Here is a 144,179-nt window from a genome sequence, read left to right on the forward strand (position 1 = left end):
CTCTCTCTTCTTACTTTTTTTCTATTCAGCTCTCTCTACGTATTTATCCATTGTCTTCTACCCTCTTTACAGACAACATCTTAATATTTTTTTGATCACTTTTCCTCTCAGTCTACTCTTACTGGTCATGAAGAAGAAGTCCTAGCATTCAATGCCCAGGGAACTGTCCTTTTCTTTTGCTCAGGAACACATATCCCTGTTGTATTCCTCCTTTCTCTTCAATTCTCCTTTAACTCATCAGACTCTCCTGTTTTATGGCAGAATTCTCTCAGTTCTGATTACAAAGGAGGTCTCTCTGCCTGATCCACAATATGTCTCCAAGTGTTAGCAACATCTTTGGATTTCCTGGTTGCCAATCAGGAAATCCAATTTGTACAGAAGTGTTTCCTCAGCAGAGCCTCTCTTCTTGCTATGTACCCAGAAACAACTTCAGACCACTGGGAAGTTGATCCATTGCTGGAAGCTTCCTGGTAAAGAGCTTCCTGTGCTCTTTATGTCTCTACACCATGCAGACAAATTATTCCTTGAAGACACATATGGAGACTGTTCAGCACAGTGACGAAAACAGTTATTTCAGCAAGCATGGTCCTGGCTGTGTTTATGGAGATACCTGAGAAAAGAATGCTGAGCTGCCTTAGCTGCCATCACTAGCTGTTCTGTCAGAAATCCGTCTGGGTGAGAGCTGTGTAGGAACTTCTCCAGAGAATTACTATAAGACTATAAAGCCTTCTCCTCAGATGCATAAGTGGTATGGTACAAAGCAGAGTGAAAACCTCAGCTGGTTCTACTTTGCTCAACTTTAATTATATCCCCACACAGAGGCTGGCAGCTGGGTGGTGAAGTGCTGCTTTGTGATTTTTTAGTTTAGGTTTTTTTCTTTTTAATGATCAGACCTTTCATTCAAAGTTAATGAAAGCCCCCAGGCTTCAGTGAACTTTTGGATTACAATCATGAAGTGTGGAATGGATTCCTTCTGACCTAGGAAAGATTACTATTCAGTGAGTATTCTGGCTATTTTCTGATAATAGCTGTTCCTGCTTTAGAATTATAATTTGTAAGGACACATAGCTTGATTTCCCAGATATGTGTCCTCCCCAGACATGAGAAGGAGCTTCCTGAAAAAAAATAAATGTACAAAAGAGTTCTAGCTGCAAGACAATTATATACATTTGCTGTAGAAAATACTTATTTTAAAGAAGGAGGGGTTTTATTGCTGTCCAAAGGAAAGGCTGTGCCTTAACTCCTGCAGACTCATATCTCTCCCTGATATTGGTGTAATACTGGAGAGTACTTCCCTTGCAAAGTGATCTAGTGAATCATAAAGCAAAAAACCTCTGATTCCTTCTGTACATAAAGCCACACTCAAAACATGAATCTCACATCTCTTTGGATGGGTCCATACTGCTGGACCACAAATATGTAACACAAATTACAGCTTGTGTAGATCCTTGAGCAAGTGCTTACAAAACAAAAGAAAACCGGTGCTTGTGTTTCAGTGGTAGCACTCTCATACTTGATCACAGTCTGTAATTTGTAGGACAGACTTCCTAGTATAAAACAGAGATTGTGTAACTTCCAGGAGATCAGCTTAAGCTGTCTTTATTAATTATGATTAAAATTCACAGACAAGCTAAACCAAATAAGAACCTTTGGAGAAGCTCCTGGGGGGAAAACAAATGAGAATTAGGAATGCACTCTAACCTGTGTTTTGTATGAATGTTTTCATTCATGTAGTAGTTCTTATAGTAAATAATTTAATACAAATTATTTTTTATGTCAGCAACTATTATTATTATTATTATTATTATTATTATTATTATTATTATTATTATTATTATGTCAGCAACATAATATTATTTTATGTCAGCAACATCTTTGCTGAAACTGAGGAACTAAAATTTTGTAGGAGACATATAGTCTATTTTTTCAAATTTTCAGTATCTACTACACTTACTGAGGAACAATACGAACTATTACTCCTCACTTCACCTCAGACATGAGACTTCAACTTTCAGTGATGGTTGTGACGCTCAATGTTTAATTCTGAAGTGCTTTATTCTACACAGGGTGCCGGAGCTGGCTGAATGCACTCTGCCTGCTCACTGCAGAGGAAACCTTTCTGTCTATTGTGAGGCTGAATTCTGCTATGCAGCAAGATGATTAAAGATGATATCTTAAACCTCTCCCCTCTGTTCCCTCTCCTCCCCCAACTAGCTCCAGTCAGTTTTTCTTTAGCTCTCTGATATTTCAGACTCACAAGTGTGGAATCTCGTGAAACAAATAGAATCTGTAAAAAAGAAAGATGTGTGGGGGAGGTGGCTTCTGCCCTTTTATGGCTGCTACTATCTCTAATGCAACAATGCAGTCACACCAGTTTTATTTGCTTTGTGATCAGTACTGTAACAGCTTGAGTTGCTAGAAATGGCTGGGTTTCAGTGGATTGTTTTTTCTCTCATCTGAAGCACAGCTTCACTGTGCAATTACCATGGAGTGAACAGACCAGTCTCTTTTGAATTATTTATAAAACATAAAGAAACAGGGGCATTTTTACATTGGAAAGAAATGGTTCATCCCCATCAGGAGTTTATAATCCTCACTGATGTCTTTCTTTATCATTATGTTTTAAGAGTAAGGTGGAGCAATGGTGTGATGCAGCTGGAGTTTCACTCTGCACAGAGCAGAGCAATGGAGCCAGTGAAGGTTCTGGAGCACAAGTCTGATGAGGAGCAGGTGAGGAAACTGTGGTTGTTTAGCCTGGAAAAAAGAAGGCTCAGGGATGACTATATGACTTTTTACAGCCACCTGTAAGGAGGGTGTAGCCAAGTGGGGATTGGCCTCTTCTTCCAAGCAGCAAGTGGCAGGACATGAGGAAATAGCCTCAAGCTGCACCAGGCAAGGTTCAGGCTGAACATTAGGAGGAATTTCTTCATAAATGAGATTGTTAAGCATTGGAATGGGCTGCTCAGGGAGTTGGTGGAGTCACTGTCCCTGGAGATGTACAAGAAATGACTGGACGTGGCACTTAGTGCCATGGTCTAGTTGACAAGGTGCTGATCAGTCAAAAGTTAGGTGTGATGATCGCAGAGGCTTTTTCCAGCTTAAAAGATTCTGTGATTTTTATGCAGTAGAATAGTTATTTGCCTAGTACAGATTTGCTACAATGTCTATCAAGTTACAGTATTCAACAATTTATCCTAACATACAACAAATTTCTACTGTTTGTTAGTTTGTGTGCCTGGTTCTAAGGTAAGGTTTGGCTGTGGCAGTCCTGACTGTGTTCCCTTACATTCATGCATGGATTTAGAAATCTGAGTGGGTGGTTCACTGGCTGTCCCCAAGCTCTTGAGAACAGACACTTGGTGACTGAAGCTGTGATCATGAAAAGGGCAGAGTAAGAGAAAGTTTCAAAAATTTTTACCAGGTAATATAATTTTGTTGTTGTTGTTACTGGTTTTGTTGTTGTTATTTTTATTTTCCCACTTTGCAAGCCAACATTTCTGTCCATTTCTTTTAAGCTTGTAAATTTGGATTTTCTATGATGTAGTTTGATGTTTCTGTTGTGTCATATGTTTGGTGCACATACACACACTGGACAACTACCAGTTTAAAAGGATTAGAGCCATTGTAAGGAACAAATACATGCATGGAAGCTCAAATATAGACACTGGTATCCCAAAGTCACATAGATGAAGTAACACAGCTGGAAATAACATTCAAGAGCTATTAACTTTAGTCTCTTTTTATTTGCGCCTTGTAAATAAATCATGCATAGTCCCAAAGGAAACACAAATTTTCCTTCTCTTGTATTTTTGATTCTTAAGTCTCTGTGCATTGCCAAAGTAGCATGACCAGAACTATATGTAAATGACTGTCAGAATTCACAGTTGTAAATTCTATGTAACACAGTTGCAAGACCTTGACTGTGGTTTCCCAAGGCACTGTAGAGAACAGACTGGGAGGGTGCAGCCTGTGGAAAAAATCATGAAGAAAAAGTCAAGAGCTGGAGATGTGGCATAAACCACAGCAGATACACTGAGATGTGACAAAGCACAACTGCTTGGCAAGTGCTTCAAATTCCTTCATTAGATTTATCTAGATGGGACTGACTAAATTTGAATCAAGACACCTCAAGACAGTCTGGATTTTCCTTCCCATGACAAATGGCAATCTCTCAGAGAGCAGACACAGAAAAATGTTACAGATCATTCTTGGAAATCTCTATTTTCTCTAAAGTTTGGGAGATTTTTTTTTCCTGACAAGGTGGATTTGTTATGAGAAGATTGTGAAAATTTCCTTCTTTCTGTGATAGCAGTGTAATATCAGCAGAATGAATAGCACACAGATCATTCTCAGCAGTAAGGCTGAAGGCTTGGAGTACTGCTGAGCAGTCATTGTGGAGAAAGGAGGGGAAAAGTGAGAACCTGTTTATGCTCTCCCTTTTTCCCAGAGTATAATGGAACAGGCAAAGTTCTGTTGGCAGCAACAGCTTGGGAAATGGTTCTCAAGTCCGTAATTGCTTGTTCATGCAGCTGATACCAGGGTCTTAAAAATCAAATTCACACAATTCAGGAAGAGAAACAATCAAGGCAATTAGTTCCTGCTTACTGTTCCTCAGGCAGCAAAAGAAACAGTCTGTACTGAGCTATGCTCCAGTGGGTTGTCACAATCTTAGTTGAAGTATAGTATTCCAAACACATTATTTTTAGACCCTTCAAGTCTATAAAGGCCTATGGATGTTGTCTCAGAGCCAAGTCTGACTGCACTTCTAAAAGTGGCATCCACAAAGAGCTATTCAGGGTAGTGCAGTGGGTGACATGCAGATCTGATACAACTCTAGTCTATTTTGGGCCAGCTGTGCTTTTCCGTGCTGCAGAGCTGCTAGCTCATGAAAGGTGCTTGTTTATTGCTGGACCTAAGGCAGTCCATGGCTGTGCAGAGGACTGTGAATTTAGTTCAGGAATTATCCTTGGCATGCCATAAACAGGCAAAAGGTTACAGATTCTGTACACATAGTTATGTTTCAAAAGTTGCACAGACTCCTTTTCCAAGATACAGCAGCAGGATTGCATCACTGTGCCAAGGGTGATAAATTTATCACTGTTGTTCCAAATAGCCTTTTGCTGTCTGTTTCCTATACAAATTCAACAGCGGGATTAGCACTGCTAGCATTACACTTTCCACTACTTCTACTGTCTGTATAATTAGTCCCTATGAAATAATTTAATCTTCTAGAAACATGATGGAACATAATACTGAACAGTACCTCTTCTCAAGGAAAACTGCAGCCACTGGTGAAGAAGACAGGTGCAGATACCTGTTAAGTTCTGTCATCACAAGGAAGGTAATAGAAGCAGAAGCAAGGGATTATCTATAATAAAGTTACATCTTCCCAGCTGTCAGAAAACAACAAAGCAATCCAGACAGAACATTATTTAATGTAGAGGCTTTGATGAGATCTTTTCATGGTGGATGCATACTTGCCGAACAGCTCTACTGACTGCCTCTGGAGTATCAAGGGAGGAGGCACAAAAAGACATCCAAAAAAGCATAAGGGCCAAAAAAGAACTTGAAGACAGTATTTTTGCAACAATTTATCCATATATATAGAACCCCAAACTGTTGTTTTCACATGTTTTAAAAAGCAAAGGATCCAAAACCATATCCCATGGTTCTGACACAAAGTATTTTAGAGGCCTGAGACATCTGGAAAATGAAGTAGCATTAACATCCTTTGTGTAGAGATGACAGTGATATTGCGAGCTCTCCAAAAGCTATCATCCTCTTTCTGATCAATATCTCAATTTTTGAATCAGAGAGTTCTACAAACAAAATGGCAATAATTTTGTGGTGGTGATGGCATAGACTGGAGTGGGGTTGTCTTGTTTGTTTTGGGTTTTGTTTGTTGGTTTGGTTTTTTTGCTTTGGTTCCCTTGTTTGTTTGTTTGTTCACATCTGGTGGTGATAACCCCTGCAGATGTAAGCTTTGGCACTTCACTCAGAAACAAAGGGCAAAGGAAGCTCCCAAAAAGCCTCATGCAGTCTCCCTTATATATACACTCAGCTTTAGAAAGACTTGTTTCCTAAATGTTATGTTGTCTTCATGTCTAGGGAGATTAGGACCACAGATGTATCACGCAGTCCCTGTAGCTGTGTAAATCAGGGTCAGCAGAAATGTACTGAACTACTGATTTTGATTAGGAGGTCAGTATTTATTTTTCTATGAGAAAGGGTAAATTCTTATATTTGTTTAGAACAGCCTAGAGCCCAGGGTCTCACTGCTGCTTTGGTGATGGTATTAGCAGAGAGTCATGTTTGAAGATCCTGAAAAGGTTTTTTTTCACTTCTAAAATCTTTATGCAGAAGCTGTTAGGCAGTTTAGTAAGCACTGGAGTCTTCTTGACTTTGGACTGAGGATAAAATTTGACAATTCAACAACCAGTTGTCTGAAGACTACTGTCAATCATTCCGCTGAATTTTGCAATCATTTTTGTCTCACTTGTCAGAAAGAACACTAAGGATGTGTTCTGTTAAGAGTAGCAAAGTAACCATGAAAGATATAACTAAATGGTGGGTTTTATGTAGAAAATTTTGAGTGGTTGCTCAAAATTTTATTTGTATTTTTATAGATCAGCTTGTTGAGCTCAGATATTTAAACATGTACATGAGTGTCTTCTCTTTCAAGAAATCCAGTATAATTGAGAACATCTGACAGACATCTACACTATGTGTTTACTACCATCTGGTGGCTATTGCCATACTCTGTATTTTTATTTGCTAATTATTTCTGTCTCTTCAGGTAACAGTAGTGTAAAATTTATTTTTAATGTGCCTGTTGTACAGTAATACTTGTAGGTTTGCAGAAGGAAAAGACTGTCACAGAGGCTGTGTCTAATCTGAAACTTCAGGATTTGCTGTGGTACCATATTTTTGGGTGCAAAAGGTGCAAATGCTGTTGATGTGATGTATTTCAAAGGTGATGTATTCTTATTCCTGCTGTTATGTTGGAAGTGTGGAAACATTTGTTCAATTTCAGTGGCTTCCTGTACATACCATCTTTGAACTGCTGACAAAAGGAGATTTGACACAGGTAGCCAGGGAGTTAATGTTGGGAGCAGTCTCAGCCCAAGAGCGAACAATTAGCTAGCAGCCCTAGTGGAAATACTTTGCTTTGTCTTGGTGCTAAGTCACTGGCAAGGCTGTCACTCTGAACTACCTCCCTGTTGTGACCCGTAAGGTGACAAATTTGTTTCACACATAGACTCTTGTGCCTCTCAGGCACCAGTCCCAGAAACACAGCATTACCTTCACATAAACAAATACCACTGTATGAAACCTATGCTTTGAGCCTCTGTAAATTAAGCAGAATATAACTTCTCCTTTTGTCATACTGTGCTGGATTTGTATGTAGACTGCCTTGCTGGATACTTCTCAATTTCCCACCTGCATTTCCAAAGTAGTTCTAGCAATTCCCTTTATACATAACCTTTATAATTGTTTTCCTTTTTGCCCTGTACCTGCATATGTAGCAGGTGTTGTGTACAATGTAATGCAGAATCATGTAAAGAGGTGCAAATCAGCCTGTGCTTTATAGACACCTGCAGTGGTGCATTCCCCCTCTCCCCCATTCCAGGCTGTACTGCAGTCTAAGAAATGTTCACTAGGCCTCAGCCGTGGAAACAGCATCTGGGCTCAGCTCTTCCTGAGCTTATGAGAAACATGGTCTGCTCCCAGGAACTGTTGTCTAAGGAGCTCCTTTTTTCCTTGTGAATAACCTTGGAAAGTATATTTCTTGCCTCAATGGCACAACATTCCTGTTCTCACACATTCAAAGAAAGAGCCGATCCAAACTGTGGCCAGGATGAAACATTATGACTAAAGCCTACTGTCTTGAGACCCTATAAACAGCAGTCCAAACGAAACCCTTTGAGCTCTCCTGGATCTCAGTGGGCTGTGACCAGCAGCCTGCCTCTGAGGGGGAAGCCTTTCTGAGACAGCTAACTCTCAAGTTTGCTACACTCGGAGGATCAGCAAGCAGCAACAAGTCTTGGTCTGATGTCCCCACTCCTCGAGGCCTGATCCTTCATCTGTCAGGAAATGCAAAAGCACCTGAAGTGAGTTTTTCACTGATCTCCAAGGGGAATTTTTCACAGGTACCTTGCTTGCACTGACTCTTTCTGTCTAGAAAGAATTGCATGCATGCGTGCATGTGCAACATCTGAGAGAAATGCTGCTTTCTTAGATGTTTAAGTACCCTGTAAGTTAGGCCCGTAAGTAAGCTTGTGACTTAAGACTTAACCTTACTTAAACGCTGATAAGTGTTGTTCTTTTGCTAAATTGCTAAGTATAACTTTGAAGTTATAAATTAGGTTAAATGCCACTAAGACCTATTCCTCTGTTAAATTATTAAAGTTACATTTTAAATTAAGTTTAAGGTATTTAAGTTAGGTATAATTTAAGTGTTGTTCCTTTGTTAAATTATTAAGTTTAAGGTATAAGTTAAGTTAAATTACTATTAAGTTTGAGTGCTGTTAAGGTTTTTGGTTGTGTTCCTTTTTATCCTTGCCATCACTGTCCATTGTCACACATATCTAAACACACCCACACACCCATCCCCACACACACCCACACACCCAACCCCTGGCCATATACACACCCTTAGAGAGTTCTCCATTCATGTCTCTTTTGATTTTGGATTTTGTATGGTTTTGTTGTTCCTTGCCGTGCCTTAACTATCCTGTAAATAGTTGAGTGAATCTTGCCAATGAGCTTTGTCGTGATGTCATTTAATATTAAATCTGACTTTTGATGATACCCTCACCAATGATTTTTTAAGTGATCTCAAACATTTGTTTGTAACAACACCAGAGCTCTGTACCAAGGAGCTAGAATACTGTGCACCACTGGAGCTAGAATACAGTCACATACAGTCTATCACCATTACCATATCCTCTTATGGGATGTGAACTCTGGTACTAAGAAGTGGAAAAAATGATCCTTATATGTTTTATCTTCCTTGGTAACATGGTAACTTTCAGTTACCATGTCAATTAACACTGCCCTTTGCTGCAGAATTGCAGTTTTGTATCACTAACAGTTTTTCTAGAAAATACCACTGTTTCCTGGGTAGACATTCAAGACTCAGAGAGAATTTTTTTCAACTTTTAAACCCTGTTTTATGTATTGGACTAGCCATGTGCTATCCCTAATAAGTTAAGCCTTTCAGTGCCCTCATTAGGTAAAAACAGCATTATTGTTCTGACTCGCTGAAGAACAGAGAAGACTGATTTGCTCTGTAATTGCACAGCAGAGATCAGGCTATATCCTTCACTTCATGAATTTCAGTCAAATAGTCCTAAGTTTTACGAATATCAGCCCATGCTCTAGGAAAACCAGGTTTAGCCTGTAACCCATGCATGGGACTGTACTCATACACACAAGGTTGTAGCAAATGCTTGCAAAACTGGCATCCTTCATTGCATATGCAACTGATATCATAGAAGGCTGTCCATCAATATAACAACTAGAGAAAATAATGTGCTCCATTCCTCTTACTGGCTTACACATATGGAAGCCAAAAGAGCTTGAAGAGAAGGGTCTTACTCTTTTATTTATAATTTTTGAAGAGAAAAGGTTGACTTAATTTTGACTCCATAGGCATCCAAGGTGAACCACCAAGAGTGAATACAGCCATTGCCTGCAGGTAATACTTTTCCCAAGAAAATGGCATCAACCAATACGGAAGATTAACATCAACCAATAAACCTCCTAAAGCAATATTTAGAGGCATTTCATGAATGAAAAGCCTATTTCCCAGAATAGGACAAGTTAGCTGCCAAAATACCAAAGACACAGAGAAAAAAAAGAAGAAAAAGAAGCCAATCAGTGAAGCTGACAGGTGATCTGGTAAAGATCCAGCTCTCCAAGTCAACATGTTCTTTTCTAAGGTGGCATTTTATTGCTCTTACATTAGATGTTGATTTTGTCTTAGCAAGACTAACCTGCCTAACTGTAATTCCTACAGCTGGTCTGGATTTTTCATGAACTCTTTGTTTGCATATCAGAACACATTGGGCATTTTCTCTGAAAGAGGCAGTGCAATTAAGCAAGAGAGCTGACACTGAGGCAACTTCTGTAGACCTGAAGAAGCCAGAAAAATGTTGCCATTTGCACAAGTTAAGCCCAGGGGCACCATTCAGAATCGCTCAGAGAAAGCACACAGAATCTGTGACAAGAAAAGAAAACCCCTTATCATTGTCTGGGCTTCAGTAACACATGACTGCAGTAAGATTCCATTTGACAGCTTTTTATTCAGTGTTTCAGCCTGCACTCATTTTACTTCAAGATTTTTTAGATATATATTTTCAAAGCCAAATGACATCACTAAAGTGTACATCCTGAAAAAATGTAGGCCATAATTTGACATTCAGTAGGTGGGTGGCCTATAAGGTTTTTTTGATGATAGGTCAGACCCTGAATGTGCCCAGAAGTCACCACACACTAAAAATAGGCATGCACACATGTTGTGCAGAAGAAGAAAAATCCCACATATTACTTTTTGTCTATTACTTTTTGTGCTATTGAGAAAGTTGTTCCAGATGTGATCTTTGAGATCCTGTAATATGCTCAGTGCCTCTGAAGAATGTAACATGGATTTCAGATGCCCACATTTGAAAACAGGAGCAGAGGACATCATCCATCTTTCAGCTCCTGTCTTCAGCATCCCAGCCCTCTTTGGTTTTGGCATTTAGCTCTGACTTAGTGAAATTTGAAAAAAAACAAAATAAAAAATCTCCACTGTCATTCTTTCGTGATAATTCAAAGGCAGGATCCTCAAACTCTACAATGCATGACATTGCATGGATAAAGAAGGTCAACAGTAGACAAAGATGTCTGACAATTTAAGTCAGTGTTATGTAGAAAAAAGAGAATGTGTTAAACATAGTGAACATTTCCACTATGGGAAGTTAGACTCCTGTTTCTTGGGATCTTTAGAAGTAATAATATAGTAAAACACTTGACTTTACTCTCACCAACACATGACTAATGTCTTTCTTGAATAGTTTGAATTTTGGTTCCTCTGCTATCTGAAAATGATTTTCTGAAATTAATTTTTACATGGTTGTCCAGAGGGTAATCTCACAACTGAAGAAGGCAGAAATAGAGGCATAGTGCAGATAATGTCTGGCTTCATCTCTGGTGCCATCAAGAAGGCTTTGGTTTTTTTAGCAATGGATTGAACATCAATGCCTGTTAGGGAGAGATGGGATCCACTTGTCTAAAAAGGGAAAGAAAATCTTTGGCAGCAGACTGGTCAGTTTGGTGAGATGAGCTTTACCCTGAATGGCTTGTGGGGTCCAAAGTGGCAATGCTTCTGCTTTTACTTCTTCCTGGAGAGTGGGCCATGCCAACCAGCGCTACCTTGGCCCCTCTCAAATGAGAATCATAGGGCTATTCTGATCCAGGGTGTATATTGTTATGGGGAATCTTGTTACACCTCTTCTAGGGAACCTAGGTGCTAGATTACCTCCCTGATGTGCCTGTACACAAATGCAGAGAGCGTGGGGAATAAGCAAGAACTAGAAATCTCTGGGCATGTGTGGCAGCAGCTCTCTGGACACAGTTTGGGTTGAACTGGATGATATCCAGAGCTCTCGCAATTCCGTGGTTCTGTGAACTGTTTTAACAATTATATTCTACCAGAAAGATGTCAGTAGTTTTGAGGGAAAAGAAGCAGTATTGGATTTTCTAGTTAGATATGCTTTTGAAAGAGTAAGAAGAATTTGATTTCTTTAGCTTACCATTTGGCTTAAAAAAAAAAAAAAGGCAGCATGTTATTAAATACAATATAGTTCAAGGTAATCTATTTTTTCCACAAACTTTTGAGAGTTGCCCCTTCTCTTTCAGATATAAACAACTCAGGAGATACACCTCCAGAAGACTTCTGCAAATTGCTTTACTTCTAGACTTTTCAGGGACAGTAATACATCGCTTCCAGTACTGGTCCCAAGAGACCATGCTAAGACCCTTAGTTTTTCTGCAGGGTAGCATATGTAGATGTGCCCTTGTGTTTTTGTTAGTTCTTTGTTAAAATGCATGGCTATTTATTTTTTAAGATAATTATACCTTTTTTATTAATATTTCAGATCCCACTTGGAAATCAATTAATTCCCTAACTAGTGGGATGTGATCCATTGTGTACTTGTAAGAAAACTTTCCAGTTCTGGTCTAGACAAAGCTATTGTATGAGTTGTTTTAAAAAATAAATATATAATGTACCTTGATCAACTTTTAAACAGTCTTCAAAGACGGGAAGAAAACCTCATATATGGCATTATGTATTGATATGTAGAAGGTCACTTTTGTTACGTTTGTGTCTTTCTTCAGGTAGAAATTTACATACATATATATATATATATATATATATAAAGAAATTATTTTGTTTTTTTCAGCACCTACAATTACTGCTTCACTAGATTTTCTATACTGCTTAGATTCTGTTTTTTAAACTTCCACTTGCAAAAGCTAAAATGCAGAAACAACATGCAGATTGGGTTGAAAAAGTTGCGGCTGCAAAAAAGAAGACTGTGTGGATGTCACGGCAGGCTTCCAGCATCTGGAAGAGGCCTACAGAAAAGCTGGAGAGGGTCTCTTCATTAGAAACTGCATTGATGTGACAAGGGGAATGGCTTCAAACTGAAAGAGGGGAAATTTAGAAAGGAAATCCTTACAAATCATCAAATTATGAAAGAAATTATTTACTGTGAGAGTGGTGAGTAACTGGAACGGGTTGCCCAAAGAAGTTGTGGATGCGTCACTCCTGTCAGTCTTCAAGGGTGGTTTGGAACACGGCTTTGTGCATCCTGGTGTAGTGGAAGATGTTCTAGGCCCATGGTCGAGAACTAGATAGTCTTTAAGGCTCCTTCCAAGCAAAACAATTCTATGATTCTACCTAGATGGTGGAAACTCCAGCTGACTTAATGGGAACCAGGTTTGAATAACTTTTCTTCTTTTAATATGAAGAAAATACTAGCATCATCCATGTGGCTATCAGAAATAGGTATTGAAACAGCCTTCCTGAGTTTTCTGCTGCTCCGCCTCTGATTTCGGACACTCAGCTTCGCCTACGTGCCGCTTTCCAGAACTGAAGCGCCTGTGGTCAAGACAGGAAATCTGTAACTCAGCAGAAGCGCTGGTGAAAGAATGAGCGGCTGGGGCGGAGGGTGCAGGGTGGCACAGGCCGGTGTAGACATTCAGCCCAGGGCACTTCTCGGTCGGAGACGCCAGCGGGACGGCGAGGGGCTGGGTGGCGAGGGGCGGGATCGGCCCTGCGCCCCGCCCTGCCCGCCTCCTGCCACGGCTCTTCTTTGCCGCGGGCGGCGGGGACAACGAGAGGCGGCGGACCGGCTCTCGGTCTTCTGCTTGGCGGGGCCGCAGCCGGCGGCGCAGTGAGGTGAGGCCGCCGGGCGGGGTGCGAGGCGCCGGGCGGTGGCTGTGCCGGCTTTGCCCCGCCGAGCTCGGCTCGGCTCGGCTCGGCCGGCGGCGCTGGTGGGGGACGAGCGGCGACCCCGGCGCGGGGCATGTGCGGCGGGCGGTGAGGGGCGGCCCCGCGCGGGCTCCGTCCCGCGGGCACTCGCCGTTCGCCCGGCAGTGCTCGCAAAGGTACCGGGCCGGCGTGGCAGGGCTTAACTGGCGTGCTTGCCGGACACTGAGAGCGTTTCCTTGTTTCTTCAGCCAGCCTTCCCCCTGAAGGGTCTTGAGCCGGAAACATCTTTGAATATTCGCAGCGGAGGTAGAAATAATAATATTAGAAATCAACGCAGGTGTGAGATGCCTCCTCCCGGCTACCTTCCCCGGGAAGGGTCGGACTAGGTGGCCTCCCCTGGTTTGTCGCAGCCGGGCTGGTGACCTGAGATTGTTGACCATCCCCTCTTCCTTCCGAGCTAGCCCTGCTTTCCCTCCCCGCGGGCAGGGCTGCGGAGGCCTTACCGCTGCTCGGGGGACTTTTCAGAAGTTCGTGCCTCCAGAGGCCTTCCCGCCTCTGCCTGGAAAAGTGTTACCCCTACATCTTCAGAAATTTTGGTTCAGATGTTGGGTGCATAGTGGGTGCTGTGTTTATCGCCTACACGCAGGAAGTTTGAGTTGTTTTACTTCATAGGACTCCCTTGTCAGCATGAAGATAGAAGGATTTGGTCAGGATTTTAGAAAATCTTGCTCTTGAACTGACTTTTTTTTGAATGGCCTTTCATCTTACATTTTAACAGCACTTTGCTTTTAAAGAACTATTTATATAGTTGAATTTTTTTTTCACTCTTAGTGGGAGGTCTCCATGTTTTGCAGTTAAACCATATGTCTAGTTTTGTAGTGGTGGGGAAATGGTAGCAATTTGCCGAGTTTTTAATCAAAAATCTAAACTTACTGTAACTCTGTTTCATAATCTCCATTTAAGATATGTGGGTGTCCTGTAAATTGTGATCTTAAAAAGCTGGTTCATGTTGTATGGGAAATATACCAGCAACAAAATATACACATAAAATAAGTGGTCTTGAGATAGTTCAGGTATATAAGTTTGCTTGTTTAATTTTGTTTTCATACACATTATTTTCAGTGGCAATACTGCTATCTAAAACTTCACCTGGGCAACATGTCCAGTATTCTAGAACATTTTATCAAGTAATTTTTAGTTAGCCAACTTCTGTCATTGGGATAGATACCTATTTTAAACCTCTAGCTTCTGTTTTGCCACATACCTGTTTGGGAATTCTCTTTAATCAGCTAAAGGGCATTGAGGGTGTTTGGTGGTTAGCTTCTTGTAAAGCAGTCATTTGAAAGAGGAGAGACTTCTTGAGCTGAAATATGATTAGTGAACAAGTGGTAACAATGACCCTATCCTTGGACAGATATTGCATTTTTAGGGTTTTCAAAGTTTTCTAATCTGTTACTTCTATTTTAAAGTGCTTTAGAAAAGGAAGACCTGACACCTGAATTGACTATCAAATAAATGGTTATTCCTGAGCAGGATGAAAGTGGAGTTGCTGAATGTGTTGTAGTGAAAATGCAGTTCCCTTCTTGTAAAGATTGTAGCTTGATAATTTTGGTAAATAGTGACTCTGTAACATTCATCCAAAGTACAGAAGTTTGAGTAGTGGCTGTCGCTGAATGTTTCAGAGTGTTTTTTCTTTTCTTTTTTCCCTGCAGTTTGTAAATCTCTGTGAAAGGCATATAGGAAGTTTGTGGTCAGCAGGCTTGAGTTCAGTGCACAAACTTTAAATCTCCAATGGAAAAATGTTTGTTAGATTTTTTTAACTTGCAAATTTGAAAGGAAGAACCCCTCAGACAGTGTTGCTGTGGAGGATGATAAGAAATCTGTATGCTCTGTTTTGTGACCATGTACAGTTCCTTGAGCCCTGTGTACAGTCTGTGCAACTTTGAAAGCATAAAGGTTGCTGCTGGCTGTAGCTGGTTCTCACCATGGGGCTGTGAATAGTGGTACTTGTAAGTAAGATCCTGCTGTGAGCAAGAACCAGCTGGATTTATCTTTCAAAGATAATCACTACTGTGTATTAACCATTTATGAAATGAAAATTGAAAGGTTTTGACTCACTTTTTTCTGCGCTCCATTTCCACCCACTCAAATAATGGTCACCTTTATTTTTGGAAGACCGGGTGCACAAATGTTTGCTCTCTGATTCACTGTTTTAAGAATTATTAATTTTTCCAATTTCATTTAATTATTTTAAAAATAAAACTCAAGTTCTAATACCTTTTAGTCTGATTTAGTTGTATCTGGGTATACCTAACTAACTTGTCAATGGAAGAAGTTTTGATTAACCTGTTTGGTTAATACACTGGTTTAATTCAAACAATCAGACATAGGAATTTCATGATAATAGCTGAAAAAAACCACAGTGATTTCTTCCAGAAGCTCACTGGGAGTTTGGAAAAAAATTTGCAATAGGTGGGGAAAGCACCACTGTCAGAGGGGCTCACTTGATATGGAGGAGGTTTCCCCGTTCTGGTCCAGTCTGTTTTGGATGGGATTGTGTCACCTCTATGTTGTGCATTAGCCCTTAGGTCCTTGTTGGGACTTTTTCTTTTTTTGTCTCTTGCTTCTGGTTTTTGCAGGGGTTTTAGTAAGGCTTTGTCCTTACTCAGAGTTGCAAGTACTCAGACCTCCAAGAAGCTGTGCCTTCAATTCTCAGTGTCTGCTTTGGCTGTGGTCTGTCTTTAGATGCTGCTCTGGCTTATACTGGCTTTGTACCATGCAGTGGCTGGATGGTGGAGGAGGTGGTTGGTAGACAGGTATGCTGGCCAGGGATAAGGGAACATTTTTCCTACACTGTCTGCTGTGTGTCTATTGAGTTTTTCACCTTTTCTGGTTGTTTCTGCTGGGCGGGTCTTAAGGAAGTACACAGAGCTGAACCCTGTGAGCAGAGAGACTTGGCTTTCCTTCTGGGAGTCTGAAATGCACCATTTTGTTTTGTCTTTAGAACTAGTGTATTGGTCTGGAGGCTTGGTTGGCAATGTTGTTGCTTATCTGTAGTAAAAGATTGCTGGATAACAGATATCCTACTTCAGCTGAGTACCATAAAAAGAATTACTTACTGTGGGAAGTAAAAGTATGCTGTGTGTTAATTTGCTTGAATATCTCAGTCTAAAACATCTCCATCTCAATGAAGCACCACTAGGTTGGAAAAACAGAAGGATGAAATCTTTTGTTCAGAAGTCAGGAATTTTACGAATATGCTTTTTTTTACATCTGCCATGGAGATTGTTGGATTTTATCTTCAGTAAAAATACTTTCTTACCCATAAAATCAGAAACTTATTTGAAATCCAACTCAAATAACTGTGCCAGACCAGATGTTTCCTGGAAAACAGCATGTGCAAACAGATTTTCGTGATTGAGCTGATTTGCTTATCTCTCTTCCAAATTATGTGAGTATGTATACCCATGGCAGAAAGTTAAACAGTTTTTATTTTTTAAACTAACGAGAAAGGGAATTTTGATATTGCAACTGAGGTAAAGTTTTGGGTCTGCAATATGCGAACAGAAAAACCTTCTGTATCTTTCATGCCTTTCCTCTTCCTTTTGCTTTTCCTTTTGTTCAGTATAAAAATATATTCCTAATTAATATAAATGATTTAAGGATAAACAACACTGCTCTTTTCTAGAAAGAGCAATGTACTGAAGTCAAACATGCTTTAGTGAAACCAGCACTTACTTGCCTGTTTGTTTTTAACAGGTGAAAACAGCAGAAAAGGTGCTGATGCTGACAGATTTGTCTACTATTTAGATGTATTGGCATTTTTATCATGGTTTTGTGCCTGTGCTTTAAGCTGCATGGAGAACTCATCATTCTTTCCTTGAACAATATGGTTGCTTTACCTCTGAAAATTTTTGAGCTAAACAGCTAGTCCCATATATTTATCTAGTAGATAACTACAGTGCAAGCTATTACTGCTGATAATGTGAACTGTTTTCTCTATTTCTGACAGCTATGAGGAAAATACCAGTTATTTTATTCAAGTCACACTTAGAATGAATCACTGCATCTTGGCAGTGCTCTTTGTAGTTTTTCCATGTGTCAAGTGTGCCTACTATTACAGCAAACGACAAGATACAGATGACTTCATAATGGGTTCTGACAGACCTTTTTTGAAATACAGTATTGTATTCTGGTATGCAAAAGTAAATAGATTCTCTTGTTCTTTGCTGAGATTGCAGTGCTAACTCCATCATGCCCTTTGTGCTCTCATTTCTGCTACTCTGGAGATTGGGGGTTCTTGGTTTTCAGAGGTCATGTGTAAGACATGGTGACTCTGTACTTCTCAGGTGCTTCTTTTAGGATGACACAGTAGGATAATAGTCTGTGCAAGATGTATGTGTTTCTGCAATTCATAGCTTTCTTCTGGAAATTTGTGCATGTCTCTGTGTGTGTTTTTATCTACTGAGTGTTAATTTTTTGCGTTACAAGAAAAAAAAACCAAACAACATGGTTCCTTTCATTGCCTTTGCTTCTTATTGTTGACCTTGCTTCATCTGTATGTGGCCCTGTGGGTGTCTGCTGGAGCTGTGATGCATGTGTCCCTTTGTGCCTTAGCTGAGTTTCCTTTAGGCAAGAAACTCAAGTCTCAGGTGCTAGACTTTGGATTGTTTTGTGGTGTGTGTGGGTGTTTATGAAGAGGCAACATTTTCAGGAAGCTGAAAATTTTACTCTTATATCCTCTGTATGTTCCACCCTCAAATACAAATTAGGAAACTTTTCAAATGAATACACGGATTTGAAACCTTTGTGAATCTGGCAGTATTATGCACTGTCTGCTGAGAAACAAGAAGTTATAATCTATCTTGACTGCAGAGGGAATTTTGCAGACAATGCATGTGGACACTGAGGTATAGGTGAGCTGTTGAAGGACTTAAGTGCTGGATGTACAGTAGAATTTGCATTTCTGGGACCTGCAAACTGTTGGCATCACATTCTTCCCCTGTGCTTGCAGTGTATGTTCACGTGTAAATCCTTTGAGAGTTGCTACCATTTATTAATTTTGAAAACATTGCCACTTATGTGTTGCAATAGTAGGGAAGAGGTTGCTTTGCTTAAAAATATGTACCTTGAGAGCTTGTACAATATATTACTAGTAAATGTATACATTTTGGATTTAACTAGTGTCTTGTGATGCATATATATTTGCTGACTGACTGGTCTTCTGTGCTTATTTTTTCTGTCTTTTGACTGCTGGAGTGCAGAAAGAAAAAAAGTTAATCTCAGTTTATAAGGGAGCAATCTTCTACAAACTCCTTGGAGTTTAAGGATTCATGAAGCTAGGTGCCATTAGGCTTATTAAGACCAGATTTCACCACACCATAAAATCAATGTAGCTTACTTCAAAGAGAATTGCAGCTACCCTTTGCCCCTGCCTATCTTTTAAGATGGTCTGTTTCACAGAAATAACACAAATCTCAATAACAACCAGTAGTATCCCTGGTACTGCTAATTCATTATTTATTTTCTGTAGGAGCAGAGAAAGCAGCTGAGCATCAAAATGGAGAACACTTAATGCAATGTAACATTGAAATCAGTGGAGTGTCTGCTCATATTTATATTAATTGCTATTTTTAGGTTCTCCTTTAAATAATTTGGTTCAGTCTTATTTACGTATTTATTTACAGGCTCAGGAATAAGAAGTTACAATAGTAGTGCCGGATGGAATAAGTTGAAATAGTCCAATTTTAGAAAGCACATTACTCTTCAAAGTGAATTACTCTTCAAACAGCAAGACTAAATTAATTTTCTGAGCAAATTAGGTAAAAAGCAATCTGTTCTCTAGCCCAGTGTTGTCTGCGTGGATTTTTGGGTAGATGTATGATAAAAAAATGGCTGCTTCTGTTTATTGCAGATTTGCATTATATTATTAGGAGTATTCAAGACATCCCCCTCAAGAGCATGTGAAGCTTTATGTACAAGCTAATAGTGTACATGCTAAGATGACCTTTCTTTGTCTTTCAGATGGAAATATCTAGACAGGTCAACACCAGTACATTCACCTTCCTTGCTGGGTGTAAGCCTATCAGCTGACAGCTGTTAGGCTGTATTATACATTACTGTATGTATAAAATAGCTGTAGTTGGGGATGCAGTATAATGTGCCCTTTTTAATTTGCAGGTTTCCATACTTGCTGTGATTAGTCGGATTTGTTCTCTTCTTGAAATGGTAGGACTAGGAAACAGCTGTCGCGGGATGAAGTCTCCACCACTCCTCGTGGCTGCGCTCGTGGCGTGCATAATTGTTTTGGGTTTCAATTACTGGGTTGCAAGTTCTCGCAGCATGGATCTGCAGGTAATGTTCCTTTTGCTCTGCATGTCACTTTGTACTTCTGCAAGTAGTAAACATAGTTCACGAGAAGGATGATTCTCCTTCATGTGGCAAGCCAGGAACTTTAGCTTGTTGTAGGAACTTCCACAAATTTTACAGCTGTTGCTTATCAGTAGTGGGGAAGTGGGATGAATGCCTATTTGTACATGAGAGGAATCCAAAACTTGAACACACCTGCATGTGTGATAGTTGTTACTTCTGCTCTCACAAAACATTCAGCTGTCTTGTACTGTTTCACATTAAAGATGTGATAAATGCCGTCCTCTTTTGTCCCTTCCCAAGCACCCTCAATTTCCTTGCCATCATGGCAGTATGCAAAGGAGAAAAAGCCTTGGCTTTTGCAAGCCCTGCTCAGCAATAACAAAAACATCTTTATATTATCAACCCTGTGTTCATCACAAATCCAAAACAGAGCCCCATACCAGTCACTGTGAAGAAAATTAACTCTATCCCAATCAGAACTAGCACACTGATATTCCTAGATTTGTCTTTGTACATGACTGATAGCATTGTATACATACTGTACAAGGAAATCTGGCTTGTTCAGAAATGAAATCTGAATTTGTGTTTCTTAGTGATCTTTCTGAAGAAGGACATACAAGTCACATGTAGTAATTACCTTGCCTGATGATAACTATATTTTTCTGATTATAACTGTATTTTTTGTGGCTGTTGAGCTTAGGTTTTAATCCTTTCTGGACCATTTGTTCCGATATAGGATATGTGAGTCAAGTTTCTAATTTGTGACAATTTCTGCAGGACAGTTATTTTTTTTCCCTCTTTTTTTTCTCTTTTTTTCCTTTTCTTTTGTTACTGTTTTTAACAAGCTGACCTAAAAACTAACAACATGTTGATTAAACATGGCTCATGAGAGCTCCTTCCCAGTTTATCCAGTGAATTTGCATGCTCTTTGTAACTGAGCCAAATTTTAGTACTGAGTGGACAGCTGAGTACTGTCAACAGAAGGAGTTGAACTCCTGTTTCTTTCACCTCAGAACAGGCAGTATTCAAACAGGGCACTTGTGTCTGGCCATGTGGTTGAGGGTGTGTCTTATGACTTCTGAGACCCTGGTCATCCCTTGCTTTCCCTTCAGTCAGTGGCCTCAGGATAGTGGCTACCAGTGGGTAGTAACTGTGTCAGTACTACTGAAGTGTTGCTGCAAAGCCATGAAGCAGCTGATAGTGAGAAAAATATGCCCCAGATTTATCTTGGTCTCCATAACCTAGAGGCACAAGGTCCTGAGATACTAGTACAGGTACACTGTGCCATCATACATATTTCTCCTAAAGTTAGCCTAAAAATTACTTCACTTTGGCATGGTCACACAGTCTGAATGGAATAAAAGCATAGCTGAGCATGGATGGAGCTTCTGAAGCTCTCTCTAGCTAGACCCATTTGTTTGTTGGCAAGACTTTGCAGTTGTTATGACTGAAATGGAAGGAGTGTTTTTCCTTGCTATTCCAGCTAAACTGCAAGTAATTTTCCTTTTTTTTTTCCCTCTGGCTCCTCTCCCTTTCCTTTATTTCTGTGGCAGAGAGGCAGGGTAGGTGGGTCCTGACATGCTACATACTGTGGTGTAAGGAGATTTGGAACATTTTTTTGGAGTCTTGGAACATGCACAGTTTTTATTATATCTAATTTTTAGTCCACCTGGAATCACCAGGTCTTTTTTCATTCTGTTGATATCCCCAGCCCCCTGCATTTTTTTGTATTCCTAGTTGCTGCTGAAGAACAATTTTAATCCAAAATGTTTAAAAACAACGTCCTGCAAAACTAAATTGGTACTTACAAAAAAGAAGGGCGGGGGGAGGAGGAAAGAATGTGAAAACATCAGGCTTGATTCCTTAGCGTATGTCTCTTACAGGATGTGATGGTGTTGAATTTTCTTCTGACTGTAGCTGTTCTTTGGGCAGTCAAGAAGAATGATGATTTTCTGTTTATGAATGAATGGATTTTTCTCATATATGTCTTTGTGTAATAGCCATATGTGAATTGTTCATGCAAAAGTTGGGCAGTGTTGTCCTCCCTCTACCCTTTTCTAGCTCTTCCAGGGAATCAGATTGGTTTGAGAGCTGAGTTTCCACACTGAGTTAGTTTGAGAAGTGTAAAGCTGTCAGAACTGTATGGGCTAAATTAAAAAAAATTGTTTGACCTTGACTTCAGAAAGATTGTAGTCTCTAATCTTTTTTATGTTTATGTTTTGGGGTTTTTTTATGCTCAAGTACTGAGCTTTTAATTTTTCTCATCTTTACCTGAAATTTTAGAGTCTTTACAAAATATGCACTCCTGTTAATTTATGTAAAACTACGGAAGTGTGTGTATATGTGTATGACTAGTATCCCTGGCTGACACAGGACTTTCATGATATCTGCATTGTTAGCGCTGTAAAATTTGCAATTCCTTGAATATATTGCACAAGATTCCGGCAAGGGGAAAGCATTTTTTATTGCTTTGGCTAATCTGCTCTTCCTCAGGGTCGAGTCATGGATCTGGAAGGCAAAGTCCGCAGGGCAGCAGCGGAGAGGGGTGCTGTGGAACAAAAAAAGAATGAATTCCAAGGGGAGCTAGAGAAGCAGCGACAGCAGATTGACAAAATCCAGTCCTTGCACAGCTTTCAGATGGAAAACGTGAACAGAGTACATCAGGAAGAGAAGGTAGGGCTTTTCCTAGCCACAGTTTTCTGTGAGACTGTAGTTTACCAAGACACACTCTGCAGTGGGAAGTGGTGCTCACGTGTTGCAGCTTACAGACAATGTTGGTGTGGCAAAACATTTTATATTGTATGATATTGAGAAAATGGACCTTGAATGGACATTTTAGCATTTGTTGTATAATTTTGAAATACTAAAAGCTGCAAGTAACAGCAGTTCTGAATTAAACTCTTATCCTCTCTATAAGTCGTTACCATACTTGGATTGTCCCTTCACTTTCTTTCCTGTATATTAATGTTTTAAAAACTAGGTAAAAGAGGAAGATGGACCAAATATATATATATATTCCCAAATATATTTGTAAGCATAAATGGTTGACATTTATTTCTAAATGCTTTACAAGTTTTGTGGCATCTTGGCTTTCTGCCTCAAAAACTTAATGGTATTGGGAAGATATGAGAAGGTGAGACTTTCACGGCAGTGCTCCTGACAGTTCAGCTTCACCAGGGGGATGGTATTCCTTTGTGAAGAATGTGAACAAATCTACTTAAATAGCAGTGTGTATGATTCCTGCTGTGTAGTATTTTGCAAACTGGTTTGCTGTGTATTTTCCTTGTGTTGCAGATACCACTTTGATTGAAGTTGCTAGTCAGTAATATCCATTTTCTCCCTATTCGCAGAAGCATTTAGTTGAGAGTATTCAATTGCTTCTCCCATAGAATCTCTTGACTGAAGTTTATAGATCAGCTTTCCAGGACTATTACCTTCAGAAGGCTGAACAATCACATCTTGTGATGGTAATAGGTACTCTTCAGGTTCACTATAAAGGAATGGTTTGCTCCTCAAAATGTGTTGCCTGAGAAAAATATAACCAGATTAATCTTTGAAGAACTTAGAGGAACAAAAATTGATTAAAAATGGAAGGTAGAATGGGTGCATCAATGTCATATATCATTAGTTTATTTTGAAATAATCTTTACCCCAAGTCTTCTAGGAAATAATAAACCAATTCTTTTTACCTCTTTTGAGACAAACCTATATCCTTGATAATTTCTCTTTTCTCTCTGTGTTCAGTCCTTGCATATACTTTTAAAAAGATGAGGTATAGTTTGTCTATTTATTTTTTCAATGCGTGCATTTTTAAAAAAGATATCTGAGAATATTCAGACGGTATTCAAGTAAGTAATCAAATCTTGTCACTTCTGCCTCCTGTTATTGGGTGTTGCTACTGAATGCTGTGGAATTTTCTTGCCTTCTGCTTCAGTCCTACAGGGAGTGAAAACACATGCATGAGTGGAAAAAATAAAATTCAAAGGTAAGAAAAGCGCAAATGTAATAGAGTATTATGCTTCCTTTCTATAGGCAGATATTGCCAGAGCTACTAAAAGATACTGAAAGAGCTGGCCAGAGAATTCTCAGCACAGGCTAGCAAGAGGGGCAGATGTTGAGAGGACCTCATCAAGGAGTTTTAAGAAAGTTTAGTGAATGAAATGTTGCTTCTGCCAAGCATGATGTGCCATCTTTTTGCTTCAGATTTCTGGCATCAGATGAGTGTTAGGTAGCAGCACGCAGTCCACTTTCCTTGTGGTGTTTTTGAGCCTAGTGGGCATACAGGAACTGTTCATAAAATGTGGCCTCCATGCCAGGAGAAGTAGTAACAGGTATTTTGCAGAACTAGAACTGCTGTTGGACATGGGGTGGAATGTGGTGTCTGGGGAAGAGTCAATGTGGCTTCTGGAAAAGAAAGTCTTTCTTCTGAGTTATCTTGGAGTTTTCTCCTGAAAGAGCTGGTGATTAAGGCGAGGGAGAGAAGTGAACACATTCACACCTGGAGTTGAAGTGGCTTGTAGAGATACTATGCAGCCGTGGGTCAGACAGTGGAATTGCAAGGGTGAATGACAAGACAAAAGTTACAAAGCCCCTTAGAAATATACTGGGTTGATTGTTGTACTGTGGGTGGGGGTTACCAGTGGAGTTTTGAAGTGCTGTGAAAGGCATAGAGAGGAGAGCAAAGGTCACCAAATCTGTGCAGTAGTTTCTCTACAGGAATCCAGAGTATGGTTTACAGGCTGGACAAGGGTCAGCAGAAGAGAACCATCACAGTTATCTTCAGGATTCCAAATGGTACAGAAAATGTTTGTGGCTGGAGAGGGAAGGCAGGGTTGTCCTGCATTCACTGATGTGCCTCAAATGCCATCATCAAGTTGTAGTTCAGACTGAGCAGAAGGTAGTGCTCTTCATGCAATAGGTGGTGAAGCTGCAAGTGTGTGGCATCTATAATACCCAGTTACAGTGGGTCTGTGTAGGTTAACGAGCAACTGGATGGCCTTGGACTAACACCTAGCCCACTACCAAGGTATTTGCTCTATCTCCATGTGTTCCTCAGACACATTTTTCCAAGCAGCTGCTGCTTGGAAAATACTGTGCTTTATGGCTGCCTTGGAATTCAATTGGCATTTCAGTGTTAGAGGTGGGATGCTGGGAAAGGTAGATTTTGGGGCCAGTGTAGTTGAAATTCCTGCCTCCTAAGTGCTTGTCTCTCTATCACCCTAACATACAGTTGTTCAGTCTATAAAGCTTGCTTAGAAACCCCAGGAAGTGATACCCTAGGGAAGTGGTATTTCCTGACTTCTGCATTCTGTGACTGGAGAAGAGCATGTGTCTCACTCAGGAGCCTGAAGTGGGAGGGTGAGCAGGTATGTGCTGGTGCACCATTTTGCATCAAATTCAAAATTTGCTTTTCTAGTGACACACAAACAAATATCCTGTGGATATGCTGTTTGTTTTGCTGGAAAGCTGTGCATTTGTCAAAAGAAGACATCAGCCAAGTTGCTATGGATTCATCCACTGTAATTCAGGAATGCCTCTGATAACGGTGGCAGGGAAGAGAGGGAAAGCTTAATTCTGCTTACTAATGACCTTTATTGGAAGAACCTGTCTAGGATCAGAGGTTGTTTTACAGAGGGATATGGAATATAAGAAAAGACAGCATCTGAGTGATTTTTTTGTGTGTATCTCTGTCCATGTATAAATGTGTTTTGTATGTTCATCTCTTGTGTATATAAGATATGAAGGTATATACAGGATATAAACATATATCCTTGTTTTTTGACTCCATAGATTGCAGTGGAATCTAGGATTCCTGGGAGGCAAGTAATGAATTCACCCTTTCTGATTGTGGGAAGCTTGCTCCTTGAACTGAACTTTTACTCTGTAAGGATTAGTGGCCAGTATTTACCTAGTCAGGAAGAATAAATGCAAATCTAAATCCTGAGACTCTCAACCCATTTTACAAGTATTTTACAAACTATAACTAACTAGAGATCTTTGAGTCATAAATAAGAGTTTGCTTAGTTCTTGCTGTTCTTAAAGAAAAATTAAAATGATTTCAGCAGTTCTATAGGAATGACTGGTCCCTCTCAAACCTCCCACTTTTTGAGGAAGAAAATATGGTTCTTTGGTCTGTAGAGGAAACTCACATATGAGGCTCACTTACACAATCTGGACTTCTAACCAAGAGCAAGTCACAAGTAACATTTGAGACACATATAACTGCACTTCATCTCTGCTCACTGTGTCTTATTACTGTGCTGATAAAACATAGAATAATTACAGTACTGATTTACTTTCATCCCAAACCAAAACACCAGTAAGGTGTTTTGCCCAGTTAAAGTCATTGTCACTAGCAGTGCAGTAATCACTTTGAGTTAAATCTGCCTTCTTTTGTAGTAGAACTGTCTCTGTGCTACTTGAAGGATGAGGGCATAGAAGGTGGGTAGTCTGAGCCTGTTATACTGTGTGGGCTCACCATTCATTGGGGCAGTGTAGTTCTGGAAAATTACTGTTGTAGTTATTTTCTTAGGTCTGAGTGTGTATGAAACACTACTGCCACTAGTCTATTTTTAAAAAACCTGCTTGAATTTTTAAGGATTAGTGTAGATTTAGGAAATGGCTGCTGCAAGTCCATGCAGAAGTAGAATCATGAGACCAAGTAGTCTTACTTGAACACTCATTAACAACAGTTCAGGAGTGCAAAAAGGCTGTTTCTAATCTGTATATTCTATGTGGTTGTTATTCAGAATTTGTAGCTTCTGGGATTTACAGAGCTACAGAAGTCTCTTTGAGGAGCATAACAGGGCAACAATGTGTTTAATATCTCTGAAATGCATGAGTATGATTTTGCAGTTGGTAGTTTTCTTTGGATTTACATAAATCTTCTCCAGCCCAAATCTTGTTTTACTGAGAAGGGCCAAGATATGTATGTTCTGTGTGAAGCATGTCACTGTCCTGTTGCTCAGTATCTTTTAACACTAGCCACAGCTGCTCTCTGGTCCCCTCCCTCTGGGAAAATTTCAATTCCTAGCAATCTTCTGGCACAAAGTACCTATTGGTATGCAGGGAGTCGACTCCACTCAGAAGGAATTACAGTAGTCTGTAGGAGAGAGTAGAAAGGTACCTTTTCCTTTTCACTGAAGGCTATATATATTTTGGTTTTTGATTTTTTTTTCCAACCTAAACAGTGCTGCATGTTCTAGTTTTGGAAAAGTTTTGAGGTAGGGAAGCACTGCCTCATGTCCCATATTTGCCTCAGCACAATATTACTAAATTATCAAGGGAAATCAGTATGCTTCCTCATAACTAGTACAGCAGAAGTCTAGAAGATCACCTCTGTTCAAAATATATCTTCACATGGTGGAAAGAAAAAAAAAAAAGGGTGGTCTGAGGCTAGCTAAACTATAGGGGGAATTTAGTGCATGTGTAGTTTGAAGTTATCTATTGGAATGTTGCTACCTCTTCACAGCTAAATGAATGGACAAAAAGTCAGAAGGTGCATTAGATATACCTGTGGAAGTTTTATATTAATATTCTTGTATCATATGATTTTGCTTTGCTTACATTGCCTACTATTTGGGTTTTTGTTAAATGTAAAATGAGGGAAAGTGAATAAAGTGAAGTGAACGTCCTGTAGTTTCAAGGGGCTTTTTTCCTCCAATCTACTTGCTGTTGCCCAGTACCTGTAATAGTAATTTTGTATTCATGTGTGTCAAATACCACCCTCTTGTGCTTAAACATTAAGAAACTAACTTCGCAATTTTGGTGATTTTGAAGGCAGAACTGCAACATGTCATGGTGTGCATGTCCTTGTGTCCTCTGTGACAAAACAGAACCTAGATTGCTTTTACCACAGGCTGTGATACAAGGTTGAGTCTCAGATTTTTGGCGGAGCTACTGTGTAGAAACAGAGGTGTTTTTTTGGGTTTGGGTTTTGCTGGGTATGTGGGTTGTTCATTTGTTTGGCATTCTTTTGTTGATTGGGTGGGGTTTTTTATGTTTATTGAGGAAAAGTGCAGTTTCTGAATGGAATTCCGTTTATTGGGACATAGGTTTCAATGAACAATATCTCCTCCATTTTGAGCTTGAAATTTGTTCTGAGGCTTACTTAATTGATGTGCCTCCACTGAAGTATAAGTGAGTGTGCAACACAATGATCAACCTTAAAGATAAATACTTCCTTAAAACCACATTTATTAACTTTTCCCCGATACACTGATACATAGTTTGGCTGTTAGTCTCTTGGCCTGGAACCAAAAAGACTTTTTATGCTAAGTTCTCATGTTTTAACACCAGCTGGCAAGTAAATATCATGCAGACACTTCCTCACTCTCCACATTTCCCTCTAGATTTTTGAAGAAAACTGTGTTGAGATAAGAACAGTTTGATAACTGAGAGGAATAAAACCCAACAGAAACAAGATATACACAATCCAGTTGCTCAGCACTTGCTGTATGGTGCTGCTCAACTTATCCCCAGCAGCTATCAGTGCCTCCTGGCCAACTCCCCCACTTTATGTCCCTATTTCTGTGGTAAGCAATGTCCCTTTGGCCAGTTTGGGATGCCTGACAGAGCTTCCTTCTGGTTTCTTTTGCACCTGCTGGCTGGCAGGGCATGGGAAACAGGGAAATCCTTGCTTTAGTGCAAGCACTACTGAACAGTAACTAAAACATGAGTGTGTTGCCAGCATTATTCTCATGCTAATGCCAGGGTAGTGTGGGGAGTTGTGGGAGCATGCAAGACAGAACCACTCATTCTCTTTGCTGGAGAGACTTAAATCAGTTTGAGTTAATCATGAAATAAGTTTTCCCTGGTTAATTATAAATGTCTGTTTCTGCATGTATAAATTTTACCTTCCCATCCTGCTTTATTCACAGTTGGTTTTGTTCTTACCAGTTGAGTTACTGATTCTGTGGCTTATCTTTGTCTCCTTTGTGCTATATTTGTGTATGCAAAGCCCCTTTTTTCTTAAGTTTTAGTGTTTATGCTTATCAAACTATTTCCTTTCTTTTTTCTGTTGCAATTATGCTTTTTTATACATGCTCATTATGCTTTTACATCCACCACATACAGTCAGTGTTAGAAGGGACATATGTCAGTTCAGTGTGCTTGGGTTAGCTTGGTTCTTGATATTAGCAAATGCTGGATGAGTTACTGTAGTAATACCTCCAGGGAATATGTGTATGGAGAATACTGTTCGGCATTATTCAGATCAAATGCATTTACATAGTCCAAAGTATGTGCTCAAAAAAAATACTTCAAATAATTTTTCTCAAAGCTTCGTCATGCATATTTCTGCATTATGCTTTATTTTTTTAAACAGTAACTTTAGCTTTGTGTCTCTTAACTAGAATAATACTTATGTAGACATGTTCTGTGGTGAATAATAAACAAATCTTCAGCTGCTATTATTTAAAAGTTTGCTGTACAGCTGGAGCAATTTGTTTCCCACACTGCTGGTGGAAGTGTGACTTTTGAGTTTTGATGTCTGAAGCGCTGCTGTCCACAGCATTGTCTCCAATCAAAAAATTTGGTTTTTTCCTCTTTGGTATTCATAAAGACTTCTGTGCAAACATGTTTACAAATAGAATAAGCTGGTGCTATATTATAGATTGCTGTATTACAGAATATCAGATTTTGGTATGGTGATAGGGGGATTTTTCAAAAGCTGGATTTTTTGCTCCTGGGGATTATAGCTATTGTTTTGTGGCCTAAATGAAGTTTAAAATGTGATTTCCTTTCTAGAACTGAGTATTGGCATGTATCTGCTGAGTACTTCCCAGCAGTTTTCATTCTTGACCAGCATAGAACCCCAAAAGTAAATAATGTTTGCTTAATTTACAGCCACAAGGTGAAAATTAGTTAACACTTGAATGATAGGAGGAAGAATGGGAGGCCTGATCTTATTGACTTAGTGTGATTGGAAGGTGGCAGTTGCAGTACTGTGCTGTAAATTATTAAACAGTGTTTCCTGCTCAAGTTAAACAGCTAACTGGGATTTAACAGATTTTTGCCTGGACTGTTGCCCACACATTCAAAGAGATAGCTGTGGCATTGCCAAAAGGAAGTTTTATATGCAATCCATAAAGACCAAGGCAGACTTATTTTCTTCCCTGTTGTGATTCAAAGGGACTTTTTTTTAATGTGGAAAGTAATTTTTCTTACTTCAGCTAATCACAGTTGTTATTATTGTCCTAATGTTCAAAGCATGTAACACTTGTATATTTTACTGTCACATAAGTGATCCTGGCATTTAGGAGTTTGATTTTAAGGACCCCCCCCATTCCCTCCCATTCGCCTCTCCCCTTTCCCCCAGAACCAAAACCAACAAAGCCCCACAAAAAAACTCTAAGAATATAAAATTATAAATTGGTCTATCATACTGATTTTTCTAGTCCACTGATAGTTTCTGGTAGTGGCCAATGCTGTATTATCCTGAAGGTGATAATCCTGGAACAGCCTGACTACATTGTCCACACAATAGCAAAACTTGGAATTTCCAGTGAAACATTAATTTCCTTTTCCCAATAAACCAGTGGGACAAAAAGAACTTCTTATTTACCTATCCTGTGAGAAAGGAGAGGGAGAGATAAACGATCCTACATACAAGTCCTTACTGTTTTTTGAGTTTCTTTTTGCTTCAGCATGACCCTTTTTTCTTGAGGTTTCATGGTGGTGTTCACAAAACAGCTGTACATATGGAATGGTGTAGAAATACTTAGCGACAGCTGAATGACCACCTCTGTGAAGTGTGACTCTTTAAAGGATCATTCAAAGACAAAGCTACTGCCCTGCTGGGTCTTGTTCCACTCAGATTTATTGAACGCTGCACTCATGCAATCAGCTGGCTCTTATTACTGTAGCCTTGGGAAGGAAGGCACCAACAATGCTGTCAGTGTTTCAGGGTGACTTGGGCAGACAGAGTGGATGCTGCAACTTCTTTTTGGGTGTGGACATACACACACATCAATACTAGAGCAGAAACTTTGGGAAACGGAGGAGTTGATTTTCTGGGACCATTGAAGAACCCCGAGGTTTCCCAGGACAAGGATAATAGGGGAACTGACAATGAAGCCTGAGAAATGCCTTCCTAAGAGTGGACTGGATTGTTTCTGAAGAGTTAGTGGATCTCTTTTTTGTATTCTTAAGAACTCTTGTGCATCAGACCTGCTAAATGATGCATATGAATCTGAGTTATCGTGGCATCTGCCTCACAGGAATAATTTCAGTTAGCTGTGATTTGATTCAGTTTTCATGTGTTTTGGGGAATGTGTGTATATGAAATGGTAGATGAAGATTGATGAAAGAATAGACGAAACTTGTTCCTATGTTGACTACCTCTTCAGAATGAGAGGGAGAACAAAGTGAAGGAGTGGAGGAAGGCCACTCCAACATGAAAGCAATCGAGAAGATAGGTTGAAAAGGGATACAATGCAAGGGTTTCACATTGCTTTCATGGAGTTGCTTTATGCTGAATGATTAATGCTTTCATAGCTCATCTTGAATGCCTGAATGCATGTGTATTGATTCCTGAGTGAGAGGGTAATTGATTGTGAGCTGTGATGTTGTATTCTTCCTTCAAGAGATAAAGTCTGACTGTGACTCCAGTCATGAGATGAAATTAGAATAAAGTGACAAGCAATTTTAGTATCTATAAATTCCTTTAAATTCTTCCTCTTTTCATTTGTGTGGTGATACCTTCCCTCACTCCCTTATACTGGAAAATCTGGGTTAAAGTGAATGTTGTTTGCAGTAGGAGATCTCTAAAGCAGCTAAAAGGTTTTGTTCAACTGTGACACTGTCAGAACCATGGCACATGAAAAGTAGATCTTGTAACAAGTGCTTTGATAGGTGTTGTTTATAATGGTAATACAGGTCCTTTGCAATTAAAGCACTGGGGTTTTTTCTGCTTCTTTCAGGCAGTGCTGATGAGTAACATCACAGTAAATGATCGACTGATTCAGAGTCTACGAGGTATGTTGTGGTACCACTGTGACTCTCATACTGATTTTTAGGCTCCCTGTTTTTAAGACTTGCATTTTTCTGTGGTCTTTTGAGAATGCTGCCTTTGTTCAAGTCATGGAGGTGGTACAAGAGCTGCCATGACTTAGATATTTCATCTACATAGTTGCAGTTAAGTGTCAGTCTAATCTGCCACAATAGTAGGAGGATTTGTCCATGTAGTGCTTGATGTAGTACTCCTGACTCTTATGATAGAATATCAATAGAACTAAGTTACTTCAGTTTTTTCTTCATTTTACCTGCAACATATTCTTGCATTCTTCCCTGAGGTGTGGGGTCATGCATTTTAGCACCAGAGGAATTCACAAATCCTATATTAAATAAAAAAAAGTCAGTCTAATTAATTTCTAATCATGGTAGTGCTTCAAAATTGTTGTTAGCAATGTATTCTGGAGGTACTTGGGAATAAATCCTATGAAGAAGTACGTATGTTGTGGTATTGTCTTCTGATGACATCTCACAGAGGTTTCTATCAGGAAGAAAACACTAAATCATAGATGCCTTTGTTTCTAAGGAACATGGGTATACATTACATAGTATTCAGGGAAGCATTGCAAGCTTGATAAATGTGAATGCTGTTTTATATTGTGCTGAGATTATGATTTCACAAATGTAAAGGTTTTCCAGACTGCAACTTAGCAGGGTTTGCAAACCAGTTCTCTGTATTCCTTAAGAGGAAAAGTAGGTAAAAATATGTATTATACTGTTTTGGCAATATTTTATGCTGAAAAGTTATTCTTACCAGATCCCATGCACCCTCGTTGAATAAATTCAACAATTATCTATGCATTTATGTATGAAAAGCAGTTTGCATGACAGATGAATAAATTTAGCATTGTTATTACAAATTTGTTTCTTGATGTTTCTGGTTTAGAATCTATATGTATATGTGTATTTTAATGTGTATTTTAATCCTGCTTTGACCAGAACACTTGAAAGAGTTACAGACGGAATATGGAAAGCTACAGCTGGATGTTTACTGGTTTCAGAAGAACCAGACTAACCTTCAGAGGAAGTTCTCATATGACCTGTAAGTATGTTCTTTAGGAAAGATGACTTCCCAAATTGCAGGTGTCTTGATTATAACCCAGAGTACTCTTGTGTTAGCTATAGCTCTCTTAGTAAATACATGTTTTTAAAGAGACCAGTAACATCTGACTCATCTAAAATTGCTCACAGTTGATCTTGGAGAATAGCATTAAATTCCCACAGTTTTTCATCTCTGTGCCCAGAAACTTCTTTATATTCCTTCTATTGCATGAGGATAAAGGTACCAATATTATCACTTAAGAATTGTGTAGGAAAATTGAAACAGGAAGAAGTTAAACTGTGAAGAAGTTTGAATTAAGATAGGGGAATACCTGATGAGAAGCTGTACCTTATTGAGCTGACAGTGGTCTTGGGAATTTCTGGTACCATCAAACTCACGTGTTCTGCTTTACATGACATACCTAGTCATGGCTTTTTCTTAATATTTCCCACTGAATTTTAAAGCATGGATAACTGAAAGCTACTTATCAGTATCCTTACACTAAGCACACATTTCTGATATTTCTAGGAATTTCTCCTCAGTTCTTTCTGCTCAGTAATATTCTTGTTTCTTCTACCTGCCTTCACAAACTGTAGTATCCCCTTGTTCATAGATATAAAAAAGCAATAGAATTTACTGTTTTCATAATGATGTTCCACCAAGAATGTAATTGTTGTGATAGGTATTTTTTCAGCAGCCATTGTTTAGCCAGGTTTGTAGAAATTACAACTGAAAGTACATGACACTCAAATAACTTGAATTCTGCAGGCTACACTTGAAGTAAGTATTCTTATTTTTATTTTTCCCTTGACCTTAGAATTGAAGATTAATGTTAGTGCTTCTCTGATACTTACTGATTACCAGTTGGTTGTCACCTTTTTTTGGATTATTACTCATGCAATAAAGATGGATTACATTAGTGGAGAATTTAAGACTTCTAACAGAAAAGTAGAAGGAAGTCGGAAACTTTAGTTTGTGCCTGCCTTTCAATAAGCTGTGTGTTAAGGGGCCTCTCCCCCCTGTGTTTGTTGTGTACCCTGGTTGTTAAGCACTGTCTCTTGGCTGTTTAGCTAAATGACAGACCTGAGACCCATGGACCTCTGTTAATCATTCTGTGTTAGTCACTGAAGATCAGCAGGAACTGATTCTGAGATCAGCAGGAACTAATAGATCTGTATATAGCACAAATATCTCTATCTGCTGGACAGTCATGCTCCACATGAGAGGTACACCTGTTAAGCACTAGATTGATATACACGTACAGGGAAGTGATGCACGGCAAATGTAGTTAGTCTGGCTTAGGAAAACTTGGAGGTTTATTATCCGTATCTGGTGAAGCGTTTACAAGCATGGCTGTGTTGAGGAAATCACTGACAGAGCACCCCTTGCTTGTGGTAGTGTACCATAAAGAATCCCTCTTTGTTTAACAGAGGAAGTTTGTATTCAGACAGCATAGCTCCAAGGTGTGGTCTGGCTCAAGGTGAAGAGCTAAGCATGATACAGTGGTAAAGATGGGTTTGCTTTTATGAGGGTAAGTATAGAGACAAGTGTGATAAATCAGCCATGTGGTAGTTGAACAGAGACTCAGCTAGCTGGTCTGCTTCTGGTTGGTCTTGAGGCAGGTGCACCATTCCCTGCAGAGTCTCCATGGGAGTCTGTAAAGGCAGTTATCTCAGCCAAGGAGCAATGCTGTCTTCACTAGCTTTGCTGCAAAATACTTGTATGTTCATTTTCTGTTTCTAGACTTTTTCCCTAAGAGTACAAGTGAGGAAAACAAACTTTGGACTCAAATTTTCATAAAATAATTTATAGCTTCAGTACTGTGCAGTATTCACACAGTTCTAGGAGGAGCATGTATTTTTAAAACATTGCTTGTTGTATACCTTTGGGGAGGAAGTTGGAATGTTAATATTTCTCTGCTAAACTAATTTACATAACTAACTTTATATTGTGTTTAGGTAATTGCAGAAATGGATATGTGGTGGTGCTTGGCTACATATGTTCTTCTTTGCTACATGCTCACTTAATACTGTCACTTTAAATGCTTACAAACAGCCTTTTCCCAATGTGATTGTGGGCTTAGAAAAATAAGAATTATTGGAAAGACTCCAAATGTTATTTTTAATCTGTCTTCCTTCCTCCCCTCCCTATTAGGAATAAACTGCTGTGTTGCCTCTCTGTTCATCTGCCTTGCCAGGGAGGGGCATTAGACCTGATTATGTGCTTCTGTGTTTTACCTGGATTTGCATGGATGAAGGTTTTGCACCTTAGGTAGCAAGTACACTGTGCCCAGTGCAAAAATAGAAAGACCATATTATTTGTATAAAAATAATGAAAATGTTATAAAAAAATGACAGAAGTCAAATGTCTTTTTCAAACGGCACATTGTAGATCACTCTTCTTAAACCTTCAGTTACTATTCTGTAGAAGACAGTAGTAAAAGCAGTTTTGCTTTTATGGAATATGGAATGCATAAGAACAAAAATCTGTGAACTTGGAAAAAAAAATCATTGTTTCTTTTTGTACTGGAGTCTTGAAGTTTCATCTTAGCATTTTTTGAAACAAGCTTAGTGTTTTCCATGAAAAGTCAGCAGGAGCTATATTGCCTTACTGGTGTTGTGTGTGAAAGGAGCACGCATTCCTCAGCAGTCAGCTTCACAATGGTGTGCACTGTGCCCAGTGCTGTCTGGTCATGGTTAGAGCTTCTACAGCAAAGGCTCACTGACTGGCACACTGACCCTTCTCTCCTGCAGCAGCCAGAGTGAAACAGAAGCCTCTGGACTCATCTTTTGAAATTGTTATTGAATACATTCCAATATTCAAATGCATTTTTGTTCCTAAAGAGCTTTGTTTGTTACATAACTGCGTGGATAAACTAAGGCTATCTCTGTGCTCTAGAAGCTGTTGTAAGCATGAGTAGAGTACTCGAGTCTCATTTAAAAGAAGGGAATTCTCTTACAGATAATAAGCTTAAAATGGTGAGGGTTTGTCACAGATGTTAACTGAGCTTTATTTTCATGTGCATTGTGGGATCAAAGTGCAAGCTTTCTCAAATACTCTGTCTCTGACATCAGGTTGTCTGTGTATTGCATCTTTTTCAAACTTGCAAATTGTTACACAATTAATATGTTCTTTTATTTCTTAGAAATAGTGAATGTGAGTATAACTCAAGCCTACTCTGTTTTACTCTCTTTGATGTTCACCAGTTTAAAGCATGGCTTATTTGGTGACTCTTCCATGTATTGGCACTGTCAAATCAGACTTTAGAATAATGTCTGGTCTACAAGAAATCCTAATAAAGGTAGTAAGTCAGTTAGCATATCTGTCTGCTACTGTTCTTCCTTTCTAGGTGTGAACTACCGAAGGAATTTTTTGCCTTTGAAAGGCAGGGTTGGAGAAAGGTGAAAATGCAATAACAATTAGTCACCTGCTGTGGTAAAGTGCACATAGCCTGGAAACTCCTTTGGATTACATAGTAGTTTATTTTCAGCTTGAGAAACTGCAGCACACCTGTCTGAAACAGCTGCTGTTGTGCAGAGGGTATTGACACTTAGAATAACACTGGTCAGAGCCAGAATACGGAGAAATTCACCCTCCTTTTTAGTCTTAGTGATGGGAATGAGAAACTTGCAGTATGTTGACCATGCTGTTGTATAAAGGTTGCTGGAAAAGATTTTGAATGCAGAAAGATGTGTTTGCAAGGTCTGTAGCTGATTGTGTATATAAAAACTGGAAGTTACATTTGAGTGGAAAAACAGAGGAGAGAGAGAGAAAGGAGAAAAGGTTTTAAAATCCCATAAAACTTCTTTGTTGCTAGATTAGCATGGAAGAGAAAAAGTGGTCTCCAGCCAAGAGCCTGCTCTTCCTTGGGCAGGCTCTCCAGGGCAGCGGATACTGAGGTTGATGTATTTTCCCCTAGTGTGACACATTTGCTATTGGGATCCACTCAAACTGCTGTTCCTGTTCACAGTGGGGAGAGAGCATACTTGGGGTCATATGATGACTAGTTTCTAAGGCTTCTGTGTGTGTATTACGGGATAATGCTTGTCTTGGTTTGTTATTCACTAGGTCTTGTTCTTCCTTTGATGTAAACTGAAACTATAAAATGGCTAATGAAAAGAGTGGGAGAGAAAGGATGATCTTGCCCTGACTGCAGCCTCTTGCCCTGACTGCAGCCACTTGCTTTGAGAAGCAGATTGACAAAACTCCTGGGCTTTGCACAGAATCCCCAGCACATCCACAGAAGGGGAGAACAGTGCCCTGGCAGCTTTAGGAAAAACACTGCTGCAAACAGCAGACCTTAGCTAGGAGTTAGGGAGCTGTGAGGGAAAGGCAGGCTGCATGGATGCTGATAGAAGACTGCTGTCACAAAGGTTGAGATCCTGATGGTGCTTTGTAAGTATTAAAAGTTTGTAAAAGATACGCAGTGCTTGCATCTTTAGAATATATTCCTTCTGGAACTTACAGTAGCTACTAGTGAACTCCACGTCTGTAACATATATTTTGTTACAACTTGCAGCACTGCACTTTGCTGAAATAATGAGGAGGTGTGTTCAGTTTGCTAACACTAGATTACATGTTTTCTATTTCAGCTGGTACTTTTCTGTTTTGTCTTTCTGGCTAAAATCAAAATATGAATTTCTGTAATCATAGTAGAAATGCTTCAAAGATCAAAATTGATTTTAACTTACCTGGACTTGACCGGTTAGCAAACACACAATGGAAAAATCAAGTAGCTTGTTGAGCTGGTCAGACAGAATAGTTTACATTAATTTCTTCCAATAGAACTTGCCTGCACTATGAATTTGTCCTTAGGACTTAGATCAGTGCTTCATTTTTTCCTCGTGACTTCTCAAATGTAAAACCAGGTGGTAGAATTAAGGCAATAATAAAACATAAAGAAAAGCATAAATATATGAAGGAAAAAAAATAAATTAGATATTTACAAAATTACCCCATAGAAGAGTCTAGATGAAACTTAATTGTGTTGTTTGTGTTTTTTCAGCTCACAGTGCATCAACCAGATGAAAGAATTAAAAGAACAATGTGAAGAAAGGATAGATGAGCTTAGAAAAAAGAATAGTGATGTACCACAAATCAAAGAAAACAAAGACGTCGCAGAACATAGCCGGGTATGGTTTGGATAATTTCTTCAAAATACTTTTTTTAAAATTCTTAACTGTTTCTTCAGCTTTCTGCTATGTCCTATTAGCATTTCTCCATCTCATTAAATTTTTCACTACTTCAGCATTTGTTGAATGTTTCTGATCTGTGGGAAATGGGGTGATTTCAAATTCAGAACATGGAGATGTCCTGCAGAAGATTCCAAATCGCTGTGTCTCTGAGATGAGCAGAATTTGAGAGGTGATGCCAGAAATGGTGTGGGTTCCATTAAGGAGTATTTACACAACTGAACTTTAGTTAATAATACCTTTTGACTTTGTTGAAGTACTTAGTTGCTTTGTGTTAAGGATGAGGATAAGCTGTGAATCACTTCAGAGAAGCAGCAAACCCTGAATATTGTAGTCCAAAGATCATCAGCTATGAATTTTCACAGAAGTCCTTTATGTCAGCATTTTACTGTAGGAATAAAGGGATAATCAAATATCGTAGCTGTTTGATGTCAGATATTCTGAGCCAAAGAATCACAAATTCATTGCTGAACCTATTGAAGGCTCACTACAGTAGGGCAGGCTTGGCAAATAGGTTGGCTGTGTGTTAGCTGGCTTTTTCTCCTGAGGTGCAGAGTGGCAGAAAATCCTGAGAAAAGGTAATTTCAGTTCATTCTGTTGTCATGGCATGTGATTTATTGATGCTTCTTCATTGATGTGGGATTTGGTCAGGGATAGGGTTGATTAAGCTATCAACCTGTAATGGATGGCCCTGGAAAGAGGCAGTCAGGCTCTTGTGTGGGAAAGCCTCCAGTTTATTTCTGTACCAAAATAGCCCTTTCTTCAGGATTACTGAAGAAACAGAGGTTTTAGAAGTTAGACTTTTGACACGTGACTGCTGTGGGGCCTTTCCCTCTATCTGAGTGGCCTACTCTCATTACAAAGGCAGTGGAGGTTTAGTGGAATATACCCTTTTTTCTTTGGCTAGGAAAAGGCTAAATTTGATGGCTTCAGATGTGAAAAGGTAAGGCAGTGAGGAATGACTCTTGGTTTTACAAAGAGGTGAAAAAGCGTGTGAGAAAACAGCTAAAACATCTGCCCAGAGATTCCTGTAGGTAATGGTTTCAGTCTGTGTCCAGTCCTTTATGTAAAATGAGGGAGACAGAACTACTATAGCATTGTACTGAAGTGACCTTTTATTCTGGGAACTCGCACTATGTGAAAGCTGCAACATGAAAGAAGCATTAGAAACCGGAAGTGCTGTCCAGTTATGCCTTAAAATAAAAGTTACAACTCTTGTCAATAGTTTTTATAAACAGTATCAACTAAGTAGATAAAAAGTAAATAATAAATACATCATTGTAAGTAAATAGAACTTGCATCATTTGGAGATGATATGTTAGTTTGTCAAATATACCTTGTTTAAGAAATTTGACGTAGGGAAGACCCTAATAGAGGTGGTCAACTTAATTTTTAGTGTGGCTTTGCAATAGATTTTAATTACAATAACTTGCACTAGATTCCTTTGCTTTGTTTGTTTCTGTATATGTGTTTGTTTGTTGCATTTTTGGGGTTTTTTTACCATTTCCAGTTTGGAGGATAAATTATCCGAGAAGGAACTTGAGGAATTTTACTGAAGCCCCTCTGCAGGACAATTTCAGTCTCCTGCACAAAAGTGAATAGTTGGAGGCAATTTTTACTCAAAGCAGATATCTGTGAGGCAGGGCAGGTTATCCCTTATCCTTTTTATATATAAAATGGAATGGTCTCAAATGAGCTAATGGATAATACAGCTAGTGGCTAAATAATTTCTGTCTGTTTGTGTTCCCTAGTATCTGTGGCAGTGTTTCTTTGGCCAAGCTGTAACTTTATCAGTTTTTTGCTTGCCCAAGAATTTCAACCTTTTGCTTTTATAAAAGCATACTTATAGTTTGTGCAAGATGACCCTGACAAATCTATGTATGTTTTTGTCCAGTGTTTTAAGCTGGAGTAATTCCTATTTTTAAGATGTATGTGCTTATAATAGAAAGTCAGTCTTAAAACAGAAAAAAAATGGAGTGTTGGTTAATAACTAAACAGCTTTACTTAGAGCTCTGTAATTTGTGTACATGTGTACAGAATGATGTATACTTATTGGCTGAAGAAAATACAACACATTCAATTACTATCTTTTTATCCAACTACTTAAAAAATCAGCATATACCCTTTGAATCTATTTGACATTAAGAATTACTTAGCTAGAAATATAAGGTAAGTAAAGGGATTTTGCATGTGTAATTAAGAGGTAACTTCTTGCTTTTAAGTCCAGGCTCAGTATTTTTGCAGAATAATTCATGCCCAACAAAAAGCGATAAATGGTCTTTTGCTCATTTTCTGATGACTTCCACTACAGAGAGTGATCTTAAGGAGATGAATTATTTATAGAACAGAACCATGTTTAAATACAGCATTTTTGTTTTACTGATTCAAGGAAGATGGAGTTCTTCTGAATATCTTTATTGCAAAAACCAAATATTCTGCAGTACCATTTGCTTATCAAGCATCAGTAAGAGTTAATGCTAGATTAGTTGCTGATACTGGGCTTCATGGTGTTGACACAAAAAGATCTTGTTCTGCCTGGCTTTGATGGAAATCAAATGCTTTTCAAAACAGCCAAGTAGTCATGCTGCAACTCTGGCTTCTTGGTGACTTAGCTACTTCTTTCTGTGGTCATTTTTCCAAGTGACTGAATGAACATTTGACAACATAGTGTTTTATTGCCCTTGTTTTACTGCCCTCCTTAGATAAATGGGAAGCTACACTCTTGACAGTACCAATGACAATTGGTAACAGAAAACAATTCTGTCAACTGTGAGACTTCCTATAACATAAGACTGCCCATTCATTTGTATGGTACCTGACACAAAGGTTTGTATCTCTGAATGTGCATACGCTTGTTCTTTCTCTGCATATTTGGCTTTTTTAAAATGAAATAAAACCAAAAGTGCAACAAAAAAAAACCCCACAGAACAATTGGATTTGTAACACTCTGGGTTTTTTTCACCAAACTGGTATAAGGTATAGAGTAAAATGGGCTCCATGTATATTTCATGTTCAACGTTCAATGTTTGTGTGAATTGAATTGACATAGTCCTCTGCCAATTATAGGATCATAACATGATTAAGGTCAGAACAGACCTGTAAGATACTCTTCTAAGTCCTACCATTAACCAAGCAATGCTGTGTTCACCACTCAGCTATGTCTCCAAGTGCCAAATTTTTGTGGCACAGCTTTGGAAAACTTCCAGGAATGGCAATTCCTCTGCTTTGACAACCTATTCCAAAGCCTGACCACACTTTTAGCGAAGAAAATTTTCCTAATATCCAATCTAAACCTCTTCTGGTGCAACTGGGGCCAGTTCCCATTGTCCCGTCTCTTGTTACCTGGAAGAAGCTGATCCCCACCTTGATATAACTACCTCTTTTGGGGTGGTTCTGGAGAGCAGTGATGGTAATGCAGTGAGTTGATGATGACTAGGAGAGCATTCTGGTTTCCAATGACCATGGAAGCAGACATTTATTTGGAGTTAAGAAGTGTAGCTTCTTTGTCCCATTGAACTCCCTGATGCAGGGCTGCCAGGCAGGTAACCCCATATCTGAGCTTATATTTTTGTTTTCTTTTTCTGTCTTTTTCCTCTCAAGTCTTTCTCTTTGCTTGTTCTCATAAAGTCATCCACAAACAGCTCAGCTCTGCTCCTTCCCCACTGGCCCTGGCTTTACACCCTCATTTAGTGTTTCTGAGATGACAGTGGGGAAAGAATAACACCATATATCAGGGCAAGCAGGGTCTTGACTGCTTTAGCAAAGACCATGAAGAGAAGAGCCTGAGTGCTACAAGGGGTACCACATGAACCGTAGGGCTACGTTAGGGGAAGTGTGGCCACCCCATCTTTTCAAACGTCTTCTACCTCCATTCAACTCCAGAAACATGCTGTAGCTGCTGTAGCTGGAGAATCACCATTCTCTACAGGCAGCTTCAGATTCCTGTCCTAGAGTATGGGTGTTCTTAATTTCACCTGTGTGAAAGCCCCTGGGTACATCCCTCAGTTCACTGACCATCTTTCATTTTCACCTGAATTAATGGTGAATCATAAGTTAAGTCCTGTGTCTCTCAAGAGGTATAGTACAAACCTACACCCCTAAATGCTTAATTAATGTAGTCTAGGAGTAATTTATGGAGAGGTGGTGACATGGCATTCCTGAGCTCCCTGTTCCCCATATGCTATAGATGAGGGACAGGGACAGCACCAAATGCAGGACTGCCAGCCACTAGATCCAGAGATGGGGAGGAGATGGAAGGGGGCCTCAGGTAAGCAAACATGCCAACTCTGTCATACAGGGCCATGTGAGGGAGCCAGTGCCAGTGTAAGTAAAAATCATACATAAAATTTTAATTTCCCAGTGGGAAGATCTTCAAGATGGTGTACATCTTAGGCTTGATATCTAAGTGGGTCAGATGTTTACAGCAGTCTAGGACCACAATTTAGTACATTCTTAGGCAAGCTCCATCATGTTAAACAGGTATTATTTTCTAGTTGGTTAATTTACACTTTTCTTAATCCTGCATTTAATATAGTTACAGACCAGTTCTATACAAGCCTTACTCAGCTGAAGTCTAATGATGACCAAATTCAGTTTTCTTGCCCTGTAGACTATTAATAGTAAATGGCATCTGTTTATTTGCTCTGCTGACCCTGACACAGTAGCAGAACAACAGTGGATAAATGTGTGGTGTTACTGTTCTGTAACACTCTGAGAATAATCAAGGGCAGTAATGTCACCATTAGCTGCAGTTAAATTAGGTATGTTAAAATTCTCCTGATGTGCTATGCTGTTACATAGAAACACTACTGCATATTCAGAGTTGTAAGTACATCTATTACCAATAAAAATTTCAGTCCAAATATTTCCAAGTGTGTTGGGATTTTTTTCCCATGCAAAATTCTTACCTAAATTCTACTTCCCTTTAAAATCCAGGTGCAGTTATATAGACCAGTGCTTATCTGCTGCATTCACTTTACAGGTTGGTACTCAACTGCCAGCCTTGAAGCAAGCAGGGTTCAAGCAGGCTGACTTGGAACAGCAGAAAACCGGTGAAGATATTCCTAAAGCAGTACCTACAGTAAGAAAGACAGACCTGATGCAGGTTAAAGGTGAGATGGGAATCCTTGTCTCACTAAGAACTGTTATTGAGAACAGTTCTTTTTCAGCTGACCATTTAGGAATGTTTTTGTACACCAGATAAGGGTGAAAAAAGTGACACCAACAGTCTGAACATCAATCAGGTTTACAGCTAAAGGAAAACTTGCTTGGATTTGTTGGTTCGGTTTTGTTGTTGTATGGCATGTTGCACATAAATAGAAATATTTACAATTCTGGAGTCATCTTCCTCATTTAATATGGAGAAAATACCCAACTTTTGGAAGGAAAAATTTTAAAACATACTTAAAATTTGCTTTCTTAATAAGTTTGACATATTCAACCTGGTACCCCTCTCCTCCCTGTAGAATAGTTGAAAGGCTTACAACAAACACACATCCATACTTCCCATGCGTTGTCATTGAGCAAAATGCAAGTGAGAGAAATGATACACATGGGTTTAGGTTAGTTAGTCTAATGGTTCCTTTTGGCACTAAACTTCAGAAACTATTACTTTGAATGGATGTATCCCTGTGTGTCTGTTTTGCATTGTAGTGTGTGTGATAGAAATTAAATTCTTAAATTTAATTACTTTTACATGCTATCTTAAATTACAATCTTGTGAGCATGCAACTCTCATTTTAGAGAGCTAGCAGCTGAAGACAGTGTCTACATATAGCTTAGTTGAGAAATCTAATTGGTTTTTTAAATTAAAAATGCAGATACATGAGAAAAGATATATGTTAATGTCAACTAAAAATTATAGCACTCCTGCACTTAAACAAGAACAGGCTTGGATACTTGCAAATCTGCCTGTGATGCATTGTCCTGAGCTACTTTTGAACACCAAATCAATTTTATTGTTGGTAATAATAACAACAGAAATAATAATAACAGAAACCTAATGCTTATATACCACAATTTCTATTTAAACCGCTCTGTTTCACTTGCCCAATTTATTAACCACACATACCAAAATTTTAAGGATATAGAAGCATGAATCTGTTGAAAGTAAATAAAATTCCCTTATTTAGCTGTTCCCAGTTAGGAACTAGGAACAATAAGTTGTCTTTCTCTTATCCCTGGTACTGGTGTGATTAGAAGATACTCTTTCAGAGGAAAACCAATAATTTAGTGTGAAATACAAAGCATTCTTTATTAAAGGTTTTTAACGTGTGCCACTCTGGAAGGCATTATTTTTTAAACTCAGAATCATTTTTGTTGTTTTCAGAAAGAACAGACAGCCTAACTGACATGGGAAAACAGGAGCCTAAGGCAGAAGAGGAGCAGCTTTCTAGTCAGTTGGAAAAACCTCAAGAGTTGCTGAAGGCTGCTGCAGGTCACAAGGAGATGCTGCCTGTGTCAGAGAAGGAGCCAAATCCACCTGAGGATGAGAAACATGTAGCTGGGCAAGATATGTCAGAGCCAGCCGCAGAGCAGGCTGCCAGTGAGGAATTTGAGAGGGAACAGTTCCTAAGTTACGATGATAAGCAGGATGACTTGCTCCCTGGAAAGGCTGGTTTGTAGCATATCATGTATTGTTAAAAACAGTAACAAAATGAAAAATAAATTGAAAGTGTGGAGTAGGACGTAATTTCTACAACAGTGGTGGAAGCTGGCCAGACTTAGTACAAGTTTTCATAAAGGTCAGTGTGGTGTGAAAGGTGTCAGTCCCAAGCAGTCACCTACAATCCATGAGTTAAAGATGGAGGCTTCTGATTGTGCAAAACGAAGCTGCCAGGCTGAGTTCCTCTGCATCACCATAACAGCCCTACTGTCTTTACAGTGGCTCTACAAAGTGTTTAGGGAAATTCACTCCAAAACTTTTTGGTATTGGGGCTTTAAAAGAATATGATGCATCTGAAAAGAATAAGATGTTAATCATCCAAAGCACTGATGAGTAGAGCACTTACACACGGATGTTTTGCAGTTAGTCAATTTACAATGTCATTGTGTGAATACTAGCTATTCCTATTTCAAAATAAGCTACCATGAGTAAAACTGGTAACTCAGACTTCAGGTATCTGACATTGACTGTTGTGAGTCTTCAAAAACATGGATTGTAAAGGTGCCAGTTTCTGGCATCTGTCAAGTGACCCTGAGCTACACATCTCAACAGCACCAAGCAGCAGAGTATTGATGCTGTGGCTAAACCTGACCAATGTCTAGACATTCCTCTTTCTTGAGGGATTTGGTCTCAGTAGCCCAGTGTAATCAAAAGGCAGCCTTATGGCAGTCAGAGCAGTAATTGATGCCCACAAAAAATGCTGTTTATGCTTTTCTAGTAAACACATCCTTAGATTTTAAGTTTCAGTGTTAATATTGTTGCTAACTAGCTTGGCAGAGATAAATAATCTCATCTGCATTGCTAAAGCAGTATTTTTCCAACTGATCCATAAAGATGCTGGCCAGAGCAGGCTATGCACCCCAAAGAGATGTAATGATAAGTGACCTAAACTGTTTTCATTTTCATGGAAGTAAATAGCAGAAAGATTAGATTTTTATAAAATCATCCAACAATTAGTGCAAGGAAAAATCTCTGCCATGCAGCCCATGAGAACTCAGTTTCAATGGTCTGCATTTCTGTGAGCTAAAGAAAGGCTAGGAGGATGTTCTTCAGGCTTTATTGTTCAACCTTACTGCACAGGTTCCTTGTAGCCAAAGGAGCTTAAGGTACAAAGACTTCTTCAGTAGTCTATGGGCATCCTCTTTCAAGAAGAGCTGCTTCTGAAATTTTTAGACCTTTAGGTCCATAACTATAAAAATCTAATGGATGTGGTGGTCTGAACATGAATTACATAAAGCTTAACATTTTCAGGCCTCTTTCTTAGCCACTTACTAACTCAAAAGTTTGTCTTAAGAATGTATAGAAGAGAGGCTGTGATCTAGTTTAAGTGAGGTTTGCTTATACCTCTCTGCTGTTACCTTTTTTCTGGTTGATTATTTGAAAAAGAAGGATGGTAGTTTGGCAATCAGAAATGTTTCCATTTATATCTGAGTCTTCTATCTAAAGAAATCTGATACTCAGTAAATGTTGCTTGAGAGGAGTTAATGACTGGGTGAAGAAAATCTTCTGGGAGAAAAAAGTACTTTTGTGACAATTTGCCACATCATATAACATTTTACGCTCTAGTTACAGCATTCCGCTTGCTGGACAAGCTAAAACAAGAAGGGGTTTTCAGCAATTACTTCAGGTTTTGCCCTTCCTTAGGCTGTCATTTAATACACTCTGAAATTGTGTAATTTTTCTTTATATAAAACTATATAAAATATTCTTTCTTTATGTTCATCAGAGGGCTAGCTGATTTTGCTATGCTTTGCAAATCCCAAAAGACTGTCTTTTATCTACTTCTTTTGACAGGATTTACAGCCAAAGTTGCTCTGAAAATTAACAGTTCAAAGAAAAAATAATATAAAACCTACTCAGAACAGCAATTCATTCAGCAGCAATGTAATTCTGTGGAAGATGTTTACAGTCACTCTTCTTGTGTGCAGATGGTATAGCATAAAATGACTTAATTTTAATCTTCCAGACAAACAGGAACGTGAAGAAGTGAACCAGGACAAGGATGTTGATTACAATTTAGATGTGAATGAAGCTGAATCAGAAACTGACAAGCAAGCAGCACTTGCTGGGATTGAAAATGGTAAAAAAGAAAAAAACCCAGTTTTAACATAAGTATCACATGCTTAAAATGTTAAGATCATATTTTGCATGGTATTCTGTAGCAAGCTATACGTAGCTAACTTCTGTTTGTTTCTTGAACTTTCCCTCATGTTTATAGTGTCACCTATTTTCTGTTTAGCACCACTAAATCTACTCATTAATGGGGGGTGAGGTATCCGTAACCTTACCATACTACATAGTATTTAACAGTCCTTACAAAATTTCTTGTTGTTTTCTAGATAGAACTTTCTACATGAAGAACTTCTGCCTCCTAAAAGAGATTTTTGTTCCTTTTCTTTCTTTTTCTTTCCCCATTAGTTCAAAACCATGAAGATATGAAGAACCATTTACCTGACAATGGTGAAGGACTACAGAAGTTGTGAACAAAGGAAGTTCATGATACAACTGAGTCACCTCTTCACCTAAATGCAGCCATGATCCAAGCAAAGTGATTTTAGAAGGTTTTGATTATCTTCTAAAGGCTTGACTAAGGGCCCAAATGAAGTAGTATTTTCTTGTGAAGTTTTAGTACTGTTGCAGTGAGGAAAAGAGGTGTATCTCTGGAGGCTTGTTTCAAAGCAGTTTGGCCTCTGCAATGACTTTCTCCTTCCTGTCAATTATAAAATTGCAATCAGGTAGCAATAAAGTTAGTAACTTTGAAATTGGCTACCTTGTATGGTCACACTGCAGTAAGTGTATGTGTGGATTGGTGGTAGATGATGAGCAGTCCTCTGCCAAGGATGGATCTCTCTGCTGAGAAAGCACAACTGTAGTCCTCAGATACTGTGCGGAATGATATATGTACCTGGGCCTCTAAATAAAATTCCTAGAGTACACTGTTGAGATGTGTTCTTAGCTTCAAAGTTAAAAAAACCCCGAAAAGGATTCTGACAATAGAAGCTTCTTGCTAAGAGATTAGCCAGGAAGATTTTTCTGAAAGCTTTGTTTGATTCCACAAGGTCAGTACTACAATTTGGTTTGGTTACCACTACTGGGCACAAGTTTAGTGTAAAAATTCAAACTCACAAACTTTTCATGACAGAAGCCCTCTGAAATGTGTACTACAACTGCCCTTTATTCCACCCAGCCACTTTCTTTTGTGAAAACAGAGGAATGCAAATGCTTGCCTTGTACAACAGCAATCTCAGCTGTTCAACATGACTAATCTTCTCTGCTGGACTTCTGACAGAGGTAACCAGACTATGCCTTTAGAAGACAAGGCAGTCTTCCAGAGGTGAGGCTTTAGTTGTTGTGAAGTTGTATGTTAATTTCAATGTATCATCTTGTTAATGTTCTGCAGTCTTTTCTGTTAAATCTAAATGAAACTTGTTAAATGTAAACTAAAAACTATTTTACTATTTTACACCCTTAACTGCAGTCCAACCACCATGTATAGGCAGCTGGTTTGAAGAAATTTTTGTATTTGTGTCTGCTCCCAAGACCTACACCTGTATTTGGAGCATTGTTTGTGAGTATGAACCAACCTCTATCAAGACAGCACAGCTGCCAGACAGCTGTGACTAACTTGCCAACCAGCATTCCATTTAGGAAAACAAACTTGTCTTTCCCTTCCGTTAAAGCACTTCACTTTGTAACTCCTTTTGTGGTGTGTCATTCTTCAGTGCACTAGTTTATCCTGTACCTTAAGATAAGGCTGGCTCTTTTGTGTATGAAGAGAGTAGGAGTTGTCATCAAGTGAAGGTCAGAGTTAAGTCAAAAGATGCCTGTTAAGCCTAAACACAGAAACAGTTCACTAACAGTTTTTCACCATTTAAGTAGGACCTAACTGGTCTGGGCTACTACAGTCAACACAGCAGGGAAAACATGATTGTAAATGGAAGAGAAGAGGAATGAGCATCTGTTCTGACAAGTATTGGGAAGCTCTGGTTACTGGGATATTTTTTGCAAATAACGACATGTTTGAACATCAAAGTGTTTACCCATAATTTGGGTATAATAAAATAATAAAAAATATAAAAAAAATAAAATATAATAAAATAAAAAATATTTACCCATCTTCTGACCATTTTCCTAGGATTTAATCTGTAAACAATTACACAGCTGAGATTTAATTTGATCAGGAATTTAATATTGATTGTTAAAAAGCATATATTTGAACAGTAAAAAATAGACAGTGAAACACTAAAATCAAGTTGTATGAATAGCTTTAGCAGTACCAAGATAAAAATTCCAAAGAATCAAACACTTAAGGGTAATTAATATATTGCCAGAGGATTATTTTAAAACTATTTTTTTTGGCTATGCTTCTGTACATTTTTGGGCTTCTCCTAGCCAACCGGATGTTGTCCTTCATAAATATGCCCACCCCTGTACAAAGCATACTTGTAAACCTCTGAGGGCAAAGGGTCCGAAAACATGCATAACAGCAGTTCAAAATCAAGGACTACAGTTTTATTCACAATGACTTCAAGTGCTTCAATCTAACTTGGGTGGTAGGTTTCTAGTAGGCAAGAGGCCTGTATGTCTACTGTACAGAACTTTTGAATTAAAAGACCTGTAGCTGAACAAGAGATTAATTTGGAACTGTGGTGTACATAGTATTGTCTCTCACTAAAGTTTTTAGTTCTGTGAGGCATTACTACTTTTCTCTAAGCATCTTGGTGTTTTATTAGCACTTTGTTTGGTTTTCTTTACAACTAAACTTGATCCATTTTAGATAAGCATTTAAAAGTAATCTTCTCTGGTGTACTGATGTTATTTTGTACAATTCATCTAGTTCTAATTGTAATTAGAAGGGGAAATATTATTATTGCTATTTTCTTGGTTCCACAAATCACATGTAATTTGCTTTCTCTTTTACTTTGGAGAAATAACAAAGGCTGTCCTTGAGCTACTGTCATGTAGTTCAGGATCTTTAAGATGGGAAGATTTTGTGACTGTTTACAGGAAGCCAGATGAATGTTCTGTGCCATTTTACCTCTGCATATTCCAGGCTTTTTATTACTTTGGCAGCCATATGGAAGCATTCAAGTGTATTAATCATGATGATAAGCAAACATGTAATGTGATATGCCATCTCTTTAGCAGAGAATTTGGAAAAAAACATGTCTTCAGGACAGTACTTCTGCTTATTTCAGGAAGCTGCAAATTTCTGGAAGACAAGTGGGTGTTCTACTTCAGAGGTTACTCACTGTTTTCAAGCTCTAGCTCTGCAGTGCTTCTGCTCAGGGGATGAAGCTGAATTGATATTAATCCACAGTAAAATCAGGTGATAGGATTAACACCAAAAATATTTTGTATGGCCAATATGGAGTTACAAGCTCATCCCTACAGTGGAAGTCATTGTACACCAAAATGAAGATTTGTCATGTCCAACAAAGGATTTGCTTGTATGGCCTAAGTATGACTTGGCCAGGGCCAGGTCTGCTTTTTGAACATTTTTTTCCTTGCTTGTAGCAAAGGAAAAACATTTCTTCCCTGGTTGCTTTTTTGCTACAACACAACAGCTTACCTCTATTATTTCACATCTGAAAGCTTGGAAGGCATAACTATTCCAGGAAGGCAGGGATACATTTGGGGCTTCTCCTGTTTTGGAAATCTACCTGAAAATAACTACAGAAGACAATAGGATGGAGCAGCCCCATTGCAGTCAAAATGGAGAATAAAGATCATGCAAATGTAGCAACCCCTTGTTTGCACAAACAAATACTAGGATTGTAACAAAGTTGCAGAGTTGGTAAAATAGAGTTTTCAGTGTCTGGTGCTATTGCTAGTGACTACTGGAGCATCTGCTGTGCAGATTCTTCAGCACTTGGAGAACAAAGACGAACAAATTCAAACTAGGAATCACTTAATTGCTCAACGACTAATTTTCATCTGCTCTTGATCTCTATAAAGATCATTTTAGCTTGGAGGACGTGGTGAGGAAAAAAACTCCAACATTTCTCTACTTGCAAAGTGAGCAATTCTGATACAATTATACAAAAATACAGGAACTCAAAATTTCTCCAAGTGACTGCAAATGCAGAATTGCAGTAGCTTAGCTGTGCACATCAGACAAGAGGCTCTATTGCATGATTTTTATTCCGTTCCTAATGCACCACTTTGTCAGAACTCAGTAATAAAAATTATTTATGATCAAAATCTGTAATAATATCAACTAAGATACCATGTTCTTTAATAATACAGTTGATTAAAATCAGCTTCACGCATAAAATCCAATAAACTTTATACAAACCACTTTAAAACAGCAGTTGTCATTCAAATCACAAAAAGGCAGCAGTACAGATATTCCACGTGACAGTATTTTTATCCTGGATGTCCCTCGTAGTCCGAGTGCAGCACTAGTTATTCCGCCTCCTAAAGCTGGTATCTGCTACACAGATATTCTTCAGGTACTCTAAAAAAATGTCTTGTACTTCAAACAAGCTTCACAACTGGGAAGTATTTGTGAGGAGAGAAGTCAAATTCTGGAGGAACCTATAAAGATAAGGTTTAAGATTAGACACTAGACAGCAGTACTACTGCATTTAATACTTACTACGAGAACAACCTGCAGACAGAAAAAAAAATTTAACAGCAGCAGATTGAAAAAACATTGTCCTTGTGGCAGCCAGCATTCCCATCACTTTGTTCACACAAGCTGCTGTTACGCTTGCTTGTTCCCACTATGGAGGAACACTCTTATAGTCTGTGTTGTCCAACATGTTTTTCCCATTTTTTTTCTGAAAACATTTACAGGTTAGAATATTTACTTAACTACAACAAACTATTTCCAGGAGAAAAATAAATTAAGTTACTTTCCCTGTTCTTAGAGTAACTACAGCTTGAATGTGCTCATTTGGCTCTTAAGACATCTGTGGTGGCTTTACATAGAATTAGATGAACCATTCATGTTGGGAAATCTCCAGATCATTGAATCCAACCTTAATGTATGCAAACATTTTATATTCAATTGAGCTGGCATGTCCTTACCTTAGATTCTTTCTTGTGGCCTCCTGCCAGCAGCTTCATGACCACAATATTGGGTTTTGCAACTTTTAGAATTCGATTGACCTAAACATAAAACAGAAAGAAGTCTTCAAGCCAAAACATTTGACCTCACAATTATTTCAAAGATAATACTGTAGTGTTGATATTCTGTTAGCAATACAGGAGTTCTCTTACAGGATCAGTTTAACAGAGATCAGACTGTTTTGGATTTGTTTTTAAATACAACAGCTGAATTAATTAAATGTAATGAAGGTGCATCTATTTTAATACTCACTTTTTAAAAAATTCAACAGGCCACAGAAACCACAGCTTTAACAAGTCTTGAACAAAAACATGGGAACTATGGCAAGTTCTGTGGCACTCACACAAATAAAGGTATAGATAGACTCTAGGCATCTTCAACATTGCAACACAATGGAAAGAGGAACTCATGTATGAAACTGGTGGCTTTTTGCATGGAAGTGCTCTGAGTGTGCTCAAAACTGCCTTTTAACTATCTTGGCCTCAGTTAGCTCATGTGTGAGTACCACCATGATCCAGAGAGGAGAAAGTGAGTCCTAAATTCTAAGGAGGACCTAATCCTGTAACTATTCTTAAATCTGCTTAGATTTGACAGAAAAAGCATCCTCCTTGCTCCAAAATAGAGTCACAGACACTTAAGGTTTTAGGCTATGGTCAAAAAGGGAGAAATTCCTACCCATGTTTACAGCTCAGTGTTGAGAAAACTGCTCCAGGGAACAAGTGCCAAACCCAAACCAAGACCAATACTGTTTTCATTCTAATGATACCCAAACCCATTTTCTCCACCTCTCAGGAGTCCACCTGAATTACTAGATGCCAACTAAGTGCAACAGGCATGTTATCACTGTCTGATTACAAGTGCTGTGCTTTTAGAAAGGGGCTAGAAGGCAGCATGCAAGGAAATAAGCTGTTATCCAGCATCTCATGTCCTCAGCAGAGAGAGCTTTTTTTAACTGTGAGCACAACTTTCTGCTAACTGCTGTACTGACACAGACCACAGTCTACCCCTTATTCAAAGCACTCAACTTTGCTCACCATTTTGATGAAGTACATTTTGGATCTCAAGGAGATGCAGCTGAAAAAAACCACTTACTCTATTTCGACCAAATACTTGTTTTCCTAGTATTGCAGTCTTACCTCATTGTCTGGATTCGGAATATTCTCAAGAATCATTTTAGCTTGCTGGTAGTGCTTGCTAGCTGCCATGTAGAGATCTGATGACTGAGGAGGTGGGCTATACTTATTTAAATCAGACATCTCCTAGTGTGTTACAGAAATACATAAATACATGTTAAAATATATAAAATTGAAATTTAAAATTGCCAGGAGATTGTTTTTATCACATTACTGTATTCAAGAGAAGAGTTATGTCAACTAAATACTGTTTTAAAAATCAAAACTGAAATTGAAAATATTTACTAAAATGGCAAAACCCAAGCAACAACACAGTCCTCATCTATTACAGTGCAACAAAACATAATGAAATTCTCATAATCTTTATAAAACGGTCTCTCTCTTGAACAAGTTCACATTCATTTGCTTTAATAGTGGCACACAACAGGGTATGATATTACAGGAAAAAAGTAGATTAAAAAAGTGTATTGTTTACTCAAGGCTACAGCAAGTCAGATGCTGAAACTGTACAAAACTTCGTTTTATATAATTTTGATTCTTCAATTTTTTTTTTTGTTCTTGATTACAGATTTAAAAAAACCTTTAACAACAAGACCACGATAATTTCTTAATTTCCACTACAACAGTTCATAACGTTAAAACTGGGGAGAGTAACTGGAATAGAAAATAGCACTGTTTCAGTACAGACTAACCCCACAAATGAGACTAATAACCAGCTGGGTGAACAGCAAACACCTAGTTCAATATGAGCCAACAAGGTGGTCTTACTACAAATCAGACAAGCCTCATATGGGATTATACAAGCAGGAGCATGGTCAGCATATCAAAGAAGGTTATCATCCTGAACTCAGTATTTGTGTTCTGTTATCTGAAATACTGCATCCAGGGCTGGATCCACTCAGTTCAAGAAAGATGTTGAGATGTGGAGATAGTTGGGCGCCTAGAGCATATAAGCCACAAGGAGAGGTCAGTGGACCTGGACTTTTTCAGTTTTATAGGAAGGATGCTAATGGGTAATTTTAATAGCAGCCTACAACTACTTCGAAGACAGTTATAAAGCTGTCAGAAGATAAAGATTCCTTGTTCATAATGGCAAACAGCATAACATGAGAGGCCACAGGTTGTGGCTAATTCACATTGGGCATTAGGAAAAAAAAGGGAGCAATGGAGCCCTCAATCAGTTATCCTGTGACTTAAATGACCAGAAAAAAATAACTGGATCAGGTTTAACCAAAGAGGTTGGAAAATCTCCAACCCTGACTTTTTTCAGATTTGGCTAGACAAAGACACAGGTAATGTGATTTATAATGCCACTTCAAGAAGGAGACTGGACAAGTCTCCACTGGTCCCTTCTAAACACCACTCAAAATTAACTTTTTTATTTTTCCAATTGCTAGCTGCACTAATAAAAACATGATGCTATTATTAACTACAGCCAAGAAGTCTTTCAATAGACTTACAAGAGATTTTATTTTCATGAAACTCAACAGAACCATCTTAAACTGCCATATCAGACCAATGCTAAATGTCTAAGTTTATAAAGACTTCAATGCAATGCATCTTTCACAAAACTAAAGCCAGAAGTCCTTGCCATTGTGACATAGCTTCAATGTGAACTCTGAGGTTCTTTTTATCATGACAGTGATATTTAAAACAGGTGAGTAAATTACTTCTATAAAAGCATGGGCAGCATCATGTTTGACAATTACTCACTTTAAATTGCAAGTAGTGCACTGGAGGTGGTGTTATAACACTGTTGAATGGAGCAAATCTGTGCTCATATCGAACTTGCTCACTATCCAGTTCAAACTTAGGTTTTCTTACTTTGCCATCCATGTCAAAGGCGATCATTGTCTAAAAGAAAAAGATAAATATAGTGAAAAGTATTAGCTTTATGTCATATTTTGCTGTGAGGAAGATCAAAATTATGATGTAGGTATAAGTGGAAGGATAGAAAAACTGTAGAGAATTTACCATAGAAAATTATAAATTTGAACTTAATTTCCATTACCACAACAAAAAAAGAAGACAAATGAGTTACCTTGTACATTCCAGCGCACATATTTTGGTATGCTTGACTCATGGTGATCTCTCTGCTGAGAGGGCGAACTGCAAATTTTACATAAAAATACATTTTCTTACTTCAGTAGAAGTACATATATTAATTTCAGATAGAGAAGTTCTTCCAAATTTCCACAAAGTCATTTAACTCTTAATTATATTTTAAAATAACTGAAGCATACAAAGCCTAGACATGCATTTCTGCTCACCTGACTCCTGGTTACATAAAAAAACCTCAGGACACCCCTACCAGTCACATGAGCACAATCCTACTCTAAATGGAATAAACTGGTCAGTGGTATTCCCATGACATTATAAAACACTGAACAACAGCCTCAAACTTACCGTCTGTACGCAAGAGGCCTAGTTCAGGGATCTTTTTGACTTCTAGGGCAAAGAAGTTAAAGCACTTTTTATCCTTATAATCCTGAGAGCATTTCTTTTAAGTTTCCTTTTAGTTTCCAGTGTTTAATTAGAGCCAAACTGCCCAACACTTGGCATCTCAAGTACATTAGTAATTTTCTGAACATCAAGAGACAAGGGAATTTAGTTGATATGATCCTGAGCAATATCCAATTGTTTGTTCCCCTTGAAAAGGTGGCAAGGAAAAGAAACGGAAACTCACCATTGTATAATTAAGAAACATGCTTGAAGAACCTCTGAAGCCAAATAGAAATTACAGAAATATGCTGAAAGTCTAGTGTTTGAATCTAGTTTCAGTCACTAAAAGCATAATTCTGCAGGAATTATAAACTCTGAGAAGGTCCAACACATAACACAAGTGATGAAACTATATACAGTGAATATAAATGAGTTTGTGTTTTTCTGAAAGTAAAAAACTAACTAAATAAATAGGAAACTTTTTAAAAGTTTTACATTCAGCCTCCATAAACATCAGGATATTTTTTCTACTCATATCAGTGTTCCCTGTTTAAATTTTGAATTTTAGTTCTACATAGCTGCATGAAAAGGAAAAAAAAGAGGTGTTAACACTCTACACCTAGGTACCTTTCTTCTTTTTCTTTGTTTTCTTACTACTGCGGCCTTTCTGTTGTTCCTCCATTATCCTCTCCTCTGCCATCTGAGAGCTGTCGGCGCGGCTCAGCGTTGACATCAGCCAGGCATAGAGGAACTCGGAGAGGTACCTGCACAGAGGCCGCACACAGGAGCAGTTACGGCTGCAGCGCACTGCGCACTCGTGCTGCGCGCGTCCCGCTGACTACCGAGGCGCTTGCTCCAAGAGGGGAAGGGACACGTCCTAGCAAAGGACAATTCCTATGGGCCGTGACAACTGTTTTGCATGGCTGGAATCAACACATTGGTCTACGTTCATGTTTTGGTTCAGATTCAACCACTAACAGCTCAAGGTATGCAAGCTTCTTACACATTTACTAAGTGAAGTCTAAGCTTCTTATTTCAAAACTCCTGTAAGACCAAATTTTTCTAGAACTCTTCTCCCACCAAATCAAGTGGGTTTTTTTAAAGATACTATGTTAATACCTTTTCTACTTTTGTTATGACGTGTTATTCTGAGAAACAATATAACTACTGACTTTTTCAAGCATTAAAAAGCTATGGATTATTACATAAAGGGGCGAAGCCCACAGACCCACAACATCCATATGCAGTTCTTTCAGAGTTAAAGAGACAACTTTAGGAACATTTTTTAGAAAGTGGAAGCAAGTCCAGTAAATATCTTAACTTGATTTCAAATCAAAAGGAATAGGGGAAAAAGAATAGAAAAAATCTTTACAGATTTGGAGCACAATAAAAATGTAGTAATAGTTATTAAAATGTTGTAATCAGAAGAAAAATTACTGAGAAATTTGAGTTTCATTTGCACATTACCTCTCAGAAACTGCTTCTCCTTTTTTCTCCTCGAGTAAGAAAGCAGTGGACATGACAATTCCAACCAAGAGTGGTTTTATTAAATTTGTAGAGGGAAATATGGGCAGGTAGAAAATACTGTCTCATACAAAAGTTGTTATTATTCAGTTACTAATTGAAAAAGATTGCCATCTTCTGGTGACTTCTGAAATATTAATTTTTTCACTTAATACTTAATCCACTGTTGAAATAACATAGAAATGCAATACACTGAAGTTTGTGTCATTTGCACTCTTATAATCTTTCAGTAAGAAGGCTTATGTCCTGCATAGAAATCTCTTGGTAGTTTAAAAAAAAATTTAAAATTCTCTTTTAGCACAAGCCATTAACTATGAAAAGTAATTAATGTGAATGGAAGTCGAAAAACAAAAGTATTCTGTTTCCAGATAATGTGATCATTTTCACTAAAGGTGGAGGATGTCTCTTCACATATACCCCAGATAAGAAGTTAATTTTACCTAGTCAACTTTCAGATTACAGTTATGACTTAAAACTTTGCAGAACTTTTCCAGAATACTAGAGATCAATAAGACTAGTGATCCTGATACTACAAGGGCAGAAAAGAATAAGTTGCTTTTCTCCTGCATACCTCTTGTCTACCAAAATTAGCACACATTTCATTCATTGTCAATAAAAGACCCTCTGCGAAAAAGCTAAACAGAGTGAGAATTACTATTTCAGGAAAAAAGGTAGGCTATTTAGTAAGTTTAAAAAGCTAGAGACCAACAGATTTTTTTTCTCTCCTTGTAATGTTATAAATAGGTAAACCAAACACAGTGTTGATCAAGCTTGAGAACATAAAATCATATTTGAAGTCCCTCCTTCAAATATTATAGCTCTCTGGGAGCATGCCTCTTCAAAGAGCTGTCAATAAAGCATCTTCTTACCAATAGATGTAGTAATATTCATGCATACTGTAAAGTTCTAACTCAAAGCCACTGAGAAGATACTGTATCATAATACGAAGGTTGTGGTATAGGACCCAGGTGCCCAAGCAAGCCAGATGTTGCCTTTGTGGTTCCTGCTTCAGTAACATGCTATGAAGCGCTGCATCTACTTTCTCTGCCTGTTGAAAAAAAAACAAAGGACAAAGTAATAGATAGAGGAGGAAAAATATTTGACTGAAACAGCAGAAATAAAAAAAGCCAGAAATAAAATCTTTACAAATTGGGTTGGTAAATTTATGCTCCAGATTAAAAGATGGAAACAAGTCTAGAACTGTCAGAAAACTGTAAAGATACTCACCTAAGTAAATTCTGCTGCACAGAACAAAAATATTCTACACAGTAATAAAGCAAGAACATTAGATACATAAAATCTGTAATTTTTAAATGTATTTGTATATAGATCACTAGCAGTCACATGAGCACAAACTCAGAACCCATTACATGCTGGTGTTCATTGTTCTATATTGGCAAGAATTACTTTTTTTTTAAAAAAAACTTAGCTGTACTGAAAAAATAAATTTATAAGCTTTATATGCAAGAAACACACTAAGTTCCACCAGAGTAACTAAAATATTGCCAAGACCAATTTTTTCTTAAGAAGCAAGCTGTATGGAAGACCAAGTCTCTCACTGTTGGAATACCATCAGTACGTCTAAACAGAAAAATCCATATAACCTGCTACAAAAATGAAAACAACAGTGCCTCAGCTACAATACTGCAACAAACTCAAACCATCTTGAAGAAAGCTGGAGCACACAAAATCTCCCTTCAACTTCCTCAATTGTTCTCATTGCCATATTGGGAAATATTTTATTATTATATGGCTCTCACTGCTGAGGAAACTTAACTTCCAGCAAGAGAGAATGTATTTTTTCTTCTCATCTCTCCCCATTCTTGAGAGATGTCCAAAAATCAGTCGGAACACATATTTTTAAGAGTTACTTTTTACTTTATTAATTATAAAATTTTGCCGTTTCCATTTTACGTAGGTATAAGGCTGAATTTTCAAAGGTGTCTTGTAAGCACACCTTGTCTATCTCCCCCTGGTTACATCTTGCAGACTGATAATCACAAGCAGGATAGAGACTAAAAGCTGTGCAGTTACCATTACATTACATCACAACAGGTCATTCTGAAGTCTATTTATTGGACAAAGTAAATCTTAAAAAATGTATGTTTTTGTTCAACACATCTAGCATAAAGTTTTTGGATGCAACCTAAAAATTTCTTGTTAAATATGCTAAATTTTAGGAGTCCTTGTCTTAGGGATTTTCCATCATTCATTTAGAATTTAGTACCATGCTTCACTCTGGCATTAATATACCTGGACAGAAACTTTGCTGGCCTGCTGCCTAGGACATTACCTCATCTTGTAGTGTGGCAAATTCCTCAAGGATGTGACCTAGTTTATCTCTCTGACGAGCTCTGTTGTGTCCATGGATTTGAATCAGACTACAGAATGGCTGAAAGAAGCAAAGTGTAATTTTAAATTACCAATACAACTTTGAAACTATAGGAGAAGTACTATGATGTCTATTTAGGCACCTGGTTTATACATCTATATTATGAAGTGGGTTCCTTATTACTCCCTACAAAGTGCAAGTTAGCAAGAAAACAAACTCTATGGAGTAATGCAAGAGCCAAATTCTCTGCACACAAGCTGATGTGAAGTTAAGTCAGCATCCTTTAGGAAGTCACCAGAGTAAAATGCTTAGGGCTAAAGAGGTGTTTCTTATACCTAAATCCATGTGCCCAGGTGGCTAAGGTGGCCAATGGCATCCTGGCCTGTATCAGAAACACTGTGTCCAGCAGGACCAGGGCAGTGGTTGTCCCTCTGAACTCAGTACTGGTGGGTGAGGCCTCGCCTCATATCTCATTATTTCTAGGCCCCTCACAACAAGAGAGACCTTGAGGGAGCATGTCCACAGAAGAGCAATGGAGCTGTGAAGGGTCTGTGTCAAAAGTCCTGTGAGGACTGGCTGAGGGAGCTACGGGTGTTTTTATTTTACCCTGCAGAAAAGGAGGCTCAGGGGAGGCCTTATCACTCTCTACAATCACTTGGAAGGACGATGCAGTCAAGTGGGGCTCATCTCTTCTGTCAAGTGACAGGACAAGAGGAAATGGCCTCCCTCAAGTTGTGCCAGGGGAAGTTTTACTGAATATTAAGAAAAATTTCTTCACAATGAAATTTGTCAAGGATTGGAACCAGCTTCTCAGGAAAGTGGTTGAGTCATCATCTCTGGAAGTATTTAAAGGATGTGTAGTCGTGGCACTTAGGGGTGTGGTTTAGTGATGGACTTGGCAGCGCTGGTTTTGGACTCAATGAGCTTGGAGGTATTTTCCAACCTAAATAATTCTGATTTTCTTAAGATTTTCATCATGCCACATTCAACAACAGAATCCTAAAAACCAAACTGAACAGAGTATTAAAATAATTTTGTTTTTAGTAGTGATAGGCATTTGTGGCATGAAAAACTTTGTAAAGAGGTAGTAGATGCAGATTTCTTATAAATGCTAAATAAAAATCTGGAAGCAGAAGAAAACCAGCAACAATTACACCAGATTTTTAAAAGGCATTACCAATTTAAGATGGCCAACTTCTTCAATTTTGCTTTCATGTCAGGTGTGTAAAATAAGTTGTCTCATTTTCAAATGTATGTACATCTGCCAAGTTCTCACACACACATACATGTTATAATTGGAAAGAACACTTACCCGAACACAATGTGTGACAAAGGAATCAATATAGTCTTTTGCCTGGTGGTTATTATAAAGACAACACCTAAAAAGGAAATATCCATGTACATACATATGTTTTATAAATGCCACCAGTCTACGTAGCACAAAACAAAAAAGAAACATGAGTGCAGCAACAGCAACTGAGTCAGTCATACGTAAGCACTACGTACAAAATGTATGTTTTTTGTACAATTGTGATTGCTCTTGTAAGCAGAAATACGTTTTCATCAGACATGTAAACACATACAAGTACACTCAAGATCCACTTACTTTGGAGAAAGTACTGGAGGACTGACGAAAGATCTTAAGGCATCTTTTACCATGTCTTGCATGAGATGAGTGCCAAACACCTTCTTGTTATCTACTAGGAAGGTTGTCTAAAAGTAAAGATGTGCTTTTAGAAACATGTTTTAACATAAAAGTAATGCTCTAGAATTACTAATAGAAAGCTCTGGCAATACCTTTTTTATATAATAAAATTGTAAGATTACTTAAAGAATTAAAATGGTTCAGCTAGGTCCAAGGTTAAAGACTCAGAAATACTGAGACCTGACACTTCTGTGGTACTCCCAGGACACCAAATACAGCTGTATTACTTGCACAATAGAGTGCATTCAAAATTGTTCAATTTCTTGGATGGTACATCAGACATTTCTGAAGATTAGCATAAAATATGTGCCTTCTCTGGACAAAGATAAGGAAATATTCCAGAGTACTGTTGATGTTTTTCAATCCCTCTGGATGCTACTACTTCCATCAGTCATGTCTGATACTCATTTAACTTTCCTGCATGGGTGCTATGTCCCCTTCTTACATGGTTCTTCAGCAGTTGAAGAAAAAACTCTGCTGTCAGGCACCCACAGGGATTACACAAGCACATGTAGTGGAAGGTGAGAACATACATGCTAGGAACACATTTCATTTGCCCACATTTATAGTCCATTGGCTCTACACATGGTTTAATAGGGATCAAATGTGAAGAAATTCTGGCATCTAGGGGCATCCTATTATTCTGCATCAACCATCAGTTTTACTGTTGTAGCAATAGAAGCAGTCTGTACATTAAGTTCTGTCCAAATAGGGAGATGAATACAAATACCAGCCCCAAAATGGAAAAGCACATGAAGAGCAGCATAAAAATGTGTGTACAGGCACAGTTTTATGGTGGAGAAAAAAAACATTAAATGCTTTCTGTTTTAATTAGCATGTACTAAAATGATCAAAGCAACAGTGTTTAAAAATTATTTTAGAAATTAGATCAAAACATAACCCTATATATATAGAATCATATATAGATATGATATATAGAATGGTTTGCAGTGGAATGGACACTAAAGATCATCTAGTTCCAAACTCCCAGCCATAGGCAGGGACAGCTTCCTGGCCTTGAACGCTGCTTGGTGGAGCATCCACAACTTCTCTGGGCAGCCTCTTCCAATGCCTCATCATCCTCATAGCAAAGCATTTCTTCCATAATGCTTAATACTTAAATATCACCAGAACATTATTTACCACTTAACGATTATTAACTTACATGCAAATTATTGAAATATTAAAGAAAATGAATTTATAATGAATACAGAAGTATTTTAATAGTAGACATAATTAGGACTTGCCTGTAACAGGGATCTTGAAAGAACACATGGTGATTGCTCACTAAACTCACAGAAAAAGTCCTAACATATATGTAGGAAAAGAAAAAAACACAAATCAGGTTTATATGCCAATTTATATATGTAGAAATATACACCAAATTATTTTTACACACACACACGCATCTCTCCTAAACAAATACATACAGCTGTGTAAATACACCTACATTTTGTCTAAAGGCATACATAAACAGCATAGCTTACACAGCTTGTAAGAAAGACCATGAATAGTTTGAACAGAACAAAGTATATTATGAAGATTTTCTGCAATTACTCGTTACCTAACAAGAAGGTTTCTGAATTTTCATATGCTACAACTAGAAAGATGATAGTACAGAAAAAAAATACTGTGAGATTAAGATAATGAAGTAACTATACTAGGTATTGAACAAAACTGAGAATTTGTTTGAAAAAATTGATTGAAACCCAGGCAAGGTTTAAATGGTACCAGGTGCTTCATGCAAACACTCCCTTCATTAATTAGCAGGAAATAAGAAGATGAGAGGTTTGCTGTAACTGTATCTCTTTTATCAGCCAGTGAATGCATGGATACCAAAAAACATTTCAAGCATTTAAGTGTCTTCTAATACATGTAGGCAGTAACTAAGAGTAACATCAGTTATTCAGGAAAGAATATAAGCAGGTGCTTAACTTTATGCCTATTTAGTGCCCTCCTTGTTATAGGCATATGTGCAAAATACTGCTTAATGAATTTGAAAAAAAAATGAATGAATTTGAAAAAAAACAGATATATAGCAAAGAATTATGTTCTGTTGCTGTAGACAACAGCTCCTCAACCAACGAAACTTGCTTGGTCTTGGCCAGTAAGACACATAACTATTTAATGAATTACAGGAAAAGTGAGCTGTTTGAGAGAAGAAAAAGTCTTTACCAAAAGAAGAAAAGTAGTAACTAACAGGAAAGATAGTAAATTTTGAAATTGAGCCTAACAGTTAAAAACACAAATACATACATAATGCTCAGTTTTCTCTCCAGTGAGCAAGAGCATGCATATATGGAATGATTTTTTTTGCAAGTCACACTTTCAGATCTTATTTCTGGTATTAAATAAGAAATATTCATGCTTACCAGTATACAGTGCAAGTTACTTAAGTTGACTACTTCACATACAGTTCTTATTCGGTCTATGAGTTTGGAAAAATAATTGACCATTTCTTCCCTTTTAATAATTTTTGCATATCGAGGGAAAGTTGGTGGCAGCAATCTCTGATTAACAAGTGGCTCAAACCCCATCATGATAGGATGATCTAAAGAAGGAGGAGGGGAGAGAGAAAAGCTGCATGTGAGTTGTGTTTTCAGAACCCCCTTCAATAATATAAATTATTCAATTAGCTAAAATGAATTCTTTAAGTGACAGTTAACTTCCTGAGACTCCAACAAGCCAACTACAACAATGATTATTCTTTAAGAAACCTGAGTCCTCATGTACAAGCAATGAAGTACTGTTCCCTATTTTAAAATGGCATATACACTGATTCCACGTTCAATGCACTTAATCAAAAGTTCACATTATCTTTGGCTTTGAAATGACAGTGTTGATCTTAGGAGAACCACCACCTGGGTAAAATAAAATCAAACAATGCAAATCTGTAACAACTTGCATAGCAAGTGTTTTACTTCAAAGTAAATAGTGATTTCAACTTTTTTTAAAAATACACAAAGGTATTTATGTTTATGAAGGGATCATATCCAGGAAAGGAAAAAATGGTGTAATTTGATACATACCTCCTTTAGTGGTATCATTCTGTGCCTGCATACCATGATGCAGTGAATTGTGTATGGCAGAGAGCAAGTCAGCTGCCTGAGTCATTAGTTTCTGAGCTTCTGCAACTGCACTCGTCTGAAAGGCAGGAAAAAATTATTATCATTACAAACCAACACATTTTGACTATCTAATTAATGTTAGTATGAAAAAAAAAGGAAGGGCATTAAAATTCTGATATTCTTATACAACCCAAGTTCTGAAAAAAACCCAAACAACCCAACATTTTTGTGTGGTAGCATATTTTATGTATCTGTACATAAATTCAATGCTGTATATTTTGCTGTGTAAGACTTTATAATAATTATAACTGAAAGTTTTGTACACCAATGCATGAGAGTCTGCTTGGGGGAGCATGTAGTTCTAGCCCTTTGCCTTAAAACATAAGTTCCCCTCTCAGCAATTAGGAAATCTTACATCAATCCTCAAAAAACAGGCAAATTGTATGGAATGCTATTCAATTCCTCTTCTCTGACCAAAAATATTTAGATATAAATTCCCTATCACATGAAAGGAAAAGCATACAGTTGTTCTAATATGGACAAAATACTGTCCAGCATCAGGTAACTCCACAGGAGGGAACTGAACTCAAACAACAAGTTTTGCTCCTGTGTGAAAAGAGTAATTCGAAATCCATAAATATTTTTAAACGTTTTGTAATGAATATTCTGTCTTTCTGCAAGGCCATAACAATGTCAGCTACTAGCCTTCCCTGTGTTTCCCACTTTGAACAAAAACTAAGTATTTGCCACTGGAAGGCTTTATTCAAAGCTATACCTCCATCCACATCAATTCAAATCTCATTAATCTACACAGTAATTTCCGGATCTTAAAGAATGAAAAATGGGTATTTCACAGCATCCCTCTGCAAACACAGAAACGCCAAATGAACTTACCTCTTTTTTCGTAAAAGCTATCAGGACAGTGAGTAAGACGCGGGTAAACTTGACTCTGCTGAAGACAGCTAAACATTGTTGATGCTGTAATAAAGTAATACTGCTAATTACTTACTAGTAGGTATTAGGTAATAGAATCATAGAATATCCTGTATTGGAAGGGACCCAGAAGGATCATCCAGCCCAACTCCTGGCCCACCCCAAGTGGGCCAAATTTTGAGTGTGGTCCAAATTTTCCTGGACTCAGAGTTTTGGTGCTGTGACCACCTCCCTAGGGAGCCTGTTCCAGTGCCCAACTACTCTCTGGGGGAAAACACTGATCTAATATCCAACCTAAACCTCACCTGAGACAACTTCAGGCCTTTCCCTCAAGTCCCTTCACTGGTCACCATCAAAGAGATCAGTGCCTGCCCCTCCTACTCCTCACAAGGAAGTTTTAACTGCAAAAGGTCTCCCCTCAGTCTCCTCATCTCCAGGCTGAACAGAGCAAGTGATCTCAGCTGCTCCTCATACAGCTTCCCCTAAAGGCCATTCATCATCCTTATGGCCCTTCTTTGGACACTCTCTAATACCTTAATGGCTTTCTTGTATTGTGGTGTGCAGAATTCCCATAGGGCTCCTGCCCTCCCTGCACAAACTGATGCACAAAAAGCTTTGGCATGCCCTGCTGTTTTCCAGCTCTTCCCCATGCTCCTGGGTGGTCACACTTCCTGGCTGCTTCTTATATGCACGGGTGTGGTTACGCCATATTTAAATCTCCCATTTACATCCATGAAATACAGGAAAAAAGCAAACAATTCATTACTTCAAGTTCAACTTCTGGATCTCTCTCTTCTCCTTGTCGACTTCGGGTGCTCTGCAAGGTAATGTCAAATAATTTACTAAAAATTGCAAAGGGAAGCTACTGATAAAATCCTTTTGCCTTCGCTAAAACATCCCCCTGTTAAATAACCCGAAAAATCAGTTTTCAAATTCAAAATTTCTTAAAATATAATCCAGATACTTGAATGACTGTCCTATAGTAATAAGAACTATCTCAGTGAATTCTGCAAATAAGCAAGAGAAGTGCATGAACACTTTACATTTTAAGCTGTGGTAAAGGAAAATTAAGTAACTTCTTTAACCTTACATGGTATATCTGCCTAAAACCTGAAAGTTAAATACCTACTTTCTGTGTCCTAGCCCAGTGTTATCTTCTGCATCATGACTCCAGCCTCTACTACTACTGAAGCAACAACTAAGGAGTTTACAAATAAAGTGAAGATTTAGCTAGAAGGCAAACTAAAAGCATGTTACAGAAACCATTATGGCAGTCCTTCAGAACCCCCACTATAATGACAAAACCCTCCTTCATTCCTCATAATCCAACTCCCTACCCCAAACCTATGTTAAGGACACCTGAAATATAATTGACGAGACAAAAATGAAAACAATACCTTCACTCGTCTTTGCATGTCATCTTCTACATCTTTCAGCATACCTGGAAAAAAAAACATCACAGCACGATTAAAAGCTGAGAAGCATTTCTAGGCACACCTATACCACTCAGGGGAAAAGAAATTTTATGGGGAAAATCAAACTTAAAAGTGCTTTACATATCCATTAGCCAAAGACTAAACAAAAAATAATCTTGTGAGGAATGGTGGGGATGTCTTGGAACAACCAAAAATCAGAATATAGACCAACTGATGCAAAGCTAAAGCGTGCATAAGCTTTTCAAAATTATATTAATGAAAAGCTCAAATACACATTAAAAAATAGTGCATCATTAACATACATACTTATGTATGTACTTAATAACATATATATTCATAGCTGTAGAACTACTAGATGGCTTTTTTTTTAAAGCAGCCTATTTGGAAGACAACAAATTATGAGGCAAAAAAGCAGAATTCAAGCAACGTACTTTCCATTGGTCTATATCTTTACCATGTTGAGCTCATGCCTAGCCACTTCATTGGCACATTTAAAGGCACGTTTTCTGTTTCTCTGGGACGTAACAAGACAACTGAACCTTTTTTCCAAGGAAAAATGATTTTATCTCTTTTTTACCAAGTCAGCAATTTCCACAATAAAAATAAAAATTTAACAGCTGATACTCCTAGCAATTAATCAGATGTGTCTGAAAGCAATCACATGCTCAAAAGACAAAGAGGCTGCTGGACAGATACAAAGAAAGCACAGACTGTACCTGTAACTCTAAGATCTGTCACACTGTTGGCCATTTTAAATCCATAAGTCATTGACTGAAAATCTTCCTATAAAGAAAAATCAAAGAAGCAATATGTGGTGAAATATAAAAGCTGTAGTTACATTTTCAGATTGGGGTTTGAGATCTTCTTTTTGGTTTGGGTTTTTTAGGAGTTGTTTTCTTAATAGGTTTTGAGTCTTTTTGCTGGCTTTTTCTCTTTTGGAGGAGTGATTGGGGGTGTGCTTTTGTTTAATTCTATCATGTACAGAAGTCCAGATTTATTCTACACAGCTGAATGCACTCAGAATGAATACACTGAATGACTTTCCCACCCAAATCCAGCTTCAGGTAAATATTTTCTGCATAAATCCTTAATATGCCCTTCATATAGTTCATGTAACCTACCAATAGGTTACATGAACTATAGCTGCAAGGTAGTATTTGATCCATTTTAGATATAGTCAGGAAGAGTGACTTGCCCAAGCTCAGAGGAAACAGATTGCTCTGAGCGCAGAAAACAGGACTCAGATCCCACTTGCCAGATGGACATTTTAGGCAAAATGCAATCATTACTATCTAACAGAAAAATTAAAAAATTAAACAGTTTCACAACTGAGACACATTTCAAATCGTTAACCACAAGACTTGCACTGCTTCTTGATTAAAATATTTATCTGGCTCCAGTATTCAAGGAAAATAGAGAAGAGAGCATGAAACCTTTTCCCCACCTTCAGTGGGGAAAACTGCATTTTAAAGGTATCCAGTCTAATACTTTTAGGATGGTGAAGTGCTCTTCCTACAGTATCCTCAAATCAAATACTAACAAATGTCACTAATACATTGTTTTACTTGCATTATGGTATAATGTTGCATATTTAACCCCACAGGAGATGGGAAACACATACCTCCTCAAAAACAGCTGCTTTGTTAACCTTTTCTCTGGCAATATCACAGATTTTTAGGATTCCAAGAGCAAAAGCCTTCATAGCAGGATCTTCAATGAAGTCTGGGTTATGAATATAAAGGCAAGTGAATACTGTCTGTGCCAAGGAATGTCCTTCTAACCATGTTATCTAGGGAAAAGGAAATTAAATATTTAACTCATGACAGCCAAGTCCTCATTTTCATAGATCCATTCTTTTTCCATTTTACTGTGCTTCAAAGACTCATTAAGGAACTAAACCTCAAAATTAAAGTTGCCTTATCAAGGCAACTTTCTATGTACCAAAAAAGAGGAAGTGAAGGTGTTTCAAGCCTAGAATTCTGGCGTTGGATTAACCTCTTCTATAAAGTTCAGATCTAACCCCTGTGATTTAGACATGGCATTATGTTAAGAGAACTTAACATTTTATAAACCTTCTCTGCATAAATAGTGAATGGCAAATGCAAATGACTATGAGACAAGTCACAAATGTTCTTCACTTTCTCTCTCTTTACAACATAAAAGCTTCTCATCACAATCCTCTCTCTCTACCACTTCCATGTTTCTTTAAGCTACAGGGAAAGATTCAGTAAGTTAAATTTCTATCTTGAAATGGTAAAAAATTAAGTAGAACCATATTTATAATATGGTCCCCTTTTGGAGACCAGGAGTAGAAAACAAATGATGTTATACTGAATCAGATATACTATGATCTCTACATGTCATTCTGACTAAACTGATTGGAAATATTTTTTAAAACAATATTTTTGATGTAATTTTGAAGAATAACTGAAAATAATGAGTATCATTCACTGAGAAAATTAAAGCATATACACAGAAAAAAAATTGCAATTAATAAGTAACTGATATTCAACTTATTTTTACTAAATAATTTACTTCCTCTGTTCAAAATGCTTCTGTAAGCTCAGTCAATTCTGGCTGTACATAAAGGAGCAACAGAGTGCTACCAGTTACTGCACGCTCAGGTTCCAACACAGTCAAACAACAATAAATACACAGCAGGCAATCGGATAATATGCATTTAGAAAACCAGAAAGTATAAAACCTTTTAAAGTTTTTAAGGTGCTACCAGCTATCTTCCATATTTCTTATAGAAAAAAAATTAAAAATCAAAATTAAGCCTTTCATTAAAGATAATACAAATAACTAAACGGAAATTAAAATATAAATATGTATTTTCTGCTTGGTAAATATTTTTTTTGAGTTCTGCCAGTTTTTTTCTTTTTTTTTTTTTTAAGATGGACTAATGGATTATATTTTGAAAGCAAAACCATCTAACCTAAAGAAAAGAAAAATGCTTACCAAACAACAAAAACACGTGTCCATTATTCCTATCAGCTCAGGTGAAGTGAGATCCTTTATTTTAATGGTGCCATCCTTTGAAAACAAACAAAAAAAAACCAACCAAAGTTCTAAATACTATGAAAGCATACAGACAAAATACAACTTATTTGTACCAAAGCCAAAAAAGAAAGTAAAATTTGTTTAAAACTTCAGAGTAATTGTATGCCACTAGCTTTACCAACCAGCTTTACAACATGTCTCAAATTCTTAAAAACTTTTAATTCCCATCAGTTAACACTGATCAAACATAAAACTACCCAAAGAGAAGACTAAAGTAAGAATTCTTATTTATTACTAGCCAAGAAAAGTTTAAAACCAGTCAACTGCTAACAGTAAAATCACAAAACTGTATCATCATAATTAAGATTGAACAAGGAGTAATATGCAGGACCAACTCTTTCAAGACTGCTTTTTAAACTTGTAGTATTTTACTGCCTTAAAGGTCAACACCAAAAAGGCTGCAAATTTGATCATTTAATTTGCCCAATGTATGCAATCCTGGATGCATTGTACATGACTTAGCTAGTGTTTAACAGAGTTCTCTGTCTCCATTCCAAATGTTTACCATAAAAAAATACTTTTGCCTCTGAGTGCATTACTTTTTCTGAAATAACAGCAAGTTTTTCAACCTCTGTCCTCCAATTTACCTTGATCATAAATCAAAAGTTAATCATTACTGTCAATGTTGGTAAATTATCTGGCTTCCGTTCAATACTGATAAACTCAAAGAATGGTAAAGTGTTAATTTCCAGCTTTTTTAAGGAAGCTGGTTTCCATTCAGGTTAAACAGAAGCTAACCAATACATCTTCATATAAAAGACACATTTTGGGGAAGCATAGAGTTATTTGCAAAACAATGTTGGAGATATATTTACTTGAGGTATCAGTAACTAATAATTTCATATTACTTTTCACTGGAAGAGTTAGCATCATTGTGATAATGCAGGTAACAAGAAAGGTAAACATTACAAGCTATTTTTTACTTAATTTTCCAAAAGAAAAAAGAAAAACATAGATTTCAAGAGAAGACTGAAAACACTATTTATGCTGTATTGTGCTTAGCTGTAATTTGACAAAAATGTGTATTTCTACAGACAGTGTAGGTAAACCCAGGAAAATCATACAAACCTTAATAGCTTGCTCAAAGTTAAGAACCTTTCTGTTAACTTGGTTTCCAATCATACCAGCATCCATCTTGGGATCCATCATTTCAATGGCAGACATGGCTTCAAAAAGACCAAAACTAGGAACACAAATAAAATAAATGTGCTTAATGTAATTTTTTTTTATAAAATAGTCTTTGCAAACTAACCAAAAAGAACATAGACTGACAAACCAAGTACACTATATTCTGACCACAGACAATAAGGTATGTGAACATCAGTATTGATCTTCAGAGATCATGGTTTTCAGGAAGTTAAGAATCTCTCAACAAATTCATAGGAAAAGAGATGGCTAAAAGTAAAAGAAAATTATTAACCCTTCTATAAGGATGAAGAACACTCCTGTGTGAAATATCCCACTATTATATCTTTGCACACTTGTTTCTATAAACTTCATAGCATCTTCTTAAACATCATGCAAAATCATAAACTGATATTAACTGAACAAGCTGTTCCTTAGTACACCACATTCAAAAAACCAAATAAGATATGTCCCCCACACACTAATGACAATATACATAACATAGACTAATATATATTGAAATAACAGCTTTATTTAAAATGAGCATGTTAACAAAACTGATGCAAAAAAAAAAACCTCAGCATGTAACAACATATCACTTGCAGTCAGGGCAGAAGAAAAAAAGCTTGCAGAAGAACCACACTAAAAGACTTTCCTACAAATGAAGAGATACAATGCTTCACTTTATCATGGTATTTGTCAGAACTTCAGGCTTTATAACACAAAAAGTTTACTGAATGTAGCACAATTAAATTCTGAAAATTTAAATTCTGTATTTGCTGTATTTGCTCTGAAATGCTCTTATGTATAAAACTACACCTGAAAATTTGCTTTGATTCAACTGACATCAGTGCCCACATTTTTAAGCAAGTTTTCATTTAATAGAATGCTTCTGTTTTCTGAGCTATTAGTTTCAAATTCAGCAAGTCTTTACCACGCGCTTTTCTTTGAAATATACTTTCAATGTGTAGAGTTCTCACTTTCTGCTTTAGCATGATATTTATGTTGCATTAAGGCATACAGATTGTTTATCAAATATTTTATAGTGACACTTGGGGTAACCAGGTTTAAAGTCTTTCTGGCCTTTTTTCATAAAAGCAAGTCCCATAAGATAGTGTAGTAATGTAATCACCACAGATCATAAGATATGCTATGAACTTCTGAAACAGAATTTCAATCACATTGAAAAATGTAATGTTATACTTAGAGCATCAGATATGTTCAGCATTCATACAAGTGCAGCATATACACACGGCTAAGAATGTATGATATTCTATTTACTTCAAATACTTTATTTAAAGTAAAAGTCTAAAAAAGCTTAGTTATTAAGTAACATAAACATGTTTGCAGTAATCTTATCTAAAAGCCAGAACCATCTCACACACATACTTACAGCTTGTCATGAAGCAGTTCTCCTAACTTCAGTTCTATAAAGGAAAAGGACAAAACAAACAATTACAGTCATCCTACTAGCACAACTTTTCCAGGGTAGTCTTGCCATGCACCAAACTGCCTTATGCCAAGATGTAACAAACTGCAGGAAGCAGATCAGGCATTTCTACTTGCATTGCATTTGCATGGCCTGGGTTTTGTAGCTTGTTGGGGGATGACTACAGGGATGGCTTTTGTGAGAAGGTGCCAGAAGCTTCTTCCATGTCCAGCAGAGCCAATCCCTGGTGGCTCCAGAGATGGATATGCTGCTGGGCCAATTAGAAACAATAATACCTTGTGGTAAGAGATTTAAGAAGAAAAACAAAAAAACCCAAATTGCACAGCTTCAACTGCAGATGGAGAAGAGCCGAGTGAGAACATGGGAGAAGAGCACTGCAGACACCAAGGTCAGTGAAGAAGGAGGAAGAGGAGGTGCTCCAGGTGCCAGATCTGAGATTCCCCTGCAGACCATGGTGAAATAGCTGTGCCCCTGCAACCCATGGAGGCCCATGGGAATGAAGAGATCCACCTGCAGCTGGTGGAGGAGACCCATGGGTTGTGAACCTATGGGACACCTGTGGAAAGAGGGGCCCTGCTCCCATGCTGGAGCAGCTTGTCCTTGGAGGACTGCATCCTGTAAAAGAGTGACACACACTGCAGCAGTTTTGGGAGTGTCCATGGGAGGGACTCACATTGCAGTAGGTCACTGAGAGAGAGCTGCTGCTCATGAGATGGACCCATGTTGGAGAAGTTCATGGAGAACTGTCTCCCATGGGATGGACCCCATGGTGCAGCAGGGGAATGACTCCTCTTCCCGAGCAGTGGGAGAAGCCTCAGGTGATGAACTGGCCATAACCCCATTCCCTGTCTCCCTGTGCTGCTGTGGTAGGAGCAGAGCTGGAAGGACGGACGGGTGGCAGGAAGCTGTTTTTAAGGGTTATTTTACTTTCTCATTACCCTGCTCTAATTTTGTCAATAATAAATTCCCTTCATATCTCTAAGTTGAGCCTGTTTTTCCCATGATGATATGTGGTGAGTGATCCCTCTCAGTACTTATCTCAATCCATGACCCTTCATTAAATTTTCTCTCCTCTGTTCAGCTGCAGAGGGGAGTGAGTGGCTTTGGGGTGTGCCTGGCACCTGGCCCAGGTCAACCCATGACACTACTGCTTTTACTTACAGAACACTTTCAAGACTGAAAGACTAAAAAAATAACACCCCAGTGGTTAACAGTGTGCCCCCATCCCTCTGTTATTCTAGGAATTAAAAAAGTTTTAGAATTACTAAGTACACAGTGCACTCATAGCACAAAAAGCTGATATACTGGGCTGCAGGTCAAGGGAGGGGATTCTGCCCCTCTGCTCTATGAGACCCCAGCTGGAATACTGCATCCAGGTCTGGGGTTCCAGCACAGGAAGGACATGGATCTGTTGGTGCAATTCAGAAGAGGTTAACAAAAATGAATGGAAGGCTAAAGCACCCTTCCTGTGAAGACAGGCTGAAAGAGTTGGGGCTGTTCAGCCTGGAGAAGAAAAAGGTCTATGGGGACCAGCTAGCATCCTTCCAGTTCATACAGGAAGGCCAGAAAACAGCTGGCGATTGACTTTTTACAAGGGCATGTACTGATAGGACAAGGGGAAATGTGGTTAAACTAAAAGAGAGATTTAGATTAGATACTGGGAGAAATTCCAGTGGTGAGGGTGGTGAGTCACTGGAACAGGTTGCCCAGAGAAGCTGTGGATCCCCCATCCCTGTCACTGTTCAAGGCCAGGCTGAATGGGGCTTTGAGCAACACAGTCCGGTGAGAGATGTCCCCTGTCCATGCCAGGGGAGTTGGAATGAGAAGATTCAAGGTCCCTTCCAGCACAAATCATTCTGTGATGATTATTCTGTGAAATAGTAGCATCTGAATAGCCTGGAATACAGCTGTTTCCTCTACTCCTTTATTCAGGTGTCTTAGTCTTTTACAGATATAAGTAATATAGAGAAATAATTATTCATAAGTAATTAAGAGTAATATAGATAAATAATATACAGAAATTGTGTTTATCATTATGTAATATTCTGTGTGGTAAGATGCAGTTTTTATATTTATCTTTCCTTAGTGTCATCATAAAATCAGTTGAAAAAACTGTAAACTAGCAGTAGCACCTGACAGTAATAAAGGTACTGTTTAAATGGAAGCAACTGCTTCCCCATTACTGAGATGCATTGCATCAATTCAAAAACTCAGACTTGTTTCAAAGATGAAAAATGATGCACTGACGAATTAAATAAATTACTGGACCATGGAGATCCAAAAATATGCAAGAAAGAAACAGAGTGTTGATTCTGCATGCAGGAATGACATTTCCACTTGGCAGAAGAGAGAGTAAGAAATCTTTGCAAAGGAAAAAAAGCAGATGTGAAAATGCATAAATGAAAAAACTTTAATTAAAGAGATATTTATGTAATCTGGAAGAGAAAACAAAGTGAGGTGGTTCATGACACTTCCAACCTCAGAGTTAACCGGGAATCAATGCTTGTTCATCTGAAGTTTGAACCTGGGTCAAACTATTGCTCAAAAAAAGCTCAAAGAACTACACTCAGCCCTCCAAAGGATTCCAAGTTTTCTCAGAATGAAAGGACTACAACTCACCTCTACAAGCTTCTTCAAAATCCTGGGTTATATCTATCCAGCTGGTATTACTCTTTTCCATCTTGTCAGGCATACCGAGTTCCCATCCAGAATCATCATCTTCTAGCGTAGCTTTCATAACCATGCTGCTGCACCTTTAAATTCCTGTCAGAGACACCATATATTTGCACAAAGCAGAGAAGGTGCTTTGTGGGAATAATTTTTTCTTTTCAATAATCAGGTGAGAATGGGAAATGAACTAACATTTTATTTAAACAACTACTGTTATACAAGACCAACAGAAAAACCCTATTAAAAACAACTCTTTAAGAAAAAGCTTTTCTTATGCATAATTTCTTTACAAGTAGCTTGTACACTGCGAAACCTCAAACCAAATCAGAAGCATAACAACAGATGCAGACATCACAATTTTCTATTTGTTCTTTTACACTGTTAAGACTATACGTCCTCCTACTGCTCTGCAACAGAAATTAAAAAGATGGTACTGTAAAACTGAAAAAAGACTTATTTCCTACGATTTCCTCAGCAGAAAGCAGTATCAAGATTGCAGCACTTAAGCAAGTTCAAACTGGATTATACATTTTAAACTCCACCGACCAGCTACTTCGAATTGGTTTTGTTCTTTCGCAACCTCCCGACACGCGGGCAGTCCTGAGGACTTCCATGCTTCCACAGTCAGCCTGCCCGTGAGGTATCAGCAACGCTGAACTCCCTTCTGCTGACGGAGCTCCGGCAAGAGACAGCTGCGAGCTCGGCAAGCCCTGAGCAGCTTAACCACAGCCGCCACGGAAGCTTCAAACAAAGGCCCCAGTGGCAGAGGACCTCCAGGGCATCGGGAATTAACAAAAACAAAGGGGAGGATAAAATGGCTTTTGAGCAGCAGCCCGGGGGCTCCCTCGGCCGAGCCAGGCTTACTCCCCATCGGGGGCCGTCAAGTTGTCACCAGTTCTCTGGCGACCGCAGGGACTGCCAAGCTCAGTAGGCTGTGGTGAGGAAGTACGTGAGAAATCTGTTGAAATAAATTAAATTCCCCCTTGCATCCCGGGACAACCAGGCCCTTCGGGCTCTCCTCTTCCCACAGGTCACCCCAACTCCGGCGCTGCTCAGCGGGCCCCGCGCAGTCTCCCGGGGACGCCGGGCACCGCCGCCTGCCCGCAGGACTCCTCCGTCCCGCCGCAGAGGAGGGGCCAGCACGCCGCCCGCCCCGCTGCGGGGCAGCAGCGCCGCTGCCGCCGCGGGCTCCCCCTTCCTCCGTCCCTCTCTCGGTGCCCCTGCGGGCTCTGCCTGCGCCCTTCGCCCCGCACTCTCCCCGGGCCTCACCGCTACGTCCCACGCCGCCGCCCGCCCGCCGCTCCTGGCTGGGCTGCCGCCGCACACGCGCAGACCCACTGCTGCTGCTGCTGGGCGGCCGCTGCTGCCGCCACCAGCCCGCGGCCCCAGCCTGAGCGCGCGGCGCAGCCGCACACAGAAAGCTCCACCGCCCCACCCCGTCCGCGACCGCCGCTTACCGTGAGCGGCGAGGCGGGGCGAGAGAGGCCGGGGCGGCGGCGCTCGGCACCCGCCGCGCCCGCGAGGAACGCGGGGCGGAGCGGGGCGGGGCGGGGCGGGCGGGCCTGCGGCGTCTCCGCCCAGCGCGGTGCAGGCTCGGGCGCCGTGAGGCTCCCGTGAGGGGGTGGGGACAGGGCGAACAGGGGCAGGGCGGACGGCGCGGGGGCCGCGGAGCGCTGCCGCGCAGCAGGAACTGAGGCTGTCTCTAGGTCTGTTGTGAACGTTGTTTCAATATCTAAAAAGCGTGTATCGACAGGACGGAGACAGGTTTTTCTCAGTGGCGCCCAGCAATAGGACAAAAGGCAGTGGGCACAAGCTGATGCACAGGAAGTTCCACCTGAAGAATTTCCATGCGGAAGAACTTCTTTACCGTGCAGGTGACCGAGCACTGGAACAGATTGCCCAGAGAGGTTGTAGAGTCTCCCTCGCGGGAGATGCTCAAGAACTGTACAGATCCAAGCCTGTGCCACCTGCTCCTGGATGATTCTGCTTGAGCGGACAAGTTGGACAAATGGCCTCGTCTCTTGTAGCCTGACCCATTCTGTGACTCTGAATCGCTGCCAGCGGGTGTCGGCGCGGCCCCGTCGTTCCCGGCAGAGCCCGCAGGCCGGCGCTGCCGCTGCCCGCCCGGGGCCCGGGTGCGGCGCTGGCGCCGTGCGCTGAGCGGGCGGCGGCTGAACTGAAAGCAGACTCGAAGCAGGTTTTTGTCCTCCGTCAGAGGTTCTCTCCCTTTCGCACTGCGTTTTAATGAACGTAATCTGCTAGAGAGTACGTAACTCTGTGTCCTGTACAGGGTCTACGGAGATGTGCTGATTATCTCTCTTGAGAGGGAAGCCCGCTGACGTGAGATGATGTCCTAGGGAGCTACGGTTTTAGTATGACTGAATGCTTGCAGTTTCAGGCCAAGATCACCAACGTAAAAGACAGTGGCTAATGTGCTTTAATGACCTGGTAGAGGCTATCTTAAGTAGATTTTATGTCCAAGGTTTTGGGGAAAAAGTTAGAGATTAAAATAAAAGCACTAACTTTATCTATCATCCCTTCTATTCAACATGCAAAATACAGCACATTTGTGCTTGGTGGGAAGCAAGAAAAGAATTTTCAGTGAGAGCTCCTGCTAAACCAATGACAGCAACCTACTTTATCTGAAAGAGTAAATTATCTTTAGTTTAATGGCTGTTGAAATGTCTGATGGCTCACAGCTGCACTGTACTTATATGGAATTCCAGGGGTGATATACAACAATATAGTAAACACCTTGTAATGATCCCAATGTTATGGTAGAAAGAACAGATCGTTATTATTGAACCTGATGTTGGTTAAAACATCTGTCCATGAAACCTACCTGTCTTTAATACAGAATACAGTGATAGCTTGACCACCACTCTCTTCTGTAGTTGACTTTCAGGGGAATTCTATTTTGAGTTTCAGGACAGAAGGGCTGCAGTCCCTAATAATAATTTTACTATGAAGGTATCTTTTCTTAAAACCACAATATTTAACAAAAATTACTTTTTGAAAAGGTTTGAAGTTTGTCAGAGAGTATTCCATTAGCAAATACCTGTTTGTGTTTCTGTGCAGACTTTATGGTTGAAATGATAAGCTGACTTTTTTACATATGAAGTAATATGGCAATGGATTCAGCCTAAATAAATATAAGCAATTATCACTTCCCTTGACAAAAATACCAAGCATCAAAAATGAACAGCAGATTGGTTATGTGTGTGTGAAATGACCATAGCAGTTAAAAAAGGTAATACATGTTCACTGCAATAACCTCCAAGGTGAGATCAAAGCACTTCAACCTGAAATGATACAATGAAGTGCCCCCACAAAATGCTGTGAAGGGCTGATCTAACTTCTGGTACGTGTGATATGCACATGGGACAATACAGAGAAATAAAATCAGTTTTTATTTATTTTTAGATTACACACACAATTATTATTTTTTGTGGGCATAGTTTACCAAAATCCCTAGTATTTAAAATGCCTTAGAGTTTATTACAAAAGTGTCCCTTGTTTCCTTAGTCCACTACACCACAAAGTAGTCCACAATGTTAAGCAAGACAGAAGAAAAAAGCAATCTTCGTATAATACTTGCTGGTTATGTGCAATGTATGTTTTGTGCTTCTGTCTTGGTGAAGTGGGAGTAGATCAAGTATTGTGAGGAACTTGCTTCAGTATTAATTATGGAGTACCTTTGTTCCTGTAATACAGTTAGAACATGTCATCATATACTTGACTTAAATAGGCTGCTTTGTTTAAGAGAACTTCAGCTAACCATGTGACAGTTTAGGGTGCAGTCATTTGACTGACTGCTATTTTTGTCTTTCTGAAATGATGTTACATTAATTTTGAAAGTACTGATGTATTTTGTATGAGTTTGTAGCACAGGGTGTCTATTTTTACACTGCAAAAACTCATACTAAAGCATTATGAATTTTTTAGGGATACTTAAGAGAAGAAGTGAGCAAACTTGTCCTCTACTATTTGGCTTTAAAAAAATCCTGTAAAAGAAATTTCGACTGGCATAAGCAAAAAGGCATTTCCAGTCTTTCAAGTACTGTGTGAAATGAAAATCAGATTTAAGAGATAAAACTGTTTTGTTTGCTCTAAAGAATTTGAAATGTGTAGAATTACCTATTGACCTGTTTGTACAAAATTACAATTGTTTATCATTTTCTAAATAGCAGAGATCTGTCCTCTCCCTCAACAGGTGTCTTTAGTCCATTGTGGAAATGGTCATCTGCTGCAGGATATCTTTATAGCCTTGTCCCAAGAGGGAGGTATCTCATACTTGTTTCTGAAGATTATTCTTTACCTTTTACCTTGCTTAAAGTACTGCTAATTTTTCAGGAACTTACCATTGCTTTAGATGTCCTTCTTAATGGAAGTAATTGGTGCAGGGAGAAAAGGGAAAGTGAGAAATCTCAAAGTATGCAAATACCTTCATAAATAGAAAGAAGGTGACCTTCAGGTAGGCTGAAAATTATACCCATTTAATTTTTTTTTTTTTTTACACTGTGAGTATGGAGGTTCTTGATAGACTGAAACAGATGATATTCACTCTTGGTATTGGTAGGGTCATGGAGGAGGGATTATGTTAACATTCTGCATGTATAAATTAAATGTGATTGTCAGTAGGCATATGGAAAAAAGTGGCTGACTTGGTATGAACCTGTGAAACAGTGCATCACTTTAGAAACTTGTCCTCTTCATGCTCTGAAAAAGTGCCCACTCCTTCCCACCCCCAGTCTCCAGGAACTTAGATGAAAATATCCACCAAATCTATACATTCTGAATTTTCTGTGAAGAATATTGACGTGTTATTACATTTGTAGTATTACAAAGGCTAAAGTAGCTGAATGAAGCACAGATGTGAAGTTGAACTAAAATGCATTTTTATGCTCTGAAAACATGCATAACAGAGCACAAAAGATCATCTCAAAAAAAGTGTTCTAACTGATATGATACATTAGAGATAAAGAGTCAAAACCAAATTCTTCAATTTGCAGGTAGGCAAGTGTTGGCTTCTAAATGAAGGAGTGATTGTTTTTAAGAGTGATGGAGAGTTGATAGCTTCATTATCTGGAACTGACTGGATCTGTTCAGTAAAAGACGTATAGCAACAGGCAAGGCAGATTTAACTAGTAGAGGTTAAGTTTTAATAGGAAATAATAATTATCTAGTTGATACTTACAGGGAACAGGATACGATCCAGAGATGCTTATATGTTGCTACCCACTAAGTTATTTTGAAGAGCTTTATCTTATTCTCCTTGCTTTTATCATCAAATTAGAGAATTTTTAAGGTTGGAAAAGTCCTTTGAATCCAGCCACCAACTCAGCACCACCACCATGTTCACCATTACACCACGTCCTCAAGTGCCATATCCACACACTTTTTTGAACACTTCCAGAGGGGGAGACTCCACCACTTTCTTGGGGAGTTTGTTTAATGCTTTACAACCCTTTCCTGCTTCCAGAGGGGCTAACCATTATATTTTAAATTTTTTTGTGATTATTTTAGTTGTATGGTCCGATCCTGGAAGTCATGCTGTACAATGTACTTAGTAGTAGATACTTTTTTAGTAGCCTGTAAAATGCAGGACTGAGGAATCTATCTTTGTCTGAAAACTTGTGTCTCCGCATAAATGTCAGTAATCTGTGACTCAGTTTGTTCCTTGTATTGCCTTGCCAACAATACTAAATGAACACAACATGGTTTAAGTAAACTTATAAACTTATTTTTTTAGCTTATAACACTTCTGATGTCCTTCCCTTTCCACACAGTGTGTAGATTGGTATATATTTGTTACCTTCTCTAAGTCCATGGATTGCCCCATTAAAAGGTATATTCCTAAGACTGAATTTCCTACAAATAATAAAATTATTAAAATTGAAAAAGACCTGTAAGTCCAACCTCTGACTAATCACCACCATGTCAACTAAACCATAGCCCCAGATTGCATGTCTAGTCTTTTATTGAGCATTTCCTGGAATGGTGACACCACCACCTCCCTGGTTAGCTTGTTTAAATGCTTAACCACTCTTTCAGTGACAAAATTCTTTCTCATGTCCAACCTGAACCTTCCCTAGCCCATCTTGAGGCTATGTGTTGTTCTCCAGTTGCTAATTGCTTGTGAGAAGAAGCTACACTCTGCCTCTTGCCTGCTACACTCTCAGGCAGTTTTAGGAGAGGGATAAGGTCACTCCTGAACAGCCTTTTCCTCTTTTTTCTCCAGGCTAAACACTTCAGTTCCCTCAGCTGTCCTCACAGGACCTGTGCTCCAGACCCTTCATCAGCTCCATTGCCCTTCTCTGGACACACTCCACATCCCTCAGTGTCCCAGGTCAGGATCTGCTGTTGACCCCTAGGTCTTTTTTGGCTGCGTAGCTTCCCAGTCTTTCTGCCCCAAGCCTATAGCAGGGAATGGGATTGTTGTGACCCAAGGGCAGGACTCAGCACCTGACCTTATTGAACATCATACCACTGGCCTCAGCTCATCGATCCAGCCTGTCCAGGTCCCTCTGCAGAGCCTTCCAGCCCTCTAGCAGATCAACACTCCCACCCAACTTAGTGTTGTCTGCAAATTGAGGTGGTACTCAAAATAATTGATTAATTAACATTAATAATTTATATAATTAATTAACATTATTAATTGATTAATTGTCATTAAACAGGACCAGCCCAGCAGTGAGCCCTAGTAAACTGCAGTGGTGACTGACTGTCAGCCAGATAACTCCATTCACCAACACCTTCAGCCCAGCCATCCATCCAGTTTTTAACCCAGCAAACTGCACCTGTCTAAGTCACAAGCAGCCAATTTTTCCAGGAAGAAGCTGTGGGAGAGAGAGTATCAAAGGCTTTACTGAAGTTTAGGTAGACAACATTCACAGCCTTTCTCTAATCTGCTAGGTGGGTCACTTGGTCAAACCTAGGGACTTAATTTTGGTGGAATTCATTCTGCTCCACAATCCAGTATTACTGTTGCTGCAATTTTCAGAGATGCATGCCTGGCTCCCCATCAAGCTTTTACTTGATGGCTCTATAATTTGTCATAACCTTATTTTCAAATTTATTATTTGCTCTGGTTAAATTAAATGTAGATAGTTTGGAAAAGTTTTGTATGTTTGTTAAAGATTCTACTTGAAGTGTTAAAAATTTTGTGAAACCAAAAGAAGAATCATATTAATTATTATAAAAAATTCAATGGATAAACAATTCACTTTTGCACACAGTATTGCATTTGAAAACAAATAAAGCTAGGGCATATTTCTGCTGTCTCATATAAGTAAAATGCATCTGAATTGGTGAGAATTGTTATGTAAATAAGATAAGCAATGGCCTGCTACTCCATTTGTACACCAGAGTCAGGTTTTCTAAAAGTAAAGTTGTTGTCCTTAGAAATAAATTCTAAACTTAGAACCAGTTTACCTGCCAAAAAAACCAATTTTAGATTCAATCGTTCAGTGACCTTTAATTTCCATATACAAATGTTTAGCTAGTAAAAATAGGAGTTCTGCACAGAACAGTCTTTTGGGGGAAATAAGATAAATGTAGCACTTGCATTCAATTATGTTCTGTATTTTTTGCTTACATTGAGTGAAAAAAGTTAATAGATTTCAGTAACTGATTGGAGTATTTTAATTAGGCCCATTACTATCATTCATTTTTTCTTAAACAAGATCACACTTTTTGCCAGCCTTAAATTAATGGAGCTACTGCTGGGTCCTCTCTTCTCAGTAGAAAATTCTCATATTTTTAACTGATTTATTTTTGTCATGTGCCAGGACACATACAGAGCTGTTTTAAAACATTATTTTCATAACTAACTTAAATAAGCTGACTCTGACTTCAACTTCAAAACATTTGAGAGATTTTTATCTACACCCCCTTTATTTGTTCTTTACTTGCCAGAGCCTGCCCAATACTATTTTTGTCTTTGCCTGAGTCATACTCAAGTACTTCCATGTCTTCTGCTTTGCTTTAGACAGAGCTATGCATTTAAAATTATTCCATTAATAGAATTCACAGACAACTTGTAGCTGAACTGTGTTCTGCATTGCATATTCTCTTACCCATTTCCCAGTGTGACCAGTGTTAGGGAACAAGTGACACTGTTCCTACCCCTTGCCAGTGCACTGGCAAAGTTCTGCATTCTGATAACCTCCTCTTTTTGTTCATGGTAGATACCTGGAGAAGCTTGTAAGAGAGGGAGAAAGGTCCTTTCCAATACATGTATGTTTTGTGATTATAGCTCATGGGTTTACAAGTTCTAGAAGCGTAATTAATGTTCAATTATTTGCTGGAGAAAGACCATGTGCATAACTGAATAAATGGACATCTGATATCCATTTTTGTTAATATGGTGGGATGAGGACTTAAAATGTATATAAGCAGTTATGCATAAATAGGAGGTAGGAGGACCAGGATCTCCCATCTGTCACACCTCAACAAAATTAGTTCATTGCTCCTCACTTGCATTGGTGTCTGCTGCCTTGCCAGCAAAGCAGCTTTGTTCTGTGTCCATAAGGTATGGATGTGTATGTGTGCTGTGAAGATCATCTGGGTACCATTGCATGGATGATAAGCAGAATTCACTTTTCTAACACTGTAACCCAAGTTAAAGGACTAACAAACAGTAACTATAAACCACCCTTCAGGTGAATCAGCCCTATTGAAGAGTTGCAAACTGTCACACAAAATGCACAGCTACTTCCTAGACAGTAGAAAAGTCATGGCTATCTTTACTTTTGCCTTTGTGAGTAGATTGAATGATGTGTGTAGGACAGGAGTTGCAAGAGCTGTAGCCAGGTATCTATACTTTGAAAGGGAAGATGAATAAAAGTATAGATTTAAAGGATCCAGAATCTGCTTTTTACTGAACAAGAATTAGAATGGGTAACTCCATGGATACACAATGTTATTGGGAAATTAACTTGGCATCGTTCTAGTAGGGATTGTGCCTTTATAATGGGTGTGAGATTTGAACTTGATTTCAGTTTGCCAGTCTTTTATTAAGGGGTTTCTTTTCCCATGTCAGATCTGTAAACTCAGTATAAAGATTTGGCCACAGATTCTTAGCAGTTTCTTCATTTGAGGAACTTAATGAGAAGGAAATACCTGGTTGTTCCAGTTTAACAAGCGTCAGAGAGATTAAATTACCCCCTTCTAGAAGTCATCAGCGATACTAATGCACGGTTCAAAACCAGGTGCTAGGCACAAGGAGGTTAGTTTGCCATAAAATGTTTTGTGAAGCATATGAGGTACTACTTTTCCAAAGATTTTCGGGGCGGGGGCATACAAAGTCTTTGACTAATGAATCAATATGAATTTTCTTACTTGCTCCTGTGGCACCTCAGTGCCCTGGGCAGTAGCATTCTTTGAGTTCAGGTACTTACCTGCCACAACAAACTGTGTATAAAGGTTGGGCTGGGGGGAACGCCCCACGAAGGTATTGCAGAATCTCAGAATCGGTCAGGTTGGACCAGATAACAGTGGGTTATCTGGTCCAACCTCCCTGCTCGAGCCGGGTCATCCTAGACCACACGGCAGAGGATGGTGTCCAGAGGGTTCTTTAGTACCTCCAGTGAGGGAGACTCCACAACCTCTCTGGACAATCTGTGCCACTACTTGGTCACCCTCACAGCAAAGAAGTTCTTCCTCGTGTTCAAGGTGGAACTTCCTGCGTATCAGTTTGTGCCCATTGCCTCTTTTCGTACTGCTCCCGAACCACCGAGAAAAGCCTGCTTCTATGCTCTCGCTACCCCCGCCTCCCATTAGATACTCGCGTATCTCACAGAAGTACGGACAGTTGAGGCGCGGATGGCTGGTGCGGCGGCGGCCAGCCAGGGAGATTCACCCCGCACACTCGTGCGGTGCTGCTCCACCCGTGCGGTCCGGCCGGGCCGGGCACGGCGCTGCCCGCGGCGGCGCTTGCGCGCGGGCGGGGCGCGGCGGGGCCGGTGACGCGCTGCGGTGCGGGCAGGTCCTGCCGCCGCCGCCGCCGCCGCCGCATGAGCACGGCGGGGGCGCAGCACGGAGCCGCCGCCGCCGCCCGGCGCCCCCGCCTATGTGCCGCGGGGTGAGTGGCCGCCGGCGCGAAGGTGAAGCCCGGAGAGCAGACATCGCCTTGGGCAGGGCGGAGCGGGCCGCGGCGGGGGCAGGGCCGCAGCCGAGACCGGGATTGGGATCGGGACTGGGGCGGGGCGAGGCGGGGCTCCTCTGTGCCGGGCTCTGCGGGGCGGCCGGGCGCGTCCCTGCGGGCATCGGTGGGTGCGTGCGGGGCCGCTCGGGCACGGCAGGTCTCTGCGGGAGCCGCGCCCTGCGCGCTCTCGCCCGCGGAGATGGTCGCAGGCCCTACGGTAGGAGCGGTGCTGGTTTCCGGGCCTGGCGGTTGGGTCTGCCCGCGGCACGGGGTGGAGCCGCCGGTGGCACGGAGCCCCGCGCCGGGCGCGGGACGCTCTTGTCCCCGCGCTCCGTGCGGTGCACAGCCGGCCCGTGCGCGCCTCCCGCTCCGCCGGGCGGCCCTGCACCAGCCGGGGCTGCCGTGAGCCTGGCCCTGCCGGCCCTCGAGCGCTGCGGCTGTGCCCCCGCTGCCGCGCCAGAGGAGTAACGCAGCATGGGCAGTGGGTGGAAAATAGGGCGGTTGGGATAACAACATTTGCCTCATGTGCCGTGCGACTTTGCCTGCCCAACGTCTGTCTGACTTCACGCTCCGTGGGTAGGAGTTTGTTAACCTTTGGGGTTTGGTTTTTCCTTTTCTTCTTCTTTTTTTCCTTTTCCTGCTTTTTTTTTTTTTTCTTTTTTTCTTTTGTTTTCTTTTTGCAGTGGTGGAAATCTAGCACAGCAAGTGTTTCTTTGTAGGTACCGGTTCAAATGCTCGACGGAGGTTTGAGAAATAGGTTGCACATCAGGGTGGGGTGGTGTTTTTCTTCTGTGTAAACTGCTTTCAAGCACCAGGCTTTGTGTGAGATGTTTAGAAATCCTCAGCTGGACGAACTGTTATGGCTATTTAGAGCAATAATCTGTCACTAGTGTGTATAGTGGAAAGTGAATTCCTTTGTACCTGTATCGTATAAAATCACCGTGAAACTTCTGTATAGCCTTGTGGTGTGAATGTTGTTTTTTGTGGATTAGTTTTTCCAGCATTAGGAAATTAGCTCTCCAATGAGTGCATTCCCATGAATGATGTTTCTTTAAATAAATACTTGTCTGCGCTGCCTTTATAGGTTATATTTCATGAAAAGGCTGTTTTGTAGGTAGCTTTCAGTGTGTATTTTGTGTAACCCTGAGTGACTGGATGTTGCTGATGGAATAGCCCCACCTTTTGGTTAATCCCTCATTGAAATTATACTTTTGACCAAAGAGTTTTTCTGGAAATTATACCTCATGCTGTGTGTTGTGAGTGCAAGTCTGTGTTGGAATATCTTTTAATGTCTTGGACTGGGGAGTGAAAAAATTATCTCCCTTCCTGAAGACTTTCCTATTCAATGTCAAGATAATTTTAACAGGTAGTTTCTGATGTTTCAGTTCATTACTGTGATTTTTTTTATGCTAGTATAAATTAAGCAAAATATCTTTTTTTTTAAAAAAATTTTCATTTAAAAAAAGGATTCTGTCTGTATTTTTTTTCAAAAAAGGTGGAAATGATCTTAAACCAAGGAGTAGTCGTGGTGTGCGAAGTGACACCTGATATATGTTTCTGTGAAGCGATACTTGGTCTCAGGCTTAACTTTCAGTTTAGGTGTTGGAGGTGGCAGTGCTCATATTTTAGTTTTCATGTTGAAGAACTTCACAGATTATTTTCCAAAATTAAGGTTTTGAGCTTGAAAAACATTCAGTTGTCTTGGCAGAAGATTTGTATTAGTTATCTTACTGCTGCTAGGAACAACTTTCCTGAAATTACATGTAAGAAGCTACATGTAAAGAGAAAAAGGTGAAGGGCTCTCTGAAGTCCTTTTAGCTTACAGAAGGGGTTTGCTATTTCACCTTGCATTCAGGTTTTAGTTTAGGAAAGACATTCAGCTTTTCACTCAACAGCTTGTCAGCAGTGTGTCACATGATTAGAAACTTTGCAGTCTTTAAAATTCATGGTGATACTCTGCTAGACACAGTTGGGGATCACCTGTTTTTTTGGCTCGGGGTATGTTATTTGAAACCTCTCCTTGAATTCCACTATCTGTGAGCTACTTGCTCTTAGGAGATTGCTCCCTTGATACGAATTGCTAATGTTCAGAAGCACTGAGTGCTAATCAAGTCGCCCTGGCTCTGGAGTGTAACTGCAGTAATTGAAGTGTTGAAACTCCTTAAAGAACTTAGAGGGGAAGGTTTCCTGGAGTGAGTGTGAGAGTGCTGAACAAGGCAGCTGCTTGTGTGAGTGCTTAGCAGAGATTTATAACAGCAGTGTATCTCTGGGTATGTTTTCAGGCCCTGCCACTATCCACAGCTTAACTGTCCAATATCCTGTGCTAAGCATCAAGAAGATTATGAACTATCCAGTATGTGTCCTGGATACATGGATGATTCAGCATGGCTTCCATTTGGAAATGCAGTAACCATAGAAAGACTGGAAGTAGCAGAGTGGAGGGAGCACCCAAACATCCTTCCTTTCGTTTGCAACAGCTGCAGAGGCAACAGTCCTGAAAATGTCACCCTAAAACATTTAGTATATTACAAGGCATATAAAAACTTCCACTACATCCTTTATAAAACTTAAAATTACTGAGAAACAGGGTGCCCAGGGGTTGCACACTGGAGATAGGTAATACTGTTTTAATTGTTCCAAGTGTAATTCATAAGCTAAATGGTACAAATCAAGATTTTGAAAGGGAGAACAGTTGCTGGGAGTATTATGGGTTGTTATGATTGTGTTTCTGCTCACCAGTGAGGTTTGAAGGGTTTGAGGTAGATAAATCAAAAGTGTTTGAGTAGATAAATCTGCAACATGGAGCCATGGATTTTTTTTATTTTTTTTTTAATATGGATTAAAACCAGGATAGCAGATTTGCTTTATTAAGTTAGTGAACTAGGAAGTTTAGATCTTTGAGTTGATTTTTTTACAGACTGACCGTAACCATCAAGGCAGCATAACCCAAAGGAGCAATCACTGGGTTAGGTGCTAGAAAACACCTCTGACATATACCACTGTATTAAGCTTTTCCAAGAGCTGGCAAAAGTTCCTAGGTTTCCAGTTCTTGTTCAGTTCTTGGTGTAGGGAAATACCTAGTTTCTGCTGTGGTTGTCCTTTTCCTTCTGGCTATTTTTATTGCTTCCTCTTCCCTCCCTGTGCCATTCACCTTCTACCTGATGAAAGGGTTATGCCAGCTGGACAAGAAGTAGCTGACTTTTGCAGTATTTCTGTCAGCTTAAATCACGTAAGCTTTGAATGTGATACTATGTGACTCTGATGACAGCAAGTTTGTCTTATCTTGAAGTAACCCTATGCCTGCAATGCTAGTAACTTTCTAGGAGCTTCTTTCCAGGCAAGAAATAAAGTACTGGTGTTTTATTCTTCTCCTTTTCCAGCAAATGCTTTTCTTGCTTGCTTGCTTAGCTTTTTTGGCTACTTTTGTCAGACTTTGTTTTTGCAGTCAAGTGGACTGGTGCTAATGGCTGCATGACGTAGCTGGCAGCTGGCTGTAAAGGACTTTGGTGCTTCAGTTGTCTGTGAAGTTTTATGTACGTCATTTTGAATGTCTGATTATATGCTGCAGTTTATCTAGTCATGTCAAAAAGTCGGCACTTTGCTATAATGCAGCAGTGGGTAAGCTAATGAGCTGATTTTTTTTATTCCCTCCTATAAATATTCATAGTAAATGGCATAAGAGAAAGACAGTAACTGATTTTCAGAAGTATTTTTTTCTTTGATAAGTAAAGGTTGTTAGCCTTTTCATTTTGTTTTAGATTTACAAGTTAGGCTCTCTTCCACCAAAAACTTCATTTCTTTTTCTGCTTAGAGGACTTGGGTAGCCATTAGGTAAAGGTTTATTTTCTGCCATTTCCACATAAAGTCTTAAAATTATATCTGGAAGAAATAGTTTTTCTACTATCTTGAACAAACCTTTTCTCATGGAAGAAACACTTCTAAGGTACTTTTAGGTATATTATAATACTTTGATGGCAATAAAACTTTTGTACTGCTATATATTAAATCTTAGGAAGAGATAGCTGTTCAGTGTGCTCTCAGTGCCATTCCATCCTATTTTACAGTTCAATTAAAAAAACAATTGGTCCTGATAATTGACTCTCTCTGGGCTATTGACTAGGACTTCAATTCCTACATGCAGGGGGAGTCTCTGTTTTGTTTTATTTTCCAGTGCTTGTAAAGGTTCAGGAACTGGGCTAGGAATAGTCAACTTCAGGAAACAGATTCTCAGTACCACATTAGTTATTATTCTTTTTATAAATGATTCTGTTTACTGGATTGTGATTGAGTGCAATGTAGTGTTTGCCAACTTGAAACTTAATTGTGAAGCTTGAAGGATTTCCCCAGATTTTTAGTATGGTTTATAGGTAACCACAGCTTTTATGGATTGTTCTGTGCATTGAGCTTTTAGAATATAAAGCAGTTTGTACAAATAACTCTGCCATCTCCAAATTGCTTGTGAGATTTTTTACCTAACATTAAGTATGGCATTTTTATTAAGGAAATGGTTCACATGCAGTACCTTTGCTAGCTTGTATGACATTAAAAGTGAACTGCATTCTTGGAAAAAAAAAACCAAAAAACAACCCACAACTAACCATTTTTTCAAAAAGATAGTTGTGTAAGTTGTCATTTGAGACACTGAACTTGAAAACCATGTGTTAGGTATGAAAGAGTAAAGGATTAAATTGAGGAAGGAGCTACTTAAGGTACAATTGGTGGGACTTTTGCAAATGCTCAGTCCTCCTTATGGTGCAAGAGGATGAGATGGGGGAGACAGCACCACTGTGTTAATAGCAGTGGCCATTTCCTACTGCTGTCAAAGGAAGACTATACTGCTGTCCTAGTGAATAATTCTTTAGTGTAATGCTAGGTAACATACTGCTCATTTCTGTATGGTGTGATATTTGTGTGATTTTGCCATATTTAGAATGCTGGTTATCATGGTGTTTACCTGCTCTCTACAAGCTTTTTGGGTAGGTTCCTGTTGCTACAGAGACCATGACTCTTGCTGCCATGTATTGCTGGTTATCCTAAATTTTTAACAAAGAGTATATTCCTACTAGTGTGAATTCACTTAGGTAAATAGTCTGTTCTTGCAAACAATTTACTTCAATGTTTAAAAATGTAAACACAAGTGGTATTTTGGAATTAAGATTGCCTAGAGCACAAAGAATGCAGAAATCTTTTTATATGGTTCTGTTTAAACAAACAGAACCATAAGTACTTTAAACAAACAAACTTATAAGTACTTTGAAAAAGAATATTTCGACCCACGAATAGCTTCTGAGACTTTGGTATACATTAAATGAGATAATATGAAAAGTGCATTTGCTTGTGATTTAATCTGCACTGGACTGGGGGAACTCACATGTACTTCTATGAGAGGTAGAAGTGCTTTTGGAACCCCAGAATATAACCAGCTTCAGGGTTTCAATATAGGTTCTCTTCTGCCTAGCATTTGTGACCTTTTAAATAACTACATGTTTTCTCAGTTCATACCTATAGTTTTTCTATTTAATTTTTAATGCATTGCATTTTGACACTGTTCTGTCACCTCAGATTTTGTACTCCTTCCTTTTTTTGTGTACTAGTTTGCCTTTTTTTGTACAGTAGCATTTACCAAAGATTTTGTTCAGCTACTTACTTGCACTATCTGATAAGTACACATCAGCATAATGACTTAGTTGCTGCAGACTTGTTACTTTTTTTCACCTTTCAAATCATCAATAGCTTCATGATGATCAAAAGTGAAGTCTGAGCTTTAGCTTTGAAAATATTTTGGGTTGCACCAAGCTTTGGATACAAAGTAAAACATGGAAATATATATATGTATAGATGAACAATCTTACAGGTTTTGCAGAGCTATTGTGGTAGACAGACCAAAAAACCCTTAAATTTTGGTTTTTCTCTTGAAAAGTGTAATTTGATATGTGGTTTTAGCAACTCCTGGGTTTATGATAATAAGATATCATGTTTTAATATATGCTTAACAGACTCAAAAAATATACATTTCTATATAATATTTATTAAGAACAGATGTTTCTGGAAAATAAAAACTTAATAGAATATAGTGCAAGTAGAGCAGATTCAGTAGTATTGATAAACTTTGTGTATCCATACTTGGTGTTGATTTTTCGGGTTTCCCTTGGAGAGAACTGTGTTTTTTGGAATGTAATTACAAAGCACTTTGCAGGAAGATCCTGGTATTAGCCATGGAAAATTTCAGACATCTCTGGCTCTTTGAAGTAGTCTATTTTCTGGTTGTGGGGTTTTTTATTGTTGTTGGGATTTTGTGGTTGGGTTTTTTTAAAATTATTTGGTGGTTTTCTTGTGTGTGGTAGTTTGGTCTTGCTGGTTTCTTCAGGGGTGAGAGTTTTTTAAGTAAATAAAATGCAAAGGTACTTTAAATTTTATTAAAATCACATTTATCTTTCCAGGGCAGGCATGTTCTTCTGCATTAAAGTATCTTGGTCAATTGAATACGTGAATTCTGTTTATGTAAACTGAGAAAGTCCTTCAGCAACAGAGAGATTATCCATGTTTCCTGTAAGAGAAAGTTTCAATAGCAGGATTTCAGCATGAAAACTTTCCATGGTTTTGAGAGGTAGTATGAGAAATGAGAAAGAAAAACTTAACATGAAAGTAGAGGTTAAAATAAAAATTTTGAGCCTCAGATGTGACATTATTGTGTGTTTATTTTATGACAATTTCTTTTGAGTATGATGTTATTAAAATAACAGAAATGCTCAGGACTAAACTGTTGTAATGGTGACTATGTGTTTTTTCTTCCTAGTTTCTAACCTAAACCTTCCTCCTTCCAGTTCAAAGCAATTGTATTGCCTCTTGACATATCACTCCACACCCTTGAAAAAAGTCCCTGTCCAGCTTCCTGGTAGGCTCTTTCTTGGTGCTGGAAGGCTGCTCTAAGGTTTCCCCAGAGCTCTCTTATCTCTAGGGTGAAGAGTCCCAACTCTTTCAGCCTTTCTTTCTATAGAAGAATTGTTCCATCCCTCCAGTCGTTTTTATTGTCCCCTTCTGGACTCGCTTCAGCAAGTCCACATCCTTGCTACATTGGGACCCCCAGCACTTGTGTCAGTAAAATCTCCTCTGAATCCTGTTATGACATCTGACCAGAATTATTGCTGCCTTAGAGTGGCCGAGCATCTTGCTGTTATTCTAGTACATATATATATATAGATCAACTTAGTATTCAGGAGGATGGAGTTCATACAAATCCTCTATAGGCAGTCCCAGTAATGCCTAATAGACACATCTGAGCATGAGGTCTGAATGATCAGTGCGAGTTCATTTCTTAAGCCATTGTTTTGAGAAAAAGAAAACTGCTTTGTGGTGGTCCTTGCCATTTAGTTTTGTGGTTAGAGTATTTATCCAAGAACTAGGAGTTGCATGGATTTCATGTTATTCTCAATTTTAGATTTTGGCAAATGCCAGAATTTCGTATGAAAGGTAAATAGTGGAGGGGGTATCCTCTTTGCTTTTGCGTGAACTTTGTCAGTGAGTATCAAATATTCAGGGTATTGAAAATCTGGATTAGCAGAGAAGGTGACTCAGTGACAAGGAATTCACCTAGGAGTGAGGCAAATATGTGCTTTTCTGAAGAGAAAGGAAAATGTGAAAATTACATGTAACTTCATGCAGGCTGTTTAATTTTTAGTGCTGTTGATAGCATTGTTATAGCAATTATTACAGTGCAGCTTTCTCATCTTGGGAAGACTGCCTGTTTCCCCTGTCTGGATGGAAGAATGAATGAGGTAACATTTCACAGGCAAGGTGGAAAGGCAAAGGAGAGTGCAGAGAATCCAACATTTATCGGGTTGGAGTTCTACTTAGTCATCACTTCTTGCTCTCCCCTGCTTCCCTCCAAATTGAAGTGCTTTCATCCAGCTGTTGTTGGTCCTTTGCAAGCAGAACTAATGCTAATTTTTCGTCTGCTCTGCTACCACTGAAAGGCAAGTGGCATTGTTTAAAATATGTAAATTTATTCACCTACTGCCTTTAGCTTTCTATTGAGTGTTTATTTAAAATAAGGATAATATTAAAAGTTTTAAATTAATTTGGAAGGGGGTTTTTTGCATTATTTAGTCAAATGTTAAAGAGAATTCTTTTTTTCTTTAGTATGCATAGATGTCCCACCACATCTCTCTGGATTGCTGCTGTGTGCATTTCTCTCTTCATTTTTTCCTTGCTCCTTCTCAGCTGTTAGTTTTGTTGGGGTTTTTTTTTGTTTTGTTCTTGTGCTTTTTCTTCTTTACTTGACTTCTCCCCTTGACCTGGAGCATCAGTAAGCACTTTAATGTTTACTGGCATACTTTGTGGTGAATTTAGACAAACAAACTAAGACCTTGCAGTTCAAGATGGTTCAGCTCAGTAGCTGGCTCCACTTGTACAGCAGTTCAGTACACAATAATATATAGACACTCTTGGCACTGGCAGACTGTTCATCATCTGCATGACAGCGGGTCCTACTTTTGCTGGAAGCAAAACAGCTCTTGGTTACTTGAATCCAAGGGTCTGATTTCCACCCAGTAAGACCTGCAACCTGGTTGGAATAATCCAGGCTTTGTAATTCCTTAAATTGTCAGTAATGGGGTGGACATAGCTCTTCTCTTGTAACTTTTTGTTTTGTTTAAAGGATTTCAAGACAGTGTACACCTGAAGAGTGCTTGGAAAAAGTTAAGACACCTGTTAACTTGAGTCAAGCTGGAATTCTTGTGAAAAGTTAAGCATTTTCTTCCTGGCTGCTGGGAACAGATTCTGCTTTCAGTAAGTCTGGAAATAAGCCTGTTTCATACTTCATCTACTTTAGGGTTTTAGCAGTGGAGTGGAGTTTACCAGTAATAAAAACCTGTTTATTTTTATGTGCTGAACAATTAGGATTTTTGTGAGGTTTTACAAATTTATTTGAGGAGAAGGGGATGGGGGGAGAGGGAGTGGTAGGCAGCTTAGTGTGTAGTTGGCTGAATTTCTTGCCTGCATTTTCCAAGAGAAGAGTGCTTTATCTTACTCATTCGCAGCACCCATATCTTGGGACATCCATTTTCCCCCTTTCTGTCTTCTACCTCTAAATTAACCACTGAGCTCTTGGAGGACAATTTTTTTTTCACAGTGGGAGTATTTGTCTGTCATTCATATTAGGTCTCAGATGGAAGTACTGGTGCTCAGTTAATGGTCCTGCAGGCTGCAACCTTAATTGCTTGGAGGCACCATTTGAGGAAGCGGTGTGCCCTGAGGACACTATGTCCTTAGATGGATAGGAAAATTGAGTCCTTGGCATGATATGGTTTCTGTCCAAGGAATGTATTGAGGTCTTGCTTAAATAAGAACACCAAATACTCCATGTTTCTCACTGTGCCTCTAGCCTTAGTTATTCTATAGATACACAAAATCCAAGTCAGGAATCAGCATGTTGTGGCATCTCATAATATTGTCAAGTAAGTTTGAGAAATGTATTTACTGGCTTCAGCAAAAACTTTACATGATAAAATTCTGTCATTGGCAGGAAAATAATGTCTAGTAAATGACTGATACTGAAAAGTCTCTATTTTATTGTCATCAGACTTTTTGAACCTTCGTAGGCCTGAATTATAATGCAGAATCATACTCCATACTTAAAAAGCAATAGTTTATTTTAGAAAGCTGGATCAAATAGTGTGAAGGGAGAAGAGCTTGTGACAATGTGGAGAAATGCAATCACTGTGAGTTAATTTAGCATTTCCAGTGAAGGGACATCCAGTGTGGTGTCAGCATTTCTTCTCTAAAGAGCAAAAGATGTCAATAATATGTAGTTTTTTAATATCTTACAGGTTGTCAGAGATGGTGATTTGAAGAATCATACTTCCAATATGAACAAAGCAAAAGCATCATCTGAAAAAAGGTAAATTTAAAACTACAGTCACATCTTAACATCAAGCTATTTGAGATTTGTAAAAAAAACAATCTTTAACTTAGTAAGAATATCTTTTATCTTCTTACTAAGAAGATAAATAAAATACACATTGTGGGTCTCTAGTTGGGATGTGCACGTTGGTGTGCTGAAACATTGAGGGAGTTAATACTGATTAACACAAAATATCTTCACATTTAATAAATAACTTCTTAAATATAAATTTTCAGTTAATGATACATATTAAATTTAATTGAAAATTTAATTAATTTCATAATTTTATGCACATATTGGTAAACAAAAAGTTTTTTCTACTGAAGGAATTAAAGAAGTTTATAATACTGTATAAGAAGGCATGAATTTGTCATAAGATGTATGTCATCCTGTGACAATCTTGCAATCCAACACATAGCTAGGACGAACCAAAGTGGGATGCAGAAGATGCCAGGTTGGAAAGTCGTGTTTGTTATTTTCATGTGAACTTAGATGTCTTAGCTAGCATTTGCGACATGTGTGAGATTCTCTGGAAGGCTGTTAAGTTAAGGCACCTTGTTAAATCAAATCATCTAATCAGATTGAAAAAAAAGTGAAGTCAGCAAGATTGGGAATTCTGGCTTCAGTTTTAGTTTTCTGAAGTACTAGTTATTTTCTATGTGAGGAGGTGAATTTTCATGAAGAACATGCTCTATTGTGAATTATGTTTGTATGTTGGGATCTATTTAAAATTTGACTTCAAATTCTTTTATGTAGAATCATCCTTACTTTTGCTGACTTTGGGTTAGGGTTTATATCAGGCTGGTTTTTCCTGTTTTTGTGAGGGGTAAATCAAAAGAAATGGTAGAAAAACTTTTATTTTTTTCTTGCAGTAGACTAGCCCCTTAGGCATTATGATAAGCAAAGCAAGCTCTCTGTCAGCAATGAGTATTCTTGAAAATTATAATGCATAAAATATTTTATCACAAAGAATATTAGATATTTGCAGGGTTGCTACTTAAGTGCCGTTTATTCTTCTTTACTTAGAGACAAAATGAAAGTTTCCATCCCTGCAGTTCAAAACAGTTGTTCCCTAAGTCATGAATAAGTTATGGTGACTCTGTGTACAGAGATAGCTATGAACTCTAATCAGAAGTATCAGCTCTCTAACCATTACTTGATAACTGTGGAAGTGGTTGAGGAAAAAAAAAAAACCAAAACCATAGCTTGAAATTTTTTTTGTTAGAATAAAATCAGAACAAACTCATGAGAAGCCTACCTGTTTTAAAGGCTCATGGTAACGTGCTAAAATGCAGATCTGTTTACTGTGGGGGAAAAAGGAACTCCCTTGTACATCTATGTGCTGGCTGACTGCAAACAGCAGTTTCAGGGGAAGTAGGTGTAATTGAGAAACCTATGACATCCCTCATCTGACTATTACATTTTGTAAGGCTTCTTCCAAGGTCAATAGCTAAAAACCATTCTAAGACAATTGAATTTTTATGAGCAGCTATGGCTTAGAGTTATCTTTCTCATTGTGGGTAGACATGTAGAAAGCTACAATGATGTGTTTTAGCATTTGCATAGTGGAAATGGCATACAATGAGTAATGGAGGATTGTGAATCTTACCACTTCTTCATTAAAAGAGTTCAAATGCTTAAATCTTTTGGGAGTGAAAGAAGTATCCATGTAATGAGGAATCTCTCTTTGAGAAAATATCTTCTGGTTGAGGAAGTTCACTTTCAAATGTGAACCCCTTCTTGATGTTGTTTCAAGTGTGAAGCCCTGAAGTCCTCAGTTCTGGGCATGCTTCCTTATTATATACTTGTGGCTTTCCTGACCAGAGAAAGAGGAAATCCACAAAGCTCCCTGGTTAGCTAGAGTCATGTCATGTTCTAAGTTTTGGTAACAGTTGACATAAGGACAGGGGTGCTTCCTTCCAGGCAAAGTGGTAGTGTGAGGGGCATTTTGAACTGTAACATTTGAATGTGGAATGAAGAAAGAGTTTCCTGCCTGTGGAGATAAGAACTGTACCAGATCAACTAAGCCTGGTAAACTTCACTTCAAAATGCTTAAAGAAAGTGTAAATCTATCAGAGAATAATAATTATTGGTTGTCTTTGGACAGGGTTGAGCACTGACTGGATACAAGATCAATGGTAGTTGATGACTGTCAGAAGGAAATGGTGCCCAATTTACTTCTGGATGTGCTCTGTCTCTTTCTGGTTTCAGCTAATGGTGGCAAACATTCTGGTTTTTTTACTAAATATCTGTAAGAGAGGGAAGTTGTTGAAATTATGGACAACTTGAAGCTCGAAAGATCTGTAAAACTGCTGGAGGACCAAATTATTTCAAAATACTCTTATAAAATGCAGAAAATGGTTAAGAATATTTGGAAATGGAAATATGTGCAGGATACTATGCTTAGAGAGGTATGTCACTGGAAGAGATAAAGGACAGTTGCATTTATAGTAAGAAGTGCCTAAAATGACAATATTAAACTTCAGGGAGAAAGCCTTTCAAATGAAGGGATACAAAGAATGAGATTGTCTTTGGTTATTGAATCATTTTTGCAGGTCATCAGGGACTGGTCTGGCATATATGTGTCATGAAGAGTATCTCTGGTGTTTATCCAGATCTGAAGAGAATAGTTTTTATGGTGCTATGAAGTTTCTTTTGGTGCTCTTTAGTCATGGTTTTTAGGAATTAAAGATAACAGAGACTCTATGTAACCCTCAGTGACAGAGTGCTATTATAAGAAGGCTTTAGAATAGACGGGATGAAAAAAGTCACTCCTAATAGCAAGAAGGGTTCCTCACCTTGTGGGAAAACCAGTCTCATATTGTTTCTGTGCCCCTCCAACATCAGTGACAAGCTCAGGCACTGAGCTCTGGAGAGGTGCATGATGGTGTGTCAGGTCAGTCTGAGTCATCTCATTTTTTCTGACAATGGCTTTTGACTGAGTAGAAACCATAGTTAGTCTTCTTGTTTGATGGGTGATGATTCAAATTTATGTTGGATACTCCAGACAGAATTCTTGAGACTGGTCTGCTTTGCATTTGTACCAGTTTGACCACAGGTTTCCCTTAGAAATGTCTCATTCTGCAAACCAATTTACTCATGGTGCAGCAACGTAACTGGTGCCTCCTAGGAGCGACCACCAACAAAGGAACCCCTGGGCTTTTATGCCTTCACAGTCCAAGAACAGCAGTCTCAGCTCTTTCCCCTGAGTCTTTAGCTCCTGCTGTGTCTCTGTCTGGTGACCACAAAAGTCTGGGCACAGTCTTCAGGGTATTCATCTGAGGTTCTGCAATGTTGGCAGCTTGAGAGGAAATGTTCCTTGGACAGGACAAAGTCCATTCTGAATGTTTCTTGTTGTGGGATTGAAAACACTGAATTCCATGGTGCCTCACCATTTTGGAGAACTGTCTTCTAGATTTGGCTGCTGAAGGGTTCACTGGTCAAAACATACGTGTTTACATCACAAATAGGAAAGAGTCTCATTACAACTTGTACTTTCATTTTGTTCTGAGGTCAAATGGGTGATCCCAGCAATATTACCAACTCTGCTGATACATGTCTGTCTTGCTGCTGTAGTTCCTGTCCTGTGGTCTTTTTGATGTACTGTGCAGGCATTGAAAACTGTCAAATAGTTTTATAACCACTATGTAGATTAGTGTAGAATATTGGTAAATAAGAGTATAATTCTTGTTTTAAGAAGAAATCTCAGCCATAACTAAGAGGAAATCAAGACTTTATTTGCATTTCATTGTTGGCTGGTGTTAATTTTTAGGGATGCTTTATTGTGTATGCTGAAGACATGAAATGCAGATAGCTGTATTTATGTTGGAAGACTTTATACAAGATGAATAGCCTAAAACCATTTTAAAGATATCTCTGCTGTAATAAGCAGTTATTGCTGTTGGTAGAAACTCTGTCCCCAGGAGGAGATTATAACTCTAAATCTTAGAACTTAAGTTGTTATACTGCCCCGTACTGAGAATTTTTTACCCTACCTAAACCTTTTAAAGCTTTTATTAACTATGGAGGAATTGTGTTAGATGCCAGCTTCTTGTACATGGTAAATTGCTTCCATATGTCAGTGTTGCTTGAATTTTCCAGGCTGCAGCAGTCAAAAATCAGGTTTTCTCTGACATTTTAATACCTATAGGTGAATTCTATCTTTACAAAGACTTTCTTTTAAAATTTTTGTTGTTACTATTATTACTTATTATTTCTGAGCATCAGCTTTGCTTTCTTGGATTTTTTTCATCTTTCAAACGACGTGAATTTCATTGTGGGACCAATGGTGTACCACAATGGAAGTGATGTGCACACACGCCAGTTGAAGCAGCAGTTCTCTTACACATCGCCTTACATGTGGATTGGCTGGACTCTTACTTCTTTTGCTTGTAGAGCTGGTGAAGATAACATCCTATATAATTTGGTCAGTTTGTGTATTGGAGCAACAGAACCTGTGGATTTCATTACAATCTTGTGTCAATTTTGGAGCATTTCAAGTTCAGCAGATAAACAGAGAAGCAGAGATAAGCAAAACAAAGCTTATGCAAATAATAATGGCTTTATGCTATTCAGCATGGTGTTAGATGGTGAGAAAGGATTGGAGTTATTATGCTTCACTTACTCAAGGGAATTAATGTTTCAGCACCCAAGACAGATTTAATTTAGATTAAAAAATAATTAAATTTTGATAATTAAAATTTTTAATAATTAATTTTTTTTAAGTCTATCAAGTACCTGAGAAGGTGATAGGCTTACTTCACAAGATAAAATGACTCCTATTTAAGACCTATAATTAATATAACCATTTCTTATTCTTGTTCTTACTAGCTTGTAAGTATCATCTGTAATCTGAAATTGATTTTTGGCTATGCTTCTCATTTAGATGTCTGTGTGGAAAAGCGAGAGTGGTGGAAGCAGTTTCCTGTGCAGCTCTCACATCAATTTGCCTTCATGGCAGTATAACTTTTGCTCTCAACTAACTTTTTCCCATAATTTTAACATTTTAGTAGAGTTAACTGTACGCGTGAAACCTTTACACAGATGTAAGATATAAATCAAGGAGTAATAATTCCTCACTCTATAAACAAAACTTACTGACTATTCATAAAGCTAGTATCGTAGATTTTAATTTTATTGTAGATAAAGCAATGTTGTGTAAAATGAATTATTGTTGATTATTTGGGGACTCTAATGTTGTTAATGAAAAGCCAAGTTAGTTAATGCATGGAAGTCATAGTTTCCTGTAGTTAATTGCATGACTACAATTGAAATGTTAAACATCTGTTTAAAAATTACTGTCATGTAGGAATGTGAATCTCAAAACTATTCTGAATAGTTTTTATGATCTAAAAGTATAGAAAAAATAAAACAGTTTCTATACTGACTCTGTTTAGAATAAACACTTGGAGCAATTCTTTCTTTCTACTTATCTATATAAATGCTTGGACTGAAGTGGTGTCTTACACTAAAATACATTTTCAAGGCAATTTTTTGTTGGCAGGACTATTGGGTTTGCTGGTTTTGATAGCAGTGAGGAGGCTACAGGACTGGTTTCTGTGAGAAGCTGCTGGAAGTTTCCTCCATGTCCAGCAGAGCCAATCCCTGGTGGCTCCAATACAGATGTGTCACTGGCCTAGGCTGGGCCAGTCAGAAATGGTGATAACACAGCTGTGATAACAGATTTAAGATGAAAGGGAAAAAAGTTATTATGCAGATGTAATTGTGGCCAGAGAAGAGTAGGGTGAGAACACATGAGAGGAACAACTCTGCAGACACCAGGGTCAGTGGAGAAGGAGCAAGAGGAGGAGGGGGAGGTGCTCCAGGCACCAGAGCTGAGGTTCTGCTGCAGCCCCTGGTGCAAACCATGGCGAGGCAGCTGTGCCCTGCAGCCCATGGAGGTCCATGGGGATGCAGAGATCCACCTGCAGCTGGTGGAGGAGACTCACACTGGAGCAGGTGGATGCACAAAGGAGTCTGTGAGTCCAAGGGAGGCTCCATGATGGAGCAGCTTGTCCTTGAAGGACTAGTACCCTGTAAAAGAGTGACCCAGGCTGCAGCAGTTTTGGGAGGACTGTGTGTCCATGGGAGGGACTCTCATTGCAGCAGGTCACTGAGACAGAGCTGCTGCTCATGAGATGGACCCATGTTGGAGAAGTTCATGGAGAACTGTCTCCTATGGGATGGACCCCATGGTGCAGCAGGGGAGTGACTCCTCTTCCCGAGCAGTGGGAGAAGCCTCAGGTGATGAACTGGCCATAACCCCATTCCCTGTCTCCCTGTGCTGCTGTGGTAGGAGCAGAGCTGGAAGGAAGGATGGGTGGCAGGAAGCTGGTTTTAAGGGTTATTTTACTTCTCATTACCCTGCTCTGATTTTGTCAGTAATAAATTCCCTTCATATCTCTTAAGTTGAGCCTGTTTTGCCCCTGATGGTATTTGGTGAGTGATGTCTCCCAGTCCTTATCTCAACCCATGACCCTTTATTAAATTTTCTCTCCTCTGTTCAGCTGCAGAGGGGAGTGAGTGGCTTTGCTGGATGCCTGCCTTGTGGCCAGCATAAACCCACAAAAGCAGGGCAAAATGCCCTTGTAGTCAAAATGAATCCAAACTTGGATGATAATTTAAGAAACCTTCCTAAGTTTTTTCCTTCAAAATGGTGTTCTTGTTATTCAGCTGGTGTGTGCTAGTTTGCTCACTTCACAAGTGAGATTATTTTCTTCCTGTTCTGAAATGCCATCCTGTGAGACAAGCTGTCTTTTGGTCTGTTTGTAGCCAGTTTTTCCTTGAATGGCAGGTTTGATAGGGTATCCTGTCACTTAACATAAATTATTAAATATAAGTCACTCTAGATGGCATAGATGAAGAACATTTGTACCTATAGCTGCATTTTACTTGCTGTAACTGATTTCCCTGTTCGCAGTTGCTCTTGGAGATGCTGTTACATACAATTACAGTCTGTTACAGTACGGGCTTTGCAAAATCTGTAAGTTTGCCAGAACTGAGAATCAAGACTGTTTTCCAATCCAGATAAAATATGGAAGTGAATCAGCCACACCCTTTACTCTAGCATCAAGTTTCTGTTGTTAGGAGCTTTTGTGTCTGATTAAGATGGAAAAATCATATCTTTTTTGTAGTGTTTCTGCCAATTCTCGGACTATATCCCTGCTGTCACAGCTGGAGAAGATAAATTCGGACTCTGTGTTAGGAGAATCAGACAGTGCCAGACATGTTACCTCAAAGATCCTTCATCTGGTCCAGAGTCAAGGTAATTATCTAAGCTTTGTGGTTTTAGTAGTGCTTCTTGTATCTCCCTTGTTGGACTTTAAATTTTGACTTAGTGAACTTGATTATACATCTGCTTTTGTCACTGTTGAAAACGTCTGTTTAAGACCATGTTTAATATATCTCCTATAGTATTGGTAGTGCTGAGTCCATTTTGTGTTGTCAAATAGCTGTAATTTAAGTAATAATTCGCTTCATATGTATATATGTCTGTGTGTTATATATGTGTAAAGGGTAGAAGTATCTGGAAGGCAGCTTTCTTACTAATATTTTTCTTCACTTTTTTTTCTAGGCCATCACAAGATTGTTGAACAATTGAAAACAAAAATTAGTTTTAAAATTGACTAAATCTTTTACTTAGATCTTATTATATACATATATGCATTTTTAATAAGTTTTATTATTTATTAAATTTTCTTGTCAATTTGTAGATGATAACATATATTTTTTACTACAAGCCAGTATTGGTCTTTTTCTCTGACAGAAAAAACCAGGAAGGAGATGACTTCTAAGGGCTCCACTGGAATAGAAGTTATCCTGTCAACCCTAGAGGTAAAATGTTTTAATTTTTTTGGTTGTGGGTTCATAGCAGTTTTGCTTTTTATCATCATGAAATGTATATATTTTTATTATATTTGTATTATGAAATATGTTGTTATCCTATGGAGTCTTCAAAGTTGTGTTGGTTTGTTATGAATAGATACTGCCTTTAAGTAACCTCCTCTTGACTTTCTCTCCCTTATATTTAGATATTTTAAGAAATTGCTTGTCACCTATCATTTCTAATCTATGTATCATATTACAAAATGTGTTTTAATTGGTTTTGTGGTTAATTTAGGCTGCCTAGTTGGATGGTTGCTATGTGGGTGCATCCAAAGTTCTATTTAATTTTGTGGTGGCAATTCCTCCTATCTTTAAGTATCCAAACCATTTTTAGACTGTATGCTAAACACAGATTTTTTTTTTATTGCAGAATACAAGAGATCCTCAAACTATTCTAAATATATTGAATATTCTCATTGAGATAGTCTCAGTTGGTAAGTTTTCATTAAGAAGTAATATATGATTATATTTATGCTTGCTTTTTCAGATATCTTTTGTTTGTTTTCTCTGATTACTTTTTATTGTTGTTGGGTTTTTTCATAAAGTATCATTATTTTGGTTTTTGTTGTTGATTGCTGAAGCATATGCAGAATTAAAAGAATTTAAAGACTGAAGTTACTTTTCTAATAATCCTACACAATAGTTTGTTGCTGTATGTCTAGCATGTTCTTGCATAGTGCAGTCATATATAAATAAAATACTGATGTTGTAAAGACTAACTTCTGAAGACTTATATCTATATCTTAGATATTTAATTTTTCTTTGGCTTTAGATGTATCAGTTCAGTTTTAATTTCTAGGTTGTGGTCGGAGAGCAAGCGTCTTAGTCACCAAAGGAGGGACACAGATCTTGTTACAGCTGCTTTTGACTGCCAGCAAAGACTCTCCACCAAATGAAGAATTAATGGTGCTTCTTCATACTCTCCTTGCAAAAATTGGTCCAAAAGGTGATACTATGGCTTAATAATTACAGTTTTATAATTGAAACTTAATAATTTTTTTTCTGTAGTTGTGTAAGCATCCACATACTCAGAACTGGTAGAGAAGAAAAAAATTAAAGTGAAGTAAATTAGAGGGGAGGAAAGAATGGTGGAAAGTAGATAAGCAGAGTTGACATCAGTAGAGAGTTCAGTAATTTAACTTCTTTTTTTTTTAACAATTTCAAAATCAGTGTCATTGGTCTTGTATTTCTCTGATGTCAGACAAGAAGATTGGTGTGAAAGCAAGAATAAATGGTGTCCTAAACATATCATTGAATTTAGTGAAGCATAATTTGCAGAACCACAGGCTAGTATTGCCATGTCTTCAAGTATTAAGAGTTTATTCAACCAACTGTAAGTATTGCAGAAAGTTATTTTCTTTCCTATATGAATAAAGCTTTTTATCTAGATAAGGTTAAAATATCAACTCTGAGTGCTTGTTTAATGTTTGTTGTTTAAACTATTTTTGTCTAAAAATTTTCTCCTTATATCCTCAAAATGCTTAAATTCTAGAAAGAAATATTTTTTTGATCAGTGCTATTGGGTGTGTGGAATTTTGAGGCATCTAATTTGCATAAATGCTGATTTTTAAAGCTCTAAACCAGAAATGCTAATAGTTTGCTAGCAGAAGCACTTAGAGATAAATAATTACTCTCTTTATTATTCATTCTCATGTTTTTTATTTCTGATGTTATATTTATTTCTTTATTACCAATTTAATACTTGGTTAACACAGAAAATATTTCAATTTAACCTAATTATTTCTTAATTTAACCTTTTCCTTACTCCTTTTGTTCAAGAGCTCCACTCTCCACTATTGGACTAATATTTTTCCACAAGAGCCTAGTTGTTTTGGCAGGCAGTAGGAAATTGATGAAAATAGTGAGGTTCTTTCTGTATCTCTACTGTCAGTTAGATGTTCTTAATTTTTTTTCATTTAAGCTTGAAATGGTTGTTAATCTTCTTATTTATGTGCAAGAAATTTAAAACATGGCCAGGTTCCCCCACAGAGAACTGATTTGGTAATCTGTAAGATTATCAAATTTGGTAATCTGTAAGATTATCAAATCAGGTCATTCACATGAGCAGCAATAATTCATAAAGCCTTAATATTTTCAAAACATGGAAGCTTTATTTCTGTTGAGCTGTCTGATAATGAGGTGAAACACTCCTAAAATGAAAAGTCTAATACAGATAGTTACATTGGTTACATTGCTTATCTGAAAACTTGCTTCATCCTGAAAATGGGACTGAGTCTCTAATTTAAATTCTAAGATCAGTTCTGTTTTTCTGTATTTCTCACCCTTTATGAAAAGAAAAACTACTGTAATTTTTTGTAATTTGTAATTTTCTGATGAGTAGTAATTCTTCAAGTTTCTGTACAGTTACTATCAGAGTAAGTCCTAACTTGACTTAGGTTCTGGTATGATGTTGCTGCTAACGATGATAAAATTGCCACTTGGGTTCACGTAGTAAGTTCTACAGTGATAACAGTGTTTATTATATTGAAGTAAATTCTTAGCTGCTCTCTTCCTAGTTTGTTAGGAGAACATATTGCTAAACTCAGTCAGGAATGGAATTTTTGTGTGTGTCAGCAGTTTGTATTTTCAGTTGGCTGTTGTACTTCTGACATACACTTTAAGTACATATTTCTCTAACATGGGTCTTAGCATTATTTCTTTTCATTTGCTCCCATTCAAATAGATTACTTTTATATTTTTTTCTGAGAACATGTATTCAGAGCATGTAGTTCAGGAAAGCTATACCAATTGGCATTTTAAAATTTTGTAGCAGACTCTTGGATTTCAAATCCTGGTGAATATACCTGTTTGTCCAAATACTGAAGGGTAATAGTCATATCTTATGACGGCAAATCATAGAACCTGAAATTTTAGAACACCTGCTGTTTCAGTAAACTGTGAATTTCTATAAAGAAAATTGCTTTTGTGTTGTATCTTAGTAACAAAGAAAGCAGAAGCCTGCATTGGAAGTAGTATGTGGTTTTATTTGTAAAGTAATAATTAAGTTTTCTTCTTTTCCAAGTTTTAACAGGATTGGATCATCATGCTTATTATGTGTAGAGTACCATCTGCTTGTCACTGTATGTCTTAAAGGACTAAAATGACTAGCATTTTTGTACTTCAGAATTAACTTGTGTGAATTTTAGTTTTGAGTATATGGATCTTTTTCTTTTGCCTTTCTTACTACATTATGTTAAAATGGATTGCTTTTAACTTCCAGCTGTAAATGCAGTATCTCTGGGAAAGAATGGAGTAGTAGAACTGATGTTTAAGATTATTGGCCCTTTTAGTAAAAGGAACACTAGCCTTATGAAGTAAGTAAGATTTCTTTAAAATACCATATGATAAAACCTTGTATGTTTTTTCAAAAGTTACTTGTAAATGGAAAACAACATTGGAGAAATCAAATGCAAATAATATTTGAAGATTAAAGTGAAGGGTGATGGGAAGGAGTATCACAAATATGAGAAATTTTAATTTTTCCCAGTAGAGTAATGCAAAATACTTGAATGTCTAGTTGCAGTACTGGTAAAATAATATACATTATTTTTTATCTCTAATATTCCTGCTTGGAAACTGTACAGTGGTTAACCCTAAATCATAACAAGTAGATCAAGACAATCCCATCATTTTTCAGTTTGTTTCTACAGCACTAAGCCTGACAGAGTTCAAGAGCATTTAGACAATGCTCTCAGGCACAGGATGTGACTCTTGGGAGTGGTGCTGTGCAGGGCCAGGAGTTGGACTTGATGATCCTTGTGTCTGTCCCTCTTCCAATTCAGCTTATTCTATCATCTGCTTTGTGATTTTAGTGTGACACAGTCCCTTTTGTTTGACAATAGAATTTTTTTCCATTTTTCTGCAAAGCAAATAGACATCTGGAGCAAGAACATAAAACATAGATTAGGAAGCCCCAGCAATTACTGTCTTGTGGGCTATTATGTTAAAAAGTTGAAATTCACTGTGTAGGTGAAAGTGGTGACTTTGGATTCTCACTCAGGTGGTGGTTGTAGATTTTGGACTTTTTTGCTTTGTTGGGTTTTTTTAATTTGGATTGGGTTTTTTGGGTGAATATAGGGTTAAAATGTAGCCAAATGCATGTAACTGAAGATAATCCTTTCTTTATATACCTCCACCTTTTCAAAGTACGTACCAGTGGAAAACTAAATTTTTCATCTGATTAGCAAAGTATTAATCTCATATTGTGCATATTCTAATTTTATTACAAAAAGAAATAGCATTATGTGATCAAAATCTGGTGTTTGTGATCACAGGAGTAGGGACCAAAAAACATGTCCTGTTCCTTTAAGGCTCAGCTAAAATTCTATATATGAACGTACTCTTTTATGATGTGACTAATGATGATATCCTTGTTTGTGGTCTAAGATCAGGTGCTTCAAGTCTATCTTCACAAAGAGTTGAAAAATAAGTATATATGTTTTGTAGTTCCATGGTTGAATTGAGGGAACATCTTTGGGTACAAGAAAAATCTCATGCTGAGCGTCTTGTGTTGTAGTACAGATTATTGGGCATTGCTTCTCAGTATATTCATATACTGCCTGCGGGTATTGACCTAGTTTTCCAAAATAGTGTCCAATACTTTGTGGAAGCACTTGTTCTGCTGCTAACAGAGACATGAATTTCAGAGTATCACAGCCAGTGAGTGTTGGTCATAAACATTACGTTTTCACAGTGTTTTTGCAAAAGCTTGTATAGCTGGAAGCTTGTATAGCTGTTGCATTGATATTTTTAAGTTTTGTCATCAGACTTCAAATACATGATCTTGTAGTAATATAAAAGTGAAATCTGTGCTACAGTGCAACCAGGAAAACATGAAGTTAGACTCTTTATAAGTCTGTAAGCAGTAAATATTTTATATAGTTTTACAGTGTTATAGATTAAGCTTACTGGTTGGTTGCTGTTTTGACTTTTCTTGTTATGTTGACAGGGTTGCTTTAGACACACTTGCTGCATTGCTAAAATCAAGTAAGTGTTTGACTACTAGAAAATGTCTACTTGAGCTATAATGTGTGTGTGTGTATATATGGACACAGTAAAACTAAGCATTAAGTTGGTAGCCAAAACAAAAATAAGGATAGGAAACCTATAAATAAGTTTATTCTGCAGTTTCTGATGCTTTATTTATGTTGTATATACATGAATGTTTAATACTTGGTTAGTGTTTTGTCAGTTATGCAGCAGAAAGGCTGCACTGCTTCTGCAGAACTGATCTAGGTCCAAGGTAGACAGATATCTTTTTACATTCACTCACCTCAGCCATTCAGTAATAGATGTCTATAGCTTAACTCCTGTGCCTCTTTTTTACACATACATCTGAAGGATGCCTGGGGAAAATACAGGTATTCTTCAGTACCTTCCTGAATAATTAGGACTTGGGTCCCAATAACAAATCTGTCAGTGACACATGAAATGGAATTAAAGGTAACAAAACCAATGGTGTGTTTCCAGACATGGACTGTCTCAGCCAGCAGCAATTGATCCTCACAATGTCATCTTTGCAGATTTTGAACCAGCATTGTAACTAGCAAGGAATTAAAAACTCATTTTCTCCAAATAGTTGTGTTAAAGCGACAGCATTTGTAGTAGTTTCAGTGGAGTTGAATAAGAATTGAGATGCGATGAGATTTGCAGAAAACCATTTCACACAAATGGTGAGAAATTTCTGTACCGACTATCACAGAGTTTGTTAATGTTTATTCAGTGTGATACCTTTGTCTTACAGTTTGTGTGTTTATGAATTTTGCAATTTCTCCTTGGGAGGCTTAGGAAAAGAAATATTTCCAAGTTGTTGTCAGTATTCCATTCTGTAAATTGGCAGTTAAACTTTAATATTGAGGAGGAAAATGAGGTGTTCCAAAGGTGTGTCTTTAAAACAGGAGGTCTTGTTAATTTATTTAGGGATATCTTCTTCTTAGTGGTTGCAACTTGTAACTTCATATACTTTATATAATTAAATATTTTCATAACAACATTAGTCTACTATATGTATATATTCCAGCTGTCATACTGATTACCCAGTATTTGGGGTAGAATTATTTTCAGCTTATGAAATTTCAGTGATAGATGTAAAACTATATGGATTGCAAGTGAAAAAAAGTTTGTTTCAGATCTTATATCTGGACAGTGTGTGTAGATAGTGACAGATATGCTTTGTAGAAATATTTTTGGTTTTTAATTTACTGGGTGACAGCATCTTACAATTGTCTTTTAAGTGTAATGCATGTCGTTCTTCTAGTGCACCATGAAAATTATGTCAAATGTTCCAAGAATGAGTTTTAGGCTACTGGTCTTAATTTTCCAGTAATTTCCAGTTTAGGTTGATGTAAAACTCTGCGAAGGGTGGCTAAAATACTACTCAAACTGAAACAATTCAGTTACTTGGATAACAAGAATAATTTAAACATTGAAAGTAAAATTTGAAAGTAATATCAAAGTCACTGGGCCATTTTAATTTTCTTTCCTAACTTTTTTTGCAAAGAAACAAATGCCAGGAGAGCAGTAGACAGAGGATATGTGCAGGCACTTATAACGATTTATGTTGATTGGCACCGTCACGACAATCGACACAGATACATGCTGATACGTAAAGGAGTGTTACAGTGCATTAAAAGTGTTACAAACATCAAACTGGGAAGAAAGGCATTTCTTGATGCCAATGGGATGAAAATTCTTTACAACACTTCACAGGTAAATTTATCCTGATAGGGTTTTTTTTTGTTGTTTTTGCCTTTTTGGCTATGACCTCAAGTTTGTCATATCTCTTAAGAGATTGATGGTCATTCCTGATTATGGGAATAAGGATTATATTCTGTACCCCACTGAAACATTGAAAGAGTGTAGAATTAAATTTGTATTTGTTGTCATTTTGCTGTGGCTATCTCTGGGAGGGGCTGTAGAATTTAGTTTTAAAAAAGCGGGGGTGAAAATGCCTTTCTGTGGTGAAGTTTGGATTTTTATAGAAGATGAATTCGAGTTGGTAGAAGTTTTTCTGTCCTTTAAAGACGACATGAGCCAATTTTTTTGTAAATAGTATATAAATGCAGATTGACTTTTAATTTGAGAAATACTTTTCTTTATTTTCCTGTTAACAGGAGTGCCTTGCTGTAAGAACTCTTGATCCTCTTGTCAATACATCCAGTCTAATAATGAGAAAATGTTTTCCCAAAAATCGTCTTCCTTTACCAACTATTAAAAGTGCTTTCCATTTCCAACTCCCAGTTATTCCTGCCAGTGGTCCTGTGGCTCAGTTGTACAATTTGCCTCCTGATGGTACGGTGATTTTGTAGTACTTTGTCTTTGAGTATGTCTAATTTTGCTTTATGGAAAGTGGAATCAATTGCACTTACTTGTGTTCTCTGCTAAAAGGACTCTGAGACACTTCTCAATGAGCAAAGGGTCTGTGACTATTGATGTGAAGCACCAATTTCTAATGTTAAGTTTAAAGTGATAGACATTTTGTCCAGACACATGTGGTTATAAAATAAAAGAGGAAACAAGGACTAAAAGAGGTTCACCAAACTCTGAAGTGTAAAGAACAGGCTGTATTCAAACTTAAATGGTCTTTTCTTTCAACTCATGCAGTGTATACATTCTCCTATATGGAATGTGTTGTAGTGTATGTCCTGTCTTACAGGAGCTTGTATCCCTTCCTTTCTTTTTGTTATTTTGATAAGTTAGGATGTGACAAATTTAGATTAACGTTTGCCATTTGAAGCACTGGCTTTTATATGTTATTGTGGTTATTCCTTCAATTGCATGATAAGAAAGTAGAGCTGCTTTCTTGGACTGTTGCAGTCTCTTGGAAAACACTGTACTGCAAAGCATTTCTATGGTTCTTTGTAGAAAATTGATTCATTCCATTGTGAACACCTTTCATTATTTTCAGGTAATTAATACATATTCCAATAAGGTATACTATCCAACCCAGTAAGCAACTAATGAAGTTGCTATCAGAAAGTTAATCTGAAATGAAGGGTCAAAGTCAGCTTATTAATATCTTTTATTCATGATATTTCCAGAAACAAAATGTAATCATAGTCTGAAAGTAAGCTATCCTATTGGGGTTCATGGGGGTCAGACTCCAGTAGTTCAAAGATTGTTTATGTTTTGTCTTCAAAGGAGAAAATAGATTGAGAAGTGTGTTTCAAAACCCACAGAAATTAAGTCTCTGCTTAATACAGTAGATTGGTACTGTATAATGCCTGTTTAAAAATGTCCTAGTTTACTAAAGGGAGGTAATGATATGATTTTTTAATAGGTTTTTTACCTGTTATAAAAAGAAGTGAAAAACCTAAAGGAAATAGGATACATAGTGCTTTGAAAGGAAGAAGTTCTATATTAAAAGGCATGTGGAATGTTGCGGGGTGGTAGAGGTCTGGGTTTGTTAAAAGTATAATCTTATATAGTCAGTATTGTAAAAGCAGTACATGTAGTCATTCTGAGTACACTAAAAATCAGCATAATTTGTAAACCTCTGAATGAGCCTTTAAATGACAAGCAGCAAATTTTCTTCATGGAAAACACTATGAGAAAACTTAACTGCCCCAGCAGTAATTTACTAGTTGGTTTTCACATTTTTTTTAAGGAGTACATGAAAAAGAAAATAAACCCGGAACATCAAAAATCTTCTTTGAGCATGTATAGTTGGATTAAATGTATAATCTGCCTTTCAAAACCTTTTTGTATTATAGTGGATGATGTAGTAGATGAAAGTGATGATAACGATGATGCTGAAACAGAATCAGAAATTGAAACTGAAATTGATGATGACAAGGACCAACATTATAAGGTTGGTAGAGACAAAATGAATAGGCAAAAGTCAGGTATAGCGATTTTTTTATTTAAGTTGCTTGAATCTGATGAATAAGTGCATTTTAAATGTTAGAAGCAGTTTGAGGAGGTTTTCAGGGCAATTTCTAAAATTAAAAAAGCTTCAGAAACTTAAAGAAGGTGGGTGCTGCTTAAAAATATCAACCAGTCTTGTTCAGATTGCGTCAAGATTTTTGTCAAAATTTGTTTGCTTCACACGTGATGTATCTGGAGTGCAGTGGAGCAGAACCACAGACTCCTTTATCAGTGTTCTCTTCCCAACTTAAACTTCTCTCAGCCTGCTTTTCTCACTTAAGCTGGTCCACATGTAGGAGCTGCTCTAACCTTTTCCAGAATTCTGGACTGGGATTGACTGGATCAGTGTTTCAGCAAGGTAGCTGAAGTTCAGCCAGCTGTAGAGGTAGACATCATACCTCTAACTGTTTTACCACTTAGGGAAGATATTCTCGTGTTCTCTAGCTGCCATCTGGGACATGGATGAGTATTTAGTCAGAACTGCCTTATTCTGTATTTTTATGTTATGTGTAGTTAGGAGTTAATAGAATTGTCAATACATGAACTAGAAAAACATATTATATTCAAGGATCTCATGAGCCCTGATGGAGGGAGTATCTTCCATAGAAGCAGTATTGCTTTGTCACTGCAATCAGATGAAATCTTCACATTCCAAGTTCTGTACTGGGAATATACACAGATTTCATGTAAAATCTGCTATCTGTGTATAATAAGTTTGAATGAATGCAAGAAAATTGAGATGTTTGTAATATTGCTGTTGAAATGGAGGCTTAGGCATACTAATAATACTGAGCAGCCTAAATCTTCATCTAAGTCTGCAGTTCAGCTGCTTTTAAAATAGTGGTATTTTATCTTTTAAAGCATGGCTGTCAAGAGTAAAGGTGAATGTTTCAGATTAATGTTTTAGAACATCATTAATTTTGGATGCAAGATTAATTTGTTCTGGTGATCTTTCAGAATGATGATATTGAGACTGATATTAATAAACTGAAACCTAGACAGGAACTGGGAAGATCCATAGAAGAACTGAAAATGTATGAGCAATTTTTCCCAGAACTTTCAGAAAACTTTCAGGTAAAGTATATTTTTCCCAGGACATTTCTGGCCATGTCAGGTTGACTCTGGAATATACTTTGATGTTCTTTTTTGGGTGGATAGTTCCTCTAGCCAAGAATCAGGGGTCTGCAGTTCTGGACCTACATATGGGAGCACTTTATCGTAGGTTATTTAGTTAGGTGTTATGGTTGCTTCAGTCTTACTGAGAAGGGGGTACTGTGGGTAGCTGTAAAGGAAAACTGTTTTCTTTCTGATGTCTGATTATTGTATACAGCAAAAAATAAAATAGAGAAGAAGGATGTGAGATTTCTGAGAGTGCTTAATTGTATTAGACATCTCCTCAAATGCTGTACACCTACTAAAAATAAGTAGTTAAAATATCCAGGCAATTGCATTGACTTTATACTTTGTTTTTAATGAACTGCTTGTTATTGCTTTAAGGCCTTTTTGTAAAAGACAAACTTCATTGCTCTGATGCCTTATAACAGCTGTCACCTTTTAAATTACATTTAAAACAAGGAAAGACAAGTGTTTCTAATATACATGAAACTTGGGAACTGTTTATTTTTTTTTGTTAATAATTTCTTAAATTTTTTTTTCACCTTTGTTTTTTAAGGAATGGGACTTAGTTTCCAAGGAACCAAAGCCTTTTGTACCTGATGCAAATTTGAGTGGACCTATTGTTGTTCCTACAGCCAGTGAGGAGCACTCTGCTGAAGCAAACCCATCAACAAAAGGAGTTGCTTTAAAGGAGTGCAGTCCTTTATTGACAGAGGAATACAATAGAAGGCCAGTGTTTCTGGAACTACCAAAGAAAGATAACATGAAAGGCGGTAGTTTACATCAGCAAAATGATCAAAGAAACATGCTTCCATCATGCCAGTGTCTAAGCCAAGAAATTGTGAAAGGCTTGGACAGAATCAGTCTCCAGAACAGTGCAAAAAATGATCAATATTATGGTACAGGGTGTGTACTAGAGAAGGAAAGCAAAGCTGGCATTACCACACTTGCTTCTAGTAAACCCTGTGAGCATGTTTCACCCTGTGGAGGTAGTCTCTTTGAAGGATCATCTGTCCAGCTGGGAAAACTCTGCTGCACTGGGGTGGATTCAGAGGAGGAGGAGGATTCCAGATCTAGTTCATCAGGAGAACATGCCACACTTCAAGTTTCTGATGTATCACCAGTTCATGACTGTGATCTTTATCTTGAAATGGTGAAGAACACAAAATCTATTCCGGAATACTCAGAAGTGGCCTATCCAGATTATTTTGGCCATATTCCACCCCCATTTAAGGAACCTATTCTGGAAAGGCGATATGGAGTGCAGAGGTGAGTTACCAGACACCTTTTTTTTGTTGTTTTTTTCATTCCTTTGAGAAGCAGTGTTTAGGATGAGATTAACCGGATGATCTCCAGAGGTCCCACCCAGCCCTAGCTATGGCTGTGATTAACAATCAATGTTACACTGTTTACTTGGGCATCTAAAACTGTTTCCAGTGAAAAGCAGTTTGAAGGTAGGTGAGTATGCTTTGATCAGCGCAGAGCCATAAAGAGGAACACAGTCTGGTTCTGTAATTGCTAATTCTGGAATTCAGTTTCTAAATATGAAATTCAGTTTATATTTTCCCATTCTGCCTTCCCCTCATTTCCCATGTGAATCTTGTCGTTTGCAAAATAACAAACCAACCTACAAAGCCCACCAGGAACCAAACTAAAAAATCCTCACCTGAGTGCTCCTTTCAGCTGTTAGCAAAGATAAGGCAGTTAATAACTAAAAAGTTTCTTCACCGCTTTTCTCTGCTGAACTAAAAATCTGTCTTTCAGGGAAACATAGTGGAAATAGTTAAAAAATTAATACATTAAAGTGTTTTGCTTTAGTATTCAGAGTATAAGAGAATTTAGACTTAACAAATGCAGAAGATCCACTTTGTGTTAGGTGCTGCAGAATGACATGCAACAAAAATGTATCAACACACCCTTTTATTTCTTCACTGAGAGATAATAGAAGATGATGAAGAGTGATGGTATTTTTCAGAATGATTTGCAAAAATGCTATGAAAAGCTGGCTAATATTACATAGTGAGTTACTGTAAAGACATGTGAGTACACTAGCAGAACACATAGAGCTATGAGACCTTGCCACTTGCCTAAAAAATTATGGGACTGAATGCCTTCACCTTTATACTCATAACTATAACCAACTTAATGAGTTTCTTTGTATTTATATTTAGATATTAAAATGGTTAAGAGATTAAGTGTCCTTAGCTGGTTGAATGAAAATCCTTCAGCTGTTTCACACAAGTAATGAAAAAGTGATCTTTGTAGTGAAATAACAAGTGCTGGAACACTAATGCCAAAATGAACATATTATACAGTGTTGAAGGAGGAGAATCTTCCCTAGCAGGTTATTTATTGGCTAGATTCAGCTGATTTAGAAGGGAGATAGTCTAGAGTCAGGAATCACCTAAGAACTGCATTTAAGCCATTTAAGCAAATCTTGGAAATCCTTATGTATGTTTTTGTAGTAATTAATAATTCTGAATTTCCCTGAATAAAAAAATTGAGTGAAGTGAGATACAATTTGTCTCATTGTTAGATATATAACACTGGAAAAATAAGCCTTGTACGAAATCATCCACAAGGGTGATTTCTAGATCATGAAGATAATTTTAGGGTATATTTTAACTTGAAATGTTCTATTTTTGTTGTATTTTTTATGTTGAAAGGAACTTTTTGGGTTCTTGTGGGAACAAGAATGAAATACCAGGTAATATGGCTAAACTTGGATCAAAAATCATGCAACACATTTTTAAGGAAAACTGTTTTAAGAATTCCATTTTCTACAAACAACTCAATCTTGTTGCTGCAACGTAAAAATCTTCTGATAACTTTTTTAAAAAGGGCATAATGTTTTCATGCTTTCATAGTTTATAGCAGATTGTAAAAATTGTTTGGTAGGGGACATGGAAAAGCTTTAAAGTCTTTTACAAAGCTGTGTCCTAACTCTTGATATTCAGTGTGATTTATGTTCTCTGTCATGTAAGCACTTAGTTACTGCTCATTGGGTATGTCTTACTTAGAAAATAAATGGTTGCTTTAATCCATCCATGTAATTTGAGAAAATATTGTGTGGGGTCTAAGGTGTGACCTAATGGATTTTCTTCTTATTTTTATTAGAACAATGTAAGATTTAGGGGTTTTTTTAGTCTTGCAATGTGCCAGGAGATTAAATGTTTTTGAATTTGTGCTTTGGAGTGCTTTTTCTTTCTCTTTTAAATTTAGTAGTATGTAATTATCATGTATTACTGTTAGGATAAATGATATTGATTATAATTGAAGTGTTTTATACTACTCTATCTTTTTAGGAAGAAAATTATTATATAGCAAAATACTCTATAAATTTGGGCATTTCTATTCCTTAGAAATTTAGTTGGGTTGGGGCTTTTTTCCATACACTTTAGTGTTTTCTAATCATCAGGATCCACAAAGGAGTAGTCTCTAAGCACAGGGCTCATATCAACAATGTTGGTTCTAGATTTCTTTTTCCTTGAATTTTCTTTAAATAGTTTGTCTTCATTTTTTGGAACGTGAAAATGTCTGCTATTACTTCTCATTCTCATGAGCATCTTGAATACATTCTCATGAGCATCTTCTTTGCTTTCATCTACACTGGTAATTATAATGGTATTTAAATGATGTTATTATTTATAAAATACTTACAATGGATTTTCATTGATGGATTTTGTCTTGGCAAAACTCCTGTGATATTAGGAAGTGTTAGGGCATTTTAGAGCTGAGGCATGCCAAGATTGAGCGAGTTTTCTAAGATCAAGTGTAAGGTCAAAAATCTGTAATTCTGTCCTGAGCTGAACCTATTCAGATGGATTCTGGTGAGTCAGCCTTGTCACAATATTGTCAGTTGAACTTGAACTTGTGACTTCTTTTCTTTTTCAGTTAATTTCAATTTAATACAATGTGCTAGAGTTGTGCACTTATCTTCTGTTTCTCATTTGTTAAGAGTATGTATTTTAATTAAATTTAGAATTTCCAGCCTGAATGTACTTTACCATTCTGTTTCTGTATTCTTCATTGTTAATCTACCTCCTTTTCTTCTTATTGCAGGTGCTGTGCAAGCTTTTCCACACAGCTCTGCCACTATTTTTCATGCTTCAACTGCAGCACATTCTTGCTTTTCCAAGCCAGGACCTAGATACTGCCAGTTGTGCAATGGTTTTATGATCTGGATAAGCACACACCTGACATTTGGCTGGCATCACCAAATTCTTTCTTATTTGTTACGTAGTCGATAAATGAACCTAGATCTTTGGAGGTGAAAAGCTAGTTCACTAACACACTCACTGTATGAGCTATTCCCTAAAACTCTTTAATTTTGGTTATGGTAGGATTCATTTAAGTTACTAATGTTATCAAGTGTTGCCATGTGTTAAAGCATTAACCTAAGTAATGTTTGAGTAATTTCTGCTTCTATTAGAAAGTATGAAACTGCAATTTTTCCTTCAGATAAAACCCAGTGAGCTGTGTGAATGAAAACTCAGGTCCCTCAGATACAAATACTGGATTCAGGCAACTCTGAATGCAGGTGTTTAAACTTAAGTACACCTTGACTATGCACACATAAGTGGCGGTGAAGCTGAGGTCTGTCTGAACTGTACCCTGTCTTCATGTCAATTCCATTAGTTTTCCTGTATGAGGCAATTCCTCGTTTGTGATTGGAAACAGCAAACGACAATTTAAGTGAGAACTCTGCTTTTCTTTTTTAGGACAAAAATCTGTCAAGATATTGAAAGGCTGATTTATCAAAATGACATTATAGATAGAGTTGTATATGACCTTGATAATTCGAGGTAAGTTTCTACCTTTCTGTAAACAATATTCAAGTAATACTCTAATACTCCAGTTCTACTTTCTCTGTGATGTGGCTCATAATATTTACAGCAGATTTCGTACGAAATTTGATCTGACATAACAGTGCTTTTGCTATCTGGGCTGTATTTGGAGGAAAGATCAAAATAGTTTCTGAATTGATAAGTGAGGACTAAAATAAAGCTATTTGGTTTAGCTAAGTTTGTTTTATTCATTTTGGTCCCTTTTTCTACTCATAGTTTTTCTGTACCAGAGGAGGCAGATGTTCTGAAGTTTAATTCCAAGTTTGAATCTGGAAACCTGCGCAAAGTTATTCAGATCAGAAAGTAAGATCTTTCAACTCTACTTTTCATGGTTTAGACCTTTTATTTCTGCTTTTTATGATCATTGATCTGTTTTTGCTAATTTTCAGAAATGAATATGATCTAATTCTGAACTCAGATATAAATAGCAATCATTATCATCAGTGGTTCTACTTTGAAGTCAGTGGAATGAAAACTGGCATTGGTTACCGGTTTAACATCATCAACTGTGAAAAGTCAAACAGTCAGTTCAACTATGGTAAGATATGTTTCCCATTCTTTGAGAAGAAATATCAAAAAAATACCTGTGGCAGTTACCTCAGCTGTTTCCTTTCCTCCTCCACAGGATTAGTAGTATTCATGTTACCAGTTTAAATTCTTTATTTTAATAGTACTGCTAGAAAATGTTTTGATAGCTGTGATTAAAAAGAAGAAATGCATCTTAAACCAAGGGCTGTCAGTTTTTTAAATGATGTTTTGTTGTGAGTCAAAAGCAGAAGAAATTTACTCGTAGCTGCAACTACAATTGTCTTAGGGACCATTGGGCGGGGAGGACAGCAACAAAGCTTGTTGATTCACTCAGATCAAGAAGAACAACAGTTGTCATCGTTAATCCATTTTTGCATAGGGGTAGATGTGAATGTAAGGGGACACATTCCAAAACAGTTGTGTCTTATTGATGGTAAGGAAAAATAAATCTACTTTGAAATACTGGGGTTCTTAAATGAACATCACTGTCTCTAGTAAGTAGTGTTTGCAGTGTGTGCCTCATTCAAACATTTACAAATGGCTGAAAATACGTTTCTTCCTCTTGTCTGGGATTGTGTATGTCACTGAGCTTAAAACTGTTTGTTTTTTCCTGATATATATTCTAAAATTTGTCCTTTAAGAAGGAAGAAATTCCTCCTCCCACCTCGAGCTTCAAAATTTTTTTACCAAATGATATTGTATTCTCCTTTGCTGTACACTTTCCTCCACACTGATAAAGTCACAGAACACCAGGTAGTTTGATCAGTAATAAGATGCTTTTAAGTTACTTATTAATCCTTATCAGTCAGTTTAGATTTTTTTTTATGTTGTGCATATTTAATAATTTCTTCTGATTTTTTCAATACACTGATTGAATCAGTCAGTGTGGTTGGCTAATAATCTAGATTATAAATAAATTATACTCAATTAGTATGTATTTTTTCTCCTCTAACTTCATATTAAGAATTCTAGGTAAGTATACTATCAAAAATAGACTTTGAAGAGTTACTTGTTAAAAAAATTGTCCTGAAATATCAGTTATTTTTCAGTTATTTACATGAATGGATGATAGCATCAATTTTTTGTGTACTCTGTGAAACCTTTTCATAGTGTGAATTGGATGGAGTGGAACTGAATACTGCTTGTAATCTACCTTTCATGCAAACCTCAGCTTTCATTTAAACATTCCATTTTGGTCTTTCACAAGTCTTGCTCTTTTCTTTAGTTGTTATTTTCTGAAAATCAGCAATCTTTTGTCAACTGGTTTAAAAAAGCACACAGTACAATACCCAGACATTAATGAAAATACACTCAGATAGTGAGTGAATAAGTAGAGGTAATTTGTAGACTGGTGTGAAAGTGGTGATGTTAATAAGTTTCTGCTAATAAGTTTCTGTTTAATGGTAAGGATTAAAGTGAGTTGCATTTCTTCTTTCAGGTATGCAGCCCCTCATGTATTCTGTTCAGGAAGCACTACGTTGTCGACCGTGTTGGACTCGTGTTGGGACAGATATTTGTTACTACAAGTAAGTACACACACAGACCAAACATACAGCAAATCTTCCACTGAAGATTAACATGAGGTACAGTTTTTGAGCAGAAGTTTTTTCTGCATTTGATAGTTCTGTTACTCTGTTGTGAAAAGGGTTTTTTTCCTAAGTCACTACAGAGAGTAATATATGTGATAGAAATATACAAGGTCTCATTTTGTAACCACACCACTTATATTTAAGCTGTTAATATTTTATATTTTTCTTAGAAATTGGACACTGTTTCTGGGAAGCTTTTAAGGGAATGTATATATGTATGCTTACTTGAAATCCTATTAGTAACTTCCAGTAATGCTGGTCTCATGGTCCTTGTGATGAGCCTTGTGTAATCTGTGGTGGAATTAGAGGAGTTCTAAAACACAGGATCAGATGGTGCAGCATATCAATATGTAATCCTTCTTGGTTGGTAGCTCTTTGCTTGCTTACTTTTTCTGATTTTTTGTTTATTTTGTTGCTTGTTTTTGTTTGCTCACCTTTTATCAATGTAAATGAATGTGTGTATCACTGTTACAATAAAGTATCTTTAAAGCTGGTGGGAACCTGTATTTAACCTGTATGTACATAGGAGAGAAATACAGTCACTGAAAGTCCTTCTGACTCTTAGCATGTGTATTCAGAAATAATAAATAGTATGAAAAAAAATTACTCTAATGTGTGTATTACCTTCATTTTTTGATTTAGGAATCACTTTTCAAGAAGTTCAATTGCTGCTGGGGGCCAGAAAGGAAAATCCTATTACACAATTACATTCACTGTGACTTTCCAACACAAAGAAGATGTGTGCTACTTTGCTTACCATTATCCATATACATACTCAACTTTAAAGGTGAGAAGCTGTATCTGTTACATAAATGAATACTTATAATATTAGTATAATATATCACAATAGTGACTGAATTAATTTTGTTTCTTTTTTTTTTTTTGAAGTTCAAAATGCTCCTTTCAAGGGAGAATTTTCATAATATTAGTATTTAGGTTGACAAAATGTATAGGTTGTTCTGATGAACAGTCCCAGGAAAAATAAAATTGATGCTTACAGGCTTAATGGGTTTCCTGGGTATCACAAAGATGATTATATGACTGGAGCATCTCTCTTATGAGGAAAGACCTTGAGCAGAGATGACTGAGAGGGGACCTCTGAAAATATCTGAAGTGGGGTTGTCAAGAGGATGGAGCCAGGCTCTCCTTAGTGGTGCTAAGAACTGGGACCAGAGAGAGCTGGCACACACAGATGCACAGGAAGTTCCACCTGAACATGGGAAGGAATTCCACCACTGTGCAGGTGACCAAGCCCTGGAACAGATTGCAAGGAGAGTTTGGGGTATCTCCATCCCTGGGGATTTCAAGGGATTGTCTGGACACAATCCTGTGCAATGTGCTATAAGATGGCCCTGGCCCTGCTTGAAAGAGGGAGGTTGGACCAGATGGCCCACTCTCATCCCTTTCAACCTTATGCTTTCTTTGATTCTGTAATAATTGACTGGAAGCCATGCTAATTTGATCGAATATTTGTGTTAAATGACTTATATCCTGCTGTTCTACGTATACTTCTTGATAACTAAAGCTGCTGTAACTAAGATAATTAGAGATCTTTTTAGATTTATGAATTGCCTAAATAAGTCTTCTGAGCCTTTTAATACTAAGCAAAATTCATTTGGCTAGAATGTCTCTTGTTTTCCTCTGTTACAGCAATAAAAGTAAAGCAGAGGATTCAGTGGGCAGTATATAGCAGCTTTAATTGCAGCTTTTCACTTTTCACTTTTAAACTATGCCAGCTTTTGAAGAGGTACCTGTTAAGAGCTGTTATAAGCAACTGCTGCTTCCAGCAGCTCCTGGTCCTGGAGGTTCCTCCTGCCCAGCTGGTGGAGGCCAACCAAGGTACCTGGGGTCTCTGTCCCAGGCTGATGGACATGGCTCCTGCTTTCCTGTTTGCTTATATATTCACTAGCAAGTCTGAGTATGTATCCCAGGGAGAGAAAGAGACTTATGCACACATACTTGTGCATGCCTACTCCTGCTGGGCAGGGCTGGCTGCACGGACTGGCACAGACAAGGCACACTCCTGTGTAACACTACAGTGACTTGCACAGCAGGTACAGACACCCCATCCTCCTCTGCAGTTGGTGTGGATTGCTGTTCACTAGAAAAAGTACAAGCTGTCCTACTCTCTAGAATTAGAAATATGTTTGTGGAGCGCTGGCATGGCCCATCTGTGCCATAGCTCTGCCTCAGTCCCAGGTCTCTCTTACCTGCTGTCCCGGCCTCCAGTTTGCAGTCTAGCCCAGCCTGATGCTCACTAGCAAACAGATGCTTGCATTTGCACGCTCATCTCAGAGGCATTCTGCACTTGTGGCCCTGCCCAGATGCCAGCATGGACTGTCTGCCTGCTAGATACCCCTCCCTTGACTGGGGCCCATACTGCCTGGGTAGTTTACCTTGAAGTTTGCTAGCAAGTTTCACGTATGCCGCCACACACCCCGGCTACAGGAAAAATGTTCATGCTTCCCCCCCACCCAATCCCTAGCAACTGTTACCAGGCACGTGGTCATGTAACCCATGTTCATGCTTCAGGTGTTGTCACTGAGAAACTCAACCCTTCTTGTCCCACCAGATGTGTTTTGATGGACACACTGTCCTTGCCTCAGTGGTTGGATACCAACACCTTTACCCATTGCAGTCACTGGCAGTGAGACATTCCCTTGCTTCTTTACTGACACCACTGAGTGAAGAGTGCTTACAGCTCCAGCTGCTGGAGTCTGCTTTGATTCCAGCAGTAGCTGGGACCTGGGACACACAGTCTGTGGTACCCACAGAGATGCTCCCAAGAGGCTGGCTTCTCCAGCTACTGCTGGTGAGACCCTTGTGCATTCCAGCTGTTGACCCCAAATTGACTTACACCTGTCCTTTTAGTTGCACTAGTCCACATAGCAGTTGGATGCACAGGGTAGAGAGTAAGGCTGCGCAGAGATGGCTAAGGCCAGTCTGTAGGAATCAGGTGCTTGAATTTTGTATGGTACCACACCCCCCTCTTGAATGTCCCAAATTACCCCATTCTGCTTGTTTATCAGGCAACTCTCTCCAAGTCTTTGTCTGTAGGTTCTTAATGACCTGTTCAAAGAGAGACTGGTGACTTTGGTCTTTGCTATGGTTTCCATTACATCTCAGCTCTCTGTTCCCATGTATTGATTCTTCCTTTACTTATGACCTCTTTTTGCAGTGAAAAGGTCCCTGATCAGATAACCTTAAAGGAGCAGAGGTTCTTACCTTCCATATACCCTTATAGTACCATCTGTGTACAATAATTCACCCTCTTTTCCTTCCTCTTTCTCAAAGCAGTTGGAAAACCAGACTCTGTAAAGAGAAGTATTCAATCAGTCAGAGATGTAGAAAATGGTATTTCATGGTCAAAATTATCCTGGAAATTTGTATATTGTTTAGAACATCTAAAAGAAAGATCTGTTAAATAGTACCTTTGAATATACATATATGCTGTCATATGTGACTGCAAAGAATTTGAAGTATTTTTTCATTATTTTTGGTACGAAGATGCATCTTAGGAAGCTGGAATCTATGCACAACCCTCAACAGATATATTTTCGGCATGATGTTCTCTGTAAGACCCTGGCTGGCAACAACTGTCCATTAGTCACTATTACAGCCATGCCAGAGTCCAATTACTATGAACATATCTATCAGTTCAGTAAGTATAACTCTTCTTTCTTATCAACTGAAAATAATAAAATAAAACTAGGTATTTGTAGAAAAAAAATTAGTCTTAACCACTATGCAGTGTAAAAATAGCAATCTAAAATAAGGTTAATACATTTTGTAAAGCTGAGAGGCATCAGCATTCAGGATTTGTTTTATATTTAATAATACTTATTTGTGATAGTGAAATAAAGATGTAAATATCTGTAAGAGTAAGAGTATATATAGTGTATATATATGTAAGAGTATATGTGTAGAGTATATATGTATTTTAAATTTTTGCTGCTAGGTTTGTAAATTCCATTTTGCAGACAGCACTTCTTGGAAAAGAATACTGGACAAGTAACTTTTTTCTTAAAATGTTGAGGTTTTTAGCTTGTCAAAAAAATCTGTCATAAAGCTAATATCTAGCTGTTGTGATTTGAAGTGAGCTTTTGCCATTTCCTGATTTATTTGTCACCTCAGTATTTTTCTTGGCTATTGGGAAAAAAGTAATGAAAGTTGAATCGTAACTGCCAGCTCAACTCAGTTGTGTAATTGTCAGATCAAATTTAAAGCTCCATTGTGTAGTTTTGTAATTAGCAGTCCTTTCAAAAATGTTGTGGCAAGCTCTATCAATAATACTCACACCCAGTAACACTCAACTTATAAATGTTTTTTGTGTTGTTATAAATACAGTGGGCTATTGGCTCTTTTTCTAACCAACGAACTGTTTACTTAGCTTAAATTATATTTTGCAATTTCTGTGGATATCTCTTTTAGGGAATCGTCCTTATATATTCCTGTCTGCTCGTGTGCATCCTGGAGAGACTAATGCAAGCTGGGTTATGAAGGGAACACTGGAATACCTTATGAGCAATAGTCCGAATGCACAGTCTTTACGGGAATCTTATATTTTCAAAATTATTCCCATGCTCAATCCAGATGGTGTCATCAATGGAAAGTAAGCATATATTTAATCACAAATATTTAACCTGTACTCTAACTCTTTACATCAATATTTAAAAATAAATAATCTAAGCTGATCCTGCAAAAGTGCAAATGCAATATGTAATGTGATAAAAAAGCAACAGACACTTGCAATATTGCTAGGATTTTTGGCTTCTTAAAAGGCAGTTACATTCCTTGACAAATTTCAATTTTACAAAAATATTTCCAGTTGTTCATGGATGATAATCATTCCTATGCAATTTGACATGAAATTTTTATTGTCTCTCTGTCTTGGATTTCTGTAGGAGTTTTATATGAGATCACACCTGCATTTAGAAAAAGCTAAACAAGTTCATGGTGCACATAAATAAAGGAAGTGCCTTATATTTAAGAAAGTCTTTTACATAATTTTTTTTAAAAGCTGGGAAGTTAATAGGTGTGCAAGAGAGAGGGTAATAGATTATCCTGGTTTGATTGAAGTTATTAATAGTAGTTATTTCAACACTTTTATCAATAAATTTAAGGGGTATTTCAGAACTTGTTGAAACTGCTATGAGTAAACATTGAGCAGTTTACATTTACTTGGTTGCAGGGAATTCTTGTGAAATGGAAATTTTGCTATGGTAAAATTACAGTTTCCATTCATCTACTATAGGTAGTATTTTAAAAGGTTTTGTGAACAAAATAATAAAAGTAAAACTAATTATAGATTTCAGTAGAATCTTGTCTTTATATATGTGAAAGAATGTATATATTAGAATACTTGTAATTAAATAATTCAGGATACAGGGACAATTAAGAAGGCTGTCCCAGCAGACACAGTCTAAAGGCAAATGTAGTGAAGATGACTGCATGATCATGAAATCCTGCAAGTTTAAAAGTTCTTGCTGATAGCTGACTGAATACAGAGATGATCTTTTTGTTTCCTGGGTTGTTTCAGGTTTTTTTGTCCTTGTTTTTCTCACAGCTCCTTGTCTCCTAACAACTTCACATTTCAAGTATTAGATTTCTAGTTGACATTAGTCTCTAAATTACTGAAGACACCAAATTGTAAAGATACCATATGTATGAAATTACTGATTTTGAACTAGAATTCAGATAGAATTGTAAGCTTTCAGTTTCAACAGCAAATAAGTAATTACATTTGGCTTCACCTAAGAGGCTACTTCTAATTTATTTTTAGAGTTTCTGTAACATAGTTTAAAACACCCCAACATTTCTATTATTTGGCATGTTAGAAAATTGAAGTTTATTTCTTGCCAGACTCCTTCCAAAGAAGCAGTGTTGATGAGGAAAACTTGAGGTGGGGGGGAGGCTTATTTAAAAGTATGATAATACAGACTACATCATGCGTTTTTCCACCCCCCCACAATAGCCACCGTTGCTCTTTAAGTGGAGAAGATTTAAACAGACAGTGGCAAAATCCAAATCCAGATCTGCATCCCACTATTTACCATGCTAAAGGGTTACTGCAATATCTGGCTGCTATAAAACGTTTGCCTTTGGTAAGTATGTGTGTGTAAGCAATTCTGAATTTTTTTAACTTTGTCTATGTAGCTAGTCTATAAATTAAACATTTTGATATGGTCTTGTAAACCATGTCACACTTAAATTTGACTTGGAGAACTGGTCTTCTGCAAACCTGTAGATGTAAATCTGTTACATTGGCTAGGCTAGAAGGTTAAACCTTCCTTAGATGAATCACTCACTTTTTGTCTTAATGAGAGTTAATTATATAAGGGATTGTGTTGCCTAATTCTTTGGAACATTCTACAGTACTAATAAAAATTGTCTTTCTATTACTTTCTTAAAATTTTGATTCCATATGCCTTGAGTTTATTTTGCCAAATTATTTATTATAGGTCTACTGTGATTATCATGGTCATTCTCGTAAAAAGAATGTATTTATGTATGGCTGCAGCATCAAAGAGACAATGTGGCATACAAATGTTAATGCTGCCTCTTGTGACCTGATGGAAGACCCTGCTTACAGGGTGAGTTTAACCTTTTTTGTACCTTTTATTTGGCATGGGTTTGGAACATGCTTTTCAAATAGCATCCTGATCCTATCCTATGCAAATAATGACTCTGTAGCATAAGCAGACTTATTTAAAATCACCTCTTTTTACTTTGTGAGTGTTCTTCAAAGTACACTTCATGAAGCTTTAAATATTATACATAGAGTGCTTTATTTTTTTTTGTTTCTTTACACCAATATTTACCTTTCTTTGTGTTTAATATTACTTTTATAGAAAATAGATGGAAAATTTGCTTCTGTGCATTTATAATTGCTAGATTAAAAAACAAGTTATTGAGGCATGGCAAAAAATATTCTAGCAACAAGGCAAAAAAACTGGATTGTTCTGAGAGATACTTATTTTTGTCTATGGAAATATGCAAGATACCTTTTTATTTATTCCTTTATATAAAGATGTGTAGTTAAGACATGTGCCCCTAATTAGGTATATATAATAAACTTGCACAAACACATCCTCTGCATTGTATAAGCTTTCAAAAAGGCAAAAAATTTAGAGAATTATGTGGTTCTTGGAGTGTTACCTATTTCTTCTGTGTGTCTCCTTCCATTGCTGCCTCATGGGAACTGCAAACCTGTGTTACCTATAGGTGTGCAGGCTCTGGGTTTTTTTAAAGATTCAGAGTTAAACTTCAAAAGCATGTGAATGCATGTTAAAACACTTGTTTATGCATCCTTGAGTATAGATGCTTTCTGGTTATTTTTTTCTCTTTAAGTCTCCCTCACCAAAAAAAAATCTATGGCTTCTTGATTTTCTTGTGTGATCTCCTGGATGTTGAGCCAGATGCCAATCATATCTGCTACTCTAACACATGTATGTGGGGTTTTGTCACTTCAGTGTGCACTACTGTAGTGCACAAAAGACAGTAGTCAATAAGGGCTGTTGGAAAAAGCATTTCATTTTCAAAAAGGTGGACTAAAACATTTGGGCAAGCTTGCACTAATGGGTTATGTATTACTACTGAAATAATAAATTTGAAGCAGTCATGTGTTTTGTCTTAACTGACACAAATAAAACCTGGAAAGAACAGTTATTTACCAATAGTCAAATATGTATATTTGTGTGACCTTTTCACTGAAACTGTCATGTAAACGGAACTGAACTTTGATTCACATCCTTGAAGTGAAATGTGCACCTAGTGCTTTGCTAATATGAATGAATTTTATGTGTTAATAAAATACTGCTTTTGTTAGGTCTGTAAATGGGATTTCTGAGACAATCTGCAGTTGAATTAAATACTTAATGTGGAGTATGTGGCACACTTAATTTGAGCAAACTTAGCTTGGTGTGTTAGGAGGGATGGTGATTAGCTGGAGAATTCTGTATTTAATGTATCCTGTATCCTGATCCTTATTCACATGACTAACAATTTTAGTGACTGAACCTGAAAAAAGGGATTTTAAAAAATAGGAAAAGGCCTGAAGACACTATTACTTGAACACACTGAGTTTTGAAAACTCAAGATGGAGAATTGTTGCTTTCTTATTTTTTTAATGCAAACTGCACCAAGTTTTCTGGTAATGGTTTGTGATTACATGGTCCCTTTTCACCTCCATCCATATGGGAAATAAAAGAATCACTGTTTTTTTTTTTTCAAATTGCTGTCCTGCAGGCACTCCCCAAGATCCTGAGTCACACTGCCCCCGCATTCTGCATGGGCAGCTGCAGCTTTGTAGTGGAAAAGTCCAAGGAATCTACAGCACGAGTTGTTGTCTGGAGAGAGATAGGAGTACAAAGGAGCTACACAATGGAAAGCACATTATGTGGATGTGACCAGGGCAAGTATAAAGTAAGAGGATATATCAGTTATTATTTCTTACTTTTTAATTTCTTCCCTTTTGCATTGGTATCTTCTTCTGTAACCCTGCTTGCTCAATTCTTGCTTGCTTTAGGCTTTTGAAACCTTTCAAGTTCTGGGTAGGCTAATGTTAGGATGAAATGATATAATTTTCAGCTTTGTAGGTTTCATAGCAGTTATGCTTATGGGCTGTTTTAACAAGATTATTATTAATCATTGCTTGTAGCACATGTGTATGCATGCAGTTAAAAAAAACCAGACTATTCTGCCCAACAGATTATTAGGATTGGTTAGTAGTATATGCCAATACTATAATAAAAATTTCCTTTACATATGGCAATTTCAAACTTCACCATGGCAGATCATGGTTCTTCAACAGATATTTAGCAGTGTCCCTTACAGAATTTTCCCATATAGCTGGAAAACAGGCTTACAGATCAAAACACTTTCATACAGGCTTACTAGCCCTACAAATGACACATCATCTCTGAACTCACATAGTTGTGTGGCTTCTTGATGTAAAATTTGTTTTAATTTTCTCTCCTTGAAAAGTGTTAACAGGGCTGCATACCTGAAAACAAAAGGTGACTCTGTTGGTAGTGTCTCACTAAAAGACACCATGCATGGAAGGAGTGGATTTCCTCTGCTTGAAAGTTGAGTTTAGGCATGCTAATCAAGAAAATGACCACAAGCCTCAAATAAGGTGCTTGACAGAAAGAGGATCAGAAGGCTGAGTGGGACAGAAACAAAAAAAAGAGTTGAACAAGATATATTTAGTATGCTAATGTATGCTCCAACATCTGTGCTTATATCCCTGTAGAGTAGGAAGGCAGATGTTTTGTTGAGAATTTCAGTAGGCCTGTGAGCACTACTTTTTGTCAATTAACAACAGATGCATTCCTGCTGTTGTCAGAATATTCCTCAGATGATAAAGCTCATTATAGAGCTTTAAAAAAAGATAACTCACCCACCCAATTTGCTTATTTTGAAATTTTGAAAATATTCTTAGACATGGACCTGCATGGCTTTAGCAGTGTTGCTACAGGAAGTACTTAAGAAAAGTGAATTGAAGATGCTTTGTGGACAAACTTTCAAGATGCTTAAACCTCCAAAGCTATTCATCAGTAAGGAAAGAAAAAATGGCTGAATTTTGTGGAAGAATCATTTACTCAAGAGAAGAGCATTCTTTTATGTCATATAAACTTACTGATGAGACTAAATTACTCTTCTGCCATTCATTTTATGGAGTAAAGCAATTTGTAAGCTCTTAGTCATGCTCTGAATATACAGGAAGATTCTTAATTTTTTCTTCACTATGATAATGCTCAGACTTATTAAGAAAATATATCTGAAAAGTCAAGGTGACTGGACTTATCAAAGAGCTGCATTTCTCCAGTAAGAAGATGAAAAAGATGAAAAGGCTTAAGCCCGAGGTTTTTGTGGGGGCTTTTGTTGTGTTGTTTGGTTTTTTTTTAGGTTTATTTGAGATTTATTTTGTGGAAGGAGTAGGGCCAGTAAGTCTGTCAATACGGTTGCAGTATAAATTAGATTACATATGTCAAAATATGTTATTTCAAAACAGAGAGAAGCTGAACTATAGAAATTCCCTTCCCTCCTACTTCCCATCCTAAAGGACATGAAAGAGTTCAGATCTGAGGGACGGAAACATAAAGGTCTGAAACGCTTTGCAGTCTTATTCTGGTTTGGCATCCTTGCTGAATTTTGTTCAAAGCATGAAAAGGATTACTTAACAATTTGGTTCTTTGTGGAAGAAATACTGAGTCTTTGCCAAGATGAACATAATTTTTCTTTTTATTCTAATTTATTTTATTTGGACAATGATGAATCTAGACTATTTCCAGCCAGGAAGCTGTTGAGCTGAAGTTAGCTAGTCTTATGTCTATTTAGGATCTCTGGTGTTAGAGTTGGCTCTGGAAGTAAATTTTTTTGAGCTGATCATATGGAATCTTTGTAGTCTGTTGACAGTAAGTGCTGCAAATATAGGTCAGTCATCTGTGATTCAGGATATGGAAAAACAAACTTTCAGGTGAAAGAATTCTCCAGGATCTACTATGGAGCATAATTTAGATGCCAGACAAAAGAACAATGTCTTCAATGATTCAAGCCACTTTGCTGATTGAAGATTAAGACATTTGAAAGTACTGCTTGACTTTTAAGTTAAGTGAAAAGATTTTGTTATCTGGCAATCTTACAACGCTCATAAAGAGAAGACTTCAGGAAATAAGGATTTGGTTAAAAAATTTCTCAGTAACTAAGATTTTTCAGTCTTTAGAATTTGAGTTCTCAGCAATGATTATGTCTTTGTAACCTCTGCTGAATAAGAAATCAGAAGATCTACATGATATTTTACTGACCAATTGACTTATACGAATCTTTATATGTCTGTTTTCCTTTTATTACGTAGGTATTATAGGAATATTCTTCTCCATTGAGGTCATAGTCTGCTGTGCCTTTGTTTTTTATCTTTGCTTTCAAGTGGCAAAATTTAATCACTGAGATACTCTATTGATATGAAGGTACCTTCATGACATGCTTAGTAAGGAAGACTTCAACCCTCCATCTAAAATTTTACTGTCTAGAAGAAAGATAGTTGTATAAGATTTAGAGAAAAAAGAAATTAAATTTAGTTTAAAAAAAAGAAGCTATGATGCGGTGGCTTGAGCTTAAAAGCAATGCCTGTAGTGCATAAGTAGCTTAGCCTCAGTTAAAGGTACTAGAACAACAGTTGAAGATCATTAGAAGATAAAGAAAACAGTGCAATCAAGGCTTCAGTGAAAATGAAGTTGACCTCAGGTCCCTTAGTAAGGGCAACTGATGGTGGTCATGGTGACTTCCTGAACCAGACTTTGGATCTTGTTTCTGGGAAATGAAGAGGTTTGGCTGATGGAAGAATCTATTAGGAAATTTGGTACTTGGCATTTGTGTGATATTACATTCTCCCTTATGATTAAAAGAAATTAAAGAAGCAAAGCAAGATTTGGCATGAGGCTTTTACCACAATTGTGTAGACCCTTCAGTGTAATAAGTTCAAAATTTATCCTTCTGGTTTTGCCCAGTTATCCACCTCCAATCTGCTCCATTTAGGTTTCTCTTTAGTTACATCCTCTTTCTGCTGTGCTAAAAATAGCAGCCACAGAACATGCACACGCTATTTATCTTTATAACAATTGTCTTTGCACTTTTCTTCATGCTGTACTCTTGTCCTTTTTCAACTTAGAGACACTCTGTTAGACATACCTTGTCTATAAGGAACCTGCCAACTAATGATAAATTCTTCAGCAACAAATGCAGTCAATAACTGGAAAAGTTTCTGAACCATCAAGTTGTGCACATTAGTAACCTGTGTAACAGTGAGATTACTGTTACCTTTCCCCTTCCTCTTCTACATACTTTGTTGCCTCTTGACCTTAATGTTATTTTAATCTCTTTGGGGCAGGGACTGTGTCTTCCTGTGATTAGCGTAGTGGAGCCCCAGCTATGATTGGGGTCTTCGAAAGTTAATGATGTGCAAACAAATACAAAACAAAGCCAAAAAATTGGTCTCTGTGGATAAGGTACTGCACTGAGTGAGGAGAACTGATTTCTGTTCCCAGCGGGGTCAGTGACATGCTGTGAGACACTGTGCAAATCGCTTCAACCCTCTCTGCCTCCATTTCTCCATCAGTACAGTGAGGATAATTCTTCCTTTATTAATAAGTGCTTTGAAACCTACAGCACAAAAGCATTATAAAAGAGGTAAGTAGTATTACTATTAAGAATAATACTCAACTCTTCAACTCTTGTTCACTGCTAACAGGTTTCAGTACCATTTGGCTGGAGGATGGCACTGTTCAGAATCATGGATATAGATTTATCTTTCTTGTTACTAAAAAGCACCTTGTTTATGAGTACTATCAAGGAAAAAAAAACTCAGAAGAAAAATCAAACTTTTCTTCTATTAAGTATGTTCAAAACAGCACATGGAGAATGTATGGGCTGTACCATTTCTGGAGCAACATACTTTCTTTTAAGCCTTGCATTTTAAAATGCAGTGTCAGTGTGGCAACATATACAAAGCTTGTGTGTTTTTTCCCTGGCTTTTGGTAAAAAGATTCCTGCTTCATTCTTTTGCTTTATGCTTCTTTCATACTTGATGACTTAGCTTACCACCAATTCCTGGCTCCTCTGTTTCCCTTTTGTATTGTCAAAGCTTCTTTTTAACTATTCTGTATGTTAAGGGGTTGAGAAGATCCAAGCTAAAGTCTTTTTAGATTCTCCAGAGATACAGAAATTGCAAAGGGGGAAATTGAGTAGAGTTCTGCCACTGAATTTGTTAGTGTATATACAGTTAGTACTAGCCAATTACATAACTCTTGAGGCTCAGTCTAGATTACACTCCTTTTATAAAGTAGTTGAGGTCAGAAGTTATGTCCCTATATACTGCACTTCTGGCTAAATTAAAAATGTAGAATTACCTGATGGGAGGATTTATTAGATATGTAAACTTGGAGAGCATTACATAAATTCTACCTTCTAAATAGTCTTTGCAGAGGAAAATGCCTGGCTATGTAATTCAAATTAGAAAAGAGCTATAGCTTTTGAGAACTTGCTTGTTAGTTTTAATTACTAAATACGTGAATAAATGCTTTCAGAATTAACACATGTAGCCTCTAACTTATAGGTGGGAAAGAGACATCTGTCTCATGGAGTAACTGCTGCCTTAGGTACTCTTACCTATGTGTCAAAACATAGCAATGAATTTGATCACAGCTATGATATTAATTTTCTCCTTTTTAAAATTCTGTTTGATGAAATTTATATTGAGGAATCTTGTATTTCAAATTCTTATTTTAAAATAATTTATACTTATGAACCTATACATTATCTCTGCCTCTTTTCCAATACTACTGGGAAAAGATTTGTTAATTTTGGGGTGCTAGAAGTGTAGCTAGGAAGCTCCCAAAAAGGTCTGTTCAGCCTTGAAGGAATCATGTAGGTGTTCCTGAGTCTTCTCTGATACTCTAAGTGTTTATTCTACAAATTTGATTTGTTCTGTCTTTAAAAGCAAGAGAATATATTAAATAAAGTAAGAAAATATTAACCTAAAGAGCTATTCTGCAGTATGTGTGTGTCAATCTGCCTGTACCTATTTTGTATTTTTAAATCTTATTTTCAAATTAGGGATTGCAGATAGGTACAAGAGAACTGGAGGAGATGGGAGCAAAGTTCTGTGTTGGCTTGCTGCGTTTAAAAAGAATGTCCTCACCATTGGAATACAACCTGCCTTCTAATCTGTTGGATATTGAAAATGAGCTAATTGAGTCAAGCTGTAAAGTGACAAGGTAGTACACTTTTATTATATTCTCTTTTTCTTTTGGGAAAAAAAATGCTGTTTCTCAAGTGGTGTAAAGATTCTTTCCACCATGTTCTTCCACTTATCAAAAACAATGCGGATGTGTTGTGACGTTACTGTAACAATAATCTGAATATGTTGGAGACCTATTGTGTTAATTCAGTTGCTTCAATGTTTGAAAGAAAACAATACAGACAATTAGACTATATTTCACATTTGCAGATGGGATAAACACTAGCAATTTTAATGTCATTTGATAGTTATTGCAGGCCATAAAATTCAGTAGTAGATCTTAGGTCTCAATTGTCTCTTTCAAAGTGGGTTTGTTTTTGTTTGGTTTTTTTTTTGTTTTATTTTGTTTTTTGATTTGCTGTGGTATTAAAAATGTGTTTAAACAGACCTAAAGTATGTGAAGTAAAGCAGTAAGAACTGTAAGTATTTTTTCCTAACTTTATTTTTCTTATTTCTCCTCTGGTGGAGACATATAATGAGACTTGAAGAATTTAAAATACATGAAATAGTTTGGGTCACTAAAGAAATTTGTATGTTCAGTAACCAGGTTACTAAGTTGCCGGTTCTTAAAGCTGTAGATAGGCTTGAAAATGTATGCATATGTTGCATTTTGCCATTCATGTAATTCATCACTGTAGTATCCCCATGTACATGGTAAATAAGGATGGACAGCCAATAAGTGATTTTGAATGTACAAACATATTTTTCTGAAAATGTTGTTGACAGACTAATAAAGCTGAATTCCAGACTTGGAAAAAAAAATCATTGGAAAGGAGTAAGATTTACATGATATATTATTTCTATGAATTGTTTTCTGTAGCTCCAGTTTACCTAAGGCAATGGAGTGGAAATTTGGGGAAAAATGAAATTTGTTACTGCTTTTGGACAGCTGAAACAAGGAAGTACTTGACAGTAAGACTTATATTGGATGTAAGATTAATAAGCAATTTGTAGAACATGGGAACCTACCAGAGCTATGGGAGGGCATCTGTGACACCCTATGACAGGGAAATAGTGTTTGTTTTCCTCATTCAGACCCATCTGTGTTCCTGGAATGTTGAGTATTGGCAGAAATTGGAGTTTGTTCATGCTTACCATTTACAGATAATAATGAAAAGCGAAGCATAAGCTAAAAGGTGGTAAAAACAATAGGAGTAACAATAGGAGGATGTGCTAGGAAAGTGGTTAAAAGTGTATGAATAGTAGGGGTGATATGCTGGCTCCAGGGATAGTTGCATCTCCGCAGTATCATTTGCTTACTAGCTGAATGTCAGATGTTTGTAGTGACTAAAATTTTACTGTCAAAACAAGTTTCATGCTGGGTTAAAGCTGAGTTAGTGATTCCTGGAAAAGATAGTGTCAGAAAGTGGGTTTGGGGTAATCAAAGAACTTCTGTAAGTGTGTAAGTAGTAAAAGAAATTTTAGGGGAAATATGGGCCTACAGATAAATGGGACAGGAGCCCTGGTGACACAGAACATGTGAAAGGCTGAGGTACTGACTTCATCTTAGTGTTTACTAGAAAGATGAGCTCTTGGTGTGCCAAGGACCCAGACACTGGGGAAGGATTGGAGCAAGGAAGGCCTGCCTGTGGTGGGAGAGGAATGGGTTGGAGAATACCTAAGCAAGCTATTCTTACCTAGGTCCAGAGATGCTCATAAGATGCACCCGCAAGTACTAAGGGAGTTCACTGATGTCACTGTGAAGCCACTCAATAATTTTTGAAGGATCATAGTGATTGGGACAGGTGTTTTCAAAGGAAATCAGATGTCCTGCCTGTCTTCAGGAAGAACAAGGAGGAGCATCCAGGGAATTACAGGCTGGTCAGTCTCACTGTGATCCCTGATAAGGTGATCAAACAACTAATCCTGGAAAGTATTTGTGGCTATTTGAAGAGGGGGTGTTCATGAGTAGTCAGCATGGGATCCTTCCCCTTTCCTCAGCACTGGCAAGGCCTGCACACCTGGAGGACTGTGTTGTTCAGTACAGGAGTGTCATGGACCTTCCAGAGATAGTCCAGTGAGGAGCTCCTAAGATGTTGAAGGGTCTGATGTTCCTCTCACAGGAGGTAATGATGGGAGAGCAAGGACTGTGAGTCTGGAGTAGAAGAGGCTCAAAGGCCTGCAGTATCAATGTATACAAATACCTGAAGGGAGGTTGTAAAGAAGGTAGAGCCAGGCTCTTTCCAGTGGTATCTGCTGACAGGCTAAGAGAACAAACTATAGAGGAAATTGCATTAACCATTTAATACATACAAAGGTGCCCTAGGTTTGGCCAGAATAGGGTTAATTGTTTACCATAAACAGAAGGGGGCCTGGCCAAACCCTTCTGTTACTTGATACCATCTCATCACTTGTCAGGGGCTGGAGTAAGAGACTCCCTCATTTCTTGTCAGGCTGGGGGGAGAAAAACTGTGGCAGGTGAAGAGTCTGGTATTGCACTTTATATGTAAATTATTCCATTGTGTTATTAATATTGCTTCCTTCCTTCTCTCATTGATGCTTCCAGTAAATTGTTGTTATCTCATCTTTTATTTTTACCTTTGCTCCTCCAGTTCTTGACACCATTTCCAGAGAGGGGAAGGAGAAGGGGAAGGGGGTGGAGAAAGTGAGCAGCATCTGGTTCAGGAGAATCTTGGTGGGGGCACTGGGCCATGACAGATTTATACATATATATATATATATATATATATATATATACACACATATGGTCATTGTGAGGATGCTCAAATAGTGGAACAAGCTTGCTGTGTAGGATAGTCTTATCCCAGGGGATATTTGAAAGCTGTCTTGATGTAATTCTCAGCAAACTGGGTGGCCCACTAGAGCAAGGACGTTGGGCAGAATGGCCTGCTGAGTTTTCTTTCAAAAAAGAAAATCTTTTCCCCCTGCTTTGTGAAAAGGGGGAGAAGCCTACAAGTCTTTTCTCAAAAGGTACTGAATGCTGGTGATCTGGGAACTTCAAATTTAAGTGCTAGTGTAGATAATTAGAATACAGGGTTCTAAAAATCACAGATTAGTTGCATTTGTCTCACTCAGAACTTAAACAGCCAAGATCCTGTTCCCTTGGCATTTCTGTCATATAGGCCATCCTGGTTCCATCCGGGACAAGTTTAATTTTTGCAGTACCTAGGAGGGATGTTATTCTATACCACCTCACATCGTTGTCAGGCACAGCGGGAAGGGACTCTCTTCAGGGAATAAGGGGTTCCTCACAGTGGAGAAAACATGGCAGATGGAGCAGTCTGGTATTCTGTGGATCATTTCTTTTCTTAGATTTTTTGTTATTAATATTGTTGCTGTTACCCTTCACTTTCTTATCCCATTGCTGTTTCCAGTAAATTGTTCTGATCTCAACCTTTTGTGATCTCTGTATTTTGTCCCTCCAGCTGGCAGGGAGGGGAAGTGGCACATGGTTTTACGGGAGTACTGAATTGGAGAATACTGTTCTTAGACCACAACATATGCTTTAATAATTTTTTTAATAGTAATTCTTCCATAAATACAGGCTGACTGTTGAGCATTTTCACTTGACAGCTATTGTGGATGGCATCTAAATGATAGCCTTTCAGCCAGCACATGTGTTTCTCGAGTTCCTCATGTGCAGCATGTTTAACTTGGAAATTGTGCCTACATGTTGCACCTATTTATCATACTTTTTTTTTTCAATTGCCACTACAATTAGTTAATAAGAATGTGATATTTTTCCCATTCATGTTATATCACTGTCAATTTTATTGGAACTAAAACTGCAGCATAAATGTGTCTCTTTGAAATACTAAATTTCACTTACAGCATTTTGAACCAAGATGTGGTTGTGAGCAATTAATCCATGACAGTGGCATTGAAAAACAGCTCCAGATTCCCATGTAACTTTATATTACTGGCTGCCTCAGGCATGGGATCTCAATTTTCTATTGCGTCTTGGGTTTAAGTGAGCATCCTAGTTCACAGATAATGACTATTGTCTGGAAAAAAGTTTTCTGGAAAAAACTAGCCATTATCTGTGAATTAGCCATTATCTGCTGGATTTCTGTTTGTTAATGTTACTTAGAGAGGATTTTTCATATGAGAGCATCTGTTGAATTGAGGAAAGTCATCATACACAAGTCACCCCCCCTTAGTACTTAGTATCTGCTAGGAAGCTAAAGACACATCAAAACCACTTAGTTTGATGCACATAGTTTGAACTTCCTTTACTAGCTAAAATACTTCATTGATCCAGCTATCTCTAAAAAATTATTATGTGTGAAAACTAATTGCACGTGAAGTACAGCCATGCTGGGGACAGGGGAAAACTGCCTCTGACTTGGTTTACATTTCATTGCTGGGAAATGAGTGGCACAGGGACTGTTCTAGCCTGGATTTTCAGGAAGCACTGATAAAAGACTTAGTCCTACATAAACATAATGTTGTGGGCTACATATGAGCACAGGTAAAATGTAACATTAGGCTCATAATAAGCTTACTATTACTGAGACTATATGTGGAAATATTTATCATCCTGAACTGTGAAAAAAGGAACCAGTACTCTGGAACTTAAAAAAACCTAGCAGGTTCAGTTCCATCCAAAAGACTAGATCATGAAAATCACAAAAATAATTGTACTGCAAGATGAAATTTTAAATTGGAGAGAGATGATTAAATAACTTCATTCAATGTATTGAAACTGAATTTATACCTAGAAATTTTTTTTATAAAATGGTTTCCCCTAACATGACCTTTGGGTGTTACACAGCTAACAATGGTGAAAGGTGATAACCAAGTGCTTCTGCACTAAAGAAATTAGGAGAGTGGGAAAAAATCAGATTCTGTGCATGTAGGAGTTAATATTTTTAATCTATATGGAACACTGACATAAGAAATGTTGAAGTTTATTGGAGGAATCTGTTAACAACTGTTTAAGTCCTGATGGCTTTATTTCTTAAAGTCATTAAATGTAAATCTAAGAACACTAAAACATAAACCAGAAAAATGCACAGCATGAAGTGAGAAATAGGTACGCTGCTCTCAGTGTTCACCTAGCAATACTGTATAACTTGGTGATAATCTGTGATGGAAAAACTGAATGTGTGGATTCAAACTATTTAATTTAAAATATGGCATTAAGACTGAAATGAGTTGTGCATTTGTACCTGGGTTTCTGAGCAATCTGATGTCCCTGACCACAGCAGGGGAGTTGGAACTAGATGATTGTTAAGGTCCATTCCAACCCAAGCCATTCTATGATAAATAAGAAACTACAATTTTGTTCACAGGACCTCCAATATTAGCAATAAAAGTGCCATATATTATTCAAGTTTGCACATTATCTTCTTTTATTCTTTGCCAAAGGGATCAATACTGGCATAGGTGAAGTCAAGAGGTGGTCTCATTCTTTTGTTGCCAGAGGCTGAGAAGCAGAGTTCTGCTGTATACCTTAGGCCATATTTTAAAAAATCTTTTCAGCCAAGGTGTGCATTTATTGTTCACTGCAGTGGTAAAAATATACAAAGAACCTCTGTCAAGCAAAGTTTATAAAGTTTTTTTCTCTTCCTCTTCAGAGACAGTATGGGTCAGAATAAAGACAGTTTCTTGTTTTATATGTCCAAACTTCAAGTCTCACTTTTCTAGGACAACAAAGAACTGCTTATATTTTCTTTATGATTTGCTGCTTTTTACTTATGATTAGAGACAAATTAGAAGCTACTTACAGGAAAAGCAGGTAAAAAAGTTTGTCAATAGGAAGTATAAAACAGAATATTTTTACACAGCTGTAGCATTCCTGTAGGGTTACAGTAGAGCAATTACTAAGATTGTAGTTACTTCCTTTATTTTTGGATATTATACTAGTATTACTTTTGACCAAAGCACAGTTTTAATGTTTTCAAGACTAAGCAGGCAAGTTTAAACACAGAAGCCCTGATTTTATCTTTTGCAAATGATTTTGAGGGTTTTTCAAATTCTTTTTGGTTTTCCAGGTTGCAATTATAATGACCAAGTACATGTTAATATTTTAGAACATATTGCCAGTATTTCATTACACATAGGCTGAATTTGCATGAGTTCATTTTGAACCATGTCTGAAACAAGAAAAATAAAGCAATAAGTAGATTTATTTCCCTCTGGCAGTGAACTTCAACCTTTTATGTGATGAATAAAACACTTAGTTTTTCTTTAATTATTTCCAACCCATTTGACAGTGTTTTCATCCCAGTTCCAAATGGAAAAGATTAGACTAAATGTAATACTGGTCTTGTATTGAGAATTGTAGTTGTTGTGCTGACAGGTTTGATAGGGTCTATATGCAATGAAAAAAAACATATGACCACATTCATAACTGTTATGACTTACTAGACTTATGCTCTGCTCAAAAATTTGACCACTTTTTGGAAATTCTAGTTCACTTCAGTTATTCTTTTGAGGCTCATTGATGTGTTCTAGAACATGGTGTAGTTGTGTTTGTTAATTTTGATTTAATTATAGCAGAGAAGCAGACTGAGCTTTGGGATCCAGCATGTTTAGAAAATGGTAGAAAAAGCAGACAGCCAAAAGGAGCTGTGGGAAGGGGAAAACTTGATGAAAAAATCCATTTCCTGCACTTAGTTTTCCACTTGAGAAAAAACATCAGACTAGTTAGGCAAGGAGTGAGTGGTATATGCAGTGGGAGTGTGTACAAAGTCTTACAAGGGATTTCTGTAGAGGCTGTTCAGATAAAATCTGGTTTTGTCCTATTTTTTCCCTCCCTCTTAATAACTCTTAAACTTTGCCCAGACATTTGGATATTCCTAATCTTCTTCACCTGGGACTAAAGGTTTTTTCCTTCTTACTCTCCTGCAGCGTTGAAGCTTTTCTTGGCCTTTCTTCCAGTACCTTAGGAGTACGGCTGTGTTGAAAAGAAGGCATCTTATAGTGCAGCTTTTGTCCAGTCTGTCCCATTCTGAATGTTGGAAGAAAAAGCTATTAAAAATCAGATAGAGAATTCCACTTGTGGGCTTGGTAGCAGTGCCCATGCACCAGGCCTCTGCTCTGGCCTCAGTGAAAGTGATTGCTTTTAATTCTGTGTAGACTGTAGTATTCAGAGCACTGTTTTTCTTCTCTAGGGCAAAATGAGGAAACTAGTAATCAAGGGAAAAAACCCTGAACAAACAGAAAACCAGTAAGTGTGATGAACTGCTTATATGTTCTTCATACCATTCTTTAAAGTTTTCTTCTACTCTTGATGACCCAAATACTGCTACGGCCCACAGTAAATGATTGATGAATCCCAGCTGATTTGATTCAGTTTTGAATTTCATAAAATGTATTTCAGGGTGACAACACATTGAACATGTCGATGTTACTTGTGATTAAGCTGTGGAGTAAAATTTTGTAACTCTAAATGTGAAGATACCTAAAAAAATAATTAAAGAGGATTTGTATGTCCAGCTTCTTATGGCTTGGAAAAGCATTGGATACATCCTGTTGAACCTTGGAAATTCCCTTGAGAAAATTTCCTTATTACTTACAAAAACTACATAGGTTAAGAGTAGCTGAAGTGGACTGCACTTGTAGTTACTTGTGTGATGTTGCCTCCTGCAGCAGGATTGCTAATCTCCAGGAGAGAATATAGACACTAAAGAGAAATTAGAAGGGAAAGTATGAAGAAACAATTCCTTTGTGATACTTGTAACTGTCTTTCTCATTGAAGATTTTTTTTTTTCCGCCCATGACAAAGCAGTTTTAAAAGAAATCATTAGTACTTCAGAATTCCCTCTCCTTCCTTTCCCAACTCCCCAGGTAGCTGCAACTCTCCATACTTTGACAGGGAATATTTCTTAATTTTTTGTTCCAAAGTTGTAAAATGTATACACATCCCCTGGAGTGTCAAAAAACTGCTGATCTCCATGGGGTTCAAATTGGTAATGGTTACGTCTACCTTGTGGATTAATTTTTCTGTAATTGAGTCTTGTGGATAATGAAAAATCCCAAGTATATCTTTTATGGGACAATAAACATATTATTTTGAAAAAAATATGGTTTGAGCATTAATGTAAATGAAAAACACATGGTGAGGTAATATAGTTTTAAAAAATAATAGAGTCATAACATGGCTTGGATGGGAAGGGACATTAAAGATCATCTAGTTCCAACCCCCCGGCATGGACAAGGATGCAACCCACTAGATTAGATTTCTTGCAGCCCCATCCAACCTGATCTTGAACACTCCCAGGGATGGGGCATCCACATGTTCTTTGGTCATCTGTTCCACTGCCTCCCCACCTTCACAGTAAATAATTTCTTCATAGTATCTAATCTAAATCTCTTCTCTTTTAGTTTATTAACATTACTTCTTGTCATATCCCTTTCTGACTGTGTAAAAAGTCATCCTTCCTCTGTCTTGTAAGTCCTGTTCAGGTAATGGAAAACCACAGTGAGGTATCACTGGAGCCTTCTGTTCTTAAGGCTGAAGAACTCTAGCTCTCTCAGCCTGTCTTTGTAGGAGAGATGCTCCAGCCCTCTGAGCAGCTTAGTGGCCTCCTCAAAACTCACTCCAAGAGGTCCATATCTTTCTTGTGCTGGGGACCTCAGAGCTGGATGCAGCACTCCTGTTGGGATCTCCCCAGAGCAGAGCAGAGGGGCAGACTCCCCTCCCTTACTTTGCTGACCATGCTGCTTTCGATGCAGCTCAGGACATGGTTGGCTTTCTGGGCTGCAAGCTCACACCAGTGGCTCACGTCCAGCTTTTCATCCACAAGGCTTTGCAGGGCTGCTCTCAATGACTTCTTTTCCCAGTCTGTGCTTATGTCTGGGATTGCTGTGATCCAGTTACAGAACCTTGCACTTGAACTTGTTGGACTTCATGAGGTTCTCTTGGGCCCAGTTCTTAAGCTTGTCCATTTGGATGGCATCCTGTCCTTCTGTTGTGTCAACTGCACTGCTCACCTTTGTGTCATCTATGAACTTGCTGCAGGAGCACTTGATTTCACTGTCAGTGTCATTGAGGAAGGTTTTACAGGGCACTGGTCCCATGACAGAGCCCTGAGAAATCCCACTTGTTATCAGCCCCCATGTGGACATGGAGCCTTTGACCAAAACTCTCTGGCTGCATCCATTCAGGCAATTCCTTGCCTATCAAACAGTCCACTCATCAAATCCATGTCTCTCAGATTTGGAGATAAGCATGTCACATGGGACACTGAAGACCTTAGAGAAGTGTAGGTTGGTGACGTGTGCTGATCTTCCTGTATTGGCTGTTGTAGTCATCCCATCATAGAAGGCCATCAGATGGGTAAGGCATGATTTGCTCTTAGTCTCCAGTTGTGGAGAGAACACTGTGTTCCTGATCCCTTCAACGTCTTTCCAAGAGACATGAAATCCCTTTTGATATTTCACAATCTCATAGTTACAACCTTATTCAACCCTGCATGAAAGCATAGGAGTGGTTGATACTCCTCTGGTTTTACCAGTCTTGGTAAACTCTTTGCGACATGATGATAGTGGCCCTGATAGGCAGGAAATCTTGCTAGAGAGGCTGGAGGGTAAATGGCTGCTTCCCTGTGTCTCAGTGAGAATTCTCCAGTAATTGCCATGCTTCATGCACTTTTGGTGGCACTCGTTCTCGTATGAATGGTTGATTGTACCAGTTTTGTAGCATTCTCCTCTTCTTGTTCTTGACTACATATTGTGGAGTTTTCTCCTCCGAACCTCATACTGTCGTATTTGTTATGTAGGGGCGATTTGGTAGCAAGGGGGAGACTCTTTCTTTTGCTCCAAGCAGAGATGAGGTCCAGTCTCCCTTGCTTACAAATCAATCAAGCCTATCTCAGGGTTGGATGCTAATGTACCTTCTGTTTCCAAGGTCTTCCAAGGCAGCAGCTGCCTCTCTGCCTGTGTCAGTGCATAATCCCATACCTCAGTCTCCTGCTTGGATTCCCAGATCGTATGCTGCCTGATGAGCTTCTCACACAACATGGCAACCTGCAGAAGGCAGGTTATCCATCTGGGCACAGTTGCACCCATGACAACTACCTCTGCCTTCAGGGCCCAGGGGGTCTTTCAGATTATGGAGTTTCCTGCAGCTGAGGGTCCAGGTGGTTCTTTTAGTCTTCAGCAAGTCTATTTGGGTCTAGACATAAGGTGGCTGTGGTCTCTCTTGGTTTTAGTCTGACAGCTGTGATGTGTAGATGCCATTTTTGTTACAGAAGGAGACTGCTTCCTTTTCCTCCCCAGGGAGAATTAAGTGGCCTTTTCTGCATGCCCTTCCTGGAGAACTGCTGTGCCACGTCCTGACCATGGCACCACGCCCTGGTCACTCACACTTTCCGGGGCCATTTAAATCTGCTGGCAACACTCACACCATGTCAGCCTCACTCATGAGAGCTGATGGTTCCTGGTGGGTCTCTCAGCTCTTACTCATGTTTCTCTGACATTGGAGGCCCTGCCCTGCTTGTTCTAGTCCTCAGCCCCTGGCTGCCAGTGCTGTTGCTGATATCATTGCTGTGTGTCCCTGGCTGACCTTAATAATTAAAGTATGCTTTAATTAATAATTAAAATAAATTTTAGAAAAACATTGTATTAATTCCTAAATTCAGTGTATTTAGTGGCAGATGATGAAGAAAATATTCTTTTAAATGAAAGAGATATTCTTGAAGTTCTTCATAAACTCGAAGAGCATAGTATTATATCAGGTGTATTAATCAGGCATTTAGGAATTCATCTTTTTACCCATAAAATGTTTAGGTAAGATGTGCAGAACTTCAGGATTTCATATAGTATTCTCTTTCAACAGCCATGACTTCAAAGAAAATACACAAATCGTGGCATC

At 38.1% G+C, this 144,179-nt stretch overlaps 3 protein-coding genes across 6 annotated transcripts in view; 2 read left to right on the forward strand and 1 right to left on the reverse strand.

Annotated features, from left to right (window-relative positions):
• The first annotated feature begins 13,158 nt into the window (after positions 1-13,158).
• Positions 13,159-51,073, forward strand: GOLM1 (golgi membrane protein 1). Its single transcript, XM_054652594.2, has 10 exons — positions 13,159-13,450; positions 19,664-19,837; positions 22,349-22,528; positions 31,777-31,831; positions 32,807-32,909; positions 37,915-38,041; positions 43,083-43,212; positions 44,430-44,717; positions 46,732-46,845; positions 47,184-51,073. The coding sequence occupies exons 2-10, from the start codon at positions 19,709-19,711 to the stop codon at positions 47,246-47,248; spliced, it is 1,191 nt and encodes a 396-aa protein (XP_054508569.1). The 5' UTR covers positions 13,159-13,450; positions 19,664-19,708; the 3' UTR covers positions 47,249-51,073.
• NAA35 (N-alpha-acetyltransferase 35, NatC auxiliary subunit) lies at positions 48,933-76,314 on the reverse strand. Of its 3 annotated transcripts, none has more exons than XM_077172141.1 (23): positions 76,179-76,314; positions 74,671-74,814; positions 71,995-72,028; positions 70,545-70,659; positions 69,375-69,449; positions 68,035-68,202; positions 67,130-67,196; positions 66,375-66,418; positions 65,744-65,794; positions 64,939-65,022; positions 64,006-64,120; positions 63,349-63,527; positions 62,224-62,283; positions 60,878-60,984; positions 60,584-60,650; positions 59,233-59,331; positions 57,809-57,987; positions 56,043-56,179; positions 55,015-55,082; positions 54,687-54,827; positions 52,977-53,099; positions 51,801-51,881; positions 48,933-51,305 (listed from the first exon to the last, which is right to left on the reverse strand). In XM_077172141.1, the coding sequence occupies exons 2-23, from the start codon at positions 74,792-74,794 to the stop codon at positions 51,246-51,248; spliced, it is 2,178 nt and encodes a 725-aa protein (XP_077028256.1). In that variant the 5' UTR covers positions 74,795-74,814; positions 76,179-76,314; the 3' UTR covers positions 48,933-51,245. The 3 variants fall into 3 exon arrangements, with proteins under 3 accessions (XP_077028256.1, XP_077028255.1, XP_077028257.1); XM_077172140.1 differs by lacking the exon at positions 76,179-76,314 and adding an exon at positions 75,991-76,158; XM_077172142.1 differs by lacking the exons at positions 71,995-72,028; positions 76,179-76,314 and having other exon boundaries at positions 74,671-74,805.
• Positions 76,315-84,668: 8,354 nt separating this feature from the next.
• AGTPBP1 (ATP/GTP binding carboxypeptidase 1) overlaps positions 84,669-144,179 on the forward strand; it is a 66,217-nt gene continuing 6,706 nt past the window's right edge. Inside the window, exons 1-27 of one of the 2 annotated variants that reach the window (XR_013180143.1) lie at positions 84,669-84,827; positions 93,525-93,655; positions 94,696-94,766; positions 101,903-102,033; positions 102,535-102,602; positions 103,024-103,087; positions 103,453-103,599; positions 103,855-103,986; positions 105,874-105,967; positions 107,602-107,639; positions 109,153-109,361; positions 109,766-109,943; positions 111,365-111,462; positions 112,476-112,592; positions 113,191-113,903; positions 117,356-117,439; positions 117,698-117,784; positions 117,871-118,019; positions 119,448-119,535; positions 120,241-120,385; positions 123,106-123,259; positions 124,030-124,210; positions 125,573-125,702; positions 126,060-126,191; positions 127,846-128,022; positions 131,646-131,787; positions 133,213-133,350. Coding sequence is in view for 1 of the 2 variants with exons in the window: in XM_054652608.2 (XP_054508583.2) it covers positions 94,735-94,766; positions 101,903-102,033; positions 102,535-102,602; positions 103,024-103,087; positions 103,453-103,599; positions 103,855-103,986; positions 105,874-105,967; positions 107,602-107,639; positions 109,153-109,361; positions 109,766-109,943; positions 111,365-111,462; positions 112,476-112,592; positions 113,191-113,903; positions 117,356-117,439; positions 117,698-117,784; positions 117,871-118,019; positions 119,448-119,535; positions 120,241-120,385; positions 123,106-123,259; positions 124,030-124,210; positions 125,573-125,702; positions 126,060-126,191; positions 127,846-128,022; positions 133,213-133,373 (3,509 nt within the window). In the remaining variant the exon portion in view is untranslated. Of the gene's footprint in view, positions 84,828-93,524; positions 93,656-94,695; positions 94,767-101,902; positions 102,034-102,534; positions 102,603-103,023; positions 103,088-103,452; positions 103,600-103,854; positions 103,987-105,873; positions 105,968-107,601; positions 107,640-109,152; positions 109,362-109,765; positions 109,944-111,364; positions 111,463-112,475; positions 112,593-113,190; positions 113,904-117,355; positions 117,440-117,697; positions 117,785-117,870; positions 118,020-119,447; positions 119,536-120,240; positions 120,386-123,105; positions 123,260-124,029; positions 124,211-125,572; positions 125,703-126,059; positions 126,192-127,845; positions 128,023-131,645; positions 131,788-133,212; positions 133,374-144,179 lie in introns of those variants that run through there. The other variant, XM_054652608.2, reaches the window with a different exon arrangement.

Source organism: Agelaius phoeniceus, chromosome Z (assembly GCF_051311805.1).
Source record: "Agelaius phoeniceus isolate bAgePho1 chromosome Z, bAgePho1.hap1, whole genome shotgun sequence".
Lineage (NCBI taxonomy): Eukaryota > Metazoa > Chordata > Aves > Passeriformes > Icteridae > Agelaius > Agelaius phoeniceus.

Bases quoted from the DNA above. Each gene is read 5' to 3' on its own strand.
- GOLM1 (XM_054652594.2), top strand. From the start codon at position 19,709: ATGGTAGGACTAGGAAACAGCTGTCGCGGGATGAAGTCTCCACCACTC. The intron at 19,838-22,348 runs GTAATGTTCCTT...GCTCTTCCTCAG, and splicing joins CTCGCAGCATGGATCTGCAG to GGTCGAGTCATGGATCTGGA. The intron at 43,213-44,429 runs GTGAGATGGGAA...TGTTGTTTTCAG, and splicing joins AGACCTGATGCAGGTTAAAG to AAAGAACAGACAGCCTAACT.
- NAA35 (XM_077172141.1), bottom strand. From the start codon at position 74,794: ATGGTTATGAAAGCTACGCTAGAAGATGATGATTCTGGATGGGAACTC. The intron at 67,197-68,034 runs GTATGTGTTTCC...TTTTCTTTATAG, and splicing joins AAGCAGCTGTTTTTGAGGAG to GAAGATTTTCAGTCAATGAC. The intron at 54,828-55,014 runs GTAACTCATTTG...TTTTTCTTTTAG, and splicing joins TGTGCGCTGGAATGTACAAG to ACAATGATCGCCTTTGACAT.